Source organism: Somniosus microcephalus, chromosome 6 (assembly GCF_052327205.1).
Source record: "Somniosus microcephalus isolate GS21.2 chromosome 6, FLI_Smic_1.0, whole genome shotgun sequence".
Lineage (NCBI taxonomy): Eukaryota > Metazoa > Chordata > Chondrichthyes > Squaliformes > Somniosidae > Somniosus > Somniosus microcephalus.
Genome location: NC_140992.1, coordinates 277,699,842 through 277,844,020, shown reverse-complemented (window position 1 = coordinate 277,844,020; position 144,179 = coordinate 277,699,842). Strand labels below are relative to the sequence as shown.

The 144,179-nt window shown below is 48.2% G+C and overlaps 3 protein-coding genes across 7 annotated transcripts in view; 2 read left to right on the top strand and 1 right to left on the bottom strand.

Annotated features, from left to right (window-relative positions):
* LOC147116754 (transcription initiation factor TFIID subunit 4) overlaps window positions 1-17,357 on the bottom strand; it is a 508,321-nt gene extending 490,964 nt beyond the window's left edge. For both annotated transcript variants that reach the window (XM_085991896.1, XM_085991897.1), the window contains exon 1: window positions 15,920-17,357. In XM_085991896.1, the coding sequence (XP_085848022.1) occupies window positions 15,920-17,357 (1,438 nt within the window). The remainder of the gene's footprint in view (window positions 1-15,919) is intronic.
* A 35,158-nt stretch (window positions 17,358-52,515) lies between these two features.
* lsm14ab (LSM14A mRNA processing body assembly factor b) lies at window positions 52,516-126,039 on the top strand. 2 transcript variants are annotated; one of them, XM_085991894.1, is made up of 10 exons: window positions 52,517-52,807; window positions 91,511-91,674; window positions 95,121-95,253; window positions 99,180-99,302; window positions 102,950-103,114; window positions 105,138-105,218; window positions 110,811-110,981; window positions 115,704-115,881; window positions 117,678-117,924; window positions 119,613-126,039. In XM_085991894.1, the coding sequence occupies exons 1-10, from the start codon at window positions 52,687-52,689 to the stop codon at window positions 119,634-119,636; spliced, it is 1,407 nt and encodes a 468-aa protein (XP_085848020.1). In that variant the 5' UTR covers window positions 52,517-52,686; the 3' UTR covers window positions 119,637-126,039. The 2 variants fall into 2 exon arrangements, with proteins under 2 accessions (XP_085848021.1, XP_085848020.1); XM_085991895.1 differs by lacking the exon at window positions 110,811-110,981 and having other exon boundaries at window positions 52,516-52,807.
* Window positions 126,040-136,909: 10,870 nt separating this feature from the next.
* The window catches only part of ss18l2 (ss18, like 2), a 114,084-nt gene continuing 106,814 nt past the window's right edge, over window positions 136,910-144,179 (top strand). For 2 of the 3 annotated variants that reach the window (XM_085991892.1, XM_085991893.1), the window contains exon 1: window positions 136,910-137,251. In XM_085991892.1, the coding sequence (XP_085848018.1) occupies window positions 137,183-137,251 (69 nt within the window). In that variant the 5' untranslated portion in view covers window positions 136,910-137,182. The remainder of the gene's footprint in view (window positions 137,252-144,179) is intronic. The other variant, XM_085991891.1, reaches the window with a different exon arrangement.

Sequence of the window (144,179 nt, the reverse complement as noted above, 5' to 3'; positions counted from 1 at the left end):
GAACGCTGACTGACTATTCCCAGGGACAGTGATGGGGAACGCTGACTGACTATTCCCAGGGTCAGTGACGGGGAATGCTGACTGATTATTCCCAGGGACGGTGACGGGGAACACTGACTGATTATTCCCAGGGACAGTGACAGGGAACGCTGACTGATTATTCCCAGGGACAGTGACGGGGATCGCTGACTGATTATTCCCAGGGACAGTGACGGGGAACGCTGACTGATTATTCCCAGGGACAGTGACGGGGAACACTGACTGATTATTCCCAGGGGCAGTGACGAGGAACACTGACTGATTATTCCCAGGGTCAGTGATGGGGAACGCTGACTGATTATTCCCAGGGAAAGTGACGGGGAACGCTGACTGATTATTCCCAGGGACAGTGACAGGGAACGCTGACTGATTATTCGCAGGGACAGTGACAGGGAACGCTGACTGATTATTCCCAGGGACAGTGACGAGGAACGCTGACTGATTATTCCCAGGGTCAGTGACCGGGAACACTGACTGATTTTTCCCAGGGGCAGTGACGGGGAACGCTGACTGATTTTTCCCATGGACGGTGACGGGGAATGCTGACTGATTATTCCCAGGGACAGTGACGAGGAACGCTGACTGATTATTCCCAGGGACAGTGACGAGGAACGCTGACTGATTATTCCCAGGGACAGTGATGGGGAACGCTGACTGATTATTCCCAGGGTCAGTGACAGGGAATGCTGACTGATTATTCCCAGGGACAGTGACGGGGAACGCTGACTGATTATTCCCAGGGACAGTGACTGGGAATGCTGACTGATTATTCCCAAGGACAGTGACGAGCAACGCTATTGATTTTTCCCAGGGACAGTGACGGGGAACGCTGACTGATTATTCCCAGGGACAGTGACGGGGAACGCTGACTGATTATTCCCAGTGACAGTGACGGGGAACGCTGACTGATTATTCCCAGGGACAGTAACGGGGAACGCTGACTGATTATTCCCAGTGACAGTGACGGGGAACGCTGACTGATTCCCAGGGACAGTGACGGGGAACGCTGACTGATTATTCCCAGCGACAGTGACGGGGAATGCCGACTGATTATTCCCAGGAACAGTGACAGGGAACGCTGACTGATTATTCCCAGTGGCAGTGACGGGGAACGCTCACTGATTATTCCCAGGGACAGTGACGGGGAACGCTGACTGATTATTCCCAGGGACAGTGATGAGGAACGCTGACTGATTATTCCCAGGGACGGTGACGAGGAACGCTGACTGATTATTCCCAGGGAAAGTGACGGGGAACGCTGACTGATTATTCCCAGGGACAGTGATGAGGAACGCTGCCTGATTATTCCCAGGGAAAGTGATGGGGAACGCTGACTGATTATTCCCAGGGACAGTGACAGGGAACGCTGACTGATTATTCCCAGGGAGTGACAGGGAACGCTGACTGATTATTCCCAGGGACAGTGACGGGGAACGCTGACTGATTATTCCCAGGACAGTGACAGGGAACGCTGACTGATTATTCCCAGGGAAAGTGACGGGGAACGCTGACTGATTATTCCCAGGGACAGTGACGAGGAACGCTATTGATTATTCCCAGGGACAGTGATGGGGAATGCTGACTGATTATTCCCAGGGACAGTGACTGGGAACGCTGACTGATTATTCCCAGGGAGTGAGGGGCACCGCTGACTGATTATTCCCAGGGGCAGTGACGGGGAACGCTGACTGATTATTCCCAGGGACGGTGACAAGGAACGCTGACTGATTATTCCCAGGGACAGTGACGGGGAACGCTGACTGATTATTCCCAGGGACGGTGATGAGGAACGCTGACTGATTATTCCCAGGGACAGTGATGAGGAACGCTGACTGATTATTCCCAGGGACGGTGACAGGGAACGCTGACTGATTATTCCCAGGGACAGTGACGAGGAATGCTGACTGATTATTCCCAGGGTCAGTGATGGGGAACGCTGACTGATTATTCCCAGGGACAGTGACGAGGAACGCTGACTGATTATTCCCAGGGTCAGTGATGGGTAACGCTGACTGATTATTCCCAGGAACAGTGATGGGGAACGCTGAATGATTATTCCCAGGGACAGTGACGAGGAACGCTGACTGATTATTCCCAGGGTCAGTCACGAGGAACGCTGACTGATTATTCCCAGGGACGGTGACGGGGAACGCTGACTGATTATGCCCAGGGACAGTGACAGGGAACGCTGACTGATTATTCCCAGGGTCAGTGACGGGGAATGCTGACTGATTATTCCCAGGGACAGTGACGGGGAACGCTGACTGATTATTCCCAGGGACAGTGACAGGGAACGCTGACTGATTATTCCCAGGGACAGTGACAGGGAACGCTGAGTGATTATTCCCAGGGTCAGTGACTGGGAACGCTGACTGATTATTCCCAGGGTCAGTGACCGGGAACGCTGACTGATTATTCCCAGGGAGTGACAGGGAACGCTGACTGATTATTCCCAGGGAGTGACTGGGAACGCTGACTGATTATTCCCAGGGTCAGTGACCGGGAACGCTGACTGATTATTCCCAGGGTCAGTGACGGGGATCGCTGACTGATTATTCCCAGGGACAGGGACGAGGAACGCTGACTGATTATTCCCAGGGAAAGTGACGGGGAACGCTGACTGATTATTCCCAGGGTCAGTGACCGGGAACGCTGACTGATTCTTCCCAGGGACAGTGACGAGGAACGCTACTGACTTTTCCCAATGACAGCGACGAGGAACGCTGACCGATTATTCCCAGGGACAGTGACGGGGAACGCTGACTGATTATTCCCAGGGACAGTGACGGGGAACGCTGACTGATTCCCAGGGACAGTGACGGGAACACTAACTGATTATTCCCAGGGACAGTGACTGGGAACGCTGACCGATTATTCCCAGGGACAGTGACGGGGAATGCTGACTGATTATTCCCAGGGACAGTGACAGGGAACGCTGACTGACTATTCCCAGGGAAAGTGACGAGGAACGCTGACTCATTATTCCCAGGGTCAGTGACAGGGAACGCTGACTGATTATTCCCAGGGACAGTGACTGGGAAACCCTGACTGATTATTCCATGGGACAGTGACAGGGAACGCTGACTGACTATTCCCAGGGACAGTGATGGGGAACGCTGACTGATTATTCCCAGGGACAGTGACGGGGAACGCTGACTGATTATTCCCAGGGACGGTGACGGGGAACACTGACTGATTATTCCCAGGGACAGTGACAGGGAACGCTGACTGATTATTCCCAGGGACGGTGACGGGGAACACTGACTGATTATTCCCAGGGACAGTGACGGGGAACGCTAACTGATTATTCCCAGGGACAGTGACGAGGAACGCTGACTGATTATTCCCAGGGTCAGTGATGGGGAACGCTGACTGATTATTCCCAGGGACAGTGACGGGGAATGCTGACTGATTATTCCCAGGGACAGTGACGAGGAATGCTGACTGATTATTCCCAGGGTCAGTGATGGGGAACGCTGACTGATTATTCCCAGGGACAGTGACGGGGAACGCTGACTGATTATTCCCAGGGACAGGGACGAGGAACGCTGACTGATTATTCCCAGGGAAAGTGACGGGGAACGCTGACTGATTATTCCCAGGGAAAGTGACGGGGAACACTGACTGATTATTCCCAGGGACAGTGACAGGGAACGCTGACTGATTATTCCCAGGGACAGTGACGGGGAACGCTGACTGATTATTCCCAGCGTCAGTGATGGGGAACGCTGACTGATTGTTCCCAGGGATAGTGACGGGGAACGCTGACTGATTATTCCCAGGGACAGTGATGAGGAACGCTGACTGATTATTCCCAGGGTCAGTGACGGGGAACGCTGACTGATTATTCCCAGGGACAGTGACGAGGAACGCTGACTGATTATTCCCAGCGACAGTGACGGGGAACGCTGACTGATTATTCCCAGGGACAGTGACGGGGAACGCTGACTGATTATTCCCAGGAACAGTGACGGGGAACGCTGACTGATTATTCCCAGGGTCAGTGACGAGGAACGCTGACTGATTATTCCCAGGGTTAGTGACGGGGAACGCTGACTGATTATTCCCAGGGACAGTAACGGGGAACGCTGACTGATTATTCCCAGGGACAGTGACGGGAACGCTGACTGATTATTCCCAGGGACAGTAACGGGGAACGCTGACTGATTATTCCCAGTGACAGTGACGGGGAACGCTGACTGATTCCCAGGGACAGTGACGGGGAACGCTGACTGATTATTCCCAGCGACAGTGACGGGGAATGCCGACTGATTATTCCCAGGGACAGTGACGGGGAACGCCGACTGATTATTCCCAGCGACAGTGACGGGGAACGCTGACTGATTATTCCCAGGGACAGTGACGGGGAACGCTGACTGATTATTCCCAGGGTCAGTGACGGGGAACGCTGACTGATTATTCCCAGGGACAGTGACGGGGAACGCTGACTGATTATTCCCAGGGTCAGTGATGGGGAACGCTGACTGATTATTCCCAGTGACAGTGACGGGGAACGCTGACTGATTATTCCCAGGGAGTGACGGGCAACACTGACGGATTATTCCCAGGGACAGTGACAGGGAACGCTGACTGATTATTCCCAGAGACAGTGACGAGGAACGCTGACTGATTATTCCCAGTGACAGTGACGGGGAACGCTGACTGATTATTCCCAGGGAGTGACGGGCAACACTGACGGATTATTCCCAGGGACAGTGACGGGGAACGCTGACTGATTATTCCCAGGAACAATGATGGGGAACGCTGACTGATTATTCCCAGGGACAGTGACGAGGAACGCTGACTGATTATTCCCAGGGTCAGTCACGAGGAACGCTGACTGATTATTCCCAGGGACAGTGACAGGGAACGCTGACTGATTATTCCCAGGGTCAGTCACGAGGAACGCTGACTGATTATTCCCAGGGTCAGTGATGGGGAACGCTGACTGATTATTCCCAAGGTCAGTGACGTGGAACGCTGACTGATTATTCCCATGGACAGTGACGGGGAATGCTGACTGATTATTCCCATGGACAGTGACGGGGAACGCTGACTGATTATTCCCAGGGTCAGTGACGGGGAATGCTGACTGATTATTCCCAGGGACAGTGACGGGGAACGCTGACTGATTATTCCCAGGGACAGTGACGGGGAACGCTGACTGATTATTCCCAGGGACATTGACAGGGAACGCTGACTGATTATTCCCAGGGTCAGTGACGGGGAATGCTGACTGATTATTCCCAGGGACAGTGACGGGGAACGCTGACTGATTATTCCCAGGGACAGTGACAGGGAACACTGACTGATTATTCACAGGGACAGTGACGGGGAACGCTGACTGATTATTCCCAGGGACAGTGACAGGGAACACTGACTGATTATTCCCAGGGACAGTGACAGGGAACGCTGACTGATTATTCCCAGGGTCAGTGACCGGGAACGCTGACTGATTACTCCCAGGGTCAGTGACGGGGATCGCTGACTGATTATTCACAGGGACGGTGACGGGGAACGCTGACTGATTATTCCCAGGGACAGGGACGAGGAACGCTGACTGATTATTCCCAGGGTCAGTGACGGGGAACGCTGACTGATTATTCCCAGGGTCAGTGACCGGGAACGCTGACTGATTATTCCCAGGGACAGGGACGAGGAACGCTGACTGATTATTCTCAGGGACAGTGACGGGGAACGCTGACTGATTATTCCCAGGGACAGGGACAGGGACGAGGAACGCTGACTGATTATTCCCAGGGTCAGTGACGGGGAACGCTGACTGATTATTCCCAGGGACAGGGACGAGGAACGCTGACTGATTATTCCCAGGGTCAGTGACGAGGAACGCTGACTGATTATTCCCAGGGACAGGGACGAGGAACGCTGACTGATTATTCCCAGGGACGGTGACGGGGAATGCTGACTGATTATTCCCAGGGACAGGGACGAGGAACGCTGACTGATTATTCCCAGGGTCAGTGACGAGGAACGCTGACTGATTATTCCCAGGGACAGGGACGAGGAACGCTGACTGATTATTCCCAGGGACAGTGATGGGGAACGCTGACTGATTATTCCCAGGGACAGGGACGAGGAACGCTGACTGATTATTCCCAGGGAAAGTGACGGGGAACGCTGACTGATTATTCCCAGGGTCAGTGACCGGGAACGCTGACTGATTCTTCCCAGGGACAGTGACGAGGAACGCTACTGACTTTTCCCAGCGACAGCGACGAGGAACGCTGACCGATTATTCCCAGGGACAGTGACGGGGAACGCTGACCGATTATTCCCAGGGACAGTGACAGGGAACGCTGACTGATTATTCCCAGGGACAGTGACAGGGAACGCTGACTGATTATTCCCAGGGACAGTGACGAGGAACGCTGACTGATTATTCCCAAAGTCAGTGACAGGGAACGCTGACTGATTATTCCCAGGGACAGTGACTGGGAACGCTGACTGATTATTCCCAGGGAAAGTGACGGGGAACGCTGACTCATTATTCCCAAAGTCAGTGACAGGGAACGCTGACTGATTATTCCCAGGGACAGTGACTGGGAACGCTGACTGATTATTCCATGGGACAATGGCGGGGAACGCTGGCTGATTATTCCCAAGGATAGTGACAAGGAACGCTGACTGACTATTCCCAGGGACAGTGATGGGGAACGCTGACTGATTATTCCCAGGGACAGTGACGAGGAACGCTGACTGATTATTCCCAGGGACAGTGACGGGGAACGCTGACTGATTATTCCCAGCGACAGTGACAGGGAACGCTGACTGATTATTCCCAGGGACACTGACGAGGAACGCTGACTGATTATTCCCAGGGACAGTGACAGGGAACGCTGACTGATTATTCCCAGGGGCAGTGACGAGGAACGCTGACTGATTATTCCCAGGGACAGTGACGAGGAACGCTGACTGATTATTCCCAGGGTCAGTGATGGGGAACGCTGACTGATTATTCCCAGGGACAGGGACGAGGAACGCTGACTGATTATTCCCAGGGACAGTGACGGGGAACGCTGACTGATTATTCCCAGGGACAGTGACGGGGAATGCTGACTGATTATTCCCAGGGACAGTGACGGGGAACGCTGACTGATTATTCCCAGGGACGGTGACGGGGAACGCTGACTGATTATTCCCAGGGTCAGTGATGGGGAACGCTGACTGATTATTCCCAGGGTCAGTGATGGAGAACGCTGACTGATTATTCCCAGGGACAGTGACGGGGAACGCTGACTGATTATTCCCAGGGTCAGTGATGGGGAACGCTGACTGATTATTCCCAGGGTCAGTCACGAGGATCGCTGACTGATTATTCCCAGGGTCAGTGATGGGGAACGCTGACTGATTATTCCCAGGGACAGTGATGAGGAACGCTGACTGATTATTCCCAGGGACAGTGACTTGGAGCGCTGACTGATTATTCCCAGGGACAGTGACGGGGAACGCTGACTGATTATTCCCAGAGACAGTGACGAGGAACGCTGACTGATTATTCCCAGGGACAGTGACGGGGAACGCTGACTGATTATTCCCAGGGACAGTGACAGGGAACGCTGACTGATTATTCCCAGGGACAGTAACGGGGAACGCTGACTGATTATTCCCAGTGACAGTGACGGGGAACGCTGACTGATTCCCAGGGACAGTGACGGGGAACGCTCACTGATTATTCCCAGGGACAGTGAGAAGGAACGCTGACTGATTATTCCCAGGGACAGTGACGAGGAACGCTGACTGATTATTCCCAGGGAAAGTGACGGGGAACGCTGACTGATTATTCCCAGGGACAGTGAGGAGGAACGCTGACTGATTATTCCCAGGGACAGTGATGAGGAACGCTGACTGATTATTCCCAGGGACAGTGAGGAGGAACGCTGACTGATTATTCCCAGGGACAGTGATGGGGAACGCTGACTGATTATTCCCAAGGACAGTGACAAGGAACGCTGACTGATTATTCCCAGGGAGTGACAGGGAACGCTGACTGATTATTCCCAGGGACAGTGACGGGGAACGCTGACTGATTATTCCCAGGACAGTGACAGGGAACGCTGACTGATTATTCCCAGGGAAAGTGAGGGGGAACGCTGACTGATTATTCCCAGGGACAGTGACGAGGAACGCTATTGATTATTCCCAGGGACAGTGATGGGGAATGCTGACTGATTATTCCCAGGGACAGTGACTGGGAACGCTGACTGATTATTCCCAGGGAGTGAGGGGCACCGCTGACTGATTATTCCCAGGGACAGTGACGGGGAACGTTGACTGATTATTCCCAGGGGCATTGACGAGGAACGCTGACTGATTATTCCCAGAGACAGTGACGAGGAACGCTGACTGATTATTCCCAGAGACAGTGACGAGGAACGCTGACTGATTATTCCCAGGGTCAGTGATGGGGAACGCTGACTGATTATTCCCAGGGACAGTGACGAGGAACGCTGACTGATTATTCCCAGGGACAGTGACGAGGAATGCTGACTGATTATTCCCAGGGTCAGTGACGGGGAACGCTGACTGATTATTCCCAGGGTCAGTGACGGGGAACGCTACTGATTATTCCCAGGGACAGTGACGGGGAATGCTGACTGATTATTCCCAGGGTCAGTCACGAGGAACGCTGACTGATTATTCCCAGGGTCAGTGATGGGGAACGCTGACTGATTATTCCCAAGGTCAGTGACGGGGAACGCTGACTGATTATTCCCATGGACAGTGACGGGGAATGCTGACTGATTATTCCCATGGACAGTGACGGGGAACGCTGACTGATTATTCCCAGGGTCAGTGACGGGGAATGCTGACTGATTATTCCCAGGGACAGGGACGAGGAACGCTGACTGATTATTCCCAGGGAAAGTGACGGGGAACGCTGACTGATTATTCCCAGGGACAGTGAGGAGGAACGCTGACTGATTATTCCCAGGGAAAGTGACGAGGAACGCTGACTGATTATTCCCAGGGACAGTGAGGAGGAACGCTGACTGATTATTCCCAGGGAAAGTGACGGGGAACGCTGACTGATTATTCCCAGGGACAGTGAGGAGGAACGCTGACTGATTATTCCCAGGGACAGTGATGAGGAACGCTGACTGATTATTCCCAGGGACAGTGAGGAGGAACGCTGACTGATTATTCCCAGGGACAGTGATGGGGAACGCTGACTGATTATTCCCAAGGACAGTGACAAGGAACGCTGACTGATTATTCCCAGGGAGTGACAGGGAACGCTGACTGATTATTCCCAGGGACAGTGACGGGGAACGCTGACTGATTATTCCCAGGACAGTGACAGGGAACGCTGACTGATTATTCCCAGGGAAAGTGAGGGGGAACGCTGACTGATTATTCCCAGGGACAGTGACGAGGAACGCTATTGATTATTCCCAGGGACAGTGATGGGGAATGCTGACTGATTATTCCCAGGGACAGTGACTGGGAACGCTGACTGATTATTCCCAGGGAGTGAGGGGCACCGCTGACTGATTATTCCCAGGGACAGTGACGGGGAACGTTGACTGATTATTCCCAGGGGCATTGACGAGGAACGCTGACTGATTATTCCCAGAGACAGTGACGAGGAACGCTGACTGATTATTCCCAGAGACAGTGACGAGGAACGCTGACTGATTATTCCCAGAGACAGTGACGAGGAACGCTGACTGATTATTCCCAGGGTCAGTGATGGGGAACGCTGACTGATTATTCCCAGGGACAGTGACGAGGAACGCTGACTGATTATTCCCAGGGACAGTGACGAGGAATGCTGACTGATTATTCCCAGGGTCAGTGACGGGGAACGCTGACTGATTATTCCCAGGGTCAGTGACGGGGAACACTACTGATTATTCCCAGGGACAGTGACGGGGAATGCTGACTGATTATTCCCAGGGTCAGTCACGAGGAACGCTGACTGATTATTCCCAGGGTCAGTGATGGGGAACGCTGACTGATTATTCCCAAGGTCAGTGACGGGGAACGCTGACTGATTATTCCCATGGACAGTGACGGGGAATGCTGACTGATTATTCCCATGGACAGTGACGGGGAACGCTGACTGATTATTCCCAGGGTCAGTGACGGGGAATGCTGACTGATTATTCCCAGGGACAGTGACGGGGAACGCTGACTGATTATTCCCAGGGACAGTGACGGGGAACGCTGACTGATTATTCCCAGGGACATTGACAGGGAACGCTGACTGATTATTCCCAGGGTCAGTGACGGGGAATGCTGACTGATTATTCCCAGGGACAGTGACGGGGAACGCTGACTGATTATTCCCAGGGACAGTGACAGGGAACACTGACTGATTATTCCCAGGGACAGTGACAGGGAACGCTGACTGATTATTCCCAGGGACAGTGACAGGGAACGCTGACTGATTATTCCCAGGAACAATGATGGGGAACGCTGACTGATTATTCCCAGGGTCAGTCACGAGGAACGCTGACTGATTATTCCCAGGGTCAGTGATGGGGAACGCTGACTGATTATTCCCAGGGTCAGTGATGGGGAACGCTGACTGATTATTCCCAGGGTCAGTGACGGGGAATGCTGACTGATTATTCCCAGTGACAGTGACGGGGAACGCTGACTGATTATTCCCAGGGACAGTGACGGGGAACGCTGACTGATTATTCCCAGGGACAGTGACGGGGAACGCTGACTGATTATTCCCAGGGTCAGTGATGGGGAACGCTGACTGATTATTCCCAGGGTCAGTGACTGGGAACGCTGACTGATTATTCCCAGGGTCAGTGACCGGGAACGCTGACTGATTATTCCCAGGGTCAGTGACGGGGATCGCTGACTGATTATTCACAGGGACGGTGACGGGGAATGCTGACTGATTATTCCCAGGGACAGGGACGAGGAACGCTGACTGATTATTCCCAGGGTCAGTGACGGGGAACGCTGACTGATTATTCCCAGGGACAGGGACGAGGAACGCTGACTGATTATTCCCAGGGTCAGTGACGAGGAACGCTGACTGATTATTCCCAGGGACAGGGACGAGGAACGCTGACTGATTATTCCCAGGGACAGGGACGAGGAACGCTGACTGATTATTCCCAGGGTCAGTGACGAGGAACGCTGACTGATTATTCCCAGGGTCAGTGACGAGGAACGCTGACTGATTATTCCCAGGGACAGGGACGAGGAACGCTGACTGATTATTCCCAGGGACAGTGATGGGGAACGCTGACTGATTATTCCCAGGGACAGGGACGAGGAACGCTGACTGATTATTCCCAGGGAAAGTGACGGGGAACGCTGACTGATTATTCCCAGGGTCAGTGACCGGGAACGCTGACTGATTCTTCCCAGGGACAGTGACGAGGAACGCTACTGACTTTTCCCAGCGACAGCGACGAGGAACGCTGACCGATTATTCCCAGGGACAGTGACGGGGAACGCTGACCGATTATTCCCAGGGACAGTGACAGGGAACGCTGACTGATTATTCCCAGGGACAGTGACAGGGAACGCTGACTGATTATTCCCAGGGACAGTGACGAGGAACGCTGACTGATTATTCCCAAAGTCAGTGACAGGGAACGCTGACTGATTATTCCCAGGGACAGTGACTGGGAACGCTGACTGATTATTCCCAGGGACAGTGACGGGGAACGCTGACTCATTATTCCCAAAGTCAGTGACAGGGAACGCTGACTGATTATTCCCAGGGACAGTGACTGGGAACGCTGACTGATTATTCCATGGGACAATGGCGGGGAACGCTGGCTGATTATTCCCAAGGATAGTGACAAGGAACGCTGACTGACTATTCCCAGGGACAGTGATGGGGAACGCTGACTGATTATTCCCAGGGACAGTGACGAGGAACGCTGACTGATTATTCCCAGGGACAGTGACGGGGAACGCTGACTGATTATTCCCAGGGACAGTGACGGGAACGCTGACTGATTATTCCCAGGGACAGTGACGGGGAACGCTGACTGATTATTCCCAGGGACAGTGACGGGGAACGCTGACTGATTATTCCCAGGGACAGGGACGAGGAACGCTGACTGATTATTCCCAGGGACAGTGACCGGGAACGCTGACTGATTATTCCCAGGGACAGTGACAGGGAACGCTGACTGATTATTCCCAGGGACAGTGACCGGGAACGCTGACTGATTATTCCCAGGGACAGTGACCGGGAACGCTGACTGATTATTCCCAGGGTCAGTGACTGGGAACGCTGACTGATTATTCCCAGGGTCAGTGATGGGGAACGCTGACTGATTATTCCCAGGGACAGTGACTGGGAACGCTGGCTGATTATTCCCAGGGTCAGTGATGGGGAACGCTACTGATTATTCCCAGGGACAGTGACGGGGAACGCTGACTGATTATTCCCAGGGACAGTGACGGGGAACGCTGACTGATTATTCCCAGGGACAGTGACGGGGAACGCTGACGGATTATTCCCAGGGTCAGTGACTGGGAACGCTGACTGATTATTCCCAGGGTCAGTGACGGGGAACGCTGACTGATTATTCCCAGGGACAGTGACGGGGAACGCTGACGGATTATTCCCAGGGTCAGTGACTGGGAACGCTGACTGATTATTCCCAGGGTCAGTGACGGGGAACGCTGGCTGATTATTCCCAGGGTCAGTGACGGGGAACGCTGACTGATTATTCCCAGGGACAGTGACGGGGAACGCTGACTGATTATTCCCAGGGTCAGTGACGGGGAACGCTGACGGATTATTCCCAGGGACAGGGACGAGGAACGCTGACTGATTCTTCCCAGGGACAGTGACGAGGAACGCTACTGACTTTTCCCAGCGACAGCGACGAGGAACGCTGACCGATTATTCCCAGGGACAGTGACGGGGAACGCTGACTGATTATTCCCAGGGTCAGTGACGGGGAACGCTGACTGATTATTCCCAGGGACAGTGACAGGGAACGCTGACTGATTATTCCCAGGGACAGTGACGAGGAACGCTGACTGATTATTCCCAGGTACAGCGACAGGGAACGCTGACTGATTATTCCCAGGGTCAGTGACGGGGAATGCTGACTGATTATTCCCAGGGACAGTGATGGGGAACGCTGACTGATTATTCCCAGGGACAGTGACGAGGAACGCTGACTGATTATTCCCAGGTACAGCGACAGGGAACGCTGACTGATTATTCCCAGGGTCAGTGACGAGGAACGCTGACTGATTATTCCCAGGGACAGTGACAGGGAACGCTGACTGATTATTCCCAGGGTCAGTGACGAGGAACGCTGACTGATTATTCCCAGGGGCAGTGACGAGGAACGCTGACTGATTATTCCCAGGGACAGTGACGGGGAACGCTGACTGATTATTCCCAGGGTCAGTGACGAGGAACGCTGACTGATTATTCCCAGGTACAGTGACGGGGAACGCTGACTGATTATTCCCCATCCCCAGAACAGGGGCCCAACTGCAAGGAATCCGAAGAACATTACAGTGCAGGAGGCCATTCAGCCTATCGTTTCTGTGCCAGCTCTGTGCTAGAGCAATCCTAAACCAATCCCTCTGCCACACGCTCGCCCATCTCCTCCCTGCCTGTTTCTCTTCTTTAAATATTTACCTGATTTTTTTTCCCTTAAAAAATGCAACTGTCTCTGCTTAACTACTCCACGAGAAGTATTTCCTGCTCCGACAACCCTCTGTGTCGATGACTTTCTCTTAACCTCTCTCCTTCAGGTGACAATTTGTTATTAATGACCCCTCCTCACTGACACCCCAACCAAAAGGAACTAGTCTTTCCCAATTCACTCTTCAGAATGTGACAAATCTCCTTCGCCTTCTCGATTCCAGTGGAAATCGTCCCATAACTAGAGATTTCCATTTCAGCTCTTCACCATTTATAACAAAATAGTAAATACATTCAGCATATACACAAGAACAATTTCTCTGTAAACAGGAAGCCACATAAACCTGCTCCCCACTGCTGCCTCAGCTCAGACCAGGAATGGAAAGGAGCTTTCCTCACCTGTGTGACTGGATGGTGCATTTACCGACTGAGTCACTGAACCATTCATTGGCATGACCATTGCGTGCTCACTGACTGACGACCAACAGCTGATTGCCAGCTACTAACAGTGTACAAGGGCGTGCCAACTTGAAGCCATGGCTCAGTGGGCAGCACTCTCACCTCTGAGTCAGAAGGTTGTGGGTTCAAGTCCCACTCGAGACTTGAACACAAAAATCTGGGCTGACACTGGAATCGAGAAGGCTAAAGAGATTTGTCACACTCTGAGTGAATTGGGACAGACTAGTTCCTTTTGGTTGGGGTGTCAGTGAGGAGGGGTCATTAATAACAAATTGTCACCCTAAGGTGAGAGGTTAAGAGACTGAACACCGGTGGGCGGGAGTGGAGGGGTGCGTCCTGACGGGAGACTGAACACCGGGGCGGGGGGGCAACCGAACGGGAGGCTGAACACCGGTGGGCGGGAGTGGAGGGGTGCGTCCTAACGGGAGACTGAACACCGGGGCGGGGGGGCGTCCTGACGGGACACTGAACACCGGTGGGTGGGGGTGGAGGGGTGCGTCCTAACGGGAGACTGAACACCAGTGGGTGGGGGTGGAGAGGGGGGGTGCGTCCGAACAGGAGACCAAAGACGTGCGTCGCAACAAGAGACAAGAGCAATGGAGTGCATAGTGTGCCTGAACAACCCATACAGGAAATCTTTCTGCACAGAGGGAAATGCACGGAGGGAATCTCTGAAAGACAGTTCAAGTTGTGAGGTGCAGGTTCCCAATGGAGGATTCGGGACATCGCGCTGGTGAGAAAATCCGCCCGAACGGGGGTAAGATCAGGCAGGATTGCTCCGCACTCTTGAGCCTCCTTGATGCACCTGGTGGAGTCAGGGCCAAGCACAACCTTCAACGCATGGATGGCTTTGGTCACAAGCCGGACGTAGAGCCAGGGCATCCGATGTGAAAACACTGCCGGAAACAGCCAGCTCGCTCACCCATCATCCAGTACGTCCCCAACTCTGCTCCGCCAGCCAACCACGCGGAGGTGTTGATTGTGGAGCAGTGCGTCCGCCAGGCCAGCCACTGCCTCTGACGGAGGAGAGCTCCTGCTGGAGGCAACCAGGTTCCAGACCCTGATACGATCTCGATAAAAAGACATGCAGCCCTGCAAGGTTCTCTCCTTTGTGGGGCGGGAGTCGCAATTGTATTTGTCCTCGTGTCTAATTCCACTATCGGCCAGGATGAAATTGTGATCTCACAACTTGCGGACACTACACGTTGTAAAATTGCTCTCTCAGAGCTCAACCTTACTACCTTAACATTTTGCATAAACTTTGCATGCACACAGATCATACAATAACACACTGTTGTGCAATAGAAACTGCTCACTAGCCACAGTTGTGGCTATGGCAACACCACTTAGCCACATGCACGAAGTTTAGGAGAAAACTTCTTAGGTACACTCACAATACAGGCAAATGTACTTCAACAAACATCACAACCATTCAGTAACCAAGTAAAACGCTCAAAAAAACTCATTTTGTCTTACCAAATGTACAAAAAAGGCTAAAGTACACAGCATAGGTTTTTACTAAGTTAAAGGTGCTAGATAAATGCAAGTTATTGATGTGTGAATATGAGTATTGAGGTCACGTGCCCAATGGTGTATATTGCTCTGTTTATATTACTTAACCAGAAATGCTATAGGCCACAGCTGGATTCCTAATTAGCCACATGTGGCTAGTGGCTAACATACTGGATCAAAATAACGACTTAATTTACTCAGACGTTCTGTGACATCCTCACTCACGGGCTACTCCAGGTTAAGGCTCATTGATGCAAAAAGGACCTGTCCTGTGGTTTCAGCAGCACTCACCTGGTGGGATCGTGAACCCAGAGGCGAGCTGCATTGTCGGCTGTTGCTGTGGGCGGATGATAAGCTGCGGGGCGACAATACGCTGAGGTGCCCCTATCCCAGGTCGAGGAGGCTGCGACTGAGTGGCTGATGCATGGATGATGCCAGGGGCAGACGTGACGACTTTCGTGATTCCGACATGGGGCTGTGTGATCATGTTGACTGCAGGCTTGGCCACAGCATTGATGGTGACCGGGGTGCTGACTGCAGGGAGAGAGTTTGTAACTGTACATTGCGGCTGATTGCTTGAAGGGTTGGTCACAGAGACAGAAGAAGCAGGGCTGTTTAATAGGCTGAGTGTAACAGGCTGAGATTGAGAGTGCAGAACAAGCTTTGTCTGTGACGTGGAGTCTGTGTTGGTGGCTGCGGGGCTGGAGATTGGACTACTGACAGCAGCCACCTGATGGTTCACCAGTTGTGTCACTGTCGCACCCTGACGGGCACCTGTCCTTGCCCCGACTTGCAGCAGTCCGGGGGCGTTCACGCTACTGAGGGGGGCAATCCCGTTCTGTGACGGTGCAGCGCCCAAAACGTTGCTGGCATTCACGGTGTGCATTGGCGGTCTTTGGAGGGCAACGGTGGGGGTGTTGGCACTGCCCATCAGGACGCCGGCTTGAGACACAGAGACGAACGTAGGGTGCAGGGCGCCGGCTTGCGTGGAGTTGCAGGGCGAGCTGGTGCTGGCGGCGGTGGGCACGGGCAGGGCGCTGGCGGCCCCAGGGGCAGGCAGGTGGTTGCAGGTGCCAGGCGGGGTCCCAGCCGGCCCGGGGGAGCTGCAGTTCGCTGCCACCCCATTGACAGCCTGAGATGGGGGCCGGGGGGCCTTGACGGCAGCGGCGGGGGGCAGGTGGTTGGACACCGGGGGCTCGCTGGCGGTCACCAGGCACAGGGCAGGGGCTGTGCCCCCGGGGTGGGCGCTGCTGCCCGCAGGGCTGCTAATGCCGGGGGCGGGTGAAGCGGGCGCCGCTGGAGGAGGAGGAGGAGGCGGCGGCCGGTAGGGCTGAGGGAGGCGGCCGGTGCCCGGGGTCGCTGCACCTGAAGCCCGGGCTCCGGCCGCGGAGGTGTCCGAGGAGGGGAAGCTGCTGGCGGCGGCTGGCTGGCTGAGGCCGGGCCCGGCGGCGGCGGCTGGCTCCTGACCGAAGCCCGGGGCCGGAGTGGGGGCCGCCGCCGCCGCCGCCGCTTTCTCCCCGGGCCGCGATGGCGCCATCCCGCCGAGACGCTGCTGTCCGTCGGCCGGGACGCCGCCCGCCGCCGGGCCCAGCCTCCCATCGCCCGGCGGGGCCGCCCCGGCGCCAGGCCCGGCCAGCTGCGACTCGAGCGAGCCCACCAGGTCGCTGACCGCCTTCTCGTCCACCTCTGACAGGAGCAGCTCCTCCAGCGGGTCCGCGCCCGCCGCCATCTTCCCAACAATGGCCCGTCGCGCATGCGCGGCCCCGGCCCCGCCCCCGCCGCCCGGCATGGCGGGAGTCCGCGTGACGTCAGAGCCCGGAGCCTGGGATTCCCGGGAACACATCGCAACACAGAGAGAGAATACACAGAGCGCACAGAGAATACACAGCACAGAGAGAATACACAGAGCACAGAGAGAGAATACACAGAGCACAGAGAGAGAATACACAGAGCACACAGCACAGAGAGAATACACAGAGCACACAGCGCAGAGAGAATACACACAGCACACAACACAGAGCACAGAGAGAATACACAGAGCACACAGAGAATACACAGAGCACACAGCACAGAGAGAATACACACAGCACACAACACAGAGCACAGAGAGAATACACAGAGCACACAGAGAATACACAGAGCACACAGCACAGAGAGAATACACACAGCACACAACACAGAGCACAGAGAGAATACACAGAGCACAGAGAGAGAATACACAGAGCACACAGCGCAGAGAGAATACACACAGCACACAACACAGAGCACAGAGAGAATACACAGAGCACAGAGAGAATACACAGAGCACAGAGCACAGAGAGAATACACAGAGCACACAGCACAGAGCACAGAGAGAATACACAGAGCACACAGCACAGAGCACAGAGAGAATACACAGAGCACACAGCACAGAGCACAGAGAGAATACACAGAGCACACAGAGAATACACAGAGCACACAGCACAGAGAGAATACACACAGCACACAACACAGAGCACAGAGAGAATACACAGAGAGAATACACAGAGCACACACAACACAGAGCACACAGAGAGAATACACAGAGCACACAGAGCAGAGAGAGAATACAGAGCACACAACACAGAGCACAGAGAGAATACACAGAGCACACAGCAGAGCACAGAGAGAATACACAGAGCACACAACACACAGAGAATACACAGAGCACAGAGAGAATACACAGAGCACAGAGAGAATACACAGCGCACACAGCACAGAGCACAGAGAGAATACACAGAGCACACAGCACAGAGCACAGAGAGAATACACAGCGCACACAGCACAGAGAGAATACACAGAGCACACAGCACAGAGAGAATACACAGAGCACACAACACAGAGCACAGAGCGAATACACAGAGCACACAGCACAGAGCACAGAGAGAATACACAGAGCACACAACACAGAGCACAGAGAGAATACACAGAGCACACAGCACACAGAGAATATACAGAGCACAGAGAGAATACACAGAGCACAGAGAGAATACACAGAGCATACACAGAGCACACACAACACAGAGCACAGAGAGAATACACAGAGCACACAGCACAGAGAGAATACACAGAGCACACAGCACAGAGAGAATACACAGAGCACAGAGCACAGAGAGAATACACAGAGCACACAGCACAGAGCACAGAGAGAATACACAGAGCACACAGCACAGAGAGAATACACAGAGCACAGAGCACAGAGAGAATACACAGAGCACACAGCACAGAGCACAGAGAGAATACACAGAGCACACAGCACAGAGCACAGAGAGAATACACAGAGCACAGAGCACAGAGAGAATACACACAGCACACAACACAGAGCACAGAGAGAATACACAGAGCACACAGAGGGAATACACAGAGAGAATACACAGAGCACACACAACACAGAGCACACAGAGAGAATACACAGAGCACAGAGAGAATACACAGCACAGAGCACAGAGAGAATACACAGAGCACACAGCACAGAGCACAGAGAGAATACACAGAGCACACAGCACAGAGCACAGAGAGAATACACAGAGCACACAGCACAGAGCACAGAGAGAATACACAGAGCACACAGCACAGAGCACAGAGAGAATACACAGAGCACAGAGAGAATACACAGAGCACACAGCACAGAGCACAGAGAGAATACACACAGCACACAACACAGAGCACAGAGAGAATACACAGAGCACACAGAGAGAATACACAGAGAGAATACACAGAGAGAATACACAGAGCACACAGTGTGATGAAATATTCCATTCATCACTGCCTGTGACTGTGGTTGGTTTCAGGTTCCCCCTTACCATTGTATTGCCTGTGGCTGTGGTTGGTTTCAGGTTTCTCCTCACCATTGTATTGTGTATTGGAATGTATGGAATGTGTTGTGTGTAGGGCTCCACCCATACCTGGCCTCTATGTAAGCCAGCTCAGTCTGGCCTCACAGCCAGTACTGCAGACCTCCAGGGAAGATACCTCTCTCCACTGCATGTTATCTTCTAAGTTAATAAAAAGCCTTGTTTTGTTTCGCTAACATCGAGTCTCGGGATTATTGAGGCACATCAATTTTATTAACTTATTTTTCAACACAATGGATCAACTCCTGAAACCCGAACGTTTGGATTTGGATCAGCATGCTCCGGAAGCATCAGCACGCTTCGGACACTGGTTTATGTGTATGGAATTCTTCCTGGACAATTCCGCAGCCGTCAAAGACGCTACGGACGCTGCGAGTATGAAACTCGGAATTCTGCGGAATTGGGTAAGCCATCGGGTTTACCCCCTCATCCAAGATGCCGACACGTACCTGGCCGCCTGCGACATCTTAAAGGCGCATTACCAGCAGCCTACGAATGAGGTGTATGCTAGGCATCTGCTCGCCACTCGTGCACAGCGACCTGGGGAATCGGTGGAGGAGTTCCTAGGCACCCTGAAAATGCTTGGCAAAGACTGCAAGTGCCGAGATGTAAAAGCCGCAGTGTACACCGACAAGCTTGTTCGCGATGCCTTTATCACAGGCCTCAGCTCCACTTACATCCGGCAAAGACTGCTGGAAAAAAACGGGATTGGACCTGAAACAGGCTGCGGACACCGCGCGATCCCTGGATGTGGCCCAGAGAAACTCGGACGCCTACTCTTCAGCCCGCGCCGTCCACGCCACCACGTGTGCACCAAGGGCGCCGCCATCTTGGAAGGCATCTTCCCCGCCCGGCAGCCCGACACCGTCGGGGCCCCGCTCTCCCCTCAGAAGCCCTACGACAGCCGCGACGCATCGGGGACCCAACTGCTACTTCTGCGGGCAGCCAAAGCACACCAGAAACCTGTGCCCGGCGAAAGGCACCACCTGCTTTAAGTGCAGTAAGAAGGGGCACTTTGGGAAGGTGTGCAGAGGGAACCCCGCTGGAAAATCAAAACCCGCCACCGCCGCGTGTGCGCCGTGGGAGCGGCCATCTTGGACGCCATCTTGCCCGACCTCGTGGGGTCCGCCATCTTGTGAGCAGACAGCGCGGACGCCATCTTGTCTTGATCAGGGCCCTACAGTGGCATCGGTCACAGTGGACCAGACCAGGCCCCACCCGCTATCCAAATCAATGGTGGACATCGAGGTAAACGGGTGCGGGGTTAAATGTTTAATTGACAGTGGAAGCACGGAGAGTTTTATCCACCCGGAACTGGCACGACAACTCTCCCTAAAGGTGGTCCCTACTTGGGGTACCATCTCTATGGCTGATAAAACCCAGACATCGACCATTCTGGGTTACTGCACGGTACAATTGTCCGTTAACGGGACTGTATACGATAATTTTAAAGTATTAATCATGAAGAATCTATGCGCGAGCGTGATCTTGGGCCTGGATTTCCAGTGCAACCACCAAAGCATCACGCTCAAGTACGGTGGGTCCCAGCCGCCCCTCACAGTGTGCGGCCTGGCTACCCTGAAGGTAAAGCCGCCTTCGCTATTCGCGAACCTTACCCCTAACTGCCGGCCAATAGCGACCAAAAGCAGGAGGTACAGCTGGGAGGACAGGCGGTTTATCGCAACCGAGGTAGACAGGCTCCTGAAAGAGCGCATTATTGAATGCAGCAATAGCCCGTGGCGCGCCCAAGTGGTGGTGGTAAGGGGTAGCGAGAAGAAACGGACGGTGATCGACTATAGCCAAACAATCAACAGGTACACCCAACTAGACGCCTACCCGCTACCCCGCATATCAGAAATGGTGAACCAAATCGCCCAATACCGGGTGTTCTCCACCATCGACCTCAAGTCAGCGTACCACCAGCTCCCTATCAGACCAGAGGACCGCCCGTACACCGCCTTCGAGGCGAACGGACGCCTCTACCAATTCCTCAGAGTCCCCTTTGAGGTGACGAATGGGGTCTCGGTCTTCCAGAGGGAGATGGATCGCATGGTCGATGACCACCACTTGCAGGCAACCTTCCCCTACCTCGACAACGTCACCATCTGCGGTCACAACCAGCAGGATCACGACTCGAACCTCGAGAGGTTCCTGAAAACCGCACAAAAACTCAACCTCACCTACAACGAGGACAAGTGCATTTTCAACACCACGCGCCTCTGCATACTAGGCAGCGTGGTGGAGAATGGGGAAATCGGACCAGACCCCGACCGATTGCGCCCCCTACGGGAGCTGCCCCTGCCCAACACTCCCAAAGCCCTGAAAAGGTGCCTGGGGTTATTTTCTTATTATTCCCAATGGGTCCCCAACTACTCCGACAAAGCCCGCCCCCTCTTGAAAGCATCCTCTTTTCCGCTCTCTGCTGAGGCCCACGCCGCCTTCAAAAGCATTAAGCAGAATATTGAGTGGGCCACGCTACAGGCAGTGGACGAGAACACTCCATTTCAAGTGGAAAGTGATGCATCTGACTTTGCCTTGGCGGCCACCCTCAACCAGGCGGGGCGGCCCGTAGCTTTCTTCTCGAGGACCCTCCAAGGGCCCGAGATCAGACACTCCTCCGTGGAAAAGGAGGCCCAAGCCATCGTGGAGGCAGTGCGCCACTGGCGCCACTACCTAGCCGGCAAACGCTTCACCCTACTTACCGACCAGCGGTCGGTAGCGTTTATGTTCAATAATAAACAGAGGGGGAAGATCAAAAATGATAAGATTCTTAGGTGGCGGATCGAGCTCTCCACCTTCGAGTATGACATCATTTACCGGCCAGGGGCCCTTAACGAATCCCCAGATGCCCTCTCACGAGGGATGTGTGCCAGCGCCACCGGGGATCGGCTACAGACCCTCCACAACGACCTCTGCCACCCAGGGGTCACGCGGCTGTTCCACTTCATAAAGTCCCGCAACTTACCCTACTCGATTGAGGAAGTTCGGTCTCTGACCAGGAACTGCCGCACTTGCGCTGAGTGCAAGCCTCGGTTCTACCACCCTGATAGAGCCCACTTAATCAAAGCTACACGGCCCTTTGAGCGGCTCAGCTTAGATTTCAAGGGCCCCCTCCCGTCCGTCGACCGCAATGTTTACTTCCTGAACATTGTGGACGAATACTCCCGGTTCCCATTCGCCTTCCCCTGCCCAGACATGACCAGCGCCACGGTCATTAAATGCCTCAACAGCCTGTTCTGCCTGTTCGGTATGCCGAGCTACATCCACACGGATAGGGGGGCGTCCTTCATGAGTGAAGAGCTACGCCAGTACATGCTGTCCAGGGGTATCGCCACGAGCCGTACCACCAGCTACAACCCCCGGGGTAACGGTCAAGTGGAGCGAGAGAACGGGACAGTATGGAAAGCAGTCACTCTAGCTCTAAGGACCAAGGGCCTCCCTATCTCCCGCTGGCAGGAAGTCCTCTCAGATGTGCTCCATTCGATACGGTCGCTATTGTGTACTGCCACTAATGCCACGCCTCATGAACAAATGTTTAGCTTCACCCGGAAATCCACCTCAGGCGTATCCATGCAGTCATGGCTCTCCACCCCGGATCCGGTATTCGTGCGAAGGCATGTGAGGGGCCATAAGACGGACCCTCTCGTGGAGCCAGTGCACCTACTCCACGCCAACCCCCAATACGCGTATGTCCGGCACGCCGACGGAAGGGAGGACACCGTGTCAATAAAAGACGTCGCCCCAGCCGGTAACGACAACAACCACGGCAATAGCAGCAACAACGACCACAGCAACTCTTACCCACCCACTACTCTTTCATCACCCCCGGAAGAACATCGACCAATGGCACCCCCACCAACTACCCCTTCAACAACCCTGGCGGCACCCCCGGCAGAGACCCAGGAGGCCTCCGGGGACACCCAGCCGACACCCGCGACACCACAACAGCCACGTCGGTCGCAGAGGACTACCAAACCCCCGAACAGACTAAATCTATAGAAGGGGTGAATGTGATGAAATATTCCATTCATCACTGCCTGTGACTGTGGTTGGTTTCAGGTTCCCCCTTACCATTGTATTGCCTGTGGCTGTGGTTGGTTTCAGGTTTCTCCTCACCATTGTATTGTGTATTGGAATGTAAGGAATGTGTTGTGTGTAGGGCTCCGCCCATACCTGGCCTCTATGTAAGCCAGCTCAGTCTGGCCTCACAGCCAGTACTGCAGACCTCCAGGGAAGATACCTCTCTCCACTGCGTGTTATCTTCTAAGTTAATAAAAGCCTTGTTTTGTTTCGCTAACATCGAGTCTCGGGATTATTGAGGCACATCACACAGCACAGAGCACAGAGAGAATACACAGAGCACACAGCACAGAGCACAGAGAGAATACACACAGCACACAACACAGAGCACAGAGAGAATACACAGAGCACACAGAGAGAATACACAGAGAGAATACACAGAGCACACACAACACAGAGCACACAGAGAGAATACACAGAGCACACAGAGCACAGAGAGAATACACAGAGCATACACAGAGCACACACAACACAGAGCACAGAGAGAATACACAGAGCACACAACACAGAGCACAGAGAGAATACACACAGCACACAGCACAGAGCACAGAGAGAATACACAGAGCATACACAGAGCACACACAACACAGAGCACAGAGAGAATACACAGAGCACACAGCACAGAGCACAGAGAGAATACACAGAGCACACAGCACAGAGCACAGAGAGAATACACAGAGCACACAGCACAGAGCACAGAGAGAATACACAGAGCACACAGCACAGAGCACAGAGAGAATACACAGAGCACAGAGCACAGAGGGAATACACACAGCACACAACACAGAGCACAGAGAGAATACACAGAGCACACAGAGGGAATACACAGAGAGAATACACAGAGCACACACAACACAGAGCACACAGAGAGAATACACAGAGCACACAACACACAGAGAGAATACACAGAGCACACAACACAGAGCACAGAGAGCATACACAGAGCACACAGAGCATACACAGAGCACACACAACACAGAGCACAGAGAGAATACACATAGCACACAACACAGAGCACAGAGAGAATACACAGAGCACACAACACACAGAGAGAATACACAGAGCACACAACACAGAGCACACAGAGAATACACAGCACACAGAGCACAGAGCACAGAGAGCATACACAGAGCACAGAGAGAATACACAGAGCACAGAGAGAATACACAACACAGAGTACAGAGAGAATACACAGAGCACACAGCACAGAGCACACAACACAGAGCACAGAGAGAATATACAACACAGAGCACAGAGAGAATACACAGAGCACAGAGCACACAACACAGAGCACAGAGAGAATACACAGAGCACACAACACAGAGCACACAGAGAATACACAGCACACAACACAACACAGAGCACACAAAGAATACACAGCACACAGAGAATACATGGAGCACACAATACAGAGCACAGAGAGCATACACAGAGCACACACAACACAGAGAGAATACACAGAGCACACAGCACACAGAGCACAGAGAGAATACACAGAGCACACAGCACAGAGAGAATACACAGAGCACACAACACACAGAGCACACAGCGAATACACAGAGCACAGAGAGAATACACAGAGCACACACAACACAGAGAGCATACACAGAGCACACTGCACAGAGAGAATACTCTGAGAGCATACACAGAGCACACAACACAGAGCATACACAGAGCACACAACACAGAGAGCATACACAGAGAGAATACACAGAGCACACAACACAGAGAGCATACACAGAGAGAATACACAGAGCACACAACACAGAGAGAATACACAGAGCACACAACACAGAGAGAATACACAGAGCACACAACACAGAGAGCATACACAGAGCACACAACACAGAGAGAATACACAGAGCACACACAACACAGAGAGAATACACACAGCACACAGAGCACAGAGAGAATACACAGAGAGAATACACAGAGCACATAACACAGAGAGAATACACACAGCACACAGAGCACGGAGGACAGAGAGAATACACAGAGCACACACAACACAGAGAGAATACACACAGCACACAACACAGAGCACACAACACAGAGAGAATACACAGAGCACACAACACAGAGAACACAACACAGAGAGAATACACAGAGCACACAACACAGAGAACACAGAGAGAATACACAGAGCACACACAACACAGAGAGAATACACAGAGCACACTCAACACAGAGCACAGAGAGAATACACAGAGCACACACAACACAGAGCACAGAGAGAATACATAGAGCACACACAACACAGAGCACAGAGAGAATACACACAGCACACAACACAGAGAGAATACACAGAGCACACACAACACAGAGCACACAACACAGAGAATACACAGAGCACACACAACACAGAGCACAGAGAGAATACATAGCACACACAACACAGAGCACACAACACAGAGAATACACAGAGCACACACAACACAGAGCACAGAGAGAATACAGAGCACAGAGAGAATACACAGAGCACACAACACAGAGCACAGAGAGAATACACAGAGCACACAACACAGAGCACAGAGAGAATACACAGAGCACACAACACAGAGCACAGAGAGAATACACAGAGCACACAACACAGAGCACAGAGAGAATACACAGAGCACACAACACAGAGTATAGAGAGAATACACAGAGCACAGAGAGAATACACAGAGCACACACACCACACAGAGCACAGAGAGAGAATACACAGAGCACACAACACACTTCTTTCTTAGGCAATCCCTTGGGAACCAAGGATGACTTGCTTCCACATTAAAAATGAGTTCACAGGTGACTGATGAGTCGAATGCGGGACCTACAGTCTGTGTCACAGGTGGGGCAGATGGTGGTTGAAGGGGCGGGTGGGTGGGGTGCTTGGGTCGACGTGCGCTCCTTGCGCTGCCTGCGCTTGGCTTCCGCTTGCTCCCGGCGAAGAGACTCGAGGTGTTCGGCTCCTTCCCGGATGCTTCTCCTCCACTTTGTGCGGTCTTGGGCCAGGGATTCCCAGGTGTCGGTGGGGATGTTACACTTTTTCAAGGAGGCTTTGAGGGTGTCCTTGAAGCGTTTCCTCTGCCCACCTGGGGCTCCCTTGCCGTGCCGGAGCTCCGAGTAGAGCGCTCGTTTTGGGAGTCTCGTATCGGGCATGCGGACAATGTGACCTGTCCATCGGAGCTGATCGAGCATGGTCAGAGCTTCGATGCTGGAGATGTTGGCCTGAGCAAGAACACTGACATTGGTGTGCCTATCCTGCCAATGGATTTGCAGGATCTTGCGGAGGCAGCGTTGGTGGTACCTCTCCGGTGTTTTGAGGTGCCTGCTGTACATGGTCCATGTCTCTGAGGCATACAGCAGGGCGGGTATCACTGCTGCCCTGTGGACCATGAGCTTAGTGCCAGAGCACACAACACAGAGCACACAACACAGAGAGAATACACAGAGCACACACAACACAGAGCACACACAACACAGAGCACAGAGAGAATACACAGAGCACACAACACAGAGCACACACAACACAGAGCACAGAGAGAATACACAGAGCACACAACACAGAGCACACACAACAAAGAGCACAGAGAGAATACACAGAGCACACAACACAGAGCACAGAGAGAATACACAGAGCACACACAACACAGAGCACACAACACAGAGCACAGAGAGAATACACAGAGCACACAACACAGAGCACAGAGAGAATACACAGAGCACACACAACACAGAGAGAATACACAGAGCACACACAACACAGAGAATACACAGAGCACAGAGAATACACAGAGCATACACAACACAGAGCACACACAACACAGAGCACACACAACACAGAGCACACACAACACAGCGCACACAACACAGAGCACACACAACACAGACAGCACACAGAGAATACACAACACAGACAATACACACAGCACAGACAATACACACAGCACAGACAATACTCACAACACAGACAATACTCACAACACAGACAATACTCACAACACAGACAATACTCACAACACAGACAATACACACAACACAGACAATACAAACAACACAGACAATACACAACACAGAAAATACTCACAACACAGACAATACACAACACAGACAATACACAACACAGACAATACACACAACACAGACAATAAACGCAACACAGACAATACTCACAGCACAGACAATACACACAACACAGACAATACTCACAGCACAGACAATACTCACAACACAGACAATACTCACAGCACAGACAATACTCACAACACAGACAATACGCACAACACAGACAATACGCACAACACAGACAATACACAACACAGACAATACTCACAACACAGACAATACGCACAACACAGACAATACTCACAACACAGACAATACACACAGCACAGGCAATAACTGAGTATAGGCCCAACCTGCTCAACCTTTCCTCATAAGACAACCCCTTCAACTCAGGAATCAACCTAGTGAACCTTCTCTGAACTGCCTTCAATGCAAGTACATCCTTCCTTAAATAAGGAGACCAAAACTGTACACAGTTCTCTAGGTGTGGTCTCACCAATGCCCTGTACAGTTGTGGTGTGGAGATGCCGGAGTTGGACTGGTGTGGACAAATGTAAGAAGTCACACAACACCAGGTTATAGTCCAACAGCTTTATTTGAAATCACAAGCTTTCGGAGCACTGCTCCTTCTTCAGGTGAAGTGGAGGAATGCATAAAGACACAGCTTATATAGTCAGAGAATCATGTCAGATGTTTACAGGTTTACAGGGTCCTATGGACCCACGGCGAAGAATCACTGAAAAGACTACACGATAACATCAACAAGTTCCATCCCACCATCAAACTCACCATGGACTACTCCTCAGAATCAGTCTCATTCCTGGACACACGAATCTCCATCAAAGACGGACACCTCAGCACTTCACTCTACTGCAAGCCCACGGACAACCTCACGATGCTTCACTTCTCCAGCTTCCACCCTAACCACGTTAAAGAAGCCATCCCCTATGGACAAGCCCTGCGAATACACAGGATCTGCTCAGACGAGGAGGAACGCGATGGACACCTACAGACACTGAAAGACGCCCTTGTAAGAACGGGATATGACGCTCGACTCGTCGATCGACAGTTCCGACGGGCCACAGCGAAAAATCGCATAGACCTCCTCAGAAGACAAACACGGGACACAACCAACAGAGTACCCTTCGTCGTCCAGTACTTCCCCGGAGCAGAGAAACTACGCCATGTTCTTCGCAGCCTTCAACATGTCATCGATGACGACGAACACCTCGCTAAGGCCATCCCCACGCCTCCACTACTCGCTTTCAAACAGCCGCCTAACCTCAAACAGACCATCGTTCGCAGCAAATTACCCAGCTTTCAGGAGAACAGCGACCACGACACCACACAACCCTGCCACAGCAACCTCTGCAAGACATGCCAGATCATCAACACAGATACCATCATCACACGTGAGGACACCACCCACCAGGTACATGGTACATACTCATGTGACTCGGCCAACGTTGTCTACCTCATACGTTGCAGGAAAGGATGCCCCGGAGCATGGTACATCGGCGAGACCATGCAGACACTGCGACAACGGATGAACGGACACCGTGCAACAATCACCAGGCAGGAGTGTTCCCTCCCAGTCGGGGAACACTTCAGCAGTCAAGGACATTCAGCCTCCGATCTTCGGGTAAGCATTCTCCAAGGTGGCCTTCGAGACACACGACAACGCAAAATCGTCGAGCAGAAACTGATAGCCAAGTTCCGCACCCATGAGGACGGCCTCAACCGAGATCTTGGGTTCAAGTCACGCTACATGTAACCCCACCTGATGCAGGGTCATCCAGACTCGAGTCGACATTGGCTTGTTCTCTCTACACAGATGCGGCCGGACCTGCTGTGATTTCCAGCCAAAAAAAATGTTTTTTGTCTGTTTTTTTGTTTTTCATACAGACCCCAGCATCTGCAATATTTGACCCCTTGTGACCCCACCTCATTGTTCTTTGATGTAATGTTTCCCTGACTGACCTGTTTGGACACCATTCACACCTTTGACTGCTGTGATTATCTCTCTGCCGAGGTGTGATAAATGGCAGTTGGAAAGGTTACCTGTAAACATCTGACATGATTCTCTGACTATATAAGCTGTGTCTTTATGCATTTCTCCACTTCACCTGAAGAAGGAGCAGCGCTCCGAAAGCTTGTGATTTCAAATAAAGCTGTTGGACTATAACCTGGTGTTGTGTGACTTCTTACATCTGTACAGTTGTAGCAAGACTTCCCTACTTTTATACTCCATCCCCCTTTGCAATAAAGGCCAGCATTCCATTTGCCTTCCTAATTACTCGCTGTACCTGCATGCTAACTTTTTGTGTTTCATGTACGAGGGCCCCCAGATCCCTCTGTACCGCAGCATTTTATCGTTTCTCTCCATTTAAATAATATTTTGCTTTTTTATTCTTCCTACCAAAGTGGATAACCTCACATTTTCCCACATTATACTCCATCTGCAAACCTTTGCCCACTCACTTAACCTATCTATAACCCTTTGCAGACTCTGTGTCCTCCTCACAACTTGCTTTCCTACCTATCTTTGTATCGTCAGCAAATTTGGCAACAGTACACTCGGTCCCTTCATCCAAGTCATTAATATAGATTGTAAATAGTTGAGGCCCCAGCACTGATCCCTGTGGCACCCCACTAGTTACAGTTTGCCAACCTGAAAATGACCCAATTATTCTGATTCTCTGTTTTCTGTAAGTTAGCCAATCCTCTATCCAATCTAATATATTACCCCCAACACTGTGAGCTCTTATCTTGAACAGTAACCTTTTATGTGGCACCTTATTGAATGCCTTCTGGAAATCCAAATACACTACATCTACTGGTTCCCCTTTATCCATCCTGCTCGTTGTATCCTCAAAGAACTCTAGTAAGCTTGTCAAACACGATTTCCCTTTCATAAAACCATGCTGACTCTGCTTGATTGTATTATGATTTTCTAAATGTCCTGCTACTACTTCCTTTATAATGGACTCCAGCATTTTCCCAATGACAGATGTTAGGCTAACTGGCCTACAGTTTCCTGCTTTCTGTCTCCCTCCTTTCTTAAATAGGGGAGTTACGTTTGCGGTTTTCCAATCCGCTGGGACCTCTCCAGAATCCAGGGAATTTTGGTAGATTACAACCAACGCATCCATTATCTCTGCAGCCACTTCTTTTAAGATCCTAGGATGCAGGGCATCAGGTCCAGGGGACTTGTCAGCCTTTAGTCCCATTAGTTTGCCTGGTACTTTTTCTCTAGTGATAGTGATCATTTTAAGTTCCTCCCCCCTATAGCCCCTTGATTATCAATTATCATTGGGATACTTTTAGTGTCTTCTACCGTGAAGACCGATACAAAATATTGTTCAAAAGTCTATGCCATTTCCCTGTTTCCCATTATTAATTTCCCAGTCTCATCCTCTAAGGGACCAACGTTTACTTTAGCTACTCTCTTCCTTTTTTATATATTTGTAGGAGCTCTTACTGCCTGTTTTTATAATTTTTGCTAATTTACTCTCATAATCTATCTTCTCCCTCTTTATTATTTTTTTTAGCCATCCTTTGCTGGTTTCTAAAAAATTTCCAGTCCTCTGGCCTACCACTAATCTATGCAACATTGTAGGCCTTTTCCTTCAATTTGATACCATCCTTAAGTTCCTTAGTTAGCCACGGGTGGTTCATCCTTCTCATAGAGTCTTTCTTTCTCACTGGAATAAACCTTTGCTGAGAGTTATGAAATATTTCCTTAAATGTCTGCCACTGTTTATCTACTGTCTTACCCTTTAATCTATTTTCCCAGTCCACTCTAGCCAACTCTGTCTTCATATCTTTGTAATTGCCTTTATTTAAGTTTAGGACACTAGTTTTAGACACAAGTTTCTCACCCTCAAACTGAATTTGAAATTCAATCATGCTATGATCACTCTTCCCTACAGGATCCTTTACAAGGAGATCATTAATTAATCCTGTCTCATTACACATATGAACATAAGACATAAGACGTAGGAGCAGGAGTCGGTCATTTGGCCCCTCGAGCCTGCTCCGCCATTCAGTAAGATCATGGCTGATCTGATCTTGGCCTCAACTCCACTTCCCTGCCCACTCCCCATAACCCTCGACTCCCTTACCTTTCAAAAATCTGTCTATCTCCACCTTGAATATATTCAATGACCCAGCCTCCACAGCTCGCTGGTGAAGAGAATTCCAAAGAATCACCACCCTCTGAGAGAAGAAATTCCTCCTCATTTTTGTTTTAAATGGGCGTCCCCTTATTCTGAAATTATGCCCCCTAGTTCTAGATTCCCCCACGAGGGGAAACATCCTCTCTGCATCTACCCTGTCGAGCCCCTTCAGAATCTTATATGTTTCAATAAGATCCCCTCTCATTCTTCTAAATTCCAGTGAGTATAGGCCCAACCTGCTCAACCTTTCTTCATAAGACAACCCCCTCATCTCCGGAATCAACCTCGTGAACCTTCTCTGAACTGCCTCCAATGCAAGTATATCCTTCCTTAAATAAGGAGACCAAAACTGTACGCAGTACTCCAGGTGTGGTCTCACCAACACCCTGTACAGTTTATATTCCATTCCCTTTGCAATAAAGGCCAACATTCCATTTGCCTTCCTAATTACTTGCTGTACCTGCATGCTAACATTTTGTGATTCATGTACAAGGACCCCCAGATCCCTCTGTACCTCAGCATTTTGTAAGCACTCCCCATTTAAATAATAATTCGCTTTTTTATTTTTCCTACCAAAGTGGATAACCTCACATTTTCCCACATTATACTCCATCTGCCAGATTTTTGCCCACTCACTTAGCCTATCTATATCCCTTTGGAGATTCTTTGCATCCTCCACACAATTTGCTTTCCCACCTATCTTTGTATCATCGGCAAACTTGGCTACATTACACTTGCTCCCTTCATCCAAGTCATTAATATAGATTGTAAATAGTTGCGTCCCCAGCACTGATCCCTGTGGCACCCCACTAGTTACAGTACCAGATCTAAAATAGACTGCCCCCTGGTTGGTTCCAGAACATATTGTTCTAAGAAACCATCCTAAATACATTCTATGAACTCATCCTCAAGGCTACCCTTGCCAATTTGATTTGTCCAATCTATATGAAGATTAAAATCGCCCATGATTATTGCAGTATCTTTCTGACAAGCCCCCATTATTTCTTGATTTATACGCTGTCCTACAGTGTGATGTGCCTCAATAATTCCTAGACTCGATGTTAGCGAAACAAAACAAGGCTTTTATTAACTTAGAAAGTAACACGTAAGAGAGAGAGGTATCTTCCTTCTGGAGACTGAGGCCAGACTGAGCTAGCTTACAAAAGGGGCCAGGTATGGGCGGAGCCCTACACACACAGCACATTCCAGCACATTCCAATAAACAATACAATGAGGACTGGGGGAAGGGAAATGACACTGAAACCGACCACAGTCACAGGCAGTGATGAATGGAATATTTCATCACACAGTGTAGCTACTGTTAGGGGGTCTATAGACTACTCCCATCAGTGACTACTTTCCCTTACTATTTCTCATCTCCACCCAAACTGATTCTACATCTTGATCTTCTGAGTCAATATCATTTCTCACCACTGCACTGATCTCATCCTTTATTAACAGAGCACACAGGCTTTACAAAAGCTAAATACTGCGGATGCTGGAAATATGAAATAAAAACAGAAAATGTTGGAAATACTCAGCAGGTCAGGCAACATCTGTGGAGAGAGAAACAGAGTTTACGTTTCAGGCGATGGCCTTTCGTCAGAACTGGAAAAGGTCAGAGATGGAACAGGTTTTAAGCAAGTACAGAGGCTGGGAAAAGTTGGAGGGGAGGAGAGAACAAAAGGGAAGGTTTGTGATAGGGCGGAGGGCAGGAGAGAACATTTGGGATCAGAGAGGGGGCAGTCAGAGGGGATAGTGAAAACACGGCAAAGGGTGAAATTGGAAGGAGGGATGGGGCCAGAGGAAAGTGAAGGGGGAAGAAGGATCCGGAGGAGTGTTGGTGTCCAAGACTTGTTGAAGCTTGTGATTCTGGACATCTGAAAGGAAGAAAAAAAGATTTTTGTTCAAGTGCTGGTTGAGGCGAAGAATGAAATGCAACTGCAGACCAGAACAGCTTTGAGATCGAGTGAGTTGGTGCAGGTTTTATTCCCTCTGCCCCGAAGGCACCGGAGATGATTTCCATCTTCAGCTGCAAATAATTTCTAAATAGTTTAGAACTGGTGCCAATCCCAACCGTAAGCTCGTTAAAGTAAAGGAAGCAAAGCAAGAACTTGCTATCGAGAGGGCCTTTCACAACCTCAGTACCTCCTAAAGTGCTTTACAGCCAATTAAGTACCTTTTGAAGTGTAGTCACTGTTGTCATGTAGGAAACGCGGCAGCCAATTTGTGCACAGCAAGCTCCCGCAAACAGCAATGTGATAATGACCGGATCACCTGTTTTTAGCAATGTTGATTGAGGGATAAATATTGGCCAGGCACCAGGGAGAACTCCCCTGCTCTTCTTCGAAATTCTCATGGGATCTTTTACATCCACCTAAGATAGCAGATGAGGCCTCGGTCTAACATTTCATCCAAAAGATGGCACCTCTGGCAATGCAGCTCTCCCTCAGTACTGCACTGGAGTGTCAGCTTAGATGTTTGTACTCAAGTGTCCTGGAGTGGGACTTGAACCCACGACCTTCTGACCCACACCCGCTGCCAACTGAGCCGCGGCTGACAATGGCAGTGCAAAGGAAATTGGGGATGCATAAGGGGCCAGAAATGGAGGGACGCAGAGTTCCTGAAGGGCTGTAGGGCAGGAGGAGGTGACAGAGATAGGGAGGGTCGAGTCCATGGAGGGATTTGAACACAAGGATGAGAATTTTAAACTCGATTGCTGGGCCGGGAGCCAATTTATGTCAGCGAGCACAGGGGTGGTGGGTAAACGGGGCTTGGACTAAGTATGGAACAGGATCCCTGGTTAATATTGATGTTGAAGACAACTATCGAATCCCAACCACTGTTCCAGGATCCAATCAACTAACTCAGCACGGATCAAACCTGAGACCTTCTGCCCTGAGAGGGTTAATATTAAATCGGGTGATATATTTACTCAGTTTGCTCTCAAAGAAGTGAATGCCCATTTTCAACTTTCTGTGGTGACTTCACATTTTTTCCAAATCCGGTATTAGTGAGCGGTGGGATGGATATTCCTCCATTTGGTAACAGTAGTCAAATGGTCAGCTTGACCATTTAAAAAAATTTGTTCCTGGGATGTGGGCGTCACTGGCAAGGCCAGCATTTATTGCCCATCCCTAATTATCCTTGAGAAGGTGGTGGTGAGTCGCCTTCTTGAACCGCTGCAGTCCGTGTGGTGAAGGTGCTCCCACAGTGCTGTTAGGGAGGGAGATCCAGGATTTTGACCCAGCGACGATGAAGGAACGACCGATATATTTCCAAGTCAGGATGGTGTGTGACTTGGAGGGGAACTTGGAGGTGATGGTGTTCCCATGCACCTGCTGCCCTTGTCCTTCTAGGTGGTAGAGGTCACGGGTTTGGGAGGTGCTGTCGAAGAAGCCTTGGTGAGTTGCTGCAATGCATCTTGTAGCTGGTACACACTGCAGCCACGGTACGCCGGTGGTGGAGGGAGTGAATGTTTAAGGTGGTGGATGGGGTGCCAATCAAGCGGGCTGCTTTGTCCTGGATGGTCTCGAGCTTCTTGAGTGTTGTTGGAGCTGCACTCATCCAGGCAAGTGGAGAATATTCCATCACACTCCTGACTTTTGCCTTGTAGATGGTGGAAAGGCTTTGGGGAGTCAGGAGGTGAGACACTCGCCGCAGAATACCCAGCCTCTGACCTGCTCTTGTAGACATGGCATTTATGTAGCTGGTTCAGTTAAGTTGTCTTGTTTTGCACACTTTGTACAAAAATAATAAATTGCAGGATAACGGAGTATTACACTTTAAACTCGTCTATGAAGCATCAGGTCTGTGAACTCAAACATACATACAGCACCGTGTGGACAAGATGGAGTCAGGACCCTGGGTCCTCCAAAACAATAGTAGTCCTTACAGATGCCTGCAGGCCAATGACAACTCAGCATGTGATCACATGTGAATATAATAGGTATTCCTTACAGATGCCTGCGGGCCAATGATAATTCAATATGCAAATGTTACATCCCCTTTCTTTTAAAAGAAAAATGTTATGCATTACTTTTAAACCTTTCTTCTACATAATGTTCTAGGTAGCATAAACATATAAGTAAACTTAGCATTTAACTAGTGCTGAAAACATCTCAACGTTTCAATAACGATGTACAGTTTTTTTTTAGGGCAGCGATCCGCCTACACCCTTTGACAGTTCACAAGTCAAGGATAACTCTAGGCTTGACCTCTCGTCCCGACCTTGTGTGGTATGGAACTGAGCATGCTTCTGAATCGGTCAACAATTCCGGTTCAGGTTTAGGTAAGTATGATGTGTTTTGTGTATTGCTGTGTTCATCACACTCTGTTGAACTGATCCTCTCGTTGGAATGACGTTGTTGTTCCTTGGTGTTCAGGAGGTGCCTGTGATTGCGGCGGTACACCTGTCCTTCTGGGGTGCGGATGTGATACGATCGCTCAGTGTCAGCTGGCTGGATGACAACTGCTGGCTTCCAGTAGTCATGCTCCTGGATTCTGACTGATTCTCCATTGTGCAGCAGCAGCAGTAGTCTAGCTGACTTGTCATAGTATCTCTTTTGGTGTTGCTGTCTCTGTACACGTTTTGCATGCACTTGCTTGCAGCTGACGACCTGCCAGGGCCTGTCTGGGATACGGTGAGGTATCATGGGCTCTTTGACATTTGATGGGCGGCATTCTAGACAAATGGAACATTTTCTGACAATGTCCTCAATGTGTTTGCACATTCCGGGCCAAAACATAATGTCACGTGCTCTTTGTTTGCATTTTTCCATGCCCATATGTCCAGCATGAATTTTTGTCAACATCTCTTCTCTGAGACTGGTAGGAATGATGATTTTCTCCCCTTTGAAGATGATTCCGTTGATTTGTGACAGTTCGTCTCTGTGGTTCCAGAATTCAGATATGCTCTGAGGGCATGTTCTCCTTTCCTCAGGCCATCCTTCATGTATGACTTTGCTCAGCAGTGTGAGTTGTGCATCTTTCTCTGTTCCTGCTCGGATCTCCTTCAGTTTTGAGTCACTCACAGGTAAGCTGTTGTATACCATGTGCACCTGCACATCCATGCCTTCACTGAGGCTGCTGACCTGGTAGCTAAGAGACTTTCTGGAGAGCGTGTCTGCGACAGGGATGTCTTTGCCTGGACGGTGAATGATTGTGAAGTCGTACTTCTGTAGCTGAAGGATCATTCTCTGTAGCCTTGGTGGGGCTGCGGCTAGTAGTTTCCTCATGATTGACTCGAGGGGCTTGTGGTCGGATTCCACAATGACCTGTCAGCCATAGACGTACTGGTGGAAATGCTTGCATCCAAACAGAATTGCATATAGCTCTTTCTCGATTTGAGCATAGTTGATTTCACTGTCTGAGAGAGATCTGGAAGCGTAGCCGATGGGCTTCCCTTCTTGCAGTAATACTGTGCCTAGTCCGTACTTTGACGCATCCACTTGTAGTCTGAGCTCTTTGTTGGGGTTGAAGTAGGCAAGAACTGGTCCTGGTTCTCTGGTGATTAGGTCTTTCATTTTCTGAAATGCTGTGTCATGTTGTTTGTCCCACAGGAACTCATTGGATTGTTTGAGCAGCTGACGCATGGGTGCGTTGATTTCGGAGAGGCTCGGGGCAAACTTGGCTAAGTAGTTAACCATGCCTAGTACTGTCTCTAGCTCTGCACGGTTCTTCGGCGGCTCCAACTTCTTGATGGCGGAGATTTTCTCTGGATCCGGCTTAATGCCATCAGTTGAGAGGCGATGCCCGAAATAACTGATCTCGGTGGATCCGATTATGCTTTTCTCGGGGTTGAGCCGGATACCTTTCTCACGTGATCTTTGTAGCATCGCACGGAGGTTCCTGTCATGTTCCTCTCTATTCCTGCCATAGATGAGGATGTCGTCTACGATTGCGACTACTCCGTCGAGGCCTTCATAGGTTTCGTCGATCTTCCGCTGGAATTCATCCTGAGCTGAGATAAGACCAAATGGTAAATGCAGAAATCGGTAGCGTCCAAATGGTATGTTGAACGTTGTTAGCTTAGATGACTCTTCCGTGAGCTTTATAGTCCAGTGTCCTGATCGTGCGTCCATTACACTGAAGTAACGTGCTCCCACTAGCTTGGGTGTGATGTCATCTAGCGTTGGTAGAGGGTAGTGAGGGCATTTGATAGCCTTGTTCAAATCTCTGGGGTCGAGACAGACTCTGAGCTTGCCTGTACGTGGTTTCTCAACCACTACTAACGCGTTGACCCACTCTGTCGGTTCTGTTTCCCGGACGATGATTTCTGTATTCTCCATGCTCTGCAGCTCCTCCTTCAGGCGACTATGTAGAGCAAGGGGTATCCTTCTCGGTGGGCAAACCACAGGGGTTGCTGCTGGGTCAAGGTAAATAGTGCATTCACCTGGGAATAGTCCGATTCCTTTGAAAACGTCAGCAAACTCCTCCATGACTGTCTGCTTCTCAACTGGTGCTGTCAATGATAGCACTAGCTTGACGAGGTCCATGTCTAAACATGCCTTTAGACCTAGCACTGGAGGTGCTTGAGTGTCAATAATGTAAAAGTCCAACATCATGTCGCTTTCTTTGTACTTGCATTTCATCCCGCATGTGCCTTTTACAATGAGCTGCTCACCCCCATAGCCGGTCAGTCTGCGTGAGGTGGGCTGTAGCTCACACTCATCCTTCAAGCTGTGATACTCACCCAGAGGAATTACATTAACCTGAGATCCAGTGTCTAGTTTAAACTTAAGCTCTTTGCCCTGTTTTCCTATCTCAATATCGGCAAAAGCTTGCTCAGTCCCTGAAATCTGTTTTTTCTGTGACACAGAATCAATAAACAGTTCCTCTGCATTTGGCTCTCTATCTGGCATTTGGCTGTCACTCACTGTGTGTACTGCTTCTCCGAAAACAGTCTTGCAAACTTTAGCAAAGTGGTTCCGTTTACCACATTTAGTACATTGCCTTCCTTTGGCAGGGCAGTACTCCTTTTCTCCATGCCAGTTGTTTCCACAATATCCACAGTTTTTGAAGCATTTTATGTCTGTGTCGCCCATTTTTAGAACTCTCGCTGTTCTTTCTGTTCTGAAACACGCTCTCTGGGTGGTGTTCTTTGGTGTGTGTCTATTAACTGCGTGCACTGTCTGTTCACTCGAGCTGCTCGTGGCGCCGGTTATGGTTTTCAACTGTGCTTGGGCTATCTCGTGCGATCTAGCTATGTCCATAGCTTTGTCCAGCATTAGCCCAGACCCAATATTCAAAAGTTTTTCTCTCACTTTAGCTGAATGTATTCCAAACACGATGCAGTCTCTGACCATCTCATCTTTATCTGCATATACACAGTCTTTTACCAGCAGTTTAACTCAGTCACGAACTGTTCAAACGACTCACTGGCTCCTTGTACTTTCTCCTGAAACTTGTACCTAGCGAATATCGCATTTGTCTTGGGCATCACATATGCTTCAAAATGGTCAAAATAACTTTTCAGTACCTTTGCTTCATCCGCGGTGAGAGACCATGTGTTAAAAATGTCTCTCCCTTTTTCTTCGATCCACAGGAGTAGGTAGCTGCATCTTTCTTCCTCCCTTTTGCTTTTCAGTGGACCTGAGAACATTAACTCCACGTGTTGCTTGAACTTGCACCATTCTCTATGTAAGTTCAAAGATTCCCAATTCATTCGAGGTAAGGGAGCTCCAACGATGTCCATTTCAAATCCCTGTTCTGACACCATGTCTTGTTTTGCACACTTTGTACAAAAATAATAAATTGCAGGACAACGGAGTATTACAGTTTAAACTCTTTTATGAAGCATCAGGTCTGTGAACTCAACCATACATACAGCACCGTGTGGACAAGATGGAGTCAGGACCCTGGGTCCGCCAAAACAATAGTAGTCCTTACAGATGCCTGCAGGCCAATGACAACTCAGCATGTGATCACATAAGGAATAATAGGTATTCCTTACAGATGCCTGCGGGCCAATGATAATTCAATATGCAAATGTTACATAAGTCTTTGGTCAATGGTGCCCCCCAGGATGTTGATGGTGGGGGATTCGATGATGGTAATCCCGTTGAATGTCAAGGGGCAGTGGTTAGGCTCTCTTGTTGGAGATGGTCATTGCCTGGCACTTGTGTGGCATGAATGTTACCTGCCCAAGCCTGAATGAAGCAGGAAACACTCATTATGTCCAATTTTATGGAGGTCTTAATGAATAGGTGTTTGGCGAACCCATTTCAGTTTGTTTGCATTTGCACCACACAACATTGTAAATCATAACAAAAAAATGTCCCATTTGCACAGGATGTTATTCATAGAATCATTACAGCATGGAAGAAGGCCATTAGGCCCATCAAGCTCATGCCAACTCTCGGCTAGTCCCACTCCCCTGCCCTTTCCCCGTGGCCCTGCAATTTTTTTTCCTTCAGATACTTAGCCAATTCCCTTTTGAAAGATAAGATCGAGTCTGCCTCCACCACCCTTTCAGGCAGTGCATTCCAGATCCTAACCACTCACTGTGTAAAAAAGTTTTTTCTTACATCGCCTTTGGTTCTTTTGCCAATCACCTTAAATCTGTGTCCTCTGGTTCTCAACTCTTTTGCCAATGGGAACAGTTCTCTCAAGACCCCTCATGATTTTGAACACCTCTATCAAATCTCCTCTCAATCTTCTCTGCTCCAAAGAGAACAATCCCAACTTCTCCAGTCTATCAACGTGACTGAGGTGCCTCATCCCTGGAGTCATTCTTGTAAATCTTTTCTGCACCCTCTCTAAGGCCTTCACATCCTTCCTAAAGTGTGGTGCCCAGAATTGGACACAATGCTCCAGTTGGGGCCGAACCAGTGTTTTATAAAGGTTCATCATAATTTCCACATTTTGTACTCGATGCCTCTATTTTTGAAGCCCAGGATTCCGTAAGCCTTTTTAATTGCTTTCTCAACCTGCCCTGCCACCTTCAACGATTTGTGCACATATACCCCCAGGTCTCTCTGTTCATGCACCCCCTTTAGGATTGTACCCTTTAGTTTACTGTGATGAAAATAACTCTTAATTTTCTCATCCTTCTCCTTCCCAAGGAAAAATCAAACATTTCAAAAACAATTCCCCTAGCTCGTGTCCCAGTTTGCAGATGACACAAAGTTAGGAGGCACATTAAGTTGTGTGGATGGGAGGAGGAAGTTACAAAAGGACATAGATAAATTAAGTGAGTGTGCAAAACTGCGACAGATGGAGTTCAAGGTGGGGAAGTCTGAGATCATCGACTTTGCATCCCAGAAAGACAAATGGTAACATTTTCTTAATGGTGAGAGACTCAGAACTGTGGAGGAGTAAAGGGATTTGGGTGTTCAGGTATACAAATCACTAAAAGCTAGTGCACAGGCACAAAATGTAATCAAGGCGGCTAATGGAATGTTGGCCTTTACCTCAAGGGTGATCGAATACAAAGGGGAGGAAGTGATGCTTCAGCCGTACAGAGCCTTGGTCAGACCCCATTTGGAGTCACTACGCTCAGTTCTGGGCCCCGCACCTCAGGAAGGATATGTTGGCCTTGGAGTGGGTGCAGTGCCGATGCACCAGAATTATACTAGTGCTTCAAGGGTTAAATTATGAGAACAGCTTGCATAAACTTGGCTTGTTTTACCTTGAGCATAGAAGATTAAGGGGTGATCTAATCGAGGTGTTCAAAATGATAAAGGGATTCAATAGGGTAGATACAGAGAGACTACTTCCTCTGGTGGGGGAATCAAGAACAAGGGGACACAATCTTAAAATGAGAGCTGGCCATTGGAGCAAAATCAGGAAGCACTTTTTCACACAAAGGGTAATGGAAATTTGGAACTCTCTCCCCCAAAAGGCTGCGGATTCTAGGACAATTGGAGCTTTCAAGACTGAGATGGATAGGTTTTTGTTCGGTAAGGATATCAAGGGCTAGGGAGTAATGGCAGGTTAATGGAGTCGGGGTACAGATCTGCCATGATCAAATTGAATTGAAGAGCAGGTTCAAGGGACTGAATGGCCTCCTCCTGCTCCAATATTCCTATTTGGTATAAGGTTCCTGTTCTAATAACACAACATATTATCCAATTTAGATTCTGCAATGGCACAGGAGCTCTGCACATAGGCAGATGGCCATACTTATCTTTAAGTGTGAAGTACATCTAAATAGATTACATTTTTATAGCAAAATGGATTAGAACAAGGGGAACTAGCTAAAACTGGTGAAAGGCCAATTGAGGAGTAACGTCAGGTAAGCACTCCTTCACCCAGAGTGATGAACACTTGGCAAGGTTCTGTGGGTAGGTATTGCAGATTCTTTCACGGTCCAGTTAGCTGCCAAGGTGAGAAGCTTTTTCTTAGATGGATTAGCTAAAGCGGGCTGAAATGGCCTCCCTCATCTGCATTTGTCTTGTCATGAGCAAGTGGCCTTGTTTTCAAGGAAAAAAATAGACAGAATCACAGACTATGATTGCAGAACACCACTCAAACATCCTGGGAAATCCAATAACCACACAAAATAAAAACTGAATTTGACTTATTCAACCAGCCATCTTGTCACTGTATGGTAATTACCAGGTTTAGGATTTGGAACATTTCAATAAATTGACAACACACAAGGTCAGCATGATAGATTCATACAAGATCACAAAATAATTACAGGTGATGAAGGCCATTTGGTCCATCTTAATTTATCCATCCTGATTGAGCCTCATGTCTCCCCATTGTCGCATCCAATTGTTTGTTCACTTATTCAAGGGTTTTTACCCCCACTACTCTATTGAGAAGTATATTCCATTCTTCACTGTGTGTGTGAAATATTTAGGTTGCCATCTCTGGTTGGATGTATTCCTGGAGGTTTTGTCATGTGATATTCAAATCACATATTTGATCATGTGACAGTGATCATGTGATGTTTGATCACATGACATTTTCCCATGGCTTGCAAATGTTATGAATTTATAAATCACAACAAGAACATAAAAGAATGGAAAGATTTAAGGGTAAATAATGTTTAAATGAAAACTACTCCTGTGATGTTCTATAGTATCGACCGCATTGAGAAACACCAAGAAAGCACATCACCCCCGCCATGGATCGGTGACGTGGTGACGTCCATCTTCAACTTTGGAACCATTTTCCACAAACAGCAACTGATGCGAGATCAATTGTTAATTTTAAATCTGAGATTGACAGATTTTTGTTAACCAAAGGTATTAAGGGATATGGGGCAAAGGCGGGTACATGGAGTTCATTGATCTCATTGAATGGCAGAACAGGCTCGAGGGGCTGAATGGCCTCCTCCTGTTACTGTGTTCCTGTGTCTGATTTTCACAGCCCTCCCCCATCGGAATTTGGGTTACCAACTCTAGTTGGATGTTTTCCTGGAGATCTCATCACATGACCACTTGCCTCCAACCACCCTGCCTCCACATTCCCAGCATTGGTCGCCCGACACGTCCGTCCCCGCGGTGTCCCCGCCTTCCCAATGGAAAGCAAACACTCTTCATTATCTGATTGGATGATTCTTGACCTGTTGGTCACATCTCCAATATTTGTACAACTAATAAAGTAAAGTGTTCAAAGAAACTGAAAAAAAACACACAATGTTTAAATGCCCTTATGATTTTTCGCTCGGGTTACTCACAGCTGTAGTGTATGTAACTGTTCTACCTTTAAGAGAACTATTGTATGTAACCATCCACCTTTAAGAGAACTATTTTAGGTGTGGCACTACTTTATCTTGGCTGCTGTATACTGTAATACCAACGGTGACCACACCGGTATATAAGTGCTGTGTCAGGATTTATTGGGCAGATTCGCCCTGACCTTCGAATAGTAAAGTCCTGTTAAAGTTACTCTTGTAGTCTGTGTATTAATTCGCCATAATACCTACAGACTTTACAGTGGCGACGAGTTCGATCTTACCCTGCGGCAACAATACTTCCGAAGCAGTTAACGAGCGTCGAGAAGAGGCACCCGCCCTCGTCGTTCTGCTGAGACAAAACTCGAGTCTGCAGAGCAAGGAAGAAGGAAGAATTCAGACACGAAGCCTTCCATCAGCAACAGGCACTGATTGTCCCTTCTGCCACGGTGGTGAGTGAGCCGATCAGCACGAGAAGCAAGTCGGCCACGGTGACTGTGAGTAAAGGGAAAATAAAAAAAATAAACGGAGGATAAGGGCGGTGAACTCGACCACGGTCGGGGGAAAGGAGCCGGACAGAAGTCGGGCCCAGAGGCGCTGAGACTGGGGCAGCGTGGAGCACGGAAGCCGCGGTACAAGCGGGCTGGGAGACACAACGGCGTCGTGAGACAGCTAGACCGCGACCGGCGAAAAAGGCCGGGCAGCTACCGAGGCCACGAGGCGCTGCGACCGGAATCGTAAAGCGCGGGAAGATATAAAAATAAATAAATCGCGGAGAACTCAGCCGCAGCCGGGGAGGAAAGCACCGGACTGCGAGAGGGCTGGGAGGCGCGATTGGAAGCCGCTGAGGGAGAGACAGAGCCCGAGCGAGCGGGAGAGACAGAGCCCGAGCGAGGGAGACTGAGCGAGATCCAGCCCAGCGGCTGAAACTGTTCGCCGTCAACGGGTTGTACCCAGCGCCGGTTGCCCTGCCGAGAAAAGGGAACAAGGAACGCACTGAAGCCGACGCGCAGGCTGCGAACCCCGAAAGCCAGCGGTCGTCGCCCGAGGGAAAAGCTTACCCCTCCCGCCAGGGGAAGAAACGCGGGAAGCCGCCAGTGGGCGGGGAAAGAAGACAAGTGCGGGAAACCGCCATTTTGAGAAAAAAAAAAGTTAAAGAAATATTTCGTTGTTGTTTCTCAGGAAGAGTGTGAAGATGCCTAAGCGTAGTAACATCAACGGTTTCGATTCCGATGTGGAAGATTGGGCCACGTATGTAGAACGCATCGAGATATATTGTAAGGTCAATAAGATAGCAAATTATGACAAAGCTCTAACCTTACTAAACTCAATGGGTGCGAAGACATACGGGTTATTGAAGCATCTTCTATCACCAGCTAAACCGGCGGATCAGTCTTTCGCTAATATTGTTGCTGTCCTGAAGGATCATTTTAACCCCGCACCGCTGATGTTAGCGGAACGATCTAAATTTTACATGAGAACGCAATGAAAAGAGGAAAGCAACGCGGAGTACCTGGTTGAACTGCGTAGGCTAGCAAAATACTGTCAGTTTGGGGTAAATCTGACAGAGGCACTGAGAGACAAGTTCGTGTGCGGGATGTCGAAGGAAGGAACACAAAAACGACTGCTCGAAGAGAACGATCTTACACTTGATAAGGCTGTCCTTATTGCAGCATCGCACGAAGCCGCAGCGAGAGGCACGGCGGAAATGCAGCGGAAGACAGCGGTACTCAGTGTGGATCAAATGACTTCGGGTACAACGAAATGTTATCATTGTGGGAAGACAACACACGACCAGAACCAATGCTGGTTTAAAAACCAGGAATGTAGAAAATGTGGCAAGCTTGGTCACATAGCTAAGGTATGCCGGTCAGGAAAGAAGACCAGCAATAATAAGTCACCGCAGAAGAAGTACAGAAAGGTACATAAGGTGACTGGGAAGAGTCCAGATGAACAGAATTCGGACTCAGACTCCAACAGCAAGGAACTGGGTAGTCTGAGGATTCACAATGTGAGTAAAGAAGCTGACCGACAAACTATCTGGGTCACACTACAGATTGCAAAAGTCCAAGTGAAGATGGAAGTGGACACCGGATCGGCGTTGACGGTCATGAATAAGCAAGGTTACAAAAAGTTATTCAAACATATTCCCCTACGGGATACGGAGATAGTATTGCAGACATACACGGGACACAAAGTATACCCCATCGGAAAGATAAAAGTCAAGGTGAGATACAAGGACAAAGATCACCAAGGGATGGACATGTATGTGCTGCCCGAGGGAGGTCCACCACTTCTGGGACGGGAGTGGATCAGGAAAATAAAGATAGACTGGCATTCACTAAACACAATGACGGTAGATTCCGGAAAGGAAGATGTCAAACCTGAACGGTTGTCCAGAATATTGGACGAAGCTAAAGAGGTATTCCAGCAAGGACTGGGAACACTGAGAGGAATTAAAGCAAAAATCAAGATTGCAGAACATGCAAGCCCCAAATTTTTCAAAGCCAGATCAGTACCTTACGCGATACGACCTGCTGTGGAGGCAGAACTGGAAGAGCTTGAACGTTCAGGGGTACTGTCTAAGGTGGACTGGAGTGAGTGGGCCACGCCCATTGTTCCCGTCATGAAGTCTTCATCAAGCAACAAGCCAGGGGGACCGGGAAAGGTCCGCATCTGCGGAGACTTCAAGATCACAGTTAATCCGGTGCTTCACACGGTACAATACCCACTCCCGCGGATTGAGGATATCTTTGCTTCATTGTCTGGCGGGAAACACTTCACCAAGATAGACCTGGCACAAGCATACTTACAAATGGAAGTCGAGGAAGAGTCGCGCCAGTATCTCACAATCAACACGCACAGAGGCTTGTATCGTTATAATAGACTGGTTTTTGGAGTAGCTTCGGCTCCAGCAATTTGGCAGAGGGCCATGGAGCAGGTCTTACAGGGTATTCCAAGCACGCAGTGTTACTTGGACGATATCCTGATTACGGGAGAAGACGAGGAGGAACACCTCACAAATTTGAAACTGGTGCTCACCAGGTTGAAGGAATATGGCCTTCGAGTTAATCGCCAGAAATGCGAGTTCTTCCAGAAACGGATCTTGTACTGCGGTCATGTCATTGACCAAGAGGGGCTGCACAAGTCACCTGACAAGATAGAAGCTGTCGTGAAGGCCCCCGCTCCGGAAAATGTATCACAGTTGAGATCGTTTCTGGGGTTGATTAATTATTACCACAAGTTTCTGCCAAATCTATCCACGGTGCTGCATCCGCTGAATGCTCTGTTGCGGAAAGAAGTACCATGGAAGTGGAGCGAGGACTGTAAGAAGGCCTTTCGCAGAAGCAAGGCGTTGATTACCTCTGAGGAAGTGTTGGCTCATTTCAACCCAACGTTACCTCTTCGTCTAGCTTGTGATGCTTCCCCTTATGGAATTGGAGCAGTACTTTCACACAAGTTACCAAATGGCTCGGAAAGGCCAGTCGCATTTGCGTCCCGATCATTGACCTCCGCTGAGCGAAATTATGCTCAGATAGATAGGGAGGCCCTCAGCCTTGTGTGGGGAGTAAAGAAATTCAATCATTACCTGCAGGGCAAGAAGTTCACATTACTTACAGACCACCAGCCGTTGGTGTCCATATTCAACCCTAACAAGGCCGTTTCCACTATGACAGCGCAAAGGCTACAGAGGTGGTCCGTGTTACTTGGGGCACACCAATATGACATCGAATACAAAAGGTCCAAACAGCATGGAAATGCTGATGGGTTATCGCGCCTACCGTTGCCAGTAGTAGAAGAGGCGGCTACAGTGGACCCGGTAGAGATGTTCCACTCATCCATAGTGGAATGTCTACCAGTAACAAATTCGATGATCGAAAATGAAACAAGAAATGACCCGACTCTCTCACGAGTCTACGATTTAACAGTGGAGGGATGGCCAGCACATGGCGAACCAATGCTGCCCGCATTTTCGCAAAGAAAAGAACAGCTGTCAGTGTGCCGAGGAACCTTGATGTGTGGATCTAGAGTGGTGATTCCACCCAAACTTCAGCATAAAGTGCTAAAGGAGCTTCACGAGGGGCATCTGGGTGGAGTGAAAATGAAGAACCTAGCAAGAGCGTTTGTGTGGTGGCCAGGTATTGATTGAGACATCGAAGAAATAACCAAGAGCTGTCTAGGATGCCAGAAGGTCCAAAACGCGCCACCACAAGCTCCTCTGCATCCATGGGAGTGGCCCTCATCTCCTTGGCAAAGGGTACACGTCGACTTTGCTGGTCCATTTATGGACTCAATGTTTCTAATCGCGGTGGATGCACACTCCAAGTGGCCGGAGGTAATAAAGATGTCCTCCACCACCACAGAAAAAACCATCACAGTATTAAGGACCATATTTGCCAGGAATGGGCTGCCGGAACAGATCTGTTCTGATAATGGACCACAATTTGTGTCCGAAGAATTCAGGAAGTTCTTAAAAAGGAATGGGGTCAAGCACTATACGTCAGCCCCATACCATCCCGCCACCAATGGATTAGCTGAAAGGTTTGTCCAGACCTTCAAGAAGGCCATAAAGGCCATGGGTAATGAAGACATCAACCTACAACATAAGGTAGATAACTTCTTGTTGGCGTACAGGAATGCAACACATGCGGTCACAAACCAAACTCCCGCCATGATGTTTTTCAATAGAAGACTAAGATGCCGGCTGGATTTGATTAAGCCAAACGTCAGAAGGGACGTAGAGAACCGGCAATTTCAGGGCATGAATGAAAGGCCAACTAGATCCTTTCAGATAGGTCAACAAGTTTTGGCCCGGGACTACTGTACCGAGAAATGGCAGCCTGGAACTATTGGGAAAAGGCTAGGGCCGCTGATGTATACCATGGACATTGGTGCCAGCATAATAAGGCGCCATGTTGACCAGATCATAGGGTCATCCACAAAGGACCAACCTACTCCACAACCTTACACGGCTAATGTTGAAGCAGAGATACCCAGAGCACCTACCTCCGATCTGGTAATACTGGAATCAGATGAACCTGACACTGTCCTTCAAGCCGAATCGACCTTGCCAGAAGAACCTACTACCCCGCCGAAAACTACTACACCACCGAGGCGTTATCCGGACAGAGTCAGGAAGCCTCCAGAGAGACTGAATCTGTGAACTGTTTTGCATAAGTTGTATATATGTTATGATGTTATGTTAATGGGGAATAAGTATGTTGTAAGCTAAAAAGGGAGGATTGTAGTGTATGTAACTGTTCTACCTTTAAGAGAACTATTGTATGTAACCGTCCACCTTCAAGAGAACTATTTTAGGTGTGGCACTACTTTATCTTGGCTGCTGTATACTGTAATACCGACGGTGACCACACCGGTATATAAGTGCTGTGTCAGGATTTATTGGGCAGATTCGCCCTGACCTTCGAATAGTAAAGTCCTGTTAAAGTTACTCTTGTAGTCTGTGTATTAATTCGCCATAATACCTACAGACTTTACAACAGCAGTGTCCAGGATTTAATTCCTGGAGAGTCCAGGACAATCCTGAAAGGTTGGCAACCCTAATGATTTGGGAAATGGCACTTTGATGGCAAAGTGGGGCTGAAGGTATTTGGGCCCTTCAGATTTTGGGATTTCAGGCTTTGGAGCAGGAGTGGAGCTGAAGGGAGACTGGTTAACAGGCAACTTCCTGCACCTCCTTGCAGCTTGCTCAAGAACGGCATCGATGGCCAAAGAATTCAATTTAAAACATAATGGTTGTGATTTCTTCCTCGCCTCGTTTCTTTCTGCAATCGGTTACTGTTAGGAAATCGGCATTAGACCCAACTCCTTCTTGGTGTAGTAAAAGGAAAAACGATTGACTTGCATTTATATAGTGCCTTTCACGACCTCAGGACATCCCGAAGCCCACTCCAGAGACTTGAGCACAAAAATCTAGGCTGACACTCCCAGTGCAGTACTGAGGGAGCGCTGAACTGTCGGACGTGCCGTCTTTCAGATGAGACGTTAAACTGAGGCCCTGCCTGCTCTGTCAGGCGGATGTAAAAGATCCCATGGCACTATTTTGAAGAAGAGCAGGGGAGTTCTCCCCGATGTCCTGGTTAATATTTATCCCTCAATCAACATCACTAAAACACACTATCTGATCATTATCACATTGCTGAGTGTGGGAGCTTGCTGTGCGCAAATTGGCTACCGCGTTTCCTACATTACAACAGTGACTACACTTCAAAATAGTACTTCATTGGCTGTAAAACGCTTTGAGACGTGAAAGGTGCTGTAGAAATGCAAGTCTTTTTTTACAGCCAATGAAGTACTTTCTGAATTGTAGTCACTGTTGTAATGTAGGAAACACGGCAGCCAATTTATGCACAGCAAGCTCCCACAAACAGCAATGGGATAATGATGAGATAATCTGTTTTAGTGATGTTGGTTGAGGGATAAATATTGGCCAGGACACTGGCCAGAACTCCCCAGCTCTTCTTCGAATAGTGGCCATGGGATATTTTACGTCCACCTGAGAGAGCAGACGGGGCCTCGGTTTACCGCCTCATCTGCAAGACGGCACCTCTGACAGTGATGCGCTCCCTCAGTATTGCACTGAAGCGTCAGCCTAGATTTTATGCTCAAGTCTCACGTAGCAGTGTTGGCTTCATTCTGGGCGTACTTTAAGTTGGCCATAGTAAAGGCGGAACTGGCGGGATTTCAGGCTGTGGGCCTCATCCTGCCTCTTTCAATGACATCAGGGCGGAAGGGGGCGGGGTCAAGCCACATTTCCAGTATCGGGGCAACAAGCAAGGACCAGGAACGCTGATTAGCTGAAAGCCATGACAACCATGGTACTCTGCAAATGCGAACTCCGCATACAAGAAATGGTTCTCCTGGATTGCCAGCTTCAAAGCCCGGGAGACCAATTGCCCATTACAGAAACTCCTGGGAAATCTGGGAGGGTTGGCAGCCCTGGTAGAATTTCCTGATACCAGTTCTAGTTACCTTTTACCAATTTGAGCCTGTATTCACCCTCACAATTTATTTTTAAGCGATATGCCACATTAACTTTTTCTATACTCTTAACTAACTTATACCCCTCTCAAACTCCTCATTTCCAGGCGTTTAGAAAACTAGAGAATACAGAGAAGAGACCACAAAAGGTCCAACCTTGCCTTTCGCTTTCTGGTGGTGCCACTTCACCTGGTATCTTCTTGACTACTCGCTACCAATCTTTTCGACAAGCTTGAGCTAAGCGTGAGTATATAACTTGTGTTGGGGCCTCAACTATTCACCATATTTATTAACAACTTAGATGATAGGACAGAAAGCCACATATCCAAATTTTCAGATGACACAAAGATAGGCTGCATTGTAAACGGTGTAGATAGAAGCATAAAATTACAAAGGGATATTGATAGATTAAGTGAATGGGCAAAACTGTGGCAAATTGATTTCAGTGTAGGCAAATGTGAGGTCATCCACTTTAGACCTAAAAAGGATCGAACGGGGTACTTTCTAACTGGTGAAAAGCTAAAAACAGTGGGGATCCAGGTACCTAGATCATTAAAATGTCATGAACAGGTACAAAAAATAATCAAAAGGGCTGATGGAATGCTGGCCTTTATATCTAGAGGACTAGGATACAAGGGGGGGTAGAAGTTATGCTACAGCTGTACAAAGCCCTGATTAGACCACACCTGGAGCACTGTGAGCAGTTCTGGGCATCACACCTTAGGAAGGATATATTGGCCTTGGAGGGAGTGCAGCGTAGGTTTACCAGAATGATACCTGGACTCCAAGGGTTAAATTGCGAGGAGAGACAACACAAACTAGGATTGTTTTCCCTGAAATTTAGAAGGTTAAGGGGTGATTTGATCGAAGTTTTCAAGATATTAAGGGGAACAGATAGGGTAGAGAGGGAAAACTATTTCCACTGGTTGGCGAGTGTAAGACTAGGGGGCATAGACTAAAAATTAGAGCCAGGCCTTTCAGGAGTGAAGTTAGAAAACACTTCTACACACAAAGGGTGGTAGACGTTTGGAACTCTCTTCCGCAAACAGCAATTGATGCTAGATCAATTGTTAATTTTAAATTGGAGATTGATAGATTTTTGTTAACCGAAGTTATTAAGGGATATGGGGCAAAGGCGGGTAGTCAAAACTGCCCAACGCATTACCGGCACCCGGCTACTGACCATAGAGCACATATACCAGAAACGCTGTCTACGGAGGTCACGGTCCATCATCAAAGACCCTACCCACCCCAGCCACAGTCTGTTCGCCCTCCTACCATCTGGGAGACGCTACAGATGCATTCACACCCGTACGACCAGATTTAGGAACAGCTTCTTTCCCAGGGCTGTCATCCTACTGAACTCCACAAATAAACTCTAAAGCCTGCACATCTGCCAATGCACTTTATTATGGTCATATTTATGTTAATATACTACAAGCCAAATGTATGTTGAATGTTTAAATGTCTTAATCCAAATGTACACTCTCGGGAGCCACAAGCCTACATTTTGTTGTACTGCACTTGTGCACTAACAATGACAATAAAAGTTGATTTGATTTGATTTGATGATCTCATTGAATGGCAGAACAGGTTCAAGGGGCTGAATGGCCTCCTCCTGTTCCTATGGCTTGCGTTACAGGGTTAGTCTAAGATAAACATTTTATTTCTAATGGTTATGTATTTTGGAAATTCAGATGTTGTTGTAGAATTAAGGAAATTCTAATTTGTGCATAAATCCAAGATATTATTTAGATTCTAATGAAAATTTTCTGCCTGAAGTTTCTTTGGGAAAAAGAGCCCATGAAGTTAAAAATAAAATTAAATCATGTGGAGATAAAAAGGCAATTCCCCAAATGAATTGTAAAATCACCTTTTAGCTCCTACATATATATATATATGTGTCTCCAGTCTTAACCTCATGACTCAGACAAGCAAAAAAAATTGGATATGGTTATTTATTTAAGATGTTTGTGAACAATAAGATTCTGGCTAATGTTGGAGAGTTTGAGGATGGGATTTCCCCAGATGCTTGTTGTGTTTTTATTATTTTTTTGAGTGTTGTGGAGAGAGGAAGAAGGGTGAGAGGGGGCAGGGTCTGGCCACTGGAATATGAAGGCAGCCATGTTGGCTGCTGGCTGAGCCAACGTCACGGAGCAGAGAGCCGAGCGGGAGAGACGCCGAGACAATCCGTGTCCATCCACTGCTTCAGCCAGCTCGCCGAGTGCCGGGCATTGCACGGCTAGCACCATGAGCGGGGGTACTCCTTACATCGGGAGCAAAATCAGCCTCATCTCCAAGGCGGAGATCCGATATGAGGGGATTCTGTACACCATCGACACCGAGAACTCCACCGTCGCTTTAGCCAAAGGTAAATGGCGCAGAGCGGGAGGCGCCGGGCCTACAATCACGACCCTTTCCCTGGCTCATCTTAATAACTCTCATCTTATAAAATTTCCATCACATGCCAATATTCCTGCTACAGAAAGTCACGAGCAAGGCTGGTTTTGTTATTTTATTTCTCTCGGGCCGTTTGTCCTATTTTTAAAAATATATATATTTAAAATGGCGGGGGTTGTCAACAAGAGCTTCTGTTTTCTCAAGTGCATTTAATTTTATTTCAGTCGGAGCTTTAAGTTGATTTTTTTTCTGACTTAAAAAGAAATGATGTGAATTTTGCAAATACAAAAAGAAAGTGTATGTTCTGAATGGTGTTGATGAGGGTGAGGGGTGGGTGGGTTTGGAGACAACCTGGGATCCACATCTCACAAATGAGAACTTATCTTGCTTTACTTTTTCTTTCCTTGTATAACTCGTCAGTTTATAAATTACCTGTCTACTGAATCTATCTGATTTGTTTGTAAAAAATCAAATGCACCGTTGCTCTCTGCAATTCATTGTCCCATGGTCTCCACTTTAGGATTATCTTCCCTTATTTTGCAAATGTTGTATTGCAGTGTCTTTTTTTTTTAAAGATAAAATTGGAAAATTTCGTGCATGAACTTTTTGAAATGCTGAGAATTTACAGCAGCTTGCATTTATCTAGTGATTTTAATGTAGAAAATTGCCCCAGGTGCTATTTATAGTTGGTTATGTCTGTATCTCTTTGAAGTTGTAAACCTACTTTTAGGTTTTTGAGATTTCAAGTTATTTTTGTCTTGAGTTATTGGCAAGTTGCTCTTCTCCCTCTTCCCCCTTTGTTTTCTTAAGAGGAGCAATACCTAAAACAATTGGATTTTAGCTTAATCTGTGAAGAATATGTTAGATTGGCTCGTGAAGGTAGTTTCATTTGAGAAAATGTTTTTAATTGAAAGGGGGAATAGTTTGGTTAAAAAAAAATAAGCCTGAAGTAGTATAATGGACCAATGCAATTATCATGCACTGTCTGACTGATTCCTTTGGTGAAATAGCCAGCTGTCTTTATGTTCAATAGTGACAGGCTTGCAATAGACTAACTAACGAAGCTGCGACATATGTTTTCATACGCAGCCCCTAAAATGACATTTCTGTGTTTTGCTTGTAAACGATTGTGCGTATAACGTGTATTCTGCAATGATGATTTTACTTTGGGTACCTAATCGTCTTTTAGAATTGGAGATTGGTAAGTCCATGGGAGTGCATCTATATTTGTAGGGGGTGCCCCACGCATTGTAAAGCAATCAATTTATTAAAAAAAAAACTTTTACTTGAGTTTAGAAGCAAAGAAACAGGCCATTCGGCCCAACTGGTCTATGCTCCATACAAGCCTCCTCCCACCCTACTTTATCTAACCCCATCAACATATCCTTCTATTCTTTGCTCCCTCATGTTTGTCAAGCTTCCCCTTAAATGCATCGATAGTAGTGAGTTCCACATTCTCACCACTCTCTGGGTAAAGAAGTTTCTCCTGAATTCCTTATTGGATTTATTAGTGACTATCTTATATTTATGGCCCCTAGTTTTAGATTCCCCTACAAGCGAAAACATCTTCTCCACATCTACCCTATCACACCGCTTCATAACTTTAAAGACCTTTATCGGGTCAATCCTTGGCTGCCTTTTGTGTCTGGACTTGCTAATATTGACAATCCTGGAGTACCCCTTGTCCCAACACCTAAAAGATGGTGTCAGCTACCCCAGTGACAAACAGTGCTGTATATATATTTTTTTAAATTAAAGAGAAATAATATATTTGGAAGTCAAACACAGAATCATGACCCTGTGCTAGCGGTGCGACCAGACGCAAGCAGATGGAGGTCTGGACTTGCAGCCCTCTTGTAGGGTCCTTGGTAAACTCTGCTTTGAAAACGTGCCCGCAATTGTTGGATGAAAAATACCTCACTGCAGTTTCACTTTACTTAAAACAGCATGTCCGACCACTTCCTGTTTTTTTTTTTTTTTACTTTTTGTGAAGTTTCATTTAAGATGTTGGACTGCAAGAATGTTGGTTCCTGAGCAACCGACTCCATCCCTCCTCTGGTAATTGTCTGAGTCTGAACCAGACTGTTCACAACCTTTGGTGTCATATTTGACCCCGAGATGAGTTTCCGACCACACATCTGCGCTATCACTAAGACCGCCTGGTTCCTTGCCTCTGCTGATGAAACCCTTTATTACCTCTAGACTTGACTGTCCCAACGCACTCCTGGCTGGCCTCCCATGTTCTAGCCTCCGTAAACTTGAGATTATCCAAAACTCTGCTGTCCATATCCTAACTTGCACCAAGTCCTGTTCACCCATCACCCGCTGTGCTCGCTGACCTACATTGGTTCCTGGTTAAGCAACACCTCGATTTCAAAATTCTCATCCTTGCTTTTCAAGTCCCTTCATGGCCTCGGCCCTCCCTACCTCTGTAATCTCCTCCAGCCCCACAGCTCTCTGAGATCTCTGCACGCCTCTAATTCTGGCCTCTTGAGCATTTCCAATTTTAATCGCTCCACTGTTGGTGGCCATGCCATCAGCTGCCAAGACCCTAAGCTCTGGAATCCCCTCCGTAAACCCCTCTGCACCTCTCTCCTCATTTAAGACGCTCCTTAAAACCTAGCTCTTTGACCAAGCTTTTGGTCACCTGCCCTAAATATCTCCTAATGTGACTCTATCAAATTCTGTTTTATAATGCTCCTGTGAAGCGTCTTGGGACATTTTACTACGTTAAAGGCTCTATATAAATGCAAGTTGTTAATTTTTGACCTGCCCTTTTTTTTGGGGGGGGGATGGGAAGACTAAAGGAAACTTTCCACCTGATTACTGTCCTCTGATAACCTTGGCTGAGATCAGGAAGCTGTATCCTTTCAGTCTGGCTGTGTCTTTTGAGTATGGAGTAGCCAGTCAGCAGTAACTCTGTTCGGTGTGTTGGCTGAATTTCCTGATTTTAGAATAAGTACAGGTCTTTTGTTTGTGGTGTATTTGTAAGCGGCAGTATCACAGAATATAAATTCACTGATGCTGGCGTTGACAGCAAATATGATTCCTACTGTTCACTTACATATATATAGGACTTTGGTGAGACCACACCTGGAGTAGGCTGAAGTTGGTCGACCATGGCATTTTCTGGAGCCCAGTGTTGGGTTTGATTTGCTTTGGCTATTTTGGTGGGGAGAGAAAGTAAGTACTGAATTCTGGTTAATCAAAATATGAAGGATCACTGCAAAATGAAAACCATTGTTTAAATTCCCTTTCCCCATCACTCCTGAGGAGAGGTTAACTCTCTTGCGGAGGTGAAGAATTTGTATTTCTTTAACATCTTGCTGTATTTCTTGAACTTCACAAAGTGCTTCACATGCATTGAATTACCTGGTTCTTGATATGCAGATGACCACAACAAGATCCCACAAACAACAACGTGAGGGTGGACAAGCTCTTCTGTCTTTTTAGTTGTGTTGGTTGAGTGGGGAATATTGGTCCAGACACTGGAAGGGCTCCCTGCTCTTTGAAGAGTGCCATGGGATCTTTAACCACCTTTGGAGCAGGCTTAAGGTTCCCTCCGGAAGGGTAAATTCTATTTCAGAATTCCAAAGTAGTGGCAGCCTAGACGATCTGCAAAATTCCTCGATTGAGGCCTGAGCAGTGAGCGTGCTGCCGACTGAGCCAAGTTGGTGCTCAAGTTGCAAGCGGTGTCGAATCTATGGTAGTATCTTTCATGGACTGAGGAAGATCTGTCTGTGGTTTCACTTTCCAACTATGTGGAGATTGGGAGTGCCTCAGGTGCTCAATCTACTGACAGCCGAAAGGCGTGCCTACCTCCAACTGCAAGATGTGTGTCCAACTGCAAGATGTGTGTCAAACTACCGGCTTTAATGTGGTAAGAACTTCACATTGTTTTGAGCTAACTTTGGCTTGCTGTCTTGGATGTTAAAAGTTGCTTGAACCTCGTTTTGTTGCAGTTGTAAAGTCGGTGGTGATCTGGACTGTATACCTGGTTGTGATGGGAGTTGGCAGTTTTGAGTCTGTGCCCTCCAATGCACCTCTGGTTGTCCCCGGGGGAGGGGTCTTCAGATTCGGAAACTGTCAGCCACTACTTTTCCTGCTCCTTCTTTATAATAAAACTTCTTTTGCTTTTAATTGTTCCTTAACCTTTTTTTAGAACTGCCCTGCCACCTCTCTCCCCCCTCCTCGGCCCCCAGCTTCAAGTATACAACATAATTCCTTGGTCTTGAGGGTTAAATCCCGACCTGGCCCCACGCCTTGGTTACTGCTGTTCTTCAGCTGGCTAACAGCTGCGTGAACTGGCCTTCTATACGAGGCAGTGTTCAACCTCAATTCAGTGCATTTCCCCTCCAAGTGGCACAATTGGAAGCTTGCTGTCAACTTGGCTCTCTCCAGCTCGACTCTTTCACTTGTGCCGGAGAGTGGTTCCGTTGGCCGTGGCAGTCTCCAGCATCACAAGTGGCCTTTGGTCATCTGGGAGCCCAGACAGTGAGTGTCAGCATGCTGCTCAACCGTAGAGGGCACTGCAGCTGGTCCTGCTCCTGTTACCATCTAGCGTCGCTCCTCTTTCTACACACACTCCCGTGATCAGGATTGGGACTCATTACTCTTTTTTTTAAATTTATTTATTCATTCATTCTTGGGATGTGGGCATTGCTGGCTAGGCTGACCTTTACCCATCCCTAGTTTCCCTGAGAAGGTGGTGGTGGGCTGCCTTCTTGAACTGCTACAATGGAGTTACGCATAGGCCAGACCGGGTAAGGACAGCAGGTTTGCTTCCCTAAAGGAGATTAGTGAACCAGTCATAGAATCATAGAATGATTACAGCATGGAAGAATGCCATTCGGCCCATCGAACCCGTGCCAAGTTGGGTTTTTAAGACGATCTGACGGTTACTGGTACCAGATTTTTATTTCCAGATTGTTTTAAAAACTACATTCAAACTCTCAAAATGCTTTGGTGGGATTTGAACTTGTGGTCTCCATCAGTCCAGGAACAGAACCATGTCACGAGAGCTCTTGAACGTAGAGGTCAATTGCTGTACCCTGAATGTCATCCCAGCTAACTTTGCATACGTTGAAGTCGAAGCTGGGATCTAGGTGGTTTAGTATTAAGCCAGTTAGTGCTTTTGACTGCTAAGCCACTGCAGAATGTAATCGCGGCATCGGGCTAATTTAAAAAAAAAAAAAGTTGCACTCAGACTTGTTAAATCCCCAAAGGCCTTTGTGTGGCGATCTTGTGAAATGTATGTTTTTGCCATTGCACTTATTGCCAGATGGTTGTGCTAATGGTGTCAAGACTGGTGATGACCAATGGCGAGATCATGTCACAGAAGGACAATAAAGAAAGACTTGCATTTCTATAGCGTCTTTCAAGACCTCAGGACACCCTAAAGCGCTTTATAACCAATGAAGTGCATTTTTGAAGTGGAGTCACTGTTGTACTGTCGGAAACGTGGCAGCCAATTTGTGCACAGCAAGCTCCCATAAACAGCAATGTGCTAATGACCAGATAATCTGTTTTAGTGATGTTGGTTGAGGGATAAATATTGGCCAGGACGCCAGGAAGAACTCTCCAGCTCTTTTTTGAATAATGCCATGGGATATTTTACATCCACTTGAGAGGGAAGACCGGGCCTCGGTTTAACATCTTATCTGAAAGACGGCACCTCTGACAGTGCAGCACTGCCCTGGAGTGTCAGCCTAGATTTCTGTGCTCCAGTCTCCTGGCGTGGGTCTTGAACCCACAACCTTCTGACTCAGGCGAGGGTGCTGCCCACTGAGCCACAGCTGCCACTCCGAGTCAAATATCCGTTCTGCATTCAGTTTTATTTTTAAAAAAAATAGTTTTTATGATGACCATCTGTACTGTGGAGAGTTACCTGGTGGAAGTAGCTCACTTGCTGACTGGAGAAACAGAATCGCTCTCCTGCCCCACTCTCACTTTTCCTGTTGCCTGGCGTAGGTCTGTGAACGGGTTAATTTCCCATTCTTAGTCGCAGATGGTGCTGGGCCGAGAGGAAAATCAATGTGCTGACTGACATTCTTGTCAGTTAGATTTCAGTAAAAAGCATTGGTGTATGTGCGAATTTTAAATAAATACTACAGCTACTTGTAAAAGCACTCGACAGTAAAATTGTAGGTCTTGTCTTTGCAAACTTGGGTTGTGTCTGAAGAGAGCATTTTTTTGGCACTGCATGACACTAGGGCAAAATATGGTGGGTACAAGTGCATCGCTGGTGATGAATTAAGAGTCTCGGACAGCTTTGAAATGTATTGGCTTAAGTGTAACGTTTCTTGTAATGCATTGTTGGTTACTGGTCTGTCACTGATGGTAGTGGTGGGAATAAGTGGCGATGAATTTGAGACTGTATTGGGAATCTCCCTCTGCCAGTGTAGGATATTGGTGCTAAATCACCCCAGACAGGAAGAACTTGCATTTATATGGTGCGTTTCACGTCGTCTGGGCATCCCATGTCCTCCGAATATCCCAAACGCTTTAATCAATGGATTACTTGATGCGCAGTGACTGTAATGTAGTTCAATGGGATGGGCAATTTTTGCACAGCAGGAAGTTTATTGCATTTGTTTTAGTTTGTGTTGCTTGAGGGAATGCTGAACACTCGGCTCCTCTTGGCGGAGTGCCATAGGCAGGTAAGACAGGGCCTTGGTTTAGCATCTCATCCAAAGGCCAGCAGTGAAATGTCAGCCTGGCTTGTGCTCCAGTCGGCTGTCTGGCTCTGATACTATCGATTGACCGTAAATACTGTTGGAGCCTGAGGAGGAAAGGCACGTTTTGAATTATGTAGAAGGAAAAAAAAAAATCCCTGCGTAAATGATTATTTTTGAATTCTCATTAAAAAATAAAGTCAGGCATGCGTGCTCTAACCATCATCTGTCGGTCTTGGCTATCTGTCAATCTCTGCAATCTGTCTCACTGCTGTGCTTTCTCTCTCTCAAGTTTTTAAATAAAGCTAAGCACCTGGAAATTATTCTTTGGAACTTTTGCTCTAAGTCCAGCCTAGATTTGTGCTGAAATCTGTAGCTCACAACCTTCTGCCCCAGTGGGACCAATTGAGGCAACCTAACACCAATAACAGAACTCGCCAGAAAAAGTTGCTTCAATGAAGTTACTTTTGTATGTTGAAGGTGGGTATATTAAAAATGTTTATCCTTCGACTTCCAGTACATGTTTTAGAAAAGGGCTGGATGAAATTCTGTTGGTAAATGAACTAGAACTAATAATTACAGTGAGGAACTCTGAGGTTTGGAAGGGTAGCCTAGGTGGGCCAATGGTCACCTGGCGACTGCTGGTAGATGGCAGATTACTAATCATACTGGAGTTCTTGACAACAGATGGGATGGTTTAATTTTATTTATACTGTAATTGTTCCTTTTATACTATCCTTTAGTGAGAGTGCTGTTATTTTTAAAGGGCTACCTCAGGCAGGTTTCATTTAAAATTAGCACTGTCTTCAGATCCAACACTCCGCTTATCAATCGTACCCAGCAGTTGCCCGTCTCTCTCTCAGCGTGCAGTCATTCAAAGTACTTGGATGAATGCCAGCTAAATGTTTTGTGACGAGGGGGCTTGAAAGCAAATTAAATCACACTCTCTGAGTGGAAGTGGCTATAATTTTCAACCTTAAAGCACTTAAAACTGCAGCATGGTTCTCAGCGGGCTGCTATTGCATGGCAGACGGCTCGGACACAGGGTTTGCAGGAGTTACACTCGATGCAGAGAATAACTAAACTCTGCTGGGAGGAGGATGCTTTGCCGGAAGGAGGAAGATTGGATGGGCAGGTATTTGAGTTGTTTGCACTGGTCCTGGTGGCCAGTTCCATTTGTGTTGGTAGATGACTGGCAGCAGGCCTCTCTCCATTGGCTGTAGAAAGAAAGACTTGCATTTACATAGTGTCTTTCATGTCCTAGGAACGTCCCAAAGCACTTTACAGTCGGTGACGTACTGTATATGTAGTCACTTGTAATGTAGGGAAACGTGGCAGCCAATTTGAGCACAATAAGGTCCCACAAACAGCATTGAGATTAAGAGCCAGTTAATCTGTTTCTGTGATGTTCTCGTTGAATGGTGGAGCAGGCTCGAAGGGCCGAATGGCTTACTCCTGCTCCTACTATGTTTCTATGTTGGTTGAGGAATAAATATTGTCCGGGACACTGGGAAAACTCCCCACCTGAGAGGGCAGGCGGGGACTCAATTTAACGTCTCGTCAGAAAGACGGCAGCGCAGCACTGCAGTGTTGGCCTAGATTATGTGCTGAAGTCCCTGGAGTGGGGCTTGAACGCATAGCCTTCTGACTTGGAGGGCAGAGTGGTGCCACTTCGCCACAGCCAACAGAGTGCTCGGCAAGGAGACCAGGAAAGAAAGAAAATAAATAAGAATTAATTCGCAGTGCATGTTAAGAAAATATGAGCAGTGCAATTTCAAGCAAACTGAATAACTCATACGCTTCCTGAACATTCAACTCTGCCAATCCCTCCAACTGGGTGACCTTTGAGGTTCTGTATATGTGTTCTGCTTTATGTTTTAAAGATTCTCTGGTGATAAGACTCTGAGCCGTGTCTGCCTGCTGATGCTGGTCTGCATTTTAAGTAAACTCCAAGTGTATCAAACACCAAAATAGTGCAGGGTTTGTTGTAAGGCTGTGTTTCAACAGGTCACAAATACTGATGCATGAGGAAGGTCATTCAGCCCGTCTTCATGTATCTGTGCAGAATGACCCGACTGTCTCCTCTCTCCCCCACCCCAGTTGCTTGCTTGTTAATTGATTCCAGGGTTTTCACCTTCATTGATCTTCCTGGAAATCTATTCCATACATTGTGTCGAAGGATTTCCTGATGTCGATCCTAAATTGACTTTGTAGTTTGAATCTATAATCCTCTGGTACTCAATTTAATGAAGTAATACTCTAGATTTAACTATCTCACTCCTCAGACGCCTCCTTGCCAAGCAGAAAAGCCCAAGTCTTTTCCAGTCTTGCCTCATAATGAAGACATTTTTGACTCTAGGGATCAGCCTTGTGGCTCTCTGCGCTGGCTCCAGCACCTGAACGTTCTCCTCGTGTCTGGGTGACCGATACTGTTTGCATACTCGGTGTGATCTGACCAGAGCTGTATACAGGTTGATTACTTCCTCTGATTTGTATTTTTCTGTTTTGGCTATGGAGTTCAGTATTTCTTAGCTGTGGCAGCCCTTTGCCATTCCTTGCTTGCTTTTCTGGTTGATTTCAATTTCACAACTTGCCATGGTGAGATTTGATCGCATAACTGCCGGATTGCGAACTCGGTACCCTAACCACTATACTACCACACCCAGTATTCCCTTAGTCAGGTGGCCATTTTTAGGCCATGAACCTGGGCACTTGAGTGTTGGTGCTTGATTGTCCTGTCCTCCTCCTCCCCTCCCACTTTGCAGTGATCACTGGAGAAACATCGGGCATGGGAACTAAAAATGCTTCTTCCAGTTCCTACTCTGGGGGATGCTGAAGGGAATTGGAGCGCTCTTGCTCTGTGAGCTGAGGTGAACTAACTTGGCACCGTCTTGTTTTTCGGGAATGCACTACGGAGTGCATTCATCCGCCTAGCCGCTGTGGGGGCTTGATATTGGATAATTGTTTCTTCCAACAGAACAAAGGTGTATGCGATTCTTCCCTGGACCATACAATCACCTGTGACTTCGATTTTCGTTCCTTGCTATTGGAAGATGTCACCATCGCAGGGCAGTAATTCCCATCGGTCTGCTCGATATGCAGTTCAAAGGGGCAAGTGTGTGTTCTTGTGCGTTGATTTTCCCAGTGGATCTCCTCCCTCACTGCAATGCTGCAGCCCACTTGGCCTGTCTGCCCCTCTGAATGCTGCTGAAGCTTGCCCAGAATGGAGAAGCAAATTTGAGCAATGAGCCCAGATTCTTGTTTGGTTGAGGAAAGAAGTATCTGTCCACTGCCTTGTCCTTGGCTCAATGTGTGAGGATTTAAGCATTGAGGTTTATAAATTTCCTGTGTAATTAGAGATTTTGGGTGTCCAAACACTAATGTAGCCTCCTGTTGTGTAAATTGCATGTCTGATGATCTGACTGTTCAGTACAACTGTAAAACAAGGCATATGTGGATTTTGCCCATTTATCATTGTCCAGATTGTTTTTTTTTGGAAACTTGCTTTTGGGGTTCAGCCAGTACTGTTCTTAAGCTTGCTGCGGGACAATAAGTGGTCAACCGTGGCTCTGTCTCCTCTCGCTGAGCAGGGATGGAGTGGGGGAATCACATGCTCACTCCGCACAGTTAGATACCATGTGCTGGTGCTGCAGCACACTGTGCTTGATCTTTAAACAATTGTTGTGTTGCCTCTGGTGGTTTTAACACATTGGTAACGATGCTTACAAGCAACTTTTAGCTTATTGTTGGAGAAAGAGATGATCCAGTTTCTGTTGCAGGGCTAGATTAGCTCCTTTTCCATCTCTCACAATTAACTGAAAGTTGCCCATGCAGAATCACTGCCACCACCAGAGGCAAACGTAGCTATCGCTTAAAGACCACTTGGCAGTAATCCTTGGAATCTGAAGGGTGTGGGTTCAAGCCCCATTCTAGGATTTAGGCACGTAATCTCGGCTGACAATCTCGTCTGACATGGGGGGGGGGGGCGGGGGGAACCCAGCCCGGTGGGGGGCAGTTCAGCCCGCTGCAGGAGGAGTGCAGCATTGTCAAAGCTGTTGTCCTAATGCACGAGATGTGAAACCAAGTCTGTTCCTGTGATTCGGGCGAATTTGCAAAATCCCACGACTTGAAGAATGGTAGTTCCCCCCCCAGTGTCCCGCCCAACATTTCTCCCTCAAACATCACCAGGAAAAAAAGAAATAACGCTTCACTCATCTCGCTTCTGTTGATGGGATCCTGCTGTGTCCAGATTGGTGCTCTGTTTCCTTGTATAAATCCCTGCATGTCAAGCTAACTCGCTGTATGTGGAGCCTGTTTCCTACTTCCACAACACAGCCTGCCTGCACCTTGACCTCATTCCCACCAGCACCACGTGCATACAGCTCCGCTTTTCCAACGCTCTCCAGACCTACATCTTGAGCTGCACCTTGCACAGACCTCATCGTCCACGTTCAATGCTGCATCCCGTTCCTCGCTGACTGCCAGTGGCTTCCTGTACCCCAACATGTTGAGTTCAGAATTACTCTTCCCGTTTGAGAGATGTGCCCTCCTCTCTGCAACTTGTGCTAATCTTGTTTGCTTTCAGATTATAGACTCTTGGATTATCTTTACTCCCCTCCTCTCCTCCTTCCCCCCCCCCCCCCCCCCCTTCCTCCAAGATCAGTGACACAGCCTTCAGACTGCTTTTCCCACACCCTGGTGCTCTCTGCCCAACCCCCCTCTGTGTTGCGAACTCTCTTCCCCACCTTCAAAACCAACCACTTTGGCCAGTTCATAAGTTACTTCCCCTATTTCTACTATGTCTGTTTCCACTTGTGAAACCCATTTGGATATTGTTCAAGGTTCTATGTCAATGAAAGTCAAGTTTTTAATTTACTTTCACTAATTTAGGCTCCACCTTCCTTATTTTTTTTATTTAAAAAAAAAAGTGATGTTCTGGGTTGCATTCAATATTCTGTACACCATACTGCAGGGGCCTGAGCTTCCCCAGTCCCTCCCCGCAGCTCATTCACCCCGTGCTTGGGATCAGGCTTGCTTCCTCTCCAAGAGTGAAGTGGCTGGTTTAAAGTTGCATCCTTATTGCAAGTCTTGGAGCTGCCGTGAAGATCCACATAATCAACGTCAACAGAGGCTCCAAATAGAGAGGCAGACCCTGCTTAAGGCTATCGAGCTGCTGAATAACGTAGATGTTTTTCAAAATGCTTTAGAAATTTCTGTTGAGACTGTTCTACAATGGGAAGAGTGTGTACTTTGAAATCAAAGCAGGTCTCTCTAGACGTCCTCTTCCAAGAGAGATCAGTAGGATTTCTCCTTGCAGTGTACATCAAGTAACCTTAGTTAAAAGATTGGCTTGATAATAGATGAAGCCAGTGTGTGGATTTCTAGTGAGGACAGGATCAGGCCTGGAAGTGTTTGAATAGCTCATGTGGAGCATAAATTGCTTGCATAGACCAGTTGGGCCGAATGGCCTGTTTCTGTGCTATACAGTCCATGTTGTCACTCCTTATACTGCCTCGTACGTGAAGAACGGCCATTTGGAAACAGTACCAGCAGGAGTCATGGGAGGTCATTCTAACCTAATCTGCCCAGCAACAATCTGTCTGGATCAGATAACTGCCCGTTCGACATCTCGCCCGATTTAACTTTACTCAGTGGAGTGTGAAATCAGGTGGGGTGTAAAACGGGCGGTCGATCCAACCCCATAAATTACCCCCTAGGCGGGTTGGGTTAACATGACCCCCATGATCTTTGGGAAAGCACAGGAAGAGACGCACGTGATCTGAAAAGAAGAAATTGGGTCAATTTTTCTCAACTTTATGTGCTTTTGCACAGTGATTTCTTTCAAAAATCTTTCTTCCCTCTAATCTTTAAGAGACTGTCTGGAGATGGCTCTTGAAGGACATCACACTTCAGATGGTTAAAAGTATTTTAAAGAAAGGCAGTCGTTTTATGCTGAAATTTACAAGCACCTACCAATCTGCAAACTTTGCTCACCAAAATAGCAATCAACCTTCTAATGACCTAAAAATATTCATGTTTAGAATTACACTCGGTATTCCTTAAGTTGAATGTAGCTCCACCATAGCAGTAGAACAAGACATTGTGTGTGAAGTGGTGCATTACACCGGTGTTACAAAATGGAGCATACGCAATACCGAGAGAGGTCCGCCAGTTTTTCAAAACACTTCTCACTAATGCTTATCGAATCAGTCAGATCGGACCCTATTTAACATTTTGGTTCTTAGAATATTTTGACGGTAGGAAGGAGTGTTTTGTTTATTTAAAAAAAAAAGTCAAGCCATCATGGTTCAGGCTATTAAAATTCATATTTACCTAAATCTTCAGTCTGATGTAAGTGGAGGAGTAAAAGTTAGCATTTAACTGTCCTCTCTGCAAGTTGATGTATAGGCCATGTTTTCTTAAGCAAATAATTAGCTTGGTTTCGGCGGTGTGGTCTGAAGGGGTCTCCAGATGGACTGCTGCCCATGCAGTGGGCATCTGCTTGTCACGCACATTTGAAGTTGGCCGCCGTTCAGCTTGCGAAAGGGGCTTTGGTCTCTCCCTTGTGAGATACCTTTGTGTCTGCAGTGTTTACAGAATGGCAGTGCTTGAAACTAACCCTTGCGCTGGAGTGAAGCCAGTACATTAGCAAAGGATATGTGTCTGTGGAAATACAAGTGGTCAGGTAGATTAGTGAATGCATGCTGTTGCTGACGGTCTTCTCAAATGCACCGAAAGGTTCATTGCCAGGTGATTATCTGAAGCTTGCAACAGATGTCAGTGTATAAAATACAGCAAGTATGTGTTCCTGGGGGGGGAATAGATTGTCTAATGATTCAACTGCTTTTCAATCTTTCTTTTGTGCTGGGGAATGGAGTACTTTTCCTTTTAGGTACTGAGTGTTGGCATCAATCACTCACTGGTATAGAATCATACAGCACGGAAGGAAGCCATTCGGCCCATCTTGCCTGTGCCAGCTCTTGGAAAGTGCTAACCAATTAGCCCCACTCCCCTGCAAATGTTTTCTTATCAAATATTTGTCCAATTCCCTTTTGAAAGTTACTACAGTATTTGAGTCTGCTATCCCCGCCCTTTCAGGCAGCGCATTCCAGATCATATCTCGCTGCATAAAAAACATCCTGATCTCCACTCATTGGTTAGATTGGTTCCTTATATTCTGCTCCAACAACGTGCTTCAGCCCCATCAACAGAAGAGCACATCTTTCTGTAACCCCCACATCAGCAATAGGTTTCTGAACAGGACAAACTGGGGTGAGACTGTCCAATCTCATTTCCCCTTTCAGTCAGCAGACAGACGGAGGAGAACTTCACAACAGCCTCGGTTCAGGTGCTGCAATTTGGAACCATGCCAAAAGAACCTTGAGCTGGTGAGTCGTCTTGATGATGTGGTCAGATAAAGTGCAACAACAATCACATCCCCACAGTGAAAGGTTGAGGAACTTGTTGATTTTTAAAATTCGTTCATGGGATGTCGGCGTTGCTGGCAAGGCCGGCATTTATTGCCCATCCCTAGTTGCCCTTGAGAAGGTGGTGGTGATCCGCCTTTTTGAACCGCTGCAGTCCGTGTGGCGAAGGTACTCCCACAGTGCAGTTAGGGCGGAGTTCCAGGATTTTGACCCAGCGACTATGATATACTTTCAAGTCAGGATGGTGTGTGACTTGGAGGGGAACTTGGAGGTGGTGGTGTTCCCACGAGTCTGCTGCCTTTGTCCTAGGTGGAAGAGATCGCGGGTTTGGGAGGTGCTGCCGAAGAAGCCTTGGCGAGTTGCTGCAGTGCATCTTGTAGATGGTACACACTGCAGCCACGGTACGCCGCTGGTGGAGGGAGTGAATGTTTAAGGTGGTGGATGGGGTGCCAATCAAGCAGGCTGCTTTGTCTTGGATGGTGTTGAGCTTCTTGAGTGTTGTTGGAGCTGCACTCATCCAGGCAAGTGGAGAGTATTCCATCTCCTTATTTGGGCCTTGTAGATGGTGGAAAGGCTTTGGGGAGTCAGGAGGTGAGACACTCACTGCAGAATACCCAGCCTCTGACCTGCTCTTAGAGTCATAGAGTTAGAGTCATAGAGTTATACAGCACGGACAGAGGCCCTTCGGCCCATCGTGTCCGCGCCGGCCATCAAGCCCTGTCTAATCTAATCCCATATTCCAGCATTTGGTCCGTAGCCTTGTATGCTATGGCATTTCAAGTGCACATCCAAATGCTTCTTAAATGTTGAGGGTTCCTGCCTCCACAACCCTTTCAGGCAGTGAATTCCAGACTCCAACCACCCTCTGGGTGAAAAAGTTCTTTCTCAAATCCCCTCTAAACCTCCCGCCCTTTACCTTGAATCTATGCCCCCTAGTTATTGACCCTTCTACTAAGGGAAAAAGCTCCTCAGTATCCATCCTATCTATGCCCCTCATAATTTTGTACACCTCAATCATGTCCCCCCTCAGCCTCCTCTGCTCCAAGGAAAACAAACCCAATCTGCCCAGTCTCTCTTCATAGCTGAAGCGCTCCAGCCCTGGTAACATCCTGGTGAGTCTCCTCTGCACCCTCTCCAAAGCGTTCACATCCTTCCTGTAGTGTGGTGACCAGAACTGCACACAGTATTCCAGCTGTGGCCTAACCAGTGTTTTATACAGCTCCATCATAACCTCCTTGCTCTTATATTCTATGCCTTGGCTAATGAAGGCAGGTATCCCATATGCCTTTTTTACCACCTTATCCACCTGTTCCGCCGCCTTCAGGGATCTGTGTACTTGCACACCCAGATCCCCCTGACCCTCCGTCTTGCCTAGGGCCTTACCATTCATTGTGTATTCCCTTGCCTTGTTAGTCCCCCCAAAGTGCATCACCTCGCACTTTTCCGGGTTAAATTCCATTTGCCACTGTTCCGCCCATCTGACCAACCCATCTATATCGTCCTGCAGACTGAGGCTACCCTCCTCACTATTTACCACCCTACCAATTTTTGTATCACCCGCGAACTTACTGATATTTGGCTGGTCCAGTTAAGTTTCTGGTCAGTGGTGACCCCCCAGGGTGTTGATGGTGGGGGACTCGGCAATAGCAATGCCATTAAATGTCAACTGGCGGTGGCTAGATGCTTCCTTGTTGGAGATAGTCATTGCCTGGCACTTGTGTGGCGCGAATGTTAGCTGCCACCTAGCAGCCCAAGCCTGAACGTCATCCAGGACTTGCTGCATGCGGGCATGGACTGCTTTATTATCTGAGGAATTACGAATGGCACTGAACACTGTGCAGCCATCAGTGAACATCCCCACTTCTGACCTTATGATGGAGGGAAGGTAATTGATGAAGCGGCTGAGGACACTGCCCTGAGGAACTCCTGCAGCAATGTCATAGGGCTGTGATGATTAACCTCCAACCACCACAACCATCTTTTGTGAGAGGCATGATTCCAGCCAGTGTAGAGTTTTCCCCCCGATTTTCATTGACTTCAGTTTTACTAGGGTTTCTTGATGCCATACTCCGTCAAATGCTGCCTTGATGTCAAGGGCAGTCACTCTCATCTCGCCTCTGGAATTCAGCTCTTTGTCCATGTTTGGACCAAGGCTATAATAAGGTCTGGAGCCGAGTGGTCTTGGCAGAACCCAAACTGGGCATCAGTGAGCAGGTTATTGGTGAGTAAATGCTGCTTGATAGCACTGTCAATGACACCTTCCATCACTTTGCTGATGATTGAGAGTAGACTGATGGGGCAGTAATTGGCCGGATTGGATTTGTCCTGCTTTTTGTGGACAGGACATACCTGGGCAGTTTTCCACATTGTCGGATAGATGCCAGTGTTATAGCTGTACTGGAACAGCTTGGCTAGAGGCACGGCTAGTTCTGAAGCTGAAGTTCTGGGAGGATAGAAGTTTGGGAAGTATTTAAAAGCCAGCAAAGAATAACTAAAAGATTAATTAAGAAAGGGAAGATAGATTATGAAAGTAAACTAGCAAAAAATATAAAAACAGATAGCAAGAGTTCCTCCAGTTATATAAAAAGAAAAAGGGTGGCTAAAGTGAATGTTGGTCCCTTAGAGGATGAGACCGGGAAATTAGTAGTAGGGAACATGGAGATGGCAAATACGCTGAACAAATATTTTGTATCAGTCTTTACAGTAGAGGACACTAAAAATATCCCAACACTGGACAAACAGGGGGCTATGGGGGGGGGGGAGCTAAACACGATTAAAATCACGAAGGAGATGGTACTCGGTAAGATAATGGGACTTAAGGCAGATAGATCCCCTGGACCTGATGGCTTACATCCTAGGGTCTTGAGAGAAGTAGCGGTAGGGATTGCGGCTGCATTGGTGGTAATTTTCCAAAACTCCCTGGATTCAGGAAGGGTCCCAGCAGATTGGAAAACTGCTAATGTAACGCCCTTATTTAAAAAGGGAGGTAGACAAAAGGCTGGAAACTATAGACCAGTTAGCCTAACATCTGTGGTTGGTAAAATGTTGGAGTCCATTATTAAGGAAGCAGTAACAGGACATTTGGATAAGCATAATTTAATCGGACAGAGTCAGCATGGTTTTATGAAGGGGAAGTCATGTTTGACAAATTTGCTCGAATTCTTTGAGGATGTAACATGCAGGGTGGATAAAGGGGAACCAGTGGATGTGGTGTATTTGGACTTCCAAAAGGCATTTGACAAGGTGCCACACACAAAATTACTGCACAAGATAAAACATCATGGGATTGGGGGTAATATACTGGCATGGGTGGAAGGTTGGCTATCTAACAGAAATCAGAGTTGGGATAAATGGTTCATTCTCGGGTTGGCAATCAGTAACTAGTGGTGTTCCGCAGGGGTCAGTGCTGGGACCCCAACTCTTTACAATCTATATTAACGATTTGGAGGAGGGGACCAAGTGCAACGTATCAAAGTTTGCCGACGATACAAAGATGGGAGGGAAAGCAGTGAGTGCGGAGGACATAAAAAACCTGCAAAAGGACATAGACAGGCTAAGTGAGTGGGCAGAAATTTGGCAGATGGAATATAAGTGTGAGGTTATGCACTTTGGCAGAAAAAATCAAAGAGCAAGTTATTATCTAAATGGAGAGAAACTGCAAAGTGCTACAGTACAAAGGGATCTGGGGGTCCTGGTGCATGAAACACAGAAGGTTAGTATGCAGGTACAGCAGGTGATCAGGAAGGCCAATGGAATTTTGGCTTTTATTGCAAGGGGGATGGAGTATAACAGCAGGGAAGTCTTGCTTCAGTTATACAGGGTACTGGTGAGGCCACACCTGGAATACTGCGTACAGTTTTGGTTTCCATATTTAAGAAAAGATATACTTACTCTCGAGGCAGTTCAGAGAAGGTTCACTTGGTTGATTCCGGAGATGAGGGGGTTGACTTATGAGGAAAGGTTGAGTAGGTTGGGACTCTACTCATTGGAGTTCAGAAGAATGAGAGGCGATCTTATCGAAACATATAAGATTGTGAGGGGGCTTGATCGGGTGGATGCGGGGAGGATGTTTCCACTGATGGGTGAGACTAGAACTAGGGGGCATAATCTTAGAATAAGGGGCTGCCATTTCAAAACTGAGATGAGGAGAAACTTCTTCACTCAGAGGGTAGTAAATCTATGGAATTTGCTACTTCAGAGAGCTGTGGAAGCTGCGACATTAAATAAATTTAAAATGGAGATAGACAGTTTCCTAACTGATAAGGGAATTAGGGGTTACGGGGAGCGGGCAGGGAAGTGGACGTGAGTCTAGGTTCGGATCAGCCATGATCCTATCGAATGGCGGAGCAGGCCCGAGGGGCCGTATGGCCTACTCCTGCTCCTACTTCTTATGTTCTTATATAAGTCTTCACGATTGTCGGGGCCCACAACCTTTGCTGTATCCAATGCGCTCGGCCATTTCTTGACATCACGTGGAGTGAATCAAATTGGCTGAAGACTGGCTTCTGTGGTGGTGGGGACCTCGGGAGGAGGCCGTGATGGATCATCCACTCGGCACTTCTGGCTGAAGATGGTTGCAAACGATTCAGCCTTGTCTTTTGTACCCACGAGCTGGGCTCCACCATCATTGAGGATGGGGAGATTCATGGAGCCTCCTCCTCCCGTTAGTTGTTTAATGGTCCACCACCATTCATGATTGGATGTGGCAGGACTGCAGAGCTTTGATCTGATCCGTTGATTGTGGGATTGCTTAGCTCTATCTATAGCATGTAGTCCTGTGTTGCAGCTTCCCCAGGTTGGCACCTCATTTTTAGATACGCCTGGTGCTGCTCCTGGCATTCTCTTCTACACTCCTTATTGAACCAGGGTTGGTCCCCTGGCTTGATGGTAATGGTAGAGTGAGGGGTGTGCTGGGCCATGAGGTTAGAGATTGTGGTGGAATACAATTCTGTTGCTGTTGCTGATGGCCCACAGCGCCTCATGGATGTCCAGTTTTGAGCTGCTAGATCTGTTCTGAATCTATACCATTTAGCACGGTGGTAGTGCCGCACAACACAATAGAGGGTATCCTCAATGTGAAGAAGGGACTTCGTCTCCACAATGACTCTGCGGTGGTCACTGCTACCAATGCTGTCATGGACAGATGCATCTGCGACAGGTAGATTGGTGAGGACGAGGTCAAATTGATTTTTCCCTCGTGTTGGTTCTTTCACCACCTGTCGCAGGCCCAGACTGGCAGCTATGTCCTTCAGGGCTCGGTCAGTAGTGGTGCTACTGAGCCACTCTTGGTGATGGACATTGAAGTCCCCCACCCAGAGTACATTCTGTGCCCTTGCTACTCTCAGTGCTTCTTCCAAGTGGTGTTCAACATGGAGGAGTACTGATTCATCAGCTGAGGGAGGGCGGTAGGTGGTAATCAGCAGGTTTCCTTGCCCATGCTTGTTGATGTGATTATTAGCAACAAGTTGTCTAGAATGTGTGGTTGAAGGATTCTGTACCTAATGAAGCTTTTGGATGGATTTCGCTTCCAGTAGAAATGCAGTATTTTCAAACCGGGATCCGATTTTTGTTAGTTCAAGAATGGGAAATTGATCGGCGTGCTTGTTCTGCAGGAATTTTGGAACTTCCGTTCCATGTTCGACAGTGTTGTAGAAGAGAAGCGAGAAAGCATCTAGTTCTTATTTCTCACTGTTATTCAGAATCTTGATGAACACATTTCATTGGCATTTTGAAGTCTCATTGCTAACCCAACATTGATTGTGAAAAAAAGGACTTGCATTTCTACAGCGCCTTTCATGGCCTCAGGACGTCTCAAAGCACTTTACTTTTGAGGTGTAGTCACTGTTGTAATGTAGGAAACATGGCAGCCAAATTGTGCACAGCAAGCTCCCACAAGCAACAATGTGGTAATCACCAGATAATCTGTTTGTGATGTTGGTTGAGCGATCAATATTGGCCACGGCACCAGGGCGAAGTCCCCTCCTCCTCAAGTAGTGCAGTGGCATCTTTCTCGTCCACTTGAGAGAGCAGATGGGGCCGCGGTTTTACATCTCCTCCGAAAGATGGCACATCCGACAGTGCAGCAAGTCAACGTAAAAGATCCCGTGAAACTATTTTGAAGAGGAGCAAGGGAGTTCTCCCCAGTGTCCTGGCCGATATTTATCCCTCAACCAACCTCGGTACTGCACTGGAGTGTCAGCCTAGATTTTTTTTTTTGTGCTGAAGTCTCGGTGTTGGGACTTGAACCCACAACCTTCAGACTGAGGTGAGAGTGCTGCCAACTGAACCACGGCTGAGAGGGGGCTAGTGGAGGTGGGATTCAATTTATTGTCTTGAGGGGAAATTATTAAATCCGTGTGTTAATGGAGACATGGAATGCAGGAGTTGGCTTAACAAGTCTTTACTGAATGGAGATACTCTGGAAACTGAAACTACAGAAGGCTGCTAGCGCCTCTTATACAGGGGTCACTGCCGGTACTGCAGTCTGAGACCAGTTATTCCCTTAAAGGGACATACACAACAGACATTGTACTCCATTTTCCTACTTCCTCTTGAGTAAGAGATGTTTCAGCTAATTTCTGGCTACTTTGTAAACTACAGTAGTAAGACTGCTCTTCAACTCGCAGACTGGCATCAAAATGTTCGAGGCTAAAGGGGCTTTGAAAAGTTGATGGGAAGAAATTAGACTTTGAAAAACTTCTGTACTGGCTTATTGTATCTGTCAAATGTTTCACATACAATACATTACTTTGAAGTTCAACATTTTGTACACAAGATCTGTGTTGAGGTGAATAAGCAGTTTGTCTGTTTGTTCTGGTGGTATTGGTTGAGGGTGGAATGTTGGCCAGGACACTGGAAGAACTTCCTGTTCCTGGAGCAATGCCATGGGATCCTGACTGTCAACCTGGGCCAATAGGAGATGAGGCCGAGTCTCATTCAAATTTCTGAAATGTCAGCTCCATTTTAGAAGTTTTCGTAGCTTGTGTCTTAGAATTTTTTTTAGCTTTTAAAATCATAACGTAGGCTAGTCGTGTGTTTGCATAAGGATAAATTGCACCATTAGAGCAGTTTTACTAATATTGAGCTCCTTTTTCTGTGCTGGAGAAATTGGAAGGGAGGAAATAATCGTCGGTCATTTGGGGCTGTGTTTGTGCTGCTGCTGGTTGATGTGGGCTGGCTCCTTTTTGTTGTATCGAGTGACGTGCAAGTTGAAGCTTGCAGCTTTTCGGCGGGTCTTGAATGGCAGGTGTGATGTGTGGCTCTTGAGATAGAGGCCAAGGGAGCTGCCGTGGTTATTGATCAAAGGCAGCTGCTCAGCGTTCACTTTGAAGTGAAAGTTGTCTGGCTCCTTCAAGTCCTGCACCTGTAACTATTAACTTGAGGTTTGTCAGAATATAAAATGCAAATTAAGTCCTGGTGGTATTTGACTTGCCTGGTTTAGGAGGATCTCTGCAACTGTGTGAGTGTAAATGAATTTGATCAAAGTGACTCCTGTAACATTTAAAACTGAGACGTGTGGGAGGGGATGCTTGCGGAGGGCTTTTTAAAACCGAAGCACCAAGTCGGTGCAGAGTGGGTTGGAGATGGAGTAAAGCTCCATCGAGCAACAACAACTACTTGCATTTATATAGCGCCTGTGATAAAAATAATAACTTCCGGGAAGTTATGTCATCACTTCCTGTGAACTGTGAACTATGAACTGTGTACATACCTCACTTCCTGTCATGTGTCACTTCCTGTTGGACTGGTATAAATACTGGTCTGTTCAGTATTGTAAGAGGCTTCTACCAGAGGCATGGTAAAGACCTCTCTTGTATATAGTGTGTTTATAAGTTACTTAAAGCTTACTTTAAAGTTACTTGATGGTAAGCCTCCTTTTTCTTACATCAGCGCCTTTAACATTGTAAAACGTCCCAAGGCGCTTCGAGGAGCACTCGCAGATAAGGTACAGGATGTGCTGGGTGGATAGTAAACCCAAGAGTCAGCTTGGCTCGGCATCCCTCCAGGACTTTGTGTGTAATCTGGGCTGACACTCCAGTGCAGCGCTGAGGGGCTGCTGTACTGTTGGACATGTTGTCCTTCAGATGAGCTGTTAAACTCGGCTCCTGTCCTGTCTGCCTTTCCAGGCCCCATGGTACTATTTAAAGAATTCTGACTGGCGTCCTGTCCAACATTCCTCCCTCAACGGTTGGACTGTTTGCCATTGGCTTTGGGGAGGTGGTGTCTGAGGACCTGGGAAGTGGTGGAGTTCCTAAATCCATTACTTTGGGACTGTTTTTGCATTTAATGGAGAGGTGGTAAGAGATGCCCGAGTTGAGGGGGAATAAAAGATGGAGCAGAGCATCCCAAGGCAACGTGTCGGTCACATATTACTCCGACAATAAGATTCCAAATGGGGCAGAGGAGCAAAGGGATCTGGGATATACAAATCATTAAAAGTAGTGATGCAGGTTAATAAGACCATTTATATATAAAAAAAAATCAATAAAGTACTAGGGTTTATTTCTAGAGGGATAGAATTGAAAAGTAGAGAAGTTATGCTGACCATGTATCAAACCTTGGTTAGACCACACGTTGAGTACTTGTGCAGTTCTGATCGCAATATTATAAAAAGGGATTTCAAAACACTGGAGAGGGTGCAAAAAGATTTACAAGGCTGACACTGGAACTGTGAGGTTTTCCTTATTCAGGAAAGGATGAACAGGCTGGGCATCTTCTCTTGGGGGGGGGGGGGGAAAGGCGGCTGAGGGGTGACCTAATAGAGGTCTTTAAAATGATGAAAGGTTTTGATCGAGTGGATACAGAGAGAGTGTTTCCACTTGTGGGGAAGAGCATAACTAGAGGCCATCAATATAAGATAGTCACCCAGAAATCCAATAGGGAATTCGGAAGAAACTTCTTTACCCAGAGAGTGGGGAGTAGTTTAGGCAAATAGCATAGATACATTTAAGGGGAAGCTAGATCAGCACATGAGGGAGAAGGGAATAGAGGGATATGGTGATGGAGTTAGATGAGGAAGAATGGGAGGAACGTGGAGTGTGGACTGGTTTGGGCCCAATGGCCTGTTTCTGTGCTGTGTGTCCTATGTAGTAGAAAGGTTTAGAAAGTTTCAGGCAAACGAGACTTTGGGCTGTTGATAATCAGAGGGTGCAGGTGATTAATATCTCTGTCTCAAAGTTCATTGGAATTAAGTAATATCCAGTGGAAAGTAGCAAACGTGAGCCCCGCTTTTAAAAAAAATTGGGGGTGGGCAAACCTTCAAATTAGACCTGTGAGCTGCACCTTGATTTTCAAGAATGTGTTCAAGGCAGCATCTGGAAGGACTGGTTGATTAGAGAGATTCCGTGTTGGTTCAGAGGGGGCAGGGTACAGATCTGGTGGATTAGAGTGAGGCAGTGGCTATTATCTACCTGATTTTACAAAAACACTTAATGCTGCCCCACAGAACAGACTGACACACAATAGAAGGTGGAGTATTAGGGTGGGGGAATTGCTGCTTCACTTTATTTATAAAAAAAAAAAAAATGGTGCTGGGAGAGGGCAAACCAGTTGTCAGTGGAGGTCCTTGGGGTTCAATGTTAGGGTAGCTGGTTGGCATTTTTATAATTAGCTTAAAGGGTATAATATTGTCCAATGTCGGTTTTGTGGACAATACCAAATTGGGTACAGTGGCCCATGATGTGAACCAACGTGCGATAATCCAAAGGGAGCTGGATAGGCCACAAACCCTGTTCCCTACCCACTCACTCCATCCCTCTCCCTAGCAACTGTCTGAGGCTAAACCAGACTGTTCGCAACTTTAGTGTCATATTTGACCCTGAAATGAGCTTCCGACCACACATCCGCGCCATCACTAAGACCACCTATTTCCAGCTCCATCACATCGCCCGTCTCTGCCCCTGTCTGAACTCATCTGCTGAAACCCACATCCATGCTTTTGTTATCTCTAGACTTGACTATTCCAACGCACTCCTGGCTGCCCTCCCACGTACTACCCTGCATAAACCTAAGTTCATCCAAAACTCTGCTGCCTGTGTCCTAACTCGCACCAAGTCCCGGTCACTCATCGCTCCTGTGCTCGCTGACCTACATTGGCTCCTGTTAAGCAACGCCTCGATTTTAAAATTCTTATCCTTGTTTTCAAATTCCTCCATGGTCTCGCCCCTCCATATCTCTAATCTCCTCCAGCCCCACAACCCCCCCGGAGATATCTGCGCTCCTCTAATTCTGCCCTCTTGCGCGTCCCTGATTTATAATCGCTCCACCATTGGTGGCTGTACCTTATGCTGCCGAGGCCCTAAGCTCTGGAATTCCCTCCCTAAACTTCTCCGCCTCGCTACCTCTCTCCTTTTAAGACTCTCCTTCAAACCTGCCTCTTGGATCAGAAGAACATAAGAAATAAGAGCGAGTGTCGGCCACGCGGCCCCTCGAGCCTGCTCGGCCATTCAATAAGATCATGGCTGATCATCGACCTCAACTCCACTTTCCTGCCCGATCTCCATATCCCTTGATTCCTCTGGAGTTCAAAAATCTATCGATCTCAGCCTTGAATATACTCAGCAGACACAGCCCTCTGGGGCAGAGAATTTCAAAGATTCACAACCCTCTTGAGTGAAGAAATTCCTCCTCATCTCGGTCTTAAATGGCCCACCCCTTATCCTGAGACTATGCCCCCTAGTTCTAGACTCTCCAGCCAGGGGAAACAACCTCTCAGCATCTACCCTGTCAATCCCCCTCAGAATCTTATACGTTTCAATGAGATCACCTCTCATTCTTCTAAACTCCAGAGAGTATCGGCCCAATCTACACAATCTCTCATCGTAGGACAGCCCTCTCATCCCAGGAATCAATCTAGTAAACCTTCGTTGCACCGCCTCCAAGGCAAGTATATCCTTCCTTAGATAAGGAGACCAAAACTATGCACAGTACTCCAGGTGTGGTCTCGCCAAGGCCCTGTACATTTGTGGCAAGACTTCCTTCCGCTTATACGCCAACCCCCTTGAAATAAAGGCCAACATGCCATTTGCCTTCCTTATTGCTTGCTGTACTTGCATGCTAGCTTTCTGTGTTTCTTGCACGAGGACACTCCAATCTCTCTGAACACCAACATTTGAAAGTACAGGAAACTTTGGTTTATCCGGAGGTTGTATGTCCGGAAACCTCGATCTAACAGCAGAAATCAGCAGCCGTTTTGGTTAGGTTTTTTTTCTTCTAGCATTTTTTAAACAGTCAGGCTCTGGAAAGCGTCTCTGTAACGTAGCAACAGCTTCAGAGATGCTTCCAAGGTACGGGCCGAGTGTTTACAAGCTGTTGCTAAGCAACAGTGTTTGTTGTCAGATACGGAGATGAAAACCCCTGTATCCTTCAACATTAGCGCCGGTCTATCCGGAAGTTTTGATAGATCGGCAGCAGCTCGGTCCCGTCGGTGCCGGATATCGCCAAGTTTCCTGTATCTCGCAATTTAAAAAATAGTATGTTTCTCTATTCTTCCTACCAAAGTGAATCTCGCATTTCTCTACATTATACTCCATCTGCCACCTTACTGCCCACTCACTTAGTCTATCTGTATCCCTTTGCAGAATCTTTGTGTTCTCACAGCTTACTGTCCCACCTAGCATTATATCATCAGCAAACTTGGATACATTACACTTGGTCCCTTCATCTAGGTCATTAATATAGATTGTAAATAGCGGAGGCCCCAACACTGATCCTTGCCACTAGTTACAGCCTGCAACCTGAAAAAGACCCGTTTATCCCGACTCTCTGTTCTGTCCGTTAACCAATCCTCTATCCATGCTACTATATTACCCCCAACCCCATGAGCTTGTGGAATAACCTTTTATGTGGCACCTTATTGAATGCCTTTTGGAAATCCAAACATACTACATCCTTTATCTACCCTGCTAGTTAAATCCTCAAAATTCTAAAATTTGTCAAACACGATTTCCCTTTTATAAAACCATGTTGACCCTGCCTAACCATGTTATGATTTTCTCAGTGCCCTGAAACCACTTCCTTAACGATGGATTCCAGCATTTTTCTGACGACTGATGTCAGGCTAACTGGCCTGTAGTTCCCTGTTTTCTTTCTCCCTCCTTTCTTGAATAACGATGTTACATTTGCGACCTTCCAATCCGCTGGGACTGTTCTAGAATCTAGGGAATTTTGGAAGATCAAAACCAATGCATTATCTCTTCAGCCACCTATTTTGGAACCCTAGGATGTAGGCCGTCGGGTCCAGGGGATTTGTCGGCTTTTAGTTCCATTAGTTTCTCTCGTACTTTTTCTCTACTTATATTAATTACGTTAAGTTCCTCATCCTCATTAGACCCTTGGTTCCCCACTATTTTTGGTATGCTTTTTGTGTCTTCTACTGTGAAGACAGATACAAAATATTACACTTCCTCCCACCTCGCTTTCTGTAAGGACTCTATTCCATTCTCCCAGTTTCTCTGTCTCCGCCGCATCTGCTCTGATGATGCCACCTTCCATACTAGTGCTTCCGACATGTCTTCCTTTTTCCTCAACCGAGGATTCCCCTCTACTGTGGTTGACATGGCCCTTCACTGTGTCCGTTCTATTTCCCACACTTCTGCTCTTGCCCCTCCCCCTCCCCCTCCCTTGTCCTCACCTTTCACCCCACCAACCTCCATATTAAATGGATCATCCTCTGCCATTTCCCCCACCACCAAACACATCTTCCCTTCCCCTCCCCTTTCAGCATTCCGAAGGGACTGCTCCCTCTGCGACTCCCTGGTCCATTCCTCTCGCCCCCAACACCCCTTCCCCTTCGCCTGGCACCTTCCCGTGCAAGCGCAGGAGATCACAGAATCTACAGTGCAGATAGAGGCCATTTCGGCCCATCGAGCCTGCACCGACACATATCCCACCCTATCCCCGTAACCCCACGTATTTAATCCCCTAACACTAAGGGTCAATTTATCATAGCCAAATCAACCTAACCTGCGCATCTTTGGACTGTGGGAGGAAACTGGAGCACCCGGAGAAAACCCACGCAGACACAGGGAGAATGTGCAAACTCCACACAGTCGCCCGAGGCCGGATTTGAACCCGGGTCCCTGGCGCTGTGAGGCAACAGTGCTAACCACTATGCCACCGTGCCCCCCAAACACCTGCCCTTATACCTCCCCCCCCTTCCCACTGTCCAGGGCCCCAAACACTCCTTCCAAGTGAAACAGTGATTTACTTGTACTTCTTGCAATCTAGTATACTGTCGTCGCTGCTCACGATGCAGCCTTCTCTACACTAGGGAGACCAAACGCAGATTGGGTGACTGCTTTGCGTTCAGTCCGTAAGGGGGACCCCGAGCTTCCTGTTGCCTGTCACTTTAATTCTCTGCTCCACTCCCACTCTGACCTCTCCGTCCTCGGCCCCTTGCATTGTTCCACTGAAGCACAAAGTAAGCTCGAGGAACAGCACCTCATCTTTCGATTAGGCACTTTACAGCCTTCTGGACTCAACATCGAGTTCAACAATTTCAGATCATAACCTCGGCCCCCATCTTTTTTATCCCATTTTTTTCTCTCTCTCTCGCACATGGCAGCTGTCGATCATTCATCTAGAGCCATCTTTTTGTTACAGTACCATCTCCTTTTGCCTCGCAGCATCACCCCTTTTGTCTCTTAATCTCTCCTGCCTTCCAGCCTATCACAGACCTCCCCCCTCTCCCAGCCCCTACACTTGCTTAAAAACCTGTTCCATCTCCAGCTTTTTCCAGTTCTGACGAAGGGTCATTGACCTGAAACGTTAACTCTCTTTCTCTCTCTGCAGGTGCTGCCTGACCTGCTGAGTATTTCCAGCAATTTCTGTTTTTATTACAAAATATTTTTAACGTTTCTGCCATTTCCTTATTCCCATAATAATTTCTCCTGTCACAGCCAACGTTTACTTTTGCTGCTACTCCCTTTTTACATACTTGTGCAATCTCTTAAAATCTGCTTTTATATTTCTTCCTAGTTTTCTCTCATTTCTATTTTTTCCCTCTTTTATCATCAATTTTTTGGTCATCCTTTGCTGGTTTCCGAAACTCTCCCAATCCTCAGACTTACTATTATTCATTGGAACATTATAAGCTGCTTTCAATCTAATGCTATCCTTAACTTCTTTAGCTGGCCACAGTTGGATCACTTTTCCCGTGGAATTTTTGTTGAGAACTATGAAATACTTTTGTAGATGCTAGCCACTGCTTATCTACCGCCATACCTTTTAATCTATATCCGATCTACCTTAGCCAACTCTCCCCCCATACCAATGTCATTGGCTTTATTTAAGTTTAAGACTCTAGTTTCAGACTTAGAATTTCACGTTAATTTTGAGAGTGACTTGCCTATCATTATGATCACTCTGCCCCAGAGGATCCTTTACTAAGAGATTGCTAATTAAGCCTGTCTCATTACACAATACAAGATCTAAAATAGCCTGTTCCCTGGTTGGTTCCATGACTTATTGTTCTAGGAAACTGTCCCGAATGCATTTCATGAATTCGTCCTCCAGACTACCTTTGCCAATTTGATTTGTCCAGTCTATATGAAGATTAAAGTCCCCCAAGATTATTGCAATACTTTTGTTGCAAGCTCCTACTATTTCTTGATTTAATATTCTGTCCAATGGTATAGCTACTGTTAGAGGGCCTATATACTACTCCCCTCCATGGGTAGCACACTTGCCTCTGAGTCAGAAGGTTGTGGGTTCAAGTCCCACTCCAGAGACTTCAGCACATAAAGCTAGGCTGGCACTCCAGTGCAGTGCTGAAGGAGCGCTGCACTGTCGGAGGTGCCGTCTTTCGGATGAGGCGTTAAACCGAGGTCCTGTCTGCTCTCGGAGGTGAATGTGAAGGATCCCGCGGCACTATTTTGAAGAAGAGCAGGGGAGTTCTCCCCCCGGTGTCCTGGCCAATATTTATCCCTCAACCCACATAACAAAAACAGATGATCTGGTCAGTATCACATTGCTGTTTGTGGGGGCTTGCTGTGCACAAATTGGCTGCCGCATTTCCCACATTACAACAGTGACTCCACGTCATTGGCTGTAAAGTGCTTTGAGACGTACGATGGTCGTGAAAGGCGCTATATAAATGCAAGTCTTTCTTTACCAGAGTTTTCTGCTCCTTGTTATTTCTTTCATGCTTTTGGTCACCTGACCTAATTTCTCCTTGTATAGCATGGTGTCAAATTTTGTGTTATAATACTCCTGTGAAGCGCCTTGGGATGTTTTACCACTTTAAAGGTGCTATATAAATACAAGTTGTTGTTGGTCAGCAGGCAGAGAGGTGGAAGGTGGAAATCAGTACAAAAGGTTAAAGCCACAAGATTGTATTCTAGCTTCTACACAGTCCACGCTAAATGATCAGGTGCTCGAGGTAACCGAGCAGGAAAGAGATTCAAGGCAATTTGGTGGATTGGTTTTTGAAATACAGGAAACTTTGTGCTATCCGGCACTGACTGGACTGAGCTGTTGCCGTCCCATCAAAACTGCTGGACAAACCAGTGCTAATGTTGAAACATACGGAGATTTTGAGCTCCGTATCTGGCAACAAACCCTGCAGCTTCTAAACAGTCAGCCGTACCTTGCAAGCGTCTCTGTAGCTTAGCAACAGCTTCAGCGAGGCCTTGCAGAGCCTGACTGGTGAAAAAAAAAACAACGAAAAGAAAAAAAACCTAACGCAACGGCTCCTGATTTTTGCCAGTGGCTCGTGCATTCTGGACAGTTAACCTCCGGATAAACCAGTTTCCTGTAGTCGGCTCAGTGTTTACAAGCTGCGTAGAAAGCAAGCAAACTCTGTTTTGTCTGGTCTTGGTGAGCCCTGCTCCACGACTAGTGTCAGTCGTGGTCTCCATATCACAGGAAAGATAAAGAATTTGTATTAGTTATTCCAGAGGATGCTGCAAGATTTACAGATGACCATTAGGAAGATTTTCTAGCCTGGGAGGATTACAGATATTTTCACGGGTATGGATGGAGAATGAAGAAAATTTAATTCAGTGAAGGATTGGGGACAAAATCTAAAGTTAAGGCTGTGAAAGGAACACAGGAAACTTAGGCAATTGTATTTTTAGTAAGAGGGCTGGAGGAAGATATGGGGCCTCAGTTTAACATCTTGTCCAAATGACAGCAGCCCCAAAATGCAGCGCTCCCTCAGCACTATACTGAGTGTCGGCCCAGATAACGTGCTCAACACTTGGATTTGGGCTTGAACCGACGACCTTCGAACTCCCAGGTGAGCGTTGTGGGATGTATATTACCAATGGGGCTGGTGGGACAGAAACTCACAGCAGAGTTTAAAACAAGGTGAAGGGCTGTATCTTGTTTCAGATTTGCAGTGAGGAGGCAGATGGGGCAGATTGGAAAGGTAGTCCAGATGGGCCAATGTCTCCTTCTGCCCAAAGCATTACTGGTACACTCTGCTCTGAAAATGAAATGCCAATACTAGTTTGTGCTGAAACCCATGGACATTTTTCTGCCTTGTGGAATTGTGCCTACCAGGAGAGGGTTGAGGTGCCCTAAATTAATAGTTTCTGGCCCGAGAGGTGTTGACTCCACGCTGGGGAACAGATACTTGTCCTCCAGTACTTTGCACAGTGGCCACTCTTCATATGAGCCTTGACTGCGAGTGCGGGCGACCTAATTGTTGGCAAATTTTCATTTGTACCAGTATAGCCAATATTCCCCAACCGTGAGTTAAGGCACTGAGGCCAATTGTAGCCCTCCTAAAGCCTCTCCTGCTGAGATCAACGACAGCTTGTATTTATATAGCGCCTGTAACATAGTAAAACATCTCATGGCGCTGCACATGGGCGCTATAAAGCAAAATTTGACACCGAGCCATACAAGGAGATACTGGGGCGGATGACAACTTTGTCAAAGAAGTAGGTATTACAAAGAAGAGCATCTTAAAGGAGGAAAGAGAGGCTGAAAGGATTAGGGTGTAATTCCAGAGCTTGGGACCTTGTCAGCTGAAGGTACGGCTGCCAATGATGGGGCGATTAAAATTGGGAATGCTCAAGAAGGCAGAATTGGTGGAGCACAGAGTTCTTGGAGGGTTGTAGGGCTGGAGGAGATTAGAGATAGGGAGGGTGCAAGGCTGTTGAGGGATTTGAACCCGAGGATGCGAATTTTAAAATCGAGGAGTTGCTTAACCAGAAGCCATTGTAGGTCAACGAGCACAGGGGTGATAAGTGAACGGGACTTGGTGCGAGTTAGGACACTGGCAGCAGTGTTTTGGATGACCTCAAGTTTACGTAGGGTAAAACATGAGGCCAGGCAGGAGTCCGTTAGAATAGTTAAGTCTAGAGATAACAAGCTAGCTCAGCACAGACTGGGAATCTAACATGAGCTCTTCCTGGTTTCTGAGGCTCTGTTGCTCGCTGAGTGAACTGGCCTTTTCGTCCTTGGAATTGCACGGGCTTCTTTTCTTGCTGAATGAAAATAATTTTTCAGCAAGTATCTGCCTAGCATCATTTCTTTTCTGCTGTGGTTTGCAACAAAGATTGTGGTTACCTGTTTATTCGAATCAGTCAATGCAACGTGGGAGGGTGCTTCAAGTCAGCAGTTGTCTATAGATGCACTTGTCAAATTAAGAAGTTGAACTGCTGGAAATCCAGACTTGGTGCCGGTGATTCATCTCAAAGGGCCTCATATAAATGGCGCAACAACCGGCATTTATATAGAATCATAGAATGGTTACAGCACAGGAGGAGGCTATTTGGCCCGTCGAGCCCGTGCCGGCTCTCTGCAAAAGTACCAGCTAGTCCCACTCCCCCGCCCCGTCCCCGTAGCCCTGCAAATTTCCTTCCTTCAGGTACTTAGCCAATTCCCTTTTGAAAGCCACAATTGAATCTGCCTCCACCACCCTTTCAGGCAGTGCATTCCAGATACTAACCACTCGCTGCGTAAAAAAGTTTTTCCTCATGTCGCCTTTGGTTCTTCTGCCAATCACCTTAAATCTGTGTCCTCTGGTTCTCAACCCTTGGGAACAGTTTCTCTCTATTCAGACCCCTCATGATTTTGAACACCTCTATCAAACTTCCTCTCAACCTTCCCTGCTCTAAGGAGAACAACCCCAGCTTCCCCAGTCTATCCACGTAACTGAAGTCCCTCATCCCTGGAAACATTCTTGTAAATGTTTTTTGCTCTCTCTTGAAGGGCTTCACATCCTTCATAAAGTGCGGTGCCCAGAATTGGACACACTATTCCAGTTGTGGCCAAACCAGTGTTTTATACAGGTTCATCATAACTTCCTTACTTTTGTACTCTGTGCCTCTATTTATGAAGCCCAGGATCCCGTATGCTTTTATAACCGCTTTCTCAACCTGCCCTGCCCCCTTCAATGATTTGTGCACATATACCCCCAGGTGTCTCTGTTTAGGATTGTACCCTTTAGTTTATATTGCCTCTCCTCGTTCTTCCTACCAAAATGTATCACTTCACACTTTTCTGCGTTAAATTTCATCTGCCACGTGTCCACCCATTCCACCAGCCTGTCTGTGTCCTCTTGAAGTCTATCAGTATCCTCCATACTGATCACTGTACTTCCAAGTTTTGTCGTCTGCAAATTTTGAAATTGTGCCCTGTACACCCACATCCAAGTCATTAATATAGATCAAGAAAAGCAGTGGTCCTATAACCAACCCCTGGGGAACACCACTGTGTACCTTCCTCCAGTCTGGAAAAACAACCGTTCACCACTACTCTCTGTTTCCTGTCACTTAGCCAATTCTGTATCCATGCTGCCACTGTCCCTTTTATTCCATGGGCTTCAACTTTGCTGGCAAACCTATTATGTCGCACTTTATCAAAGGCCTTTTGGAAATCCATGTACACCACATCAACCACATTGCCCTCATCAAAAAACTCGATCAAATTAGTTAAACATGATTTGCCTTTAACAAATCCGTGCTGGCTTTCCTTAATTAATCCACATTAATATAGCCCCTTTTTACATAGAAAAACCACAGCAAGGATGTATGATTAGAAAAACATAAAATGCTGGAAATAATTGGTAAATTGGATAAACCGAGTTAACGGTTCAGCTCGATGAGCTTTTGTCAGAATGTGAGATTATTTCTTTGCGGGCTCAGTGCTGACATTTACAGACGCTGGGTATTGTGTGAGACTGCATTGCATGTGAAACTTTGGGTGAGCAAGAAGTAGGGCATTGAATAAACCTGGTGCAGACTAAACCGAGGCTTGAGTGCCTTCAGCCACTTAATAGTCCTCTGTTCCAGTTTTTCCTAATAATATCTGTACATCTTGATGTTGTTCACTAACATAACTTTACAAGACCATTTGTGGTCATGGGTTCTCAGTGGTTACGCGTGAATTATTTGTAAGTTTAAACCAAATTATGTTCAGATTTTACAATCAAAATCGGTATTGAATCTGGAGTTTCTTCACTTGTTATATCTTTATAATTTAGGAATTTCCTGCTACTGAGTGTTCTAGAAAGCCTTTAATTGATTAGGTTCCTTGATGCCCTTAAATTCGCATTCAGAAAATCTCTTCCTCAATCACAGGATTCAATAAATCTCCAACTTGCGGAGTAATTTTAATGTAAATCTCTGCACAATCCCCCCCCCCAAGCTCAAGTCCTGGAGTGGGGCAGCAACCCGCAGCCTTCTGATTTGAAGAGGTGAACATTGTCACCATTGAGCCAAGCAGACAGTCACTAGCTGGATAAACTCACTGAGCCATCAGAGGCAGCTCAATTAAATTGGTTTTCTATGTTGTCAAAGAAAGACTTGCATTTATATAGCACCTTTCACGACCTCCGGACATCCCAAAGCTCTTTACAACTCATGAAGTACTTTGGAAGAGTAGTCACTATTGTAACGTGGGAAACGCGGCAGCCAATTTGTGCACAGCAAGTTCCCACAAACAGCAATGTGATAATGACCAGAGAATCTGTCTTAGTGATGTTGATTGAGGGATAAATATTGGCCCCAGGACACCAGGGAGAGCTCCCCTGCTCTTCTTCAAAATAGTGCCATGGGATCGTTTACGTTCACCTGAGAGCAGACGGGGCCTCGGTTTAACGTCTCATACGAAAGGTGGCACCTCCGACAGTGTAGCACTCCCTCAGCACTGCACTGGAGTGTCAGCTGAGATTTTGTGCTATAAATGGGACTGGAGTGGGACTGTGAACCCACAACCTTCAGACTCGAAGGCAAGAGAGTGCTACCCACTGAGCCATGGCTGATGAGCAAAAGCAGTTGTTGGCAAATGTAACAACAGAGAAAAAATTAAATGAGGGTAGCATTTAATGATCACTTGGGAGATTTGCTTCTGCATGTGTGTTAGGTCTTCTATTTGTAGCTTCCCAGCTGTAGAACGTTGGTGCAACTGAAATTAGCATTGCTCCCCTTGCTCGCAACACAATGCAGGGGGATGTTATTGGGAGCGGTGCTGTTCCAGCATCCATGGCGTCAGTGATGGAGCGCTCAAAATTTTAGGACCTAATTTTAAGATTGAACCACGGCAAACCCCCATCTAGTCACTCATTTGTGCAGTGTATTTATTACTCTTAACTCAACAATGTGTAGTATTACGTTAAGCTTCCACTGCCAACCAATGGATAGTATTAACGGCTACTGCAAAGATGTTCTGAGTAGTCGGTCATTATGGTGCGGTTACAGTCTGTACGGGACCCAGCTCTAAGTGGGCCTGCACTGACTCTGGGTATGGTAGCGTAGTGGTAATGTCACTGGACTAGTAATCCAGAGGCCTGGACTAATGATCTGGAGACGTGAGTTCAAATCCCACCACGGCAGCTGGGGAATTTAAATTCAGTTAACTAAATAAAAATCTGGAATGAAAGGCTAGTATCGGTAATGTTGACCGTGAAACTCTGGATTGTCGTAAAAACCCATCTGGTTTACTAATGTCCTTTTTAGGGAAGGAAATCTGCCATCCTTACCCGGTCTGGTCTATACGTGACTCCATCTTCTTCTTCTTAGGCAGTCCCTCGGAACCGAGGATGACTTGCTTCCACATTAAAGATGAGTTCTCGGGTGACTGATGAGTCCAATGCGGGACCTACAGTCTCTGTCACAGGTGGGGCAGACGGTGGTTGAAGGGGCGGGTGGGTGGGGTGCTTGGGTTGACGTGCGCTCCTTCCACTGTTTGCACTTGGCTTCCGATTGCTCCTGGCGAAGAGACTCGGTGTTGGCGCCTTCCCGGATGCTTCGCCTCCACTTTGTATGGTCTTGGGCCAGGGATTCCCAGGTGTCGGTGGGGATGTTGCACTTTTTCAAGGAGGTTTTGAGGATGTCCTTGAAGCGTTTTCTCTGCCCACCTGGGGCTCTCTTGCCGTGTTGGAGCTCCGAGTGGAGCGCTTGTTTTGGGAGTCTCGTATCGGGCATGCGGACGATGTGACCCGTCCATCGGAGCTGATCGAGCGTGGTCAAAGCTTCGATGCTGGGGGTGTTGGCCTGAGTGAGAACACTGACGCTGGTGCGCCTATCCTGCCAATAGATTTGCAGGATCTTGCGGAGGCAGCGTTGGTGGTACCTCTCCAGTGTTTTGAGGTGCCTGCTGTACATGGTCCATGTCTCTGAGGCATACAGCAGGGCGGGTATCACTGCTGCTCTGTAGACCATGAGCTTAGTGCCGGGTTTGAGGTCCTGGTCTTCAAACACTCTCTTCCTCAGGCGACCGAAGGCTGCACTGGCACACTGAAGGCGGTGTTGGACTTCGTCATCGACGCCTGCCCTTGTTGACAGTAGGCTCCCGAGGTATAGAAAGTAGTCCATGTTGTCCAAGGCCTCGTCATGGATTTTGATAATCCGGGGGGGGGGGGGGGGCAGCACTGTTTGGCGGGGGCAGGTTGGTAGAGGACCTTTGTCTTACGGAGGTTTAGTGCAAGGCCCATGCTCTCGTACGCTTCGGTGAAGGTGTTGACGACGGTTTGGAGTTCAATCTCCGAGTGTGCGCGCACGCGAGCATTGCCTGCATACTGTAATTCGACGACAGAGGAAGGGATGTCCTTGGATCTGGACTGCAGCCGATGGAGGTTGAACAGTTTCCCGGTTGTTCTGTAAATTAGCTCCACTCCAGCGGGGAGCTTACTCGGGGTGAGATGGAGCATTGTCGCAAGGAAGATCGAGAAGAGCGTTAGTGCGATGACACAGCCTTGCTTGATCCTGGTCCGTACATGAATTGGGTCTGTGGTGGAACCGTTGGTCAGGATCACGGCTTGCCTGTCGTCTTGAAGCAGGCGGAGGATGGTGACAAACTTTTGAGGGCAGCCGAATTTGAGGAGGACACTCCATAATCCCTCACGGTTGAGTGTCAAAGGCGGCCATGTACAGCGGTTGGTGCTGTTCCCTGCATTTCTCTTGTAATTGGCGCGCGGTGAAGATCATGTCCATTGCGCCCCTTAGTGGGCGGAATCCGCATTGCGACTCGGAGGAGCTCTTCCCATACTTAACTGCCCTCTACGGTTCAAGGCGGCTCACCACCACCTTCTCGAGGGCTATTGGGGATGGGCAATAAATGCCGACCTTGCCAGCGATGCCCACATCCCACGAACAAAAAAAAAGCTTCCACCTCCAGTGCACCGAGGACCACTGTACAAGCACTGTCTTTAAAGGTGTCAGCCCTGGCTCGGTTGCTAGCACTTTCGCCTCTGAGTCAGAAGGTCATGAGCAATGTTCCCCATGTTTTTGGGGTGCGTGGTCCCTTTAACGGGCCCATTCAAAGTTCCGCGCGTGCTTGAAATTTCACATTTGAAAAGCTGGTCCCGGGCTGCGTGGGAACATTGGTCATGAGTTCTAGTCCCACTCCAAAGACTTGTGCACAAAATCTAGGCTGACACTTGAGTGCAGTACTGAGGGAACCAAGGGATATGGGGCTAGTGCAGGAAGGTGGAGTTGAGGTAGAAGATCAGCCATGATCTTATTGAATGGCGATGCAGGCTCGAGGGGCTGAGTGACCTACTCTTTCTTGTGTTCATATGAGTGGCACTGGCGAAGGTGCCGTCTTTAGGATTAGATGTTAAACCGAGGCCCCGTCTGCTCTTGGATGGATGTGAAATACCTTGTGGTAGTATTCGAAGAAGAGCAGGGACATTCTCTCCTGATTTGTCGCTCATCAAACATTAAGACCGTTTAATTGCTTATTTATCTCTTTGCTGTTTGGAACCTTACTGTGCGCAAATTGGCTGCAGTGTTTTTCCTATATTACGAGTGACTACACTTCAAAAGTAATTAATTGGCTGTGTAGCGCTTTGGGACGTCCTGAGTTTATGAAAAGTGCTATATAAATGCAAGTTCTTTCTTTGTAACTGACATTGATATTGAGTAGTTCTGAACTGAGCCTCTTCACATTGTGGTGCTGAGCTGGTGACACTGAAGATCAACACTTGGGTACGTACTTCTGTTCGGATACAGCTTTGGCAACACCGCTACCGTGCCCATGTATTGTATTATTGAAGTTGATGAGAGTGGGAGCCAAGCATGCTGTGAATAGCTGTAGGCAGGAATATGGGAAAGAGCGGGGGAGTGGGACTAACTGGATTGCTCTTCGGGAGAGCCGGCGCAGACTCGATGGGCCGAATGGCGGCCTCCTGTGCAATACTATTCTATGATTCTGTCTTGGTTTAATTTATAAGCACCACCTGCTGCCTGCCTTCTGGACAGTGGAATGGTTTAAACTGAGTTCCTGCTTGAAAGTACAGTACTGTCGATTTTTAATTCTCACACTTGCTCTTCTTCCCCTTCCCTTCCCAACAAAAGACATTTCACCAGTTGTTGGGTGCAATTTACCAACCCTGCTTTGGAAATTCAATCTGCGTAACTTACAACTATAGTCTGTTGCTGTTTTTACACCGTACTCTGGCTCTGTGTTAATAGTTCACCCCATCCCTAGGAACGGAATGGTTTGCTGGAGTCACCTATAGGCCAGATCGGGTGAGGACAGCAGGTTTCCTTCCCTGAAGGACATCAGTGAACCAGTCGGGTTTTTACAACAATCCGACAGCTTCACGGTCACTATTACTGACTCCAGCTTTTAATTTCCAGATTTTTCAAGCCTCATGTTCTCTGTATTGTTGCTTCAGTCCTCTGGATTACTAGTCCAGTACCTTAACCACCACATGACCGCTACACTACCGCACCCTGTAATGCACATTTTAAATACAGGGATTTTGAGTTTTCTCCCTTTTTCCCCTTCCTCTCCTGCAAGTGCTGGGGCACATTTCCACGGGGTCTGCATCTCTGTTCAATTAGCTGCTGGTTATGCGAGAGCCTGCAGACAGAGTGTTTAACTTTGGGGCATCACCGCTGTGCTCACTATCCTCTTCCCCAGTGTCCAGGTGTGTCCTTCCAGCAGGGATAACAATCAGCAGTGGGCACCCACTGACTTCCATCCCCAGGTGAACTGGGGACTGCAGAATGAGCACAGTCTTTAGTATAGTCGGAACATATTTTTGACAAGATTAATTAACACTTTGTACAGAAACTAAGCAGATTTATCCAAGGGTTAATTTGTTTTAACTTTGTGCTGTAAATGCTGCGAGCAGCTCTATTGTAATGGAGGTGCCGGTGTTTTGTCTTGCAGTTCGTTCGTTCGGAACTGAGGATCGGCCTACGGACAGACCAATCCCACCGCGTGATGAAGTATTTGAGTACATCATATTCCGGGGCAGTGATATCAAAGACCTCACTGTGTGCGAGCCTCCGAAGCCTCAGTGTTCTCTGCCTCAGGATCCTGCTATTGTCCAGGTGAGTTGCCTCAGGATCCTGCTATTGTCCAGGTGAGTTAATGTGGCTTGTCGGGTCGGGTCAGGGCAGCTGCTGTATTACAGATCGCGATCAGTGAGCTCTGGTGAGGGTTACGATTGTCGGCAGCTCCTGTTCCTGATGGCTGTGTAGTTGACCCCACTGGGAAGTGTGCGATCATCAGCTGAGGACAGGATTGGGTTTGGCTGTGATGCCTGGCTTGGGCAAATAAGCCTGCCAACACCCACTGTTTGCACTCTCATACGAGAAATGGCCACGGAGGGCGTCTAATTCTCGTGGTGTACCTCAGCAAGGAGTCAGTGGCTTCAGGATAAGGGTGGAGGACAGTTGAAAATGCTAGCCTTCTTCGTTCTTGAGGTGAGAGTCTGGGCAGCGAGTGATGGCAGGCTATTCAGTCACTGGGTGCATCACAGCCAAGTCCTTCCCAATCCTTGCTTTGCCGTCACCACGGGACACTTGGCCTGCACCATCGTGCGGAGCAAGCAACCTACTTCAACTCGATCTCTGCACCACATTTTGGATCGGAATCCAAGTGAAATCTGGATTGCTTGGCCATTTATTTAAGCAATATGAAAATTGCACTTGTGTGTTTCTGGTGTGTGTTGCTGGATAGTGATGAGCAATAGGTTACTCTGACTGTTCATCATAGAAAGGTACAGCACAGAAGGAGGCCATTCGGCCCATCGTGTCTGTGCCGGCCGACAAAGAGCTCTCCAGCCTAATCCCACTTTCCAGCTCTTGGTCCGTAGCCCTGTCGGTTACGGCACTCCAAGTACTTTTTAACCAAGTACTTTTTAAATGTGATGAGGGTTTCTGCCTCTCCCACCCTTTCAGGCAGTGAGTTCCAGACCCCCACCACCCTCTGGGTGAAAAATTTCTCCTCAAATCCCCTCTAAACCCCAGACCAATTACTTTAAATCGATTCCCCTTTGCTGAGGGAAATAGGTCCTTCCTATCCACTCTCTAGGCCCCTCAATAATGTTATACACCTCAATAAGGTCTCCCCTCAGCCTCCTCTGTTCCAAAGAAAACAACCCCAGCCTATCCAATCTTTCCTCATAGCTAAAATTCCCCATCCCAGGCAACATTGTCGTAAATCTCCTCTGCACCCTCTCTAGTGCAATCACATCCTTCCTGTAACATGGTGACCAGAACTGCACGCAGTACTCTAGCTGAGACCTAACAGTGTTTTGTACAGTTCAAGCATAACCTCCCTGCTCTTATATTCTATGCCTCAGCTAATAAAGGCAAGTATCCCGTATACCTTCTTAACCACCTTATCTACCTGTCCTACTTTCGGGGATCTGTGGACCTGCACTCCAAGGTCCCTCTGATCTTCTGCACTTAGTGTCCTACCATATATAGTGTATTCCCTTGCCCTGTTAGCCCTCCCCAAATGCATTACCTCACACTTCTCCGGATTGAATTCCATTTGCCACTCTTCTGCCCACCTGACCAGTCCATTAATATCTTCCTGCAGTCTACAGCTTTCTTCTTCATTATCAACCACACGGCCAATTTTTGTATCATCTGCAAACTTCCTACATTCAAGTCCAAATCATTGATATATATACCACAAAAAGCAAAGGATCCAGTACTGAGCCCTGCGGAACCCCACTGGAAACAGCCTTCCAGTCACAAACACCCATCAACCATTACCCTTTGTTTCCTGCCTCTGAGTCAATTTTGGATCCAAGTTGCCACTTATCCACCCGCCCCCTCCTCCCAGCTAACTCTGGAACCCACGTGAAATTGGAGTGCCCTTACCTCTACCCTCGCCACAGACCAGGAATTGACTCCGAGACTGCCTTACCTCTGTGGTTTATCTGCTCACTGGATAGAGGCTATTTAGCACTCGGGTCACTTAAAAAGAAAGGAAAGCCTTGTTGCGATATTTTCAGGCTGTCGGTCAGCTGGTGATGGTTTGTGTGGCTATGATGACCATAATATGCCATTTAAAAAAAAATTTTAAAAAAACCTGAAGAAGCTCCTTTGATGGCACAAGGACCAAATGTAGGTTGAGACCTGCCGCTTAACGGAATGCATGTCTGTGAAAGCCCTGTTGTGTTTGAGGTCTGCGTTGGTTATTTGGGGTTACAGTTCATTGTATAATTTGAGGGGTGCAGGGGTTTTGACAAGTGTACGATTAACCACGAGTGGAGGTGGGCAAAGAACACTTGTCATCACCGTGCAGCCTGGGATACTTGAGGCCAGATATGCCGCCTACTGTGCCCCCCCCCCCCCGGGCTCGGGTCAGCACAGGCCGGAGATTGAATCTGGGTCCCTCCTGGTGGGGAGCGTAATGTGGAGCTGTTATTTTTAAGTTCCACCTGTCTCTCTCATGATGTGAAATGTTGGGTTTGCAGGTCAGGAGCTGCATCAGCGCCACCTCCAGGCACCATGGAGTGCAGCATCACTGCTGGATTCTGCCGAGATTCAGCGGCACAGATCTTTGCGTCTTCATTGCCTTAAATTTAATGAATTTCATAAATCTGTTGGAAACAATTTAAATTCACGCCCTTCCTATTTATTCCTGCGATTAATATCATTAAATATAGTGGAAGAAACAAAATATGGAAATACTAATCAGATCTGAAGGGAGAAGACCTGTTTTATTTCAGCAGAATGCTCAGTATCAGGATTTGTTCCCCTCTTAACTTCGATGCTGTTGAATTCTTAAGTGGCTAGTTTTTGTTTCAAGTGAGGCCGTTGTGGGCTGCTGCACCTTCATTGCAATTTACGTTATTCCCGACTCCTGTTGATGAATCTCGTCTTGGTCTTGGGCTGGTCCTCGGATTGTTGAGTGAAGTGGGAGCCAGTCCAGACTAAAGGGATGACTAGTCTCCTCTCTGAAGGTCACTGATTTACGGTTTGCACAGGAAAATGGTTCGAATTTCAGAATATGATCTCAAACACTGGTTTAAAAAAATCCTAGAATATCTATCGCTCGCTCGCTCTCGCTCTTCCTCCTGAATTCCTTAACCGATCTATTAGTGCCTATCTTGTATTTATGACTAATGTTCCCTGTAACATGCGTGGTCCCATGCAACTGGCTTGTTGGCTTTTCAATGCAAAAACCACATCATGTGTTATTTTGAATGGCCCGCGCGGCCCCAGGAAACATTGTTTATGATCCCTAGTTTTAGACTCCTCCCCCCCCCTCCCCCAAATATCAAACCCCTTCATAATTTTAAAGGTCTCTATTATGTCGTCCCTCAGCCTTCTCTTTTCTCGAGAAACATCCCAGTAACTTAAGTGGTGAAGACTTGAGTGGTGACTGACCTTGGCTGGGGTTCTGGCAGGTGTAAACTTGGCCATGAAATGACTGAATGTCGAGGAGGAGGAGAGTGGAGCTTGCAAGCTGCAGAATGAACCCTCGGCACTGTACGTCTAATGTCCCCAACTAACTTACTTCTTTGTCTCCACAGTCTTCACTTGGCTCGTCCTCGAGCTCTTCTTTCCAATCCGTGGGTTCCTATCCACCATTCAGCAGAATGCCAGCGTACAGCCAGTTTGGGCCAAGCCCGCTCGTGACGCAGCAGTACAACGCTGTGGGTGTCGGTAAGTTTTTGAAAAAAATTTTTGCACCAAATTAGTAAGTGAAAAGTCGAGTCTAGATTGGAATTGATTGTGCCTGTCGTCGCTGCTTCCTTCAGTGCAGCACTAAGGAACGGCTGCATTCAGCGCTACCGTCCTTCAGATGAGGCGTTCGACCCTCGGCCCCGTATCCCTGTTCGGGTGGATCTATAAGATCCCACAGCGCTATTTAAAGAGCAGGGGAGTTCTCCTCGGTGTTCCAGCTGACTGTTGCCTCTCGATCAACACCATAGAAAACTGATCACGTCGTGTGCGGATTGGCTGTCGAACTGATCTGCAAAATAGTCGTGATCGCACTTCAAAAATATTTCATTGGCTATGAAATGCTTTCAGGCTCCCTGAGGATGTGAAAGGTGCTATATAAATGTCAGCTCGTTCATTCTTCCTGGCAGCATCGTGAATGAACGAGTCCCAGGGTGTGCCTGGTTAAATTTTGCTTTGGCTTTGTTTATCTCACCATGACGAAGGAACTGGTTGCAGTGGTCCCACTGACCATGGCAAGCCCATTTCTATGCTTGAGAAGATTTGAGAAGTTGTGCAGTAAGTTTAGACAGGATATATTGGGAGGTGTTGAGTGTAGGTTTGGTCGAGTGAGAGCGACTGGTTTCTGTGTCAGTCTTTGAAGATTTGTTGTGTTCCATTACGATTGGAAACCAAACGGTTTGTTCAAGCAGATTAGATTAAGTACTGTAGTCTTTATTCATTCATTCATTTGCAGCCTCCACAAAGCAATTTCAATAAAGGCCAGGGTCACTATAAGGGCAGTATCTGGTTTTATGGCACAGTGCCACTTCTGTAATGCATATGAAGCCGGGCCATCCAGAAAACCTTCAGGATTTCCAGGGAGAAACCCCAGGCTTCAATGTTTATGGGTGCTCATTTATGAACTACCGTGAAATAGCCTCACTGTCCCTTGCTATTGATATTGTCCAGGGACGCTTGAGCCCTTGGCCTCTGCTGAAGGCTTCTGCAGGAGAATGATCTGAGTTTGCTGCAGCAGTATTGAATGAGATGCTCTTCATGTTCAGGAACCTGCACCAACACGCACTCGGTGGCTTCCTGAAGTGTTTTCTCAGTGTTGTCCTAAATGCAAACAACCAAGCCTTGCCTGGGATCTGAGATGAGCTGAATGGACGTCGAGTACCGTCTACAAGATGCACTGCAGCAACTCGCCAAGGCTCCTTCGGCAGCACCTCCCAAACCCGCAATCTTTACCACCTAGAAGGACAAGGGCAGCAGGCGCATGGGAACACCACCCCCTCCAAGAGTCACACACCATCCTGACTTGGAAATATATCGCCGTTCCTTCATCGTCGCTAGGTCAAAATCCTGTGGAACTCCCTAACAGCACTGTGGGAGCACCTTCACCACACGGACTGCAGTGGTTCAAGAAGGCAGCTCACCACCACCTTCTCGAGGGCAATTAGGGATGGGCAATAAATGCTGGCCTTGCCAGCGACGCCCAGATCCCATGAACGCTTTTTTTTAAAGTGAAAACCCAACTGGGCTTGACTGATGCTCTCCACCCGTGACTCGCCTGCTGACGTTCACCTTTCTAGGCTTGGACTTAAACAATTTGCCACTTGAGCTAAGCATTGAAATAAAGAACAAAGTGTTCTCCAGTGCTGCAGCCATCTCTCATCTTGGTGACAGTTCTCCACTAACACTTGGTCAAAGTTCTCCACATGGGACTTGCGTCTCAAAGGTACGTAAACGGATTGGAATTGAAGCAAAGCCAATATCTACGTGGAGCTTGGTTTAAAACTTAGATTTTGGAGTTGGTGGAATCTTGCACAAGGCAGAACCTTGATTCCGCAGGACAAGTATAATCATGGCATCTGGAGAGCTTCTGATTTGCTGATGTCAGTTTGTGGTTCTTGGATTGTTCACTTACATTAGTGATGGTCAGGGTCGTGTCATTGGTCCTACATTGTATAAAACTGCACCCGTTTTGAAATGCCTACATGTATTAAACCTAGGATTTTTATTTCCATTTCCTTTCCCTGTTTACCATTCCACAGTTGCAGTGACCCTAGAGTACCTCGCCCAAGTGGTCGTTGAGTGTATTGGAACCTCGGTGGTGAATGGTGCCAGGCTGCTTCAGAGCCAAACCCAATCCCATTTACAGGCGTCGCCCTGGATTGTGATCGCAGTAGAAATCCTGGCTGAGTTCTTTTTCCCACCCTCCACAAGGCACTGGGGCCATTTCCCCCACTGCTGCTCTGGCTGAATTCGGCTAACTCATGAATTGAAGCTGGGATGCTTTGGTCTGTGTGGCCTCGCTTGTGTAGTGCCTTTACTTACGAGGCTGTCCTAATCCTAGATCTGAGCTAATCCACGGGTATCTGCCATAGCAACCTCCCGCCATTGCTTTGAGCAGTGATTTCTATAGGAGCGAGGCTAGCTGATGTGCCTTGATACTCTCATGCCATGAGGATGGGGCTGCCTTTGGCCTCCAGTTCCTAACGAACTATATTTGAACAACAATTCTCTCCCAGAAGTTGCTATCTTTTTGCAAATGACCAGTGGAATGAATTCTATACTGAGCAGGGCTGAAATGACTTGGAAATTTTTTAGATTATTCAGCTTTCTCCAAGGCCGTATCTCGACTAGGATAATCGGAAAAGCTTCTTTAAGTAGTCCTTACGGTAAAGAGGATTTGCATTTTGGTGTGCCTCTTCTGAGTACAAGTGTCCCCTCCCATCAGAGTTTCTGTAGTATCTGAAGAGTTATTAATGGAGAATTGAGACGCCCGACCTCACAGGATCTTCATTCTACAAATAAAAGCATCCTCTGTATGCCGCATGGGCCCAACTGACTCCTGGCCCTTTGGGAGAAGTCTTTGCATATAAAATTGATGTAGGTGAGAGTAATGGATTATTTGAAGAGTTTTTGTTTGGCTTGATAACGTCCAGGGAGGAACATAGTTCAGTTTGTGGTGGCAACTCGAGAATCCCCAAATCTCTTAACCAGGTCATGGTTGTGATTCTCCCTGCTGGTAACCTGAGTTCACTCTTCCTATTGTGTGGGGGATATTTCAGTTCAGTGTTTCAAAACTGAGCATGATAGGTTTATCGTTTAGTTTTCTGACAGTCAAAGGTTAATATTAGGCATATAACAAAATACTGCAGATGCTGGAAATCTGAAATAACAACAGAAAAAGCTGGAAATACTCAGCAGGCCAGCCGTTACCTCTGTTTCTCTCTCCACGGATGCTGCCTGGCCTGCTGAGTATTTCCAGCATTTTCTGTTAATATTGGGCATATACTCTCTGGAGCTTAATAAAATGAGGTGTGATCTCTTTGATACATATAAGATTCTGAGGGGGGGGATTGACAGGGTCGATGCTGAGAGGCTGTTTCCCCTGGCTGGGGAATCCAGAACCAGGGGTCACAGTCTCAGGATAAGGGGTTGGCCAGTTAGGACTGAGATGAGGAGGAATTTCTTCACTGAGGGTTGTGAATCTTTGGGATTCTCTGCCCCAAAGGGCTGTGGATGCTGAATTATTGAGTATATTCAAGGCTGAGATCGATAGATTTTTGGACTCTAGGGGAATTGAGGGATATGGAGATCGGGCGGGAAAGTGGAGTTGAGGTCGATGATCAGCCATGATCTGATTGAATGGCGGAGCAGGCTCGAGGGGCCGAATGGCCAACTCCTGCTCCTAATTCTTATGTTCTTCTTGAGTCTGGATGTGACCTTGGCAAACAGAATTTTTACAATTTAATTAATAATTTGTTAAGAAGCTTGTCTTGTTTGTCTTGTGGGGTATGTTATGTTTTGCTTTTTACTGTTTGTGTTGATGGATTTTGATGTGCCAGTGATGGCAGGATTTGTCATCTTTTACCTTTTTGACTTCTTCCTCTTGTTTTGTTCCTGAACACAAACAGGAGGTCCCTCGTCGTCATTCAACAGCAGCAAAACCAGCTTCGCATCACTTACACAGACCAGCTCACTGGGTCCGACCATCAAACCCGATACGGGCTCACTGAAATTGCAGTTAGCTTTTCAGGGTAAACTCTAACATTTATAAAATATATATTTTTAAAAACTTAAATGTAAAATTATGCAATTGAAAGGATGCAAAAAAACCTTGCATTTCTATAGCGCCTTTCACTGCCTCACTACAGTACCTAAAGCGCTTTACAGCCAGTCAAGTAATTTTGAAATCTAGTTACTGTTGTACTGTAAGATAGAGTTGAGGGCGAGGGCACCTATGAAAGTTTGCTATATGCGTCCAACTGTACAATTTCCCTATGCAGTGTCTGAAATGATGCAATTTTATGAGGGGCATAGATAGGATGGATGCTGAGGAGCTTTTGCCCTTAGTAGAGGGGTCAATAACTAGGGGGCATAGATTCAAGGTAAAGGGCGGGAGGTTTAGAGGGGATTTGAGAGAGAACTTTTTCACCCAGAGGGTGGTTGGAGTCTGGAACTCACTGCCTGAAAGGGTTGTGGAGGCAGAAACCCTCACAACATTTAAGAAGCATTTGGATGAGCATTTGAAATGCCATAGCATACAAGGCTACGGACCAAATGCTGGAATATGGGATTAGATTAGACAGGGCTTGATGGCCGGTGCGGACACGATGGGCCGAAGGGCCTCTATCCGTGCTGTATGACTCTATGAGCAACATGTTATTATGAAAATGTATTGGGGGCCTCTCTGCTACAGTGAACAGTGTATTTCAACCACTTCCCATACTCACACTCGACCTCCTCCTGAAGGCTGTGACACACACTGGCTGCGGTTTCAAGGGCACTAGGCATCCTTCACTATCTTGCCCAATTGGTGGTGGTTCTTGTGCGTGACAAGGCAGTCGGTGTCATCAGGCACTTCATTCCCGAGGGACATAGGAGCCAAGCCTGATCTCCTCCTGTGCCCTCACTTTATAGCGGGATTGAAATTGGGAATGGGAACCCTGCCTGATTTGTTTTTCCACTCCTGCCTAGTCTAAAGACTCCAAGGTCGACTGCAGTGCCCCGACTGAAATTAGCTAACCCACTACAGACAGAGCATCAAATCTGGGAGCTTCTAGGTTTGTAAGACCTGAGTAACCCTTGAACCAGTACACTTACCGACTGACCCATTGCAGGAAGAACCCCTATCCTGTTCTTTATTTTAGCGAGGTTCATTTATTGCAGGTGGTTGAGATGGATTGACACTTGAGGTTCCATATCGAGCGAGTCTCCATAATAGCAGTTGGCTGTGCCATTATTTTATTTTCAGAGTTAAACTTCAACAGCTCTAACTTGGACATTTAGCTCAGCAGATCAACGAGATGATGGGACTTCTGAAATTGTGACCAAACGGCAGTCTTGTGTAATGCTCCAAAGTGTGCATGTCTAAATATGTCCACTGCAGGACTAGTGTAGGCTGACACCTCAGTGCAGTGCCGAGGGCGTGCAGGAGGTGGGTCTTGTGGATGTGGGGAGCTTGAAGAGGAAATGGGAGAGACGGGGTTCAGAACGAGAGTGGGTGGAGCCTGGGGGGAGATGGTTGGGTCGGGGAGGCTGCAGAGACAGCACCTTCCTGTAAGCAGTGTATGACGTTCTGATTGAGGCAGTGCTCCAGGCTTCACACTCACTGTCCTGTGCTCTTCACCCAAGTGAAAAATGCCACTCTTCCTCTTTATTTTACTGTTCGTTTGCTTTCAAACACATTTGACCCCTCTGTCCTTGCAGACTACCACCCCAACTCCAACCTCCCTTTTCTCGCAAGTCCTTGAACATATTGTCGCCTCCCAAATCCATGCCCATCCAGTGTCGGCCGTGGCTCAGTGGGTAGCGCACTCGCCTCTGAGTCAGAAGGTCGTGGGTTCAAGTCCCACTCCAGGGACTTGAGCACATAAATCTAGGCTGACACTCCAGTGCAGTGCTGAGGGAGCGCTGCACTGTCGGAGGTGCCGTCTTTCAGATGAGACGTTAAACCGAGGCCCCGTCTGTGCTCTCAGGTGGACGTAAAAGACCCCATGGTACTATTTCGAAGAGGAGGAGGAGGGGAGTTCTCCCCGGTGTCCTGGCCAATATTTATCCCTCAATCAATATCACAAAATCAGATTTTCTGGTCATTATCACGTTGCTGTTTGTGGGAGCTTGCTGTGCCCGTTTCCCACATTACAACAGTGACTACACTTCAAAAAGTATTTCATTGGCTGTAAATCACTATGTCCGGTGGTCGTGAAAGGCGCTGTATAAATGCAAGACTTTATCTTTCCCGCAACTCCATGTCTGAACCTCTCCAATCGGGGTTCTGTCCCTGCCACAGCACTGAAAAGGCCCGAATCAAAGTCACAATAAAATCTTACGTGACTGTGACCGTGATAAATTATCCCTTCTCACCCATCTCAACCTGTCTGCAGCCTTTGATGCGGTTGACCACTCCATCCATCTCCAACACCTCTCCTCCGTCACCAACTGGGTGGGACTGCCCTGGCCTGGTTCCACTCCTGTCTATCCAGTCATGGCCAGAGAATCGCCTGCAATGGCTTCTCTTCCTGCTCCCACACCAGGACCTCCAAGAATCTATCCTTGGCTGCCTCCTATTTCTCATTAACGCGCTGCCCCTTGGCAGCGACATCGGAAAGCACATTAGGTTCCACGTGTACACCGCCGACACCCGGCTCTACCGCACCACCACCTCTCTTCACCCCTCCACTGTCTCTGATTTTTGTCATGCTGCTTGTCCGACATCCAGTATTGGACGAGCAGAAATTTCCTCCAGTTAAATACTTGGAAGACCAAAGCCATTGTCTTCTGTCCTGGCCGCAAACTCCGTTTCCTGGCCACTGTCTGAGGCTGAACTAGACGGTTTGCAACCTCTTTGACCCTGAACTGAGCTTCTGACCACACATCCTCTCCATCACCAAGACTGCCTACTTCCACCTCTAATCGCGACTGTCTCTGCCCCTGCCTCTGCCCATCTGCTGCTGGAGCTCTCCTCCAGACTCGACTATTCTAACGCTCGCCTGGCCGGCGGCCTCCCATCTTCCACTCTCCGTAAACGTGAGCTCGTCCAAAACTCTGCTACCCATATCGTAACTTGCACCAAGCAGGCAGACCAGACTTGAATTTAACGTCTCATCTGAAGGACAACACCTCCGACAATTTCAGCCTAGATTGTGTACTGAAGTCCATAGCGGGGGGGGGAGGGGAATTAACCCACAAACACCTTAAAGTCCGACCAAATGAGCCTAACTTTCACCATAACTTTGCAGGCGACAAAGATCTTAGAATTGTTTCATTGGGTTTTCTTGACCTTCCTCTCGCCGTTCCCTTGTGTTAACAGCGCTTTCCTGAAAGTGGTTTAAGTTGGACACTATCAGCAGAGGGTAGGGCAGGATATGGGTTCCTGGGCGGAGGGAGTGAGAATCCTCATAAGCCATTCTGGACCATTGATGTGTCTCCTCGTCACCAGTTAGAGGCATTGGCAGAGGCTTGGGAAGCTGTCTGCTCACCTCAAGGGCTGTCTTTGGGCAGGGGGAGAAGGCTTGAAGGTGAATAAAACTGTGTACGTATTGTTGGAAGTTGTTGTCATCCTGGAACTTTGCCTACTAACCCTCTGGTTAGCTGTCCTCTATTTTAACTACAAGCGTTTGCCGTGTGCAGTCCGTACGTGTGTCTGGATGTCTTTATTGCAGGTGTTTGGTGTATTTTTCAGGCCGATCAAGTCCAAAACTGGATCCCTTGAGGAAAAGTCCGACTATGGAACAAGCGGTGCAGACCAATACTCCTCAGGCCCCTGTAGGCAGGAGGAGCCCCATGCCAGCCAGACCTCTGCCATCAGTCCATCAGAAGCCAGTGGATTCTCACGATGCAAGAAAAGGTAAGAATTCAGTTGATGTCTGATTCACAGTTCCAGTCTGAACCAAACGATTTGTCCCAATTCTCACTTGTGCTCGAGTGTATGCTGGTGTGTCGTTTGCCTGATTGGAGATGCGCATAAATCTAGTGTCCCGCTGCTTTTATTACAGCGCGACCTACAGTAGAGGTGGTGTGACGGTTTAGCTGCTCTGAACTGCACACTATTAATAAAGTGGTGCCGATTCACTGATCGCCAGCAGTGCCCGAGTAATAAGTGCATACGTTTCTGCACTTGTTTGAAAGTTAGGAGCTGTTGCTTTTGTTTCTGGCCACGGATAGATCTGCCACAGCGACTGGGAGGGTCTGCACGGAGTCAGAGTCCTCAGCTGACTGCAATCTGCGCTGCTTTTTGAACTGTTTTATATTTGTTCCTGGCAGTGCTGCTGCCTCTGGTAAATCCAGGAAAGCCACTTCGTGAGATGGTCCTCCACTCCTCTAGGGGGCAGTCATGTTACTGCCATCACATTGTAGGGCTGTTACGAACATTGGTGCTGTAAAGGGATTTAATCAGACGAGCGCCCTTTCATCTGTCTAAATGTATTTGCCTGTGCGCCTCTGGCAAGAGAATTGGCACCATTCTCCTACAACCTGCTCTGACTTCTTCTGGAGAGGAGAAGTGGGGGTGAGGTTCAGATCACAATTTTAACATCATCCCTCCCACCAAGCTTGACACAGCTACATGAAAATTTGTCAATGATCCCCTGTACTCGAATTTCGGTGGTTGGTTCCACGCTGTCCGTACCGATCTGTCAGTCAGCTCCGTATGCACCAGACAGTAGTTGATGCTTCAAAGAACTAGATTCGAAGGCGCTGATGGAAAGTGAGTTCATTTGATGCCCTCCTGAAAGTCATGTTTAAAAAGAAGTACTTTTTGCCCAATTACTCTGAAGCCACAGATGCAATAGAGAGAAGTGTAGAAACCCCATGCATTCATTGGGAATGATTTGGCAGAAGGCTTGGAACATCCAGTGACACATAATTGACAAGTAGCTTAACGTTACAGAAGTTAGTACTAACTAATGTTATGAATTTATTCTGAGATGCAGGCTAACGCACAGTTTAGATTAGGCACCGGATGTGTTGTAAAGTTCAAAGCATATGTGTAATGAATTTATGGCCTAGTTTGGAGATGGCATTTCTGAGTTACTGATATCTCGGGGAAAGTGTGTGTTTACAGCCGGTGAAAGTTTATGACAGCAAAATACTGCAGATGCTGGAAATCCGAAATAACAACAAACTCAGCAGGCCAGGCAACATCCGTGGAGAGAAAATAGAGTCAACGTTTCGGGTCAAAACCTACAAAGGGTTTTGACCTGAAACGTTGACTCTATTTTCTCTCCACGGATGTTGCCTGGCCCGCTGAGTTTTTCCAGCATTTTCTATGGTGGAAGTTTATCTTGGCTTCTATTGATAAGTGAGGGCCTTTACATCCCAGTGAGAATGAAGTATATGTGGTGCGATATCACCACCTACTGATGCAGTAGCAAATGACACACATGGACCACAGGAAAATAATCTCACAATTGATAAGTTCAGAGCAAGTCATTTGGTGTTGCTTAGAAATTGTTCCTTTCTATAAACATGGACCAATTACAATAGTTATTTGATATTCAGTGTTGAGAACTCACCTGGATAGAAGATTGCAGTTGCCGATGAGTATACTACTTGAGTATATAGACCTGCTTATGATTTCTGTTGATATTAATAAACCAACAAGTTAATTTATTTCTGGTGTCTGAAGCCACATCATTTAGATTTATTGCGATCTATCCAACATCGACCGGCAGTGTATTTCCAGTGTTTTCTGTTCTACCGGTTTTGAGGGGTTTTTCCCCAAATTTTAATGCCGTAACCATCTTGTGTAGGATTTTCTGAGATCAGTACTTGAGTGCTTCAGTACTGAAATATTGGTCCCAAGAAAGACTTGGAAAATAACGTTGGCATAGACAGAAACAGCATTATTTATTGCACTTTTTTTTAATTAGTTTTTGAATCACAGAAAGGTCTGCGGCCAGAGAGCGATCACTTTAAGAATGAAATCCGGGAACCGAACAGGAGGCCATCAGGTACGTGACTTGCTTAACATCCAAATGTAACAGTTTCTTTGTTCTGTGCACTGCTGGTAAAGTTTATGTAGGTGTGGTGTTCAGTCTGGCTGCAGGGATCGGTGCTGGGTCCCTTGCTGTTTGTGGTCTACATTAATGACTTGGATATGAATGTAAAAGGTATGATCAGTAAGTTCACAGATGATACAAAAATTGGTAGGGTGGTAAATAGCGAGGAGGGTAGCCTCAGTCTGCAGGACGATATAGATGGGTTGGTCAGATGGGCGGAACAGTGGCAAATGGAATTTAACCCGGAAAAGTGCGAGGTGATGCACTTTGGGGGGACTAACAAGGCAAGGGAATACACAATGAATGGTAAGACCCTAGGCAAGACAGAGGGGCAGAGGGATCTGGGTGTGCAAGTACACAGATCCCTGAAGGCGGCGGAACAGGTGGATAAGGTGGTAAAAAAGGCATATGGGATACTTGCCTTCATTAGCCGAGGCATAGAATATAAGAGCAAGGAGGTTATGATGGAGCTGTATAAAACACTGGTTAGGCCACAGCTGGAATACTGTGTGCAGTTCTGGTCGCCACACTACAGGAAGGATGTGATCGCTTTGGAGAGGGTGCAGAGGAGATTCACCAGGATGTTACCAGGGCTGGAGCGCTTCAGCTATGAAGAAAGACTGGGCAGATTGGGTTTGTTTTCCTTGGAGCAGAGGAGGCTGAGGGGGGACATGATTGAGGTGTACAAAATTATGGGGGGCATAAATAGGATGGATACTGAGGAGCTTTTTCCCTTAGTAGAGGGGTCAATAACTAGGGGGCATAGATTCAAGGTAAAGGGCGGGAGGTTTAGAGGGGATTTGAGAGAGAACTTTTTCACCCAGAGGGTGGTTGGAGTCTGGAACTCACTGCCTGAAAGGGTTGTGGAGGCAGGAACCCTCACAACTTTGAAGAAGCATTTGGATGAGCACTTGAAATGCCATAACATACAAGACTACGGACCAAATGCTGGAATATGGGATTAGATTAGACACGGCTTGATGGCTGGCACGGACACGATGGGCCGAAGGGCCTCTATCCGTGCTGTATAACTCTATGACTCGGTGAATCGAGGCGACCAATGGAGCTGGGCAGCAAATGGAAATACTGTGGTACCCACATTCAACTTCCTGGGGCTCCTTTACTTCTGGGATCTTGGAAGATATCTAGTGCAAGTGTACTGCAACAGCCGAGGTCCTTGCGTCAGTGCTGTGCCTCACATTGAACATCCTTGCATCCCAGGCCAGTGTTCCACAGACCGAAGTATTGTCTGTCCGGTTGTGAACTTGTGTCGCCCGTGAAAATGCTGTGTTGCAGTGGGAGTGTGTCGCATTTTGAATCTAGCGGCAGCTTCTATTTAAATAACACCATTAACATTTTTTTTTAAATACGGTGTTACAGATATGGGTATCTGGAAACATACTTAGCCAAGAAAGGAGAGATCAGGAGGGATGGTGACCTAATGCTTGACTGAAGAGATGGGTTTTGAGGGAGTTTTAAAAGGAGGTGGGAGGTTTTGTAGCCGAAGGATTTTTGCCCCAACTATTTTGGTTGGAAGCCTTGTAAGTGGCCAACTGTTTATGGTCTAAACCATTTCTCATTAATGTCTGTTCCCATCTGTAAAACGTCAAGCACCAGTGGGTTTTATTAAAATTAAAACCACTCCTTGAGCAAGAAACCAAATGTTACGTTTGGACAAGTGATCAAGAGCCATGAGCAATGTTCCATTAATTTTATTTTCGTGTGCAGTCCCTTTAACTGGCTGCATGGCCCATTCAAATTTTCGCGCATGCACGGTTTCCTCCATACAAAAGCCAGTGCGTGGCCTGCGCAGGTCCTCCAGACCACTGCGGCCGCTCAGGTTAGCGGGAAATTTGGCCATGAGGCCAGCAACGTTTTGGTTCAGGGATCGATTTTTTAATGCTGACCGACCAGCAGAATAGTTGGGGCCATTAATCCTGCTGAGTTCGGCTGGTCACAGTCGCCTCCACATACCATCGTGTCCCAAGGGAATTCCACTTTTCCTTTCTTCTCCGTGATCTGCTTCACTTCAATCACAGTCAGACTCTCCCGTGACTAATGGCTCATCTCTGACATCTACTTTGGTTTTGAAATGGTGTTTTTTGTTAATTGTGGTTTTGTAAGATTTGATTTGCATAAAATTATTGGTCGCATAAATGTAATTGTCCCTTTTTAAAAAAAAAAAAAAAAAGTTGACTCGAAGCTTTGATCATAGGAAATTGGTCTTTTCAAGAAGTTATTAATGGTGATGAGGGGCTAGTTGATGGGATAGGCAAGAGGTGCCAAGAACGAGATGCATTTTGAAAACCACAAGAAGCAGTGACTGGGGATAGGGAAAAAATGAACTTGTTGAGATTACTCACAAGCTGGCAAATAGAATGTTCCAGTCTGAGTAACCTTGGAACTGCGGGATGGTTTCTAGCTGTTGTTGGACTCGTGGCTCTTGGCTCTTCATCACTTGTCCAAATCTAACATTTGGTTGCTTGCGCAAGAAAGAAGTGGTTTTAATTTTAGCAAAAAAACCACTGGTGCTTGATGCGTGCATCCTGCTTATTTTAATAAATTGCCAAATCGTAACTTGGGATGGGGGGAGTCTTGCCGCTGTGTCCTGGACTTAAATGCCAGCTTCATGGATGAGGCATTTCAAAAACCTATGAATCAGTTTTGTTGCCATGCCCGTCATGGTGTTTTTTTCCTTTATGAAGGTATTTTTCATCAAATAAACTATTTTTGTTGTTTTTGAAAGCATTTTCTTCAGCAACCTTTCAAAAATAAACAACTTGAGTGCCTCCTTTCCCTTCCTGAAGGGATTGCAGCCCCTGCTGCAGTGCGGGTTTAATGGGCAGTGATCACTCGGGTGTCTGGTGCTGGTGTATGAGTGTCGGGTGGCTCGTAGCCCAGCCCCAGTCTGACCACATCCAACATTGAGACGTGGGCACTTCGAGCAGGAGTCACTGTGCAGTCATCGGGAGCGGGAAGCCTGGCTTCCTCCTTTTAATTTGGTTACCCTCCACGTAGGTTTCCCTTGTTCCCAAGCTGCTCTGTTCATGTCACTGACTGGGACGTGGCCTGTGCATCCTTGACTCCAACGCACTCCTGGCTGGCCTCCCACGTTCTAGCCTCCGTAAATTTGAGGTCATCCAAAACTCGGCTGCCCGTGTTCTAACTCGCACCAAGTCCACCCATCGCCCCTGTGCTCGCTGACCTACATTAGTTCTCCGGTTAAACAACGCCTCGATTTCAAAATTCTCATCCTTGTTTTCAAATCCTTCCATGGCCTCGCCCCTTTCTATCTCTAATCTCCTCCAGCCCCACAACCCCCTCGAGATATCTGCGCTCCTCTAATTCTGCCCTCCTTGAGCATTCATGATTATAATCGCTCAACTATTGGTGACTGTGCCTTCTGTTGCCTAGGCCCTAAGCTCTGGAATTCCCTGCCTAAACCTCTCCGCCTCGCTACCACTCTCTCCTCCTTTAAGACGCTCCTTAAAACCTACCTCTGACCAAGCTTTTGGTCATCTGCCCTAATTTCTCCTTATGTGGCTCGGTGTCAAATTTTTTGTCTTCTAATACTCCCGTGAAGCACCTTGGGATGTTTTACTACCTTAAAGGTGCTATATAAATAAAGTTGCTGCTGTTGTAGATGTTGTTGCTGTTGTTTGGTTCTGTGGTTTAACCTCAAGCTAATGGGTGCTGTTCCAGATGAACAAATGACTTGAGCGGGATTGACAGGGTAGATGCTGAGAGGTTGTTTCCCCTGGCTGGAGAGTCTAGAAGCAGGGGGCATAGTCTCAGGATAAGGGGTCGGCCATTTAGCACTGAGATGAGGAGGGATTTCTTCACTTGGGTGGTTGTGAATCTTTGGAATTCTCTACCCCAGAGGGCTGTGGAGGCTGAGTCTTTGAGTATATTCAAGGCTGAGATCGATAGATTTTTGGACTCATTGGGAATCGAGGGATATGGGGATCGGGTGGGCAAGTGGAGTTGAGGTCGAAGATCAGCCATGATCTGATTGAACGACAGAGCAGGCTTGAAGGGCCGTACAGCCTACTCCTGCTCCTAATTCTTATGTTGAGTTTGGGGTGAATGCGTCCTCTAGCGTTTGGCAGCCGGCCCTTGGTAAGAGAAAAGCACGGCTCCTATTCACCGTCCCATTCGAAACCTGCAGCTGTTCCACCACTGCTTCATAAAACTGCCCCTATATAGTTACTAAGCTGAGAGAGCTCCCTCAAAATTCCACAACCGTGTAAACCTGTGAACCCATCGTTCTCGTGTCCTGTGGCCCTGCTAATAACAGACCTCACTGGGTACAAGTGTGTAAAAGTGCAATTTAAAAAAATCACCTCTTAAACCCTGCATGCATTTGAGAGCACATTCGAAATGCCTCTTCACTACATTCAGCAGACAGTTTCTGTGCAGACAGCCCTGGTTTGTCTGATTTACAACCTGTGGATGATCTGGGCTTCAAGGTTGCAGTTTAAGCTAGGTAATAGTTTCAGTTTTGTGTTTCTGTGACTGATTTCAGGCTACCTGAAGTGTTGAGGTGTGGTGGTGGGGGGGGGGGGGTTAGGGAGAGGAGAAAAGGAAAGATAAGATGTCATCTTGATTAGCATATCCATCTGCAGGTACACATTGATTTGGTTTGAGAGGGCACTGTTCATTTATCCAATGGTCCGGGTGAGCCAGGCTGCTGTAGATGGAATAGCAAAATACTGCGGATGCTGGAAATCTGAAATAACAACAGAAAATGCTGGAAATACTCAGCAGGCCAGGCAGCATCTGTAGAGAGAGAAACAGGGTTAACTTTTCAGGTCTGGGACCCTTCATCAGAACCAGCTTTTTCCAGTTCTGATGAAGGGTCCTGGACCTGAAACGTTAACCCTGTTTCTCACTTCACGGATGCTGCCTGGCCTGCTGAGTATTTCCAGCATTTTCTGTTGTTATTCCTGTAGATGGAATGCACTGAAATAGAAGCAGGAGTAGGCCATACGGCCCCTCGAGTCTGCTCTGCCATTCTATAAGACCATGGCTGATCATCGACCTCAACTTCACTTTCCCGCCTGATCTCCATATCCCTGGATTCCCCATGAGTCCAAAAATCTATCGATCTCAGCCTTGAATATACTCTGACTCAGCTTCCACCGCCCTCTGGGGTAGAGAATTCCAAAGATTCACAACCCTCTGAGTGAAGACATTCCTCCTCATCTCGGTCTTAAATGGTTGGCCCCTTACCCTGAGACTATGCCCCCTAGTTCTAGACTCTCCAGCCGGGGAAACAACCTTTCAGCATCTACCCTGTCAATCCCCTTCAGAATCTTGTATGTTTCAATGAGATCACCTCTCATTCTTCTAAATTCCAGAGAGTATAGGCCCACTCTACTCAATCTGGGATGTCACAAGTATCTTCAGAAGAGGTCATCTCTTTGGTCCAGTCTTCACTGCTGTAACTGTAGGTGCTGCAGCTTGTGGTGCTGACCACCTTGCTGCTGTTCCCTGTTTGAACTGGCTCCTTGATGCACTGACATTCTCTCCGCTTGTTGTCAGGGGGCCAGGCTGTCAGGCGAGGGCGCGGTGGGAGCAGAGGAAGGGGTAGATTCACCGTCAGAAGAGACGGCCCGATGAAGTTCGAGAAAGACTTCGACTTCGAGAGCGCAAACGCGCAGTTTAACAAAGAGGAGATCGACAGAGAGTTCCAGAGTAAGCTGAAATTGAAAGGTAACCGTGTTTTCTTTTCCTGGCCCACGCTCTTGGCTGAGGTTACCGTTTCCGTGCAGCATCTTTGACAGCTGAGGGCAGGCCAGCATCTGCCTTTACTGCATGCACGTGTACCTGGGATTAGTGTCCTCTGATGTCGCCCTTTCTTACTGCTCTGGCTCGCCCATATAGGCCTGGTGGGAAATCCAGAGCACGTGGCCAGCACATTCTAACATTGTAGTTTCGAGAGTGCAGCCTGTGCTTTCCCCTCAGGACCTGCTGTTAATTTTTCATTGGACTCTGTCCTGTTCTCGTGCAATCTTTGTCCTCTCTGGGTCAGACGATGGTCTCGGGTCATAACATTTTTCCATAGTTGACTTAAATACTGAGATGAACTTTCAAATTCGAGCCTGGCCTTGATTTTGAGTGTTTAAAGAAAGACTTGCATTTCACGACCACCGGACGTCCCAAAGCGCTTTACAGCCAATGAAGTACTTTTTGAAGTGTAGTCACTGTTGCAATGTAGGAAATGCGGCAGCCAGTTTGTGCACAGCAAGCTCCCACAAACAGTAATGTGATAATGACCAGATAAATTGCTTTAGTGGTGTTGGTTGAGAGATAAATATTGGCCAGGACACCGGGCTAACTCGCCTGCTCTTCTTCAAATAGTGTCATGGGATCTTTTGCGTCCATCTGAGAGGGCAGACGGGGCCTCGGTTCAACGTCTCATCCAAAAGACGGCACCTCCGACAGTGCAGGACTCCCTTGCTGCTGCACTGGAGTGTCAACTTAGATTTTTGTGCTCTAGTCTCTGGAGTGGGACTTGAACCTACAACCTTCTGACTCGGGCGAGGGTGTTGCCACTGAGCCACACTGACCCTGAGGCATTATCTGGAAGGACATGGGGCTGATTAGAGACCAAGTGTGGGTTCAGAAAGGGCAGGTTACGGATCTGGTGGTTAAGAGTAAGGCAGTGGAATATTACCTACCTGATTTTAGGAAGGCACTTAACACTGTCCCACATAACCGACTGATTCACAAGGTGCATACCCATGGGATACATGGCAAAATAATAGGCTGGGGGATTGATGCTTAGCTAAAAGGTAGTGCATGGAGAGAGGGCAAACACACAAGACAACAAGAGAAGTCAGATAGTATTAGATCAAAGGAAGAGACTTATGTTGCCAAAAAGAGTAGTAAGCCTGAAGATTGGGAGGATTTTAGAATTCAGCAAAGGAGGACCAAGAAATTGATCAAGAAAGGGAAAATAGAATACGAGAGTAAACTAGCGAGAGACATAAAAACAGACTGTAAAAGCTTCTATAGGTATGTAAAAAGGAAAAGATTAGCGAAAGTAAATGTGGGTTCCTTACAGGCTGAGACAGGAGAAATGATAATGGGGAATAAGGAAATGGCAGAGAAATTAAACAAATACTTTGTGTCTGTCTTCACGGAAGAAGACGCAAAAAACTTCCTGGAAATAATGGAGAACCAAGGGTCTAGCGAGAATGAGGAACTGAAAGAAATTAATATTAGTAAAAAAAAAAAATAGTATTGGAGAAATTAATGGGACTGAAAGCTGATAAATCCCCTGGACCTACATCCCAGGATTTTGAAAGAGGTGGCTATAGAGATAGTGGATGCATTGATTGTCATTTTCCAAAATTCCATACATTCTGGAACGGTTCCAATTGGAAGGTAGCAAATGTAATCCCACTATTTAATAAAAGGAGGGAGAGAGAAAACGGGGAACTACAGACTAGTTAGCCTGACATCAGTAGTAGGAAAAATGCTAGAATCTATTATTAAGGACATGGTAACAGGGCACTTAGAAAATAATAATAGGGTTGGGCAGAGTCAACATGGATTTATGAAAGGAAAATCGTGTTTGACGAACCTGTTAGTGGTTTGAGGTTGTAACTAACAGAATAGACGAGGGGCAACCAGTGGATTTTGTGTATTTAGATTTTCAGAAGGCATTCGATAAGGTGCCACACGAGGTTATTAAACAAAATTAGGGCTCATGGGATTGGGGGTAATATACTAGCATGGATTGAGGATTGGTTAACGGACAGAGAACAGAGTAGGAATAAACGGGTCATTTTCGGGTAGGCAGGCTGTAACTGGTGGGGTACCGCAAGGATCAGTGCTTGGGCCTCAGCTATTCACAATCTACATCAATGATTTGGATGAGGGGACCAAATGTAATCTATCCAAGTTTGCTGATGATACAAAGCTGGGTGGGAATGTAAGTTGTGAGGAGGATGCAAAGAGGCTTCAAAAGGATATTGACAGGCTACGTGAGTGGGCAAGAACGTGGCAAATGGAATATAATGTGGAGAAATGTGAAGTTATCCACTTTGGTAGGAAAAATAGAAAAGCAGAGTATTTTTTAAATGGTGAGAGATTGGGAAATGTTGGTGTTCAGAGGGACCTGGGTGTCCTTGTACACGAATCACTGAAAGTTAACATGCAGGTACAGCAAGCAATTAGGAAAGCAAATGGTATGTTGGCCTTTATTACAAGAGGATTTGAGTATAAGAGTAAAGATGTCTTACTGCAATTATATAGGGCCCTGGTGAGACCACACCTGGAGTATTGTGTACAGTTTTGGTCTCCTTACCTAAGGAAGGATATACTTGCCATAGAGGGAGTGCAACGAAGGTTCACCAGACTGGTTCCTGGGATGGGGGGATTGTCCTATGAGGAGAGATTGAGTAGACTAGGCCTATATTCTCTAGAGTTTAGAAGAATGAGAGGTGATCTCATTGAAACATACTTACAGGGCTTGACAGGGTAGATGCAGGGAGGATGTTTCCCCTGGCTGGGGAGTCTCGAACCAGGGGTCACAGTCTCAGGATAAGGGGTCGGTCATTTAGGACTGAGATGAGGAGAAATTTCTTCCCTCAGAGGGTGGTGAATCTTTGGAATTCTCTCCCCCAGAGGGCTGTGGAGGCTCCGTCGTTGAGTATATTCAAGACGGAGATCGATAGATTTTTGAATATTAAGGGAATCGAGGGATATGGGGATCAGGCGGGAAAGTGGAAATGAGATAGAAGATCAGCCATGGCGGAGCAGACTTGAAGGGCCAAATAGCCGACTCCTGCTCCGATTTCTTATGTTCTTACTATAATTGGCAGAAAACCGAAGGGAAGATGGAGAGAAAGATGACACCAAGTTATGATCTGGAATGCACTACGTAAAAGGGTAGTAGAAGCAGAGTCCATAGTTGGTTTCAATTGGAAATTGAATATATACTTGAAAAGGAAAAATTTATAGGGCTGTGGGGAAAGATCAGGCCAGTGAGACTAAGTGGATCGCTCTTTCAAAGAACCGGCACAGGTACGATGGGCTGAATGGTGTCCTCCTGTTCTGTATGATTCTGTGTGCTAACCCACGGAGCAAAACAACATGAAGCCCTTGATGTAGAGGCCTGTGCAAGAGCTGACTAAACTCTTCTCTGAGGTAGGTACGGGAGCTGAGTTTGCAGTGTCTGCTTGGCTTAGTTGGTAACACTCCTGATTCGGAATCAAAAGGCCGTGGGTTGAAGGCGAATGCCAGGACCTAAGCATATACAGGAATGTGCGCTGACACTCAAGTGCAGTACTGAAGGAGCGTTCCATTGCTGTCCTTCAGATGTGATGCTAAAATGAGGCTGCCATTGCCTGTTTCAGGTAGACATTAAAGATGCCGTAACACTATTCTATTCCTCCCTCAACCCACACCATGTAAAACACATTTACTGGTTGTTTGTCTTTGCCTTGGAAGTGCAGTGACTTGCGTAGGCAAACAGATTCTGCACACAGTAATTCATCAGATGTAAAGTGGTTCGAGATGTTTGTGAGACATTCCTTGGCTCAAATCTACAACCTGTTCATTAAATAGCACGCAATATTCTTGTACAGCTGGAGGCAATGTAAACAGGGCAGAGATTTGGAAAAGGGACAAACAAGAAAAACTGCTGATGGAGGAAACTGAAATTAAAACAAAAAACAGAAAATGTTGGAAATAAGGCAAGTCAGCATGTGACTACCCAAACCCTTTAGTATCTCACCTAGTCTAATTCCACACTCCCGCTTGCTCCCCATACCCTTTAATATCCCAACCAGACTAATTCCATGCTCTATCTCACTCCCAATATCCTTTATTGTCTCACCTCGTCTAATCCCACTCTCCCGCTCGCTTCCCACCCAGTCTAATCTCCCACTCCTGCTCACTACCCAAACCTTTTAACCATCCTCTTTTACAAGCAGTTATTCCCATTTAAAAAATATTTCTGGACTCTGCTTCAACAGTGAACAGTGTTTGTGGCACAGAACAGAACTCCGCATTCTAACCACTTGCCCCATTGACGTATTGATCTGTTTTCTATAGTCCTGTATTTAGTCCAACAAACCTGGTTCAACGAGTGATGTAAAAGATCCCACGGCACTATTTCGAAGAAGAGCGGGGGAGTTATCCCTCAACCAAAGTCACTAAAACAGATTATCTGGTCAATACCGCTTGCTGTGCGCAAATTAACTGCCGCATTTCCTACATTACAACAGTGACTACACTTCAAGAGTACTTCATTGGCTGTAAAGTGCTTTGGGACATCCTGAGGTTGTGAAAGGCGCTGGAGAAATGCTTGTTCGTTCGTCATTTGATGTGCAAATCAATTCTTTGTATCGGATTGAAAGATTTACATTGGGATCGCTCTCTCAATTTATCAATAAACTTCAGGGTTTTTTTTTCTTCTGACAGACGACAAGCAGCCTGATAAAACGGAGAAGGCTGTCAATGGTGAAGATAAAGGTGACTCCGGCATTGAAACGCAAAACAGTGAAGGAAATGCTGATGAGGAGGACACTTCGGGACCCAAATGCTATTACGACAAAACCAAATCCTTTTTTGACAACATCTCTTGTGATAACGAGACCAGGTATTTATAACCTGCCAAAAAAAGCCAGCTTGGCTTTGCACAAGTGGCGACGCAGCATTTAGTCTTTTTTTAAGAAGGTGCAATTTCCTCTCCCGTAAAGGTGTAAATTGCAAACGCAGTGCGAGCAACATTGACGCTTGTTGAAGAGACTCTTCAGAGATCTGCCGTCCGCTCCTGCGACCCAAAGTGTGCAGTGGTGCGGTGGTTAATGCCCTTCTGCTAGAGTTATCCATCTGCTGGACTGCGGAACAGCACAGATGGTGCCCCGGATTAATTCGCAGTCCAGGCTGTGTGGCTCTGTTGCTTGAAGGCGGGAAGCCTTCAAAGGAGGATTAGTTTGAGAAGGCGGCTCACCACCAACCTCTCGCGGGCAACGAGGGATGGGCAATAAAGGCCGGCCTTGCCCGTGACGCCCACATCAGGAGAATGATTTTTTTTTATGTAACTTTCATTTGAACAAAAGACAACAACCATTCTCTGCTGAACTGTAACATGGTTATGAGTGTCTTTGAATGGAGACAAAATGCTGGTGTTGGTCCTGGTTGTGTTTACAGGGACACTCATGGGGCTGACTCAGTTGCCCCATCCCCCTTGACTTAAGTTGCATGGCCCATACTGAACCCCTTCCCGCTGCTGAACCTCGTGCGTCAAATATTCTGGGTTCTGTGACTTAACATTAGAGCGAGCCATTTAGGAGTGAAAGCAGTTTTTCACGCAGGGGGCAGTGGAAATCTACAACTCCCTTTTCCAAAAGGCTGTGGCTGCTCGGGTGCTGAATTGGAGCTTTCAAGACTGAGCGAGATGTTTGTTGGGCAAGGGTATCAAGTTTTTTTTAATATTCATTGATGGGATGTGGGCATCGCTGGCTGGCTAGGCCTGCATTTAGTGCCCATCCCTAATTGCCCTTGAGAAGATGGTGGTGAGCCGCCGCCTTGAACCGCTGCAGTCCATATGGTGTAGGTACACCCACAATGCTGTTAGGAAGGGAGTTCCAGGATTTTGGCCCAGTGACAGTGAAGGAACGGCGATACAGGTCCAAGTCAGGATGGTGTGTGGCTTGGAGGGGAACTTGTAGGTGGTGATGTTCCCATGCGTCTGCTGCCCTTGTCCTTCTAAGTGGTAGAGGTCGCGGGTTTGGAAGGTGCTGTTGAAGGAGCTTTGGCGAGTTGCTGCAGTGCATCTTGTAGATGGTACACACTGCAGCCACAGTGCGCCGGTGGTGGAGGGAGTGAATGTTGAAGGTGGTGGATGGAGTGCCAATCAAGCGGGCTGCTTTATCCTGAATGGTGTCGAGCTTCTTGAGTGTTGTTGGAGCTGCACTCATCCAGGCAAGTGGAGAGTATTCCATTACACTCCTGACTTGTGCCTTGTAGATGGTGGAAAGGCTTTGGGGAGTCAGGTGGTGAGACACTCGCCGCAGAATACCCAGCCTCTGGCCTGCTCTTGTAGCCACAGTATTTATATGGCTGGTCCAGTTCAGTTTCTGATCAATGGTAACCCCCAGGATGTTGATAGTGGGGGATTCAGCGATGGTAATGCCATTGAATGTCATGGGGAGATGGTTAGAGTCTCGCTTGTTGGAGATGGTCATTGCCTGGCACTTGTGTGGTGCGAATGTTACTTGTCAGCCCAAGTCTTTCACGGCTCAAAGGCGGGTCGATGGAGTTGAGGGACAGAGCAGCCATGATCTAATTGAATTATGGAACAGACTCTAGGGGCTGAATGGCCTCTTCCTGTTCCTAATTTTATGTAGCTGACCTGCATTTGCTGAGCATGCACTGTAACTCTCTCTCCAGCTACTTCTCTTCCAGGGATCGGAGACCCACCTGGGCCGAGGAGAGGCGGATAAATGCAGAAACGTTCGGAATCCCGCTACGTCCGATGCGCGGCCGCGGGGGCTACAGAGGGCGAGGAGGCTACGGATACCGAGGTGGGCGGGGTCGTGGAGGGAGAGGGAACTACGGGCCTCCCCGTGGTGGTTATCGTGGAGGATTCAGAGGAAGCCGTGGAGGAGGCAGAGAGTTTTCAGACTTCGAATACAGGGTAACTCTATCATTACACAACTTTCTGGGGTGTTTTTTAAACTTGTATAACATTGCCTGAATTTGTAAAACTAGAACTGTAAAAGTGGGAGATGGTTTGAAAGTTCGTCACACTTTGCTGAACTCCTAATTATAATACCAAGAGCAAAAATTAGAAGGAAAAAACTAAGGGCCATAAATATAAGATAGTCACGAATAAATCCAATAGGGAATTCTGTGCTGTAAATTTGATGTAATATGAAAGGTGCACGAATCGTCCAAAAACTCTCCGCCACTTTTGATCAAATCTGACTACCCTTTTTTTAAAGTTGGTATTTTTGGAATCTGATCCAGCAAAGGTTGCGAACTTGCACTGACTGTTAAGGAGTGGAAGTACAAGCAATGGTCATCCACCAATAACTTGCCCAAGCCGCAATTCAATTCTGAGCCTCGGTGGTGAACGTTGGCATGCTATTTGACCACCGGGACATCGCCAAGCCCAACCCTGCCCCTCTCATGCACTTCCAGCAGGAGTTCTTGGATAGTGATCAGAATGGGAATCTTGGATAACTTTTTTTTTTCTTCCCCTCTTCCATCTTCACCCCACTTTTTCCCTCGATAAGAATGTCAAGGTCAATTGTAATGTCACTACTGCTACCCTCGAACTCTCCACTGACCTGGGGTTGAACTTTGGACCTTCCATGCCTCAAAGACACAAAACAAGGGATTGGGGCTTGTCATGAACAGCTGAGCCATCAGGGCAGCCCCAGCGTTGCCTTGTGTCGAGTCAGAGGCCTGTTATAGTGGCCTAAATGCTACTACCTGAGACACAGCAGCATGTTTTAGTCCCAGAGATGTGTTTCTGTTCGAACCTCCACTTTGGACCGCATTGTTTTTTAAAATCTTTTGGATAAAATTTAGCCCCAGTTTCGTTTTAGTTCCCAAAAGCTTCAGTCATATTTTAGTTTCAGTCTTTTCATTAAATTTTAATTCTAACTTTTTGTTTTTATGTGCTGGTCTTTATTATTTTTATATATGTCGGCCGTGGCTCAGTGGGTTGCACTCTCACCTGAGTCTGAAGGTCGTGGGTTCAAGTCCCACTCCAGGGATTTGAGCACATAATCCAGGCTGACCCTCCCAGTGCAGTACTGAGGGAGTGCTGCACTGCCGGAGGTGCCGTCTTTCAGATGAGACATTAAACTGCGGCCCCATCTGCCCTCTCGTGTTGTAAGAGATCCCAGCGCACTATTCGGAGAAGAACAGGGGAGTTCTCCTCCCTGGTGTCCTGACCAATATTTATCCCTCGATCAACATCACTTCCAAAAAAAAAAAAAAAAAAGTTTATCTGGTCATCACATCGCTGTTTGTCAGAGCTTGCTGTGCACCAATTGGCTGCTACGTTTCCTACATTACAGCAGTGACTACACTTCAAAAGTATTTCATTGGCTGTGAAGCACTTTGGGACATCCTGCGGTCACAAACAGCACTATTGAAATGCAAGATTTTTTTTCAGAAACTTTTCAAAAGTTGTGTCAAAACAATGTCTGCATTGTTCTTTTAATTTGCCTGATGGCATATCATCATTTTAGTCGATGATAAAAACCTGAAATGCTGGAAATAGCAAGTCAGTCAGCATTTGTGAAGAGGAAAGACCGGCTTTAGCCCCAACACAAAGCGTTTATTGACGTGCTTCACTTTTTCTTTTCGCAGAAGGACAATAAAGTTGCTGCATAGTATACAAGCTGGATTTCACAAAAGAAGGACTTTAGATCTACCCGGTCCAGAGAATTTGTTTAGTTCAAACTTATTTTTGACAGCAAGAATGAAGAAATTAATTTGCTGTATATCTGTCACCAGCACTGGTATTTACGTGCTTGACTTCAAAGGGGGAACACGCAATGTCTTGTTGTGGAGAAGGTCCGTCTTTACCATGTTGAGCATTAACTATTTGTCTTTGAAATAGCAGAAGGAAAATTTGTAAATGTATAGATGAGGCAAACAAAAAACCACATACGACTAGTACGTTGGAGCTTTCCAGTATTTTTGCATTGATAACGAGAGTGCTTTCTTTTTACTGAAAATGTTTGATAAAAATGCTGTCAGTTGCAAGAAATACTGTATGCAGCCGGCCATCTACTGTGATTGCATTTTGACTCACTGATACTTCACAGGAAACTACATTGAAAGCTCTTCAGAGTTATTTTTTTCCGTGGAACAATAAAACTTAGCTTTAATCTGCGTAGGACAAAAACACATACACTTAACACGTGGTTGTACTTTTTTTTTTAAAAAGAGAAAAAAGTGGGATCAGAACATCTTTCATAACCCAAGACACTGGAGAGATCGCTCCTGCCCCCCTCGGGTGGGGATGAGTTACAAAACTCTCTGGTGTCTCCAATTATTCTTTATTGTTTTATGAAGGTGATCCCTTGGTAGAATTTTTGGTTTTGAACAAAAACGCGAGGGGGGAAAAAATAAAATAAAATTTGTAGCTTTTTTTTAATTTCTGGGTAAATTTAGCTCTGACACATACAAAGCATAAAGGGATCCAAAGAGGAACAATTTTTGAATTTATATAGCCATTGTGTGAAACAATTTTTGAACTCCATTATTGACATGTAATATATAGTGTATAGTTAGTGCCCTGATAATGTCTTGCCCACACATTTGAGCCTGATGGTACAAGAGATTAATTTCCTCAGTCACTGTCATTATTCATTTTTCACCTACTTCCTTGCTACGCTCCTCACATAACAGTAAAAGTAACTATACACTAAATATTATTGAATAACTAACGACTGTCGGTCAGTGAGTTTGAGGAAGTAACTCAGTCACTTGGGACTTTGCTCTTGTTTCATGATATCCAAACTGCTTGATTTGAATTACATTCTTGGTGCTTGCTGCAGATCATCTGTTCTCTATTTATTTGAATGCATTACAGGCTTTGTGGGGCGGGAGGGAATGAAATGTATCTGGAAACACAGGTAAACGCAGGAACAATAGCTCCAGGCCTCTTCTGTGTGGAAGATGCATTGCCCGGACTTCTCCCTGGTACCATTGCTGTTTATTTCCTGATGCACCATGCCAAGTCTTCCTTCAATTTAAAAAAAATAATAGTATAATACTTTGGAATAGTGTTTGGAGAGGTTGTGACTTCCAGGGAACGGGGAAGGAGGTGAATGTGATTTCTGATGAGGGAGTGGGGTGGGGATGAGAATCTCCTCACACTTTACAGTTCAGGGATGAATCCTATCAACAAAAAAAAGCCCCAAATATAACCCACCTATCTTGCACTGTACTGCCAGTTTGCACATGTTGGTGGGATGCAGTTGGCAGCTGTCATTGATGTCCCATCAGAGTTACACACACACACACACACACACACACATGCAAATAAAACCCAACCAGTTGAATTCCGTGCCAGCTCTTCATTGACCTTTTCCAGTCCTAACCAGCTTGTTTTTTAAAAGAGCGAGTCCCAAATACAATTTGAAAATTTCTGAGTAGATACAAGCTATCTTGACCAGCGGACTCCACTGCATGCTGTCAGCAGCCTGGTAAAATGCCATGCAAATCCGGACAGCGGCAGAAGGTTGGTGATTAGGTTGTGGCAATACCTCGTACAGTGGTTATTTGAATTGTCCCTTGCTGAGCTAGATTTCACTGTAAATGCTACAGATGCTGTGATGGTATAAATTTACACTCTTTTTCTCCCCCCCCTTGGCTCTGAATATTAACCAGATGCGCTGGTGTTTATTTGATCCAGAGATTTACAGCACAGTGTATTTTCTGTTTACCTCACTGACTCGACATGAGGTTTTTATTCAGTAATGAGAAATAAACCATTATTCAGTAAATTCATCTGCTTGGTGATGTTTTTCTAGGGACTGCATTTATTTGTGGGCAATATTAAATGAAGGTTGGAGCGGTGGGGGGAGGAAAAATACTTTAAGTACTTAATTTCCTCGGTGCAGCTAGAGGGCTCTGATTAGCCAGCAGAACCCTGAGAGTAGGGATGGGAACGGCTAGAATTCCCCGATTGCTCCAGCTGGATGGTGTACATGTGTGGTCGATCAGCAAGGACAGGACTGAGTTTGAGTGTGATACATCCCTGTCTCCAAAGCCAAATTGTTTAGTGGCTCTCGCTGTCTTGACTCGCTCATGAAGATTGGCGCTTGGGTGTGAGGTACAGGAGAGCTCCCGATTACCCATGGAACCGGTCCCTGCGTGAGTTGGCACCTATTGGTGTGGTGGGGGGGTGCAACTTACGCATCATAGCATCTGCATGTGACAGACCAATGAGCTGAATGTGGTAAATGGGAATGAAGGTTCCTCCAGTCACGGAGAGTTGTTACTGCTCTTGCAGTGCTTCTGGGGGACCTGATGGGTTGAGTAATCTTGGGGTCAAGTTGAAGTGTTTTATTTTGCAAAGTGGGATGGTGGGAGTTGGGTTGGTTAATGTTCCAAAAAAAAAGCCAAGGCCCCAAATTGTGACTCAACCTTCTGATTCTGAGCCTTGCAGGGGGGAAAAAAGGGACCAAATATATTAAACTTTTCCAAGTGTGTACTAGCAAGTGTATGCAGTGTTCACTGACAGGTGAGTGTTGGGAGACACTGACAGCAATCCAGTTTGAACACATCTTGGGGGACTGGGTGGTGCAGTGATTTTCAACATTGTTCTTTTACCTCCTGAGGTCTGGGTACAAAACCAGACTGTTGGGATGGCCACCTCTGCTGTCTAGAAGTAGCCGTCATGAAATGAGTTTCGGAGGTCGCGACCCAGCTCCTGGTGGTCGTGCCCCCCCACCATACCAGTTGGCACCAAAGCGGTAATCTCATTTGAGATGCCTGGTGTTAAAATGGCTAAAGAGTGCACTGATTTACGGGTGGATCATGTGGGAGTTGGGATAGTTCAGAGGGAGCGTATATTCTGGAGCAGACCTGTGCTACACCTGACTCTCGGGAGGGCTCGAAATGGAAAATTCACCATCAAAGCAAGTTAGTTTTAACCCTGTGAAAATCTAACTTAAGGTGGTGGTTTTGCTGTAATTGCACTGTAACCTAATCGTTGCCTTGTTTTTGATGGGGTTATTTTAACTTCGGTTCCTGATAGCTTGTTTTGCTCGCCGTTTCTCCTCTGCCTCCAAACCTGGAACTACCTGTAGGGATGACATTTTTTGGAATTTTTTTTTTTTTTTAGCGGAGACACTTTTTTTGCTCCTAGCATCTCGACTTTTGATTTCTTTAAAGTCTTGTGATTGCCCATGGGTCTGCTTTGGTGCTTCAAACATAAGCAAGTAGGTTTGCAACCTATTTAATCTGGTGTGGGACAGATTCTGATGAAGTACAGGAAACTTTGTGATATCCGGGACCGAGCTGTTGCCGTCCCATCAAAACTGCCGGACAAACCAGCGCTAATGTGGAAGCTTTTGAGCTCCGTATCTGGCAACAAACCCTGTGCTTCTAAACAGTCGGCCGTAGCTTGCAAGCGTCTCTGTAGCTAAGCAACAGCTTTAGCTGGACCTTGCAGAGCCTGACTGGTTGGGGAAAAAAAAGCAACGAAAAGAAAAAAAACTTACTGAACCGACTCCTGAATTTTGCCGGCGGCTCGAGCATTCCGGACAGTTAACCTCCGGATAAACCAAAGTTTCCTGTAATGGGGTTTTGTATTTTTTGTGTGCGAGGTGTGATGATTTTAAAAACTGGAAGCTTTTGACCAAATGTCCAAACGGAAGATCACATTCCTGTACTCTTGCCTGAAGTTCTGGATCTTGTGATGACTCATTCCTGAAAACAAGGTTCAGATTTTTGCCATTTTATGGGTTTTTTTTTAAGTTACAGAACTGGATGAAACTTATTCAACTCTTTGGGTGCTGTCTGCAACAGACAATGCAGGCTTGAAAAATTGATTCCATAAAGTTACTGAGAATTTGGATGTTGAGTCCTGAAATTTTGTTCATTTCTTGGCTTTTTAGCAGTTGCTGGGAATCTTCAGACACTTGCTGCTGTTTGGGTCTGATGGAGGCATAGCAGCCCTGCTCCTTTTTTCATGTAATTGCTTTGAGGTATTTGATGTCTCGTGTCCAAATACAGTTTTAAGGATTACTTCTGAAAAGGCTTTACAATGCCAGGGATTTGAATTATTTGTACATCATGATTGGCTGAAATCTGTAGGATTTGCAATGTGAATTTTCAGGTTTTGGGTTGGAAGATGGACTAAAAGGCATCATTTTTTAAAAAACTCCTTGTGTAGCTTAATGTAAATCCGTCATTAAAGGTGAGTGCCTGTCATTATTGCTAAGTGTTGCATTTCATTGACATTGGCAAGTGGATTCCAATGGGATATGTAACACTCCTAGCTCAAGGCAAAACTGAACATTTCCCCCTCCCCAGAGTAGCAGACACATACAACAGGCTCCTGGTGAAAGCAGATGAATCCTGAATCAATTAACTTCAAAAGGGAACTGGATAATATCACTTAACAGGATTAAAGGCTGCTGGGCCGGGGTAGACTGAGGTGATCAAATGTCCCATGGAATGTAAGGGTTCCTGTATTGATGGGTGGGGGCGAGCGGATTGCCTGTGACGGAGTGGGGGCCACTGTTGAACAGTGGAGGTGTGGCCTGTTTGAAGATGCGAGAAGACCGTCTCTTAGCTTGTCTGCTTTTATTTTTTTATAGCAGTTTTTATAAAAATCTAGTTTTGCTGCAATAACTTTGAATAAAATGTAGAGTGTGCATTGAAGGTGAAATGTTGAGTGCTATTCAGGTGCAGAATCTCCATTTAAATGTGTGCCTCTTTCCAATTTTTGATTTGTGGGGTTAAAATGCAGAAGCACTGAATCAGTGTACAGATTCTGTGCTTTGAAGTGAGTCCATCCTGACTGTCGCTGCACCAACGATGGAATAGCATGGAAAATGTGAAGATAGATACACCCATTAGTTGTCTCATTTTTATGGTGCTGTTTTTCCTGGAATGGTTCCCCACAAGCCTTGCTGGTCTCGATGGAAAAACCTGATCTTTCCCACAATGGGTGTGTAGGAATTTTGTATGCAGAGGCCTCCTTCCCCCCCCCCCCCCCACATTCCTTGACATGCAGTTAGGATCAAGTTAAGGGACCCAAGAAAGTTCAAGTGGAAAGTTGAGTTGGGTCGAAATTGACAAGGAATACCCATTTTAATTAAAAATGGGATTTATTCAAGGTGGTTAGGATTTTTTTAATGCTGTTGGATGACTAGGCATTACAAAACTATTAATGGAAAAGAATCTTATTTTGGTGGTTTTACAACATCTCCCTTACCAGTGCTATGAGCTCCTTCCCTGTTGACCTGCATTATGCTATGTTATAATTTGCCCATTTGTCTTTTGGGAGGAGAGTGGGAGAAGAGAACAGACAAGTGCATTCTCATCTTCTGTTCCATTGCTTTTTCATGTTTGGTGCTCTTGCTGGGTATGGGCGTTCCATCGAAGGAGACAGCAAATATATTTGAAGTTGAGAGTTTTATAAACTATTAACCCAATGGACTTCATTGCCATCACACGGGGCTTCTCTTGGCTACACCTGGAACTGTACTGGAACAGGTGGTGGATCTACACGCCAACACCCACCACATTGCGATAGTGTGCTGTGCCCTTACCCTCTGGAGAGAGAAATGAGGAAATGAGAACTAGATACTGGAATATTTTTGGGGGGAGGCAGGAAGAGAAGAAATATTGATACCTCCTTGAGGTGTTTGAAAATTTTGGGCAGGGGTTAGAGAGAAGTTCTCTAACAAATTTTTAACAAGTTCAAATCTGAGGCATGATCAAGTAGCAATAATAGACTTCATGTACTGTCCTGCCACAGTTGAGGTCACAATGCTGTGTTTTGGTAGCAAGTTCACAGGTTCTTGTGTACGTACTTGTTTAGGAAACATGAGCACCTTTTTGTCCCATCACATTCCCCGTCTCCCCCGCCCCCAGTGTGGTATAAATATATCAAGACACTTGGATTTTTCAATTTTTTTAAAAATGGGATTTAATGACTGACTTTGACCTGAAAGCATAACCGATTCTAACGCGCTTTCTTGACGAATTGTACCTCTGTGTCTATGTATGTACTTCAAAGACCTTAATAATAAAATGAAATTCAAGAATTTGAATGCGTGGAGTTTCTATGCAGAATTCCTTACTCCAGAATGCCAAGTTGGAAAGCGAATGCTTACCTTGTGGCTGTTAATGTGATCACATGTTCCCATCTCTAAATATGCTGTGTTTGATCTCATCATAGAATCATACAGCACAGAAAGGAGGCCATTCGGCCCTTCGTGCCTGTGCCGGCTCTTTGAAAGCTATCAAATTAATCCCACTCCCCCTGCTCATTCCTCATAGTCCTGCAAATGTTTCTGTTTCAAGTATTCAGTTCCCTTTTGAAAGAATACACTATTGAATCTGCTTCCACCGCCCTTTCAGGCAGCGCATTCCAGATCACAACAACTCGCTGTGTTTATTTTTTTTTAAATTAAATTCTCCCCTCTGGTTCTTTTGCCAATTACCTTAAATCTGTGCCTGCAATAGTTTCTGGGAGTCCGTTATGGGGCTTTCCACATTGTTTAGGTCATCAAGTTCATTTTGAATAGACAATTCCATTTTCCCTGTTACTGATGTCCAACTCCAACTCTGAAGCTGATGCTGGTTTTCTCAATGGGTGTAACTGTGAGTGTTTTAATTTCTTTTAAGGGCCAATTAAAATTTTCAAATTAGGCATTCAATAGCCAAAAACAACATGCATTTACATAGTGCAAACCTTCACATACACTACCACGTGTGGGTGAACATGGCAGCTATCATTTTGCACACAGGTGTTAGCTGTTGTTCAGTGGGTAGCACTCTCACCTCTGAGTCAGAAAGTGTTGGGTTCAAACCCCACTCAAGACTTGAGCACAAAATTCTGTGCAGTACCGAGGGTGTGCTGCACTGTCGGAGGTGCCGTCTTTCGGGTGAGATATTAACCGAGATACCATCAGAGACAGGAATGCTACCACATCAAGGAAGCCATTATTGGACTTGCAAGCTGGGCAGATAGGTGGCAGCTGCAGTTCAATGTAGAAAAATGAAGCATGAATAAGTAAAATTTGGAAAAATACACCTTAATTGGTCACTTGATAAATGTGAGCAGAGGTGTGCAGATACACAGGTAATTGAAAGTGGCAGAAGAAACACGAGTCCAGAAAGAAGGCAAGCAGAATCTTTGCTTTTATGTCTTGAGATTGAAAGCAATGAGGTGATGTTGAACTTGTACAGGACCTTAACTAGGCTGCAGTATTGAGTATTGTGCATAGTTTGAGACCCCTTTACAGATGATATCAATGCAATGGGAAAGGTGCAGGGTAGATTCACTGGGATGAGGGGTTATAATTTTAAAAATGACCTTGAGATGTTGGAAATAACAAGAAACGCTGGAAAAACTCAGCAGGCCAGGCAGCATTGGTGGAGAGAGAAACAGAGTTAATGTTTCAGGTCAGAATTGGGGGGAAAAAGCAGGAAATGGAAAGCAAGTTTGGGGGCTGGAAAAGGGGGAGGGAATGAAAGAACAAAAGGGAAGGTCAGTGATAGGATAGAAAGCAGGAGAGATTAAAAGACATTGAGAGACATTAAGAGATATTCAAGGCAAGGGGAGGTGGAAATGGGGCAGGTTATGGAACAAAGGATGGCTCTAGATGGGGTGTGAATTGTGCTGGCAGAATGAAGGACATGTGGGAGGGAGGAAAAAACAAAGTGGATTAAAAAAATATATAATATATATACAGAAAATGCTGGAAAAACTCAGCAGGTCAGGCAACATCCGTGGAGAGAAATTTGAGTTGACGTTTCGGGTTGGACCCTTCTTCAAAACTGGAAAGAAAAGAAACTAGATCGAAGGCAGGGCTGCGATCGGACAAAAGAAACAAAAGAAGTAAAAGAGATTAGAAGCTAGACGAGATGGTAATAGGCTGGGATTAGGTGTAAAGTGTACTGGCAGGGCAAAAGATAGCTGCCAGGTGTGTGAGAGAAACAAAAGGAAAGGGGGGGGGGAAGAAAGGAGTGGAGGGGGGGGGGGAGAAAGGAGTGGAGGGGGGGGGAGAAAGGAGTGGAGGGGGGGGAGAAAGGAGTGGAGGGGGGGAAAAGAGTGGAGGGGGGAGAAAGGAGTGGAGGGGGGGAGAAAGGAGTGGAGGGGGGGGAAAGGAGTGGAGGGGGGGAAGGAGGGGGGAGAAGGAGTGGAGGGGGGAGAAGGGAGGGAGGGAGAAGGGGGGGGAGGAGGAGGAGTGGAGGGGGGGAGAAGGGAGGGGGAGGAGGAGGAGTGGAGGGGGGAGAAGGGAGGGGGGAGAAGGAGTGGAGGGGGGAGGAGAAGGAGTGGGGGGGTGGAGGAGAAGGAGTGGGGGGGGTGGAGGAGGGGGGAGAAAGGAGTGGAGGGGGGAGAAAGGAGTGGAGGGGGGGAGAAAGGAGTGGAGGGGGGGGAAAGGAGTGGAGGGGGGGAAGGAGGGGGGGAGAAGGAGTGGAGGGGGGGGAAGGAGGGGGGGAGAAGGAGTGGAGGGGGGGAGAAGGGAGGGAGGGAGAAGGGAGGGGGGGAGGAGGAGGAGTGGAGGGAGGGAGAAGGGAGGGGGGGAGGAGGAGGAGTGGAGGGGGGGAGAAGGGAGGGGGGGAGGAGGAGGAGTGGAGGGGGGGAGGAGAAGGAGTGGAGGGGGAGAAGGAGTGGAGGGGGGGAGGAGAAGGAGTGGAGGGGGGGAGGAGAAGGAGTGGGGGGGTGGAGGAGAAGGAGTGGGGGGGTGGAGGAGGGGGGAGGAGTGGGGGGGGGGAGGAGTGGGGGGAGGAGAAGGAGTGGGGGGGTGGAGGAGAAGGAGTGGGGGAGGAGTGGGAGTGGAGGGGGGGGAGGAGAAGGAGTGGAGGGGGGGAGGAGAAGGAGTGGGAGTGGAGGGGGGGGGAGGAGAAGGAGTGGAGGGGGGGAGGAGAAGGAGTGGAGGGGGGGAGGAGGAGGAGGGGGGGAGGAGAAGGAGTGGAGGGGGGGGAGGAGAAGGAGTGGAGGGGGGGGAGGAGAAGGAGTGGAGGGGAGGGGGGGGGGAGGAAAGGAAAGGAGGAGTGGAGGGGGGGGAAAGAAGGAGTGGAGTGGAACAAATACAAGAGAAAATGAAATGGGGGCCGAGCTTATGATCTGAAATTGTTGAACTCGATATTGAGTCCGGAAGGCTGCAGACTGCCTAATTGGAAGATGAGGTGCTGTTCCTCGAGTTTACGTTGAGCTTCCGTGGAACAATACAAGAGGCCAAGGATGGTGAGGTCCGAGTGGGAATGGAGCGGTGAATTAAAATGACAGGCGACCGGAAGCTCGGGGTCACCCTTACGGACTGAACGGAGGTGTTCCGCAAAGCGGTCACCCAATCTGCGTTTGGTCTCCCCAATGTAGAGGAGACCGCATCGTGAGCAGCGAATACAGTATACTAGATTGCGAGAAGTACAAGTAAATCGGTAAATCGCTGTTTCACCTGGAAGGGGTGTTTGGGGCCCTGGACAGTGGGAAGGGGGGAGGTATAGGGGCAGGTGTTACATCTCCTCCGCTTGCACGGGAAGGTGCCAGGCGAAGAGGAAGGGCTGTTTGGGGTGATAGAGGAGTGGACTAGGGTGTCTCGGAGGGAGCGGTCCCTGCGGAATGCTGAAAGGGGAGGGGAGGGGAAGATACGTTTGGTGGTGGGATCACTTTGGAGGTAGCGGAAATGCCGGAGGATGATCCGTTGAATGTGGAGGCTGGTGGGGTGAAAGGTGAGGATAAGGGGAACCCTATCGTGGTTCCGGGAGGGAGGGGCAGGGGTGAGGGCAGAAGTGCGGGAGATAGAACTGACACGGTCGAGGGCAGTGTCAACCACAGTAGAGGGGAATCCTCGGTTGCGGAAAAAGGAAGACATGTCTGAAGCACTGGTGTGGAAGGTGGCGTCGTCGGAGCAGATACGGCGCAGGCGGAGAAACTGGGAGAATGGAATAGAGTCCTTACAGGAAGCGGGGTGGGAGGAAGTGTAGTCCAGGTAGCTGTGGGAAGTCGGTGGGCTTGTAGTAAATATTGGTCGATAACCTATCCCCAGAGATGGAGACGGAGAAGTCAAGGAAGGGAAGGGAAGAGTCCGAGATGGACCATGTGAAGGTGAGGGAAGGGTGGAAATTGGAGGCAAAGTGAATGAAATTGTCAAGTTCGGGGCGAGAGCAGGAAACGGCACCGATACAGTCATCAATGTATCGGAAAAAGAGGTGAGGGAGGGGACCCGAGTAGGACTGGAACAAAGATTGTTCCACATATCCCACGAAAAGGCAGGCATAGCTAGGACCCATGCGGGTACCCGTGGCAACACCTTTGATTTGGAGGAAATGAGTGGAGTTAAAGGAGAAGTTGTTCAATGTGAGAACAAGTTCAGCCAGGCGGAGGAGGGTAGTGGTGGATGGGGACTGGTCGGGCCTCTGTTCAAGGAAGAAGCGGAGCGCCCTCAGGCCATCCTGGTGGGGGATGGAGGTGTAGAGGGATTGTACGTCCATGGTGAAAAGGAAGCGGTTGGGGCCAGGAAACTGGAAACTGTTAAAGTGGCGGAGGGCGTCCGAAGAGTCGCGGATGTAGGTGGGAAGAGACTGAACAAGGGGAGAAAAGATAGAGTCAAGATAGGAAGAGAAGTTCTGTAGGGCAAGAACAGGCTGAAATGATGGGTCTACCAGGGCAGTCCTGTTTGTGGATCTTGGGAAGGAGGTAGAAGCAGGCTGTGCGGGGTTGGGGAACTATGAGGTTGGTGGCAGCAGGGGGAAGATCTCCAGAGGAGATGAGGTCAGTGACAGTCTTGGAAACGGTGGTTTGATGTTCGGTAGTGGGGTCATGGTCCAGGTGGAGGTAGGAGGAGGTGTCGGAGAATTGGCGTTCAGCTTCCGCTAGGTAGAGGTCAATATATATATATATATTTGTGATGGGGCCGAGGTTATGATCTGAAATTGTTGAACTCTATGTTGAGTCCAGAGGGCTGTAAAGTGCCTAATTGAAAGATGAGGTGCTGTTCCTCGAGCTTACGCTGAGCTTCCGTGGAACAATGCAAGAGGCCGAGGTCGGTGAGGTCTGAGTGGGAATGGGGCGGTGAATTAAAATGACAGGCCACCGGGAGCGCGGGGTCCCCCTTACAGACTGAACGGAGGTGTTCCGCAAAGCAGTCGCCCAATCTGTGTTTGGTCTCCCCAATGTAGAGGAGACCGCATCGTGAGCAGCGAATACAGTATACTAGATTGCAAGAAGTACAAGTAAATCGCTGTTTCACCTGGAAGGGGTGCTTGGGGGCCCTGGACAGTGGAAAGGGGGGAGGTATAAGGGCATGTGTTGCATCTCCTGCGCTTGCACGGGAAGGTGCCAAGGGAAGGGATGCTGGGGGTGGTAGAGGAGTGGACTAGGGTGTCACGAAGGGAGTGGTCCCTACGGAATGCTGAAAGGGGAGGTGAGGGGAAGATGTGTTTGGTGGTGGGATCATGCTGGAGATGGCAGAGGATGATCCGTTGAATGTGGAGGCTGGTGGGGTGAAAGTTGAGGACAAGGGGAACTCTATCGTGGTTCCGGGAGGGAGGGGCAGGGGTGAGGGCAGAAGTGCGGGAGATAGAACGGACACGGTTGAGGGCCGTGTCAACCACAGTAGAGGGGAATTCTTGGGTGAGGAAAAAGGAAGACATGTCGGAAGCTCTGGTATGGAAGGTGGCATCGTCGGAGCAGATGCGGCGGAGATGGAGAAACTGGGAGAATGGAAGAGTCCTTACAGGAGGCGGGGTGGGAGGAAGTGTAGTCCAGGTAGCTGTGGAAGTCAGTGGGCTTGTAGTGAAATCACAGAATCACACACAGAATCCCCACAGTGCAGATAGAGGCCATTTCGGCCCATCGAGCCTGCACCGACACATATCCCACCCGATCCCCGTAACCCCTACACCAACACATATCCCACCCTATCCCCGTAACACCACATATTTAATCCCCCTAACACTAAGGGTCAATTTATCATAGCCAATCAACCTAACCCGCACATCTTTGGACTGTGGGAATGTTGGAGCTTTTCTTATTTGAGAAGGTTAAGGGGTGTTCAACATTAAGGATTGATATTGTTTCCACTGGTCGATGATACAGTAATTACGAGGGCACAAATTCAAGATAATCACACCATAGAATGAAAGGGGAGATAATTATATAGAAGTTCCAACACCGAAATAGGCCATTCAGCCCAACCAGTTTGTGTTGCCGTTTGCCCTCCTTGTGAGTAAATAGTCTTAATCAAGTTTATCTGCCCTGTTCCAATCTCCCTTTTCTCCTTTTCTCCTTTACCCACCTCTCCAATCCAACTGAACGTTGACAAAGTTTCCACCTCAACCACTCACCCTGGGAGTGAATTCCACAGCCTCAACCTCTGAAGAGGTTTCTCCTTCCTTCTGTTCTAAATCTCTTGCATTTAATCTTGTATCTCTGCCCCCTCATTCTAGACCCCTCAATTACTGGAAACCGTCAGCTTCTATCTACCCTGTCTCATCCTTTCATCATTTTAAACACTATTATATTTCCCTGTAATTTGTCATGTTCTACAATCATTCTTAATCCTCATAGACCCTCTTTGAATTTAATTGGTTTATACCCTTTTCATCCATGACAGCCTGAGATTACCCATAGTTTCCTTTATTAATGGAATGTACTTTGTACCTTTTGCAATTAAAACAAAAATACACCCCACTTTCTCCCTCCGCCTCGCCTCAGTCAACTCGCTCCTGATCTATCTCTGCAGAATCTGCACTAATCCAGTCCGGTGTTCTAGTTCTTTTCACAGAGAGGGGTGAGAATGTGGAACCCGCTACCACTGCATTTAAGGGGAAGCGAGATAAACACACGACGGAGAAAGGAATAGAAGGATATGGTGATGGGGTGAGATGAAGTAGGGTGGGAGGAGGCTCGTGTGGGGCATAAACACCAGTTGGGCCGAATGGCTTGTTTCTTTGCTGTCAATACTATGTAATTATGTGTAGTTTTTGTAATTTTCCCCTTGTTTGGTCTTAAACCTTGTACTTGTTTACACAGCAACTAGTTAGAATGTGACATTTCTCTGCCATGAACTGTTGCTGAAAGGGAGTTAGATGCTTGAGCAATGTGAAACCATAGTGGGATTTCAGTAGGTGCCTGGTGGAGAGAAACAGCAGTGCAGACTTTGCTGGGTCCAAGGGCTGTTTCTGCGGGACATTCTCTGATGCCCGTCCCCTGCCGTTTAAAACCTCCCGGCTGGCAGTGAGCTCCGGCACAGCGCCGCCCCCTGCACTTTGTGCTGGGACCTCGGGGAGGCGCCACAGAGCCGCTGGAGCAGAGTGAGGGAGGGAGTGAGTGAGTGGGAGTGAGAGAGTGTGAGAGTCAGAGAGGGAGGGAGAGAGAGGGAGTGTGAGAGAGTCAGGAGAGAGAGGGGGAGTGTGAGAGTCAGAGAGGGAGTGTGAGTCAGGAGAGAGAGAGAGAGTGTGTGAGAGTCAGGGGAGTGAGAGAGTCAGGAGAGGGAGTGAGAGAGTCAGGGAGTCAGGAGAGAGGGAGTGTGTGAGAGTCAGGAGAGAGAGAGGGAGTGTGAGTCAGAGGAGAGAGAGAGAGTGAGAGTGAGTGTGAGAGTCAGAGGAGAGAGAGAGAGTGAGTGTGAGAGTCAGAGGAGAGAGAGAGAGTGAGTGTGAGAGTCAGAGGAGAGAGAGAGAGTGAGTGTGAGAGTCAGAGGAGAGAGAGAGAGTGAGTGTGAGAGTCAGAGGAGAGAGAGAGAGAGAGAGTGTGAGAGTCAGAGGAGAGAGAGAGAGAGAGAGTGTGTGAGTCAGAAGAGAGAGAGAGAGAGAGCGTGTGTGTGTCAGGAGAGAGAGAGAGAGTGTGAGAGTCAGAGAGAGAGTGTGAGAGTCAGAGAGAGAGAGAGTGTGTGAGAGTCAGAGGAGAGAGGGAGTGTGAGTCAGAGGAGAGAGAGAGAGTGTGTGAGAGAGTCAGAGGAGAGAGAGAGAGAGAGAGTGTGAGAGTCAGGAGAGAGAGAGAGAGAGAGAGAGAGAGAGACAAAAAAGGAACCCAGTAAGCTACATAAAATAAACCAGACATACAGATGGGCCCCAGACAGTGGAGATAAATTCATCACAGCACTAAATTCACCTGATCTCACAAGTAAAATTTCAAAATTTAAAGAAAATCTATATGAGATCACCAGAGATGGTGTAAACATGGCCATAGAGGATATAAATATGATCTTCCATGAGGCAGCTGTAAAAGCCGACCTTGTGAAACAGAAGAGGAAACGTTACAAAAGACAAAATAAAAATGAGAAATGGTTTGACCACGAATGCAAAAATGCCAGAAAAGACCTGAGAAAAATATCAAACCAAAAGCATCGCCAACCAAACAATCCAGACCTACGTATTCGATACAATGAGACCCTCAAAAGATATAAACACACCATTAGAAACAAAACACAAAATTATACCCACAAAATACTCGAAGAAATTGAAAACTCCACTAATCCAAATCAATTCTGGGAAATGTGGAATAACCTGAGTACAACACAATTGCAAGCATTACCAATCCAAGATGGCGACATCTGGAGAACACATTTTGAAAACCTCTACAAAGACATCCCAATAAACAAAACAAACCCAAGTCAACATCATGTCACAGGAAAAACTCCACACATTAGAAGCAACAATTAAAGACAACCAAAACCCTCTAGACTCCCCAATCACATGGAAAGAACTGGCCACAAAAACAAAATCTCTCCACCTAAAGAAAGCCTGTGGTCCAGACAACATCAAAAATGAAATGCTCAAGCTCAGCAATATGGAGATGCGGGGTGCGGTACTCAAGTTATTCAACATCATATTACGTTCAGGCTGTTTTCCCGATATCTGGTGCCAAGGTCTCATCTCTCCCATATATAAAAGTGGAAACAAATCAGACCCAAATAACTACCGCGGCATCTGTGTCAACAGTTGTCTAGGGAAGTTATTCTGCAGTATTCTAAATAGTAGATTACTGGATTTTCTTAACAAACATAATATCCTGAGAAAAAATCAAATAGGCTTTCTCCCAAAACACCGCACCACCGACCATATCTATACCCTTCACACTCTCATTGAAAAACATATACACCAAACAAAAAATGGGAAAATATTCACTTGTTTCATTGACTTCAAGAAAGCCTTTGACTCTATCTGGCACGAAGGGCTCTATTATAAACTTCTTCAGTGTGGAATAGGGGGCAAAGTCTATGACCTTATTAAATCGATGTATCTGAAAAATAAATGCGGGGTCAAAATTGGAGACAAACGCACCGGTTTCTTCACCCAGAGAAGAGGCGTCCGGCAGGGCTGCAATTTGAGCCCGACCCTGTTCAACATATACATAAATGAATTAGCAGACATGCTGGAGCAAAGCGAGTCACCGGGTCTCTGTCTCCTGGATGGAGAAGTGAAATCCCTGTTCTATGCGGACGACCTGGTTCTGCTGTCTCCCACAGAACAGGGATTACAGCAACAACTAGACCTACTCGACAAATACTGCCAAAATTGGGCCCTAACAGTAAATCTAAAGAAAACCAACATCATGATTTTTCAAAAAAGGCCCAGGTGTCAGGAAAACAAATACCAGTTTACTCTCAGTGATACCATCATAGGACACACTATGAGCTACACTTACCTTGGTCTAACCATTACAGCATCAGGGAGCTTCAGCATAGCAGTGAATGCACTAAAAGAAAAAGCCCGAAGAGCCCTATATGCAATAAAAAGAAAATTCTACAACATCCAAATCCCAATCAAAATCTGGCTCAAAATATTTGACAGCGTAATCCTGCCCATTGCGCTGTACGGTAGTGAAGTATGGGGCCCGCTAAATCACCATAGCTACACTAAATGGGAAAAACACACAATAGAAGCCCTACATGCAGAATTTTGCCGAAGCATCCTTCGCACCCAAAGGAAAACACCAACAAATGCATGCAGAGCCGAACTAGGCAGATACCCACTGATAATAAACATCCAAAAACGAGCACTAAAATTCCTAAATCACCTCAAAACTAGCTCCCCAGACACCCTTCATTTTAAAGCCTTCCAGACCCAAGAGCTAAACCCAGAAAAGAGTCCCCTGAGTCAGCTGCTACTGAAACTAAGTACTCCTACTCAGCCGGACCCTGACCAGTCCCAGACCAACACAGTGAACCAAATCATTAAACAATGCAAAGAAACCTACCTGGAACATTGGAACAAAATAACCAAAAGCCAAAGCAGATTAGAATGTTACCGGGCCCTAAAAAGAGAATATAAACTGGCAGACTATCTCTCGACCATCAGAGACACAAAACAGAGACAGACCCTCACCAGGTACAGACTAAGCGACCACCAACTGGCAATTGAAAAAGGGAGATACAAGAAATCCTGGCAGCCTAGAGAGAATAGAATATGCGATCAATGTCTGACCGGCGAGGTTGAAACAGAAATGCATTTCCTCCTAAAATGCGAAAAATTCAACACATCAAGAAACATATTATTTAACAAGCTCAGCCAAACAACCCCAGATTTCAAGGATTTGGATGACCTGTCAAAATTAAGATTAGTCCTGGGTGAGGGAGACAGACCATACCTTGGTGCCAAATATGTAACAACATGTCACAACCTGAGGACTGTTTAAAATTAATACTGAATGTACCCAATGATGTACAAAGACTGTTTAAATTAATATTGTTTAAAAGTAATATTGTATGTACCCAACAAGGGTCAAAATTGTTTGACACCTACAGAATGTTGGAAAACTGTACTTTTTTGTTGTGTAAGCTTTGGCAATATGGTTCTCTGTAAACTTTCATGCCAATAAAGCATTTGAATTGTGAATTGTGAAAAAATTGTGAGTGTGTGAGTCAGAAGAGAGAGAGAGTGTGTGAGAGAGTCAGAGGAGAGAGAGAGTGAGAGAGTCAGGAGAGAGTCGGAGAGAGAGAGAGTGTGTGAGTCAGAGGAGAGAGAGAGGGCGTGTGAGAGAGTCAGAGGGGGGAGAGGGAGTGAGAGAGTCAGAGGGGAGAGAGAGAGGGGGAGTGTGAGAGAGTCAGAGGAGAGAGAGAGAGAGAGAGAGTGTGAGTCAGAGGAGAGAGGGAGTGTGAGAGAGTCAGAGGGGGGAGAGAGAGTGTGTGAGAGAGTCAGAGGAGAGAGAGAGAGAGAGAGAGAGGGGGGAGTGTGTGAGAGACAGAGAGAGAGAGGGAGTGTGAGAGGGGAGAGGAGGCCGCGGGGAGCCGGGCGGGATGTCGGTGGTTTTTGTGCCGCAGAGACTCCGCGGGAAATGTGAAATAAACCAGGCGACCATCCAGCGGGTGAGTGGGGCCTGGGCCTGTCGGGCCGGGGGAGAGGGGCCGGTGAGCGGGGCCTCCGCCTGTCAGTCCCGGGCTGGGCCCGCGGGGAACTCGATCCCCGGCTTCAGGTGGTGCGAGCGGGCGTGAGGCCGGGCCTCGGTCACCGGGTGGGCGGGAGGCTGGCGATCGGGGCCGGGTGGGCGGGGGATCGGGGCCGGGTCTCGGGCGGTGCTTTTGCCTTTTTGGTGATTGATTTAATTTAATTGTATTTTTTAATATATTTTCGCGGCTGGTTTGACCTCCCCGCCCGCCGCGCAAACAACACATTTATTTATTGATTTAAAGCGGAACCGACCGCCCGCATTTAAAGGGGCAGTCCCTCCCCCATTGAAAATATAATCGGCAGTGGTTATAAATCCAGAGCTCCTCCCACCTTCCGCAATAGTAAAGGGCAGGTGGAGTAGGGAAAGAATCCGCCAGGGTTCCCACTTTTGACGGCTGGGCCCGCAGTGAGAGCGTCTTTCGGAATGGACGTTGAACCGCGGCCCCGTCTGCGCTCAGGTGGATGTGAAAGATCCCATGGCCACTATTTCAAAGCAGAGCAGGGCAGTTCTCCTCGGTGTCATTATTTATCCCTCAACCCACATCACACCCTTCGTGTTTCGGATCCACCCAGGATTACAAATACCTCCTCGATATTCATCGTTCCTCGAACTACTGCTCTCGCCGCATCTTGAGATCCACGCTCAACGCCATGCGCCGCCACATGGACAATCTCGATCTCTCTCTTCAGCAGCACCGACGCACTCTCTCTCAAAGCTGTCCGGGTCCATAGTTCCATTTCATCCTTCGACTCATCCGACGCCTCAACAAAAAACTTTTTCTTCCTTTCCGATGTCAAGGATCGCAAGCTTCATCAACTCTTGGACACCAACGCCCCTCCGGAACCTTCTTCCCCTTCACTTTTCTCTGACCCCCCCCCTTCTCCCAATCTCACTCCCTGCCGCGTCTTCACTATCCCCTCTGACCTTCCCCTCTCTGAGCCCGAATGATCAGTCCTCAGCAAGGGCCTGAGCTTCATCCCCTTACGCCCCCACCTCAATGAATTTCGAGCTCGGCACGATGTTGAGCTCTTTTTCCACCGCCTTCATCTCCGTGCCCACTTCTGTGGCCAGGAGTCTTCCCCCCGCACAACTGACCCTTTCTCCCGCTTGCAGAATTCCCGTTCTACCTGGACCCCTCCTCCTGGCCTCTTACCCTCTCTAGATCTTTTCATCGCTAACTGCCGCCGTGACATCGGCTGTCTCCATTTCTCTGCTCCCCTCACTCACTCCAACCTACCTCCCTCTGAACTTGCAGCACTCCATTCTCTTAGATCCAACCCTGACATTGTCATTAAACCTGCTGACAAGGGTGGTGCTGTTGTTGTTTGGCGTACTGACCTCTACCTAGCGGAAGCTGAACGCCAACTCTCAACACCTCCTCCTACCTCCACCTGGACCATGACCCCACCACCGAACATCAAACCACCGTTTCCAAGACTGCCCGGGTGCTGCTGCTCGCGGTGGGGCTGCCAGGGTGCTGCTCGAGGTGGGGCTGCCCGGGTGCTGCTCGAGGTGGAGCTGCCCGGGTGCTGCTCGAGGTGAGGCTGCCCGGGTGCTGCTGCTCGCGGTGGGGCTGCCAGGGTGCTGCTCGAGGTGGGGCTGCCCGGGTGCTGCTCGAGGTGGGGCTGCCCGGGTGCTGCTCGCAGTGGGGCTGCCCGGGTGCTGCTTGAGGTGAGGCTGCCTGGGCGCTGCTGCTCGCGGTGGGGCTGCCCGGGTGCTGCTCGCAGTGGGGCTGCCCGGGTGCTGCTTGAGGTGGGGCTGCCCGGGTGCTGCTTGAGGTGGGGCTGCCCGGGCGCTGCTGCTCGCGGTGGGGCTGCCCGGGTGCTGCTCGAGGTGGGGCTGCCCGGGTGCTGCTCGAGGTGGGGCTGCCCGGGTGCTGCTCGCGGTGGGGCTGCCCGGGTGCTGCTTGAGGTGAGGCTGCCCGGGTGCTGCTCGAGGTGGGGCTGCCCGGGTGCTGCTCGCGGTGGGTCTGCCCGGGCGCTGCTGCTCGCGGTGGGTCTGCCCGGGCGCTGCTCGAGGTGGGTCTGCCCGGGTGCTGCTGCTCGCGGTGGGTCTGCCCGGGTGCTGCTCGCGGTGGGTCTGCCCGGGTGCTGCGCGAGGTGGGGCTGCCCGGGTGCTGCTCGCGGTGGGTCTGCCCGGGCGCTGCTCGAGGTGAGTCTGCCCGGGCGCTGCTGCTCGCGGTGGGTCTGCCCGGGTGCTGCTCGAGGTGGGGCTGCCCGGGCGCTGCTCGCGGTGGGTCTGCCCGGGCGCTGCTCGAGGTGAGTCTGCCCGGGCGCTGCTGCTCGCGGTGGGTCTGCCCGGGTGCTGCTCGAGGTGGGGCTGCCCGGGTGCTGCTTGAGGTGGGTCTGCCCGGGTGCTGCTCGAGGTGGGGCTGCCCGGGCGCTGCTCGCGGTGGGGCTGCCCGGGCGCTGCTCGCGGTGGGTCTGCCCGGGCGCTGCTCGCGGTGGGTCTGCCCGGGCGCTGCTCGCGGTGGGTCTGCCCGGGCGCTGCTCGCGGTGGGTCTGCCCGGGTGCTGCTCGCGGTGGGGCTGCCCGGGTGCTGCTCGCGGTGGGTCTGCCCGGGTGCTGCTTGCGGTGAGGCTGCCCGGGTGCTGCTGCTCGCGGTGGGGCTGCCCGGGCGCTGCTCGCGGTGGGTCTGCCCAGGTGCTGCTCGCGGTGGGTCAGCCCGGGCGCTGCTCGCGGTGGGTCTGCCCGGGCGCTGCTCGCGGTGGGTCTGCCCGGGTGCTGCTCGCGGTGGGGCTGCCCGGGTGCTGCTCGCGGTGGGTCTGCCCGGGTGCTGCTTGCGGTGAGGCTGCCCGGGTGCTGCTGCTCGCGGTGGGGCTGCCCGGGCGCTGCTCGCGGTGGGTCTGCCCGGGTGCTGCTGCTCGCGGTGGGGCTGCCCGGGTGCTGCTCGAGGTGGGGCTGCCCGGGTGCTGCTCGCGGTGAGGCTGCCCGGGCGCTGCTCGCGGTGGGTCTGCCCGGGCGCTGCTGCTCGCGGTGGGTCTGCCCGGGCGCTGCTGCTCGAGGTGGGGCTGCCCGGGCGCTGCTCGCGGTGAGGCTGCCCGGGCGCTGCTCGCGGTGGGTCTGCCCGGGTGCTGCTCGCGGTGAGGCTGCCCGGGCGCTGCTCGCGGTGAGGCTGCCCGGGCGCTGCTCGCGGTGGGTCTGCCCGGGTGCTGCTCGCGGTGAGGCTGCCCGGGTGCTGCTCGCGGTGAGGCTGCCCGGGCGCTGCTCGCGGTGGGGCTGCCCTGGTGCTGCTCGCGGTGGGTCTGCCCGGGTGCTGCTCGCGGTGAGGCTGCCCGGGCGCTGCTCGCGGTGGGTCTGCCCGGGCGCTGCTCGCGGTGGGTCTGCCCGGGCGCTGCTCGCGGTGGGTCTGCCCGGGTGCTGCTCGCGGTGGGGCTGCCCGGGTGCTGCTCGCGGTGGGGCTGCCCGGGCGCTGCTGCTGGCGGTGGGTCTGCCCGGGCGCTGCTCGCGGTGGGTCTGCCCGGGTGCTGCTCGAGGTGGGTCTGCCCGGGTGCTGCTCGAGGTGGGTCTGCCCGGGCGCTGCTCGAGGTGGGGCTGCCCGGGCGCTGCTCGCGGTGGGTCTGCCCGGGCACTGCTCGCAGTGGGTCTGCCTGGGCGCTGCTCGCGGTGGGTCTGCCCGGGCGCTGCTCGCGGTGGGTCTGCCCGGGCGCTGCTCGCGGTGGGTCTGCCCGGGCGCTGCTCGCGGTGGGTCTGCCCGGGCGCTGCTCGAGGTGAGGCTGCCCGGGTGCTGCTCGCGGTGGGTCTGCCCGGGTGCTGCTCGAGGTGGGTCTGCCCGGGCGCTGCTCGAGGTGAGGCCAATGCTGTAAAGTACAAACTCCTCAAGGCTGAAAACTGGCTGCAAATTTTACAGCTGCTTCTCCAGCAGATTGAAACTTGGGTGGTGGGGGGGGGGGGGTGCTCCGCTATTCAGTAAGATCATCGACCTCAACTCCACTTTCCCGTCCGATCTCCATATCCCTCGATTCCCCGAGAGTCCAAAAATCTATCTATACTCAACGACTGAGCCTCCACAGCCCTCTGGGGCAGAGAATTCCAAAGATTCACCACCCTCTGAGTGAAGACATTTCTCCTCATCTCAGTCCTAAATGGCCGACCCCTTATCCTGAGACTGTGACCCCTGGTTCTAGACTCTCCAGCCAGGGGAAACAGCCTCTCGGCACTGTGGTAAACCACGTTCACCATCGTATCACTGTTAGTAGTTAGCACTGTTCACCACTGTTCGTTATAACTGTATCACTGACCACTATTGTATCACGGTACGAGGTCGCCTCTTGCCACACTGCTATACCTGGGATGACCACTGCCGACTCCGCCTTGGCTCCACCCACCAGGCCAGGTATAAAGGTGAGCGACTGGCTGGTATTCCTCCTGCTTGGATCGGATCACCCACGAGAGTGGGCTCTGTTATTTAGTCAATAAAAACCTTTAGTCACCTTCGTAACTCTTCGCCTTTTATTGGAGGAATTGATAGGTATATCAATTTTATTGACTAAATTTAATGATGTCCGACAACGAGTCACAACCGGCGGAGGAGCCACCAGCGCAGCTCCCAGGAGCACAGCCACACCAGCCAGCTTGGCTGCGAGCCCTCAGACCGCCGTACCTGGACCTGAACCCACGAGCAGCAAACTCAGCCGCAGACTTTAAACACTGGCTGGTCTGCTTCGAATCATACCTGAGAGAATCCAGCGTCCCTCAGGCATCCAAACTAAGTGTCCTGCAGGCACAACTGAGCCCGAGAGTATACACTCTCATCGAGGACATGACTACCTACGAGACCGCCATCAACCTGCTGAAACAGAAGTACCGGACCCCGGTAAACTACATGTACGCTAGGCACCTCCTAAGATCACGGCTGCAACAGCCAGGAGAATCAGTAGCCGAATTCTCACAGGCGCTATATGCACTCGCCAGGAACTGTGACTTTAAATCGGTGTCAGCAGCCGAAAATACTGAAGATAATATCCGCGACGCATTCCTGAAAGGCCTACGGTCCGAGTACTCACGGCAAAGACTGCTGGAAGCTAAAGACCTCAGCATGGAAAAAGCTGAAGCCCTCGCTATCTCCCTGGAAGTGGCCCACCAAGATCAGGAAGCATTCACCAGGTACTGCTCGCGACCCTGGGACTCGGGCCTGACCCCTACCACAGCACCCTTCCCAGCGCCGCCCCCGGGACCTACCTCTGCGTCGGCGTCCCGGACCCGACCGGCCCCGCCACCCCCGGCACCGGCCCCGACATCGGGCATCCGCGATCGGGCCGCCGGCTGTTTTTTTTGTGGCCAGGAGAAGCACCCGAGGTCGCGCTGCCCAGCCAAGAACTCCATATGCAAAACCTGCCTGAAGAAAGGCCACTTCTCCAAGGCCTGCAGGAGCGGATCCTCAGAGGCCAGCAGTGCCGCATGCGAACTATGGGGGCGGCCATCTTCGTTTAGGGCAACTGAGGCCAGCATCCCCACACATGAGTCATGGGGGCGGCCATCTTTGTTTAGGGCAACTGAGGCCAGCATCCCCACACATGAGTCATGGGGGCGGCCATCTTTGATTAAGGCAACCGACCCCAATAGTGCCTCATGTGAGCTACGGGGGCAGCCATCTTCTCCGTCATTTTGCCCTACCTCGTGGGAGACGCCATTTTACTCACCACGCCCGACCGCCTCGCCCGCAGATGACAACGACTCGCTCAACTACACACTAGCTTCCGTCACCCTGGACCAAGCCCGCCCGCACCATCTGTCCAAGTCAATGATGGACATCAAAGTGAACGGCCACGCCACGACCTGCCTGTTCGACAGCGGAAGCACGGAGAGCTTCATCCACCCAGACACGGTGAGCCACTACTCCCTCTCTGTCCTACCAACGCGCAGCCGAATCTCGATGGCATCGAGGTCCCATGCCACGGACATCAGTGGCTACTGTGTCGTGACCCTGTCGGTTAAGGGCACGGAGTATAAAAACTTTAAACTCCTCGTCCTCCCCCATCTCTGCGCTGCCGTCCTACTAGGGCTGGACTTCCAATCCCACCTCCAAAGCGTAACCCTAGCATACGGTGGACCCCTCCCCCCACTCACAGTCAACAACCAGCAAACGTTAAACCGCCCACCGCGTAACACCTGCAGCCTCGCCACCCTCAAGGTCCCGCCACCCTCTCTGTTTGCTAACCTTACCCCTGACTGCAAACCCGTCGCTACCAAGAGCAGGCGGTATAGCGCCGGGGACAGAGCCTTCATTAGCTCTGAGGTGCGGCGCCTCCTGAAAGAGGGCATTATCGAGGGGAGCAGCAGCCCCTGGCGTGCCCAGGTCGTAGTCGTAAAGACCGGCGATAAAAACCGCCTGGTCATCGACTACAGCCAGACCATAAACAGATATACCCAGCTGGACGCATACCCCCTCCCCCGCATATCTGACATGGTCAATCAGATTGCACAGTATAAAGTATTCTCGACCATCGACCTGAAGTCGGCCTACCACCAACTCCCTATCCACCCTGAGGACCGCCAGTATACCGCCTTCGAGGCGAATGGGCGCCTATACCACTTCCTTAGGGTCCCCTTCGGTGTCACTAATGGGGTCTCGGTCTTCCAAAGGGAGATGGACCAGATGGTTGACCAGAACGAACTGCAGGCTACATTCCCCTACCTAGATAACGTCACTATCTGCGGCCGCGACCGGCAGGAACATGACGCGAATCTGGAGAAATTCCTCCGTACGGCCCAACGGCTGAACCTCACCTACAATAAGGAGAAATGCGTGTTTAACACCACGCGCCTTGCCATCCTCGGCTGCGTAGTGGAGAACGGAATCATCGGCCCCGACCCAGAAAGAATGCGCCCCCTCATGGAGCTACC

What these genes read in the sequence shown, in the direction of transcription:
- lsm14ab (XM_085991894.1), top strand. Translation starts at nt 52,687, where the DNA reads ATGAGCGGGGGTACTCCTTACATCGGGAGCAAAATCAGCCTCATCTCC. An exon ending in TTCTCACGATGCAAGAAAAG is followed by an intron (nt 103,115 to 105,137) that starts GTAAGAATTCAG and finishes TTTTTTAATTAG; the next exon opens with TTTTTGAATCACAGAAAGGT. An exon ending in GAGTAAGCTGAAATTGAAAG is followed by an intron (nt 110,982 to 115,703) that starts GTAACCGTGTTT and finishes TTCTTCTGACAG; the next exon opens with ACGACAAGCAGCCTGATAAA.